General features: G+C 46.4%; 3 protein-coding genes across 3 annotated transcripts; all 3 read right to left on the bottom strand.

Moving 5' to 3' along the window:
• Positions 1–3313: 3313 nt before the first annotated feature.
• Positions 3314–9885, bottom strand: LOC306948429 (solute carrier family 22 member 13-like; the record flags this gene model as incomplete). The annotated part of the gene is made up of 10 exons (XM_079538061.1): positions 3314–3383; positions 3509–3718; positions 3926–4034; positions 5047–5261; positions 5972–6066; positions 6734–6854; positions 6993–7161; positions 7599–7753; positions 8479–8582; positions 9478–9885. 10 exons carry the CDS (start codon positions 9883–9885, stop codon positions 3314–3316), a joined length of 1656 nt encoding a protein of 551 aa, XP_079394187.1.
• A 10791-nt stretch (positions 9886–20676) lies between these two features.
• On the bottom strand, positions 20677–27237 carry LOC306948747 (solute carrier family 22 member 13-like; the record flags this gene model as incomplete). Its single annotated transcript, XM_079538436.1, has 10 exons — positions 20677–20746; positions 20872–21081; positions 21289–21397; positions 22430–22644; positions 23353–23447; positions 24112–24232; positions 24371–24539; positions 24976–25130; positions 25856–25959; positions 26830–27237. 10 exons carry the CDS (start codon positions 27235–27237, stop codon positions 20677–20679), a joined length of 1656 nt encoding a protein of 551 aa, XP_079394562.1.
• A 12086-nt stretch (positions 27238–39323) lies between these two features.
• XIRP1 (xin actin binding repeat containing 1) lies at positions 39324–68321 on the bottom strand (the record flags this gene model as incomplete). The annotated part of the gene is made up of 7 exons (XM_079538256.1): positions 68194–68321; positions 66598–66652; positions 65651–66061; positions 64896–64977; positions 50236–50392; positions 48727–48780; positions 39324–47039 (listed from the first exon to the last, which is right to left on the bottom strand). The coding sequence occupies exon 7, from the start codon at positions 47037–47039 to the stop codon at positions 39324–39326; it is 7716 nt and encodes a 2571-aa protein (XP_079394382.1). The 5' UTR covers positions 48727–48780; positions 50236–50392; positions 64896–64977; positions 65651–66061; positions 66598–66652; positions 68194–68321.
• Positions 68322–121896: the final 53575 nt, after the last annotated feature.

Genomic DNA, 121896 nt, shown 5'->3' with positions numbered 1-121896 from the left:
GCCAATGCCTTGCTCTCCAGCTTTCATCATGGTTTAGCTTCCAACTGGGCAGTGTGGAATTGCAGCCCAGTACTGTGGTTAGGGGAAGGGGTTCCACCACCAGTCATAGCGTGGATGATGTGTGGGAAGACAGGTTGCTGAAGGCTGTGTGCCATTTGCCTAATTGGAGAAGACTGTCATCAAATCACACTGTGCCATGCTGTTAAGTTTTTTCTGTTCCATTAGGTGCATGAAAATGCCAGCAGCAGCCCTGACAAAGGACACGTGAAAGTAAAAGATGCTGGCCAATTCAGCACTCTCCCTTTCCTGTCCCATCTCCAAGAACATGAGACTGTGAAGTGAGACACCTGCCAGAGCACTGAATAGACCAGCAAAGGAATACTGTATTCAGTGAGGGGAAAGGCAGCGCAGATGCAGCTCTGAAAACTATCTCACCTTGCTAGAGGGATTTCTCTGGACTGTCTAGCATGGTTTTCTCACCCTTTTTTAAAAATGCTCCTTTAAGTTTTATCCCTTTTTAAGATTTGAGATAATCAGCTGAGGAAAAAAAGAGGATATGATAGAAGAAACAGCAAGCAGCGAGCAAGGACATCTCCTGTTCCCTTTTCCCCTTTCCCTTCTGCTTCCGCTCCCCCTTCCGCTTCCCCTTCCCCTTCGCTTTTTCCTTTCCCTTCCCCTTTCCCTTCCCGTTCTGCTTCCCCTTCCACTTCCCCTTTTCTCTTGCTATACCCATCTATATTTAAATGATGAAGCCCAGAAAGTTCTACAGTGGTGGTGCAACAGCTTTGACTGCACACTGCTGAAAGGTTTCTTTCTTTCTGGTGATGCTGAGAAATTTTCAGATGAGGCATTATTTCTTCTTCATCGTACCTACATGTTTTCCTTGGAACAAAGTATCCCACAGGTGTGTGGTTTGCTGAAGACAACATTCTAATAAAATCAGTGACATGCAGCAGTGTCCCACCAGGAGAGACTGGCTCTGGTGTTACCTCTCTGCAGCACTGCTGGTCAGGGGATTGGATAAGTTGTGGCTGAGATGCTCTTGTTCAGTGGGTCTGATTGAGAACTCTTTCCTTTGCAGAGGCTGGCGGCTGCCTCTGTCAGGCTGTTATGGAAAATACGGGGATGAAAGTGGAAGTTGAGAGAAGAGCTTGGAATAAAGCGCACAGTTATGGAGTGAATCATGGCATCACCTTCAATGAAGTCTTCTATGAGACAGTCTGTTTCAGTTCACTTCATAACTAAAGCTGTCCAGGCACACTTGATGTACTTCTCTGTCCATCTCCTTTGTCCCTCTCATAAGCTGCAGATCCATTTTGTCTGCTTTTCCCCAGAAAACTGCACCCGGTTGGTGTGAAGACCACTGGATGTGTCATTCTTGGCTGAGGAGCACCTGAGCAGTTTGACTGACGATGTTTTGCACAGCTCATCAGGACTTGGAAACTGTCCAATGGTATTGCTGTGTTTAATGTCGTTGTTAGCTGGTCTACGTGTTGTCCTGCACAGTAACAAATGGGGCTGATAGAGCAAATTCAAGTTGGAATAGCTTCTGTGAATACAGCACACTTTTGCATCCATGTAGTGGAATGTTGTGGCCTCCCATGATAGTGAGGTCATGGGCAAAAGGTAAAAAGTGCCTGAGGTGATCTGAAGGGCTAAGTAAGGGAAACAGGATGACCCCATATCCAAGCGGAGGGAGTGGGAAGGCTCTGGGAGAGGTAGGGACAAAAATCACAGTGGAACAGGTTGCCCAAGCAGGTTGTGGATGCCCCATCCCTGCAGGCATTCAAGGCCAGTCTGGATGTGGCTCTGGGCAGCCTGGTCTGGTGGTTGGTGACCCTGCACACTGCAGGGGGTTGGAATTGGATGAGCATTGTGGTCCTTTTCAACCCAGGCCATTCTGTGATTCCATGATTCTTTGAAATAGGAGCAGCAGATGCAAGGCCTTGGTGGAAGAGTTTATGAAACCATGATGGGAGGGCCAACTGTGGGAAGGTGCTGATGGTAATGATGAACAAATGCCAGGGACCCTGTGAGTGGCTGAAGGGTGTGCTAAGATCAATTAATGTGCAATTTTGGGAGATCTTGTGAGCCTCCAAACATGCTTGGCCTGGGCTTGGAACACCTCATCTCTCAGAAACAAAATGCTAGGATGCATTTTGCTGAGTGGCCAAGAAGATCCTGGGAACAAGGCTAGCGTTGTGCTGGGAGAGACAGCTTAATGGAAAGGCATGAGCTCACAAAATGGCTTGGGTTGGAAGGGACCTTAAAGATCATCTCTGACTGCAACTAGGCAGAGTAAGACTAAAAGCCACCCTCCTCCTTCCTTTGTGGGACATCAGATGCCACTAAAGGTTCTGGTTGACCTGGCAGTAGCCAAATAGGCTACTTCTTCAATAGCAGCTGACCATGACGGGGATAAAGCATCCATCTGTCCACTCAGCTTAACTCACATTCAATCACAGTGTACACGCACAGCTCAGGAAGCTTCCGCAGCTGCTCATCAAGAAAAATATATAAATATAGATTGTTCATCAGAAGGCTCAAAAATAAAAAATGTCCTAATTGAACCCACTCGTTCTGCTTGAACACTCTGTTTCTGCATTGTTGCTGGCTGAGGGAAACCAAACACGTTTCCGTCTGTGTGTTACATTACAGGCTTACAATTGCTGTGTAGAAAACTCTCCAGAGCCAACAGCAGTTACAAAGGCCAACTGTGAAACTGTAGGAAAGAAAAGAAGAAATCAACACCATTTATTCTTCACATATTGCATTACAAGCGCCTCTTATCAAACTCCCAGTATAATTTATGTTATTTCTGTAGAAATTCCAATTCAACACCACATAGAAAGAAGGCCTAAGTACGTGAGACAGGGTTGTGGTGACATCCTGATCAGACACGGAGGCTCGGACCGCCGCCAAGGCTGACGGCCCCAGCGCTCAGTGCAGGAGGGACGCAGCCCGGTGCTCGCTTGCCCAGTAATGCTGCTCTGCTGGCAGTTCTTGATTGCTGTAAGTCACAACAGGGATGGTTCCACGGGTACCAGTTTGCAAGGGACTGGGAAACACGTCAGGGAGGACTCGCACAGCCAGGCACAGCAGACTGGCTCTCAAGAACAGTCCCACGCGCGACTTTTCCAAACGCAGTGACATATATCTCCTCTCCCTCTGATTGTGAGTGGTGAGTTTGTTGATCATCTGCAAGACCAGTTTCCAGACAGCAGTGAATTATTTTTCTTCTTTAAAATCAGATTCAGTTAGAGTAGACCTTTAGTATCTGCTTGTCTGTTCATCCCTTCCTTTCCAAGCATCTTTAGATATCTTTCTCCAAGTTTATTTCTGTCTCTTCACTGTTTGTCTTGGACAGGGTCTGCAATTTGCTTCTGGAGACATGAAGGAGAGAGGAAGAAATCACACCGTAAGCATTCTGGCTAGCTTCCAACTGTTTGTCCTAAGATTTTCACGTTTGGATTTTTTTTGCTTTAAATCTAGAGCTCCAAGCACTCACATCTTTTGTTCCTTATCTGTCTCCGTGTCATCTGGCAGTTCAACCCCGCGGGTCTCAGGCAGCAGGAAGCAGAGCAGCCCCCCCAGCACGGTGGCACTGCCGTAGACAGCCATGGGGATGGAACGGTGGTACTCCTCCAGGATGAGGATCAGCGGGGCGATGATCCCTGCCACGCGTGCCACCATTGAGCACAGTCCCACGCCGCTCTGCCTGTGGGATGAAGGGCAAAGTGAAAGCTGTAGGCTGGTCTCAGGCCTACAGAAGACCAGCACTACACCATTAGGAGGTGCTAGACATCGTGGCGGCTACGTCATGGTGCCTCCTTCCTGCCCCTTCACCACCAGCACCCGGGTTGCAGTGTGCATCCCTGTGTGCTCCCACCGTCATGGGAAACCATAAGGTATGGGGGAATCTCACCTGATGACGGTGGGGAAGAGCTCTGCAGAGTAGATATAGGAGGTGGAGAAGGAGGCACACGCAGCAAGCCTGCCGATGACTGCTAGGACGGTGATTGCCACGGCCTGGTCTGAGGTGAAAGAGAAGAGATGGCTGCTGGGATGCCCACAGAGAAGGTTCTGCAGGACCTTGGGTCTCTGCAGTAGGATTTTTGGAGACAGCCCTCTTTAGCAGGGGCTGTTGTGGTAGGACGTGTAGGAATATTTTCAAACTAAATGAGGGGAGATATAGCTTATACAGACTGGTGATAATGAAGAAGTCTTTTACAATAACGGTTGTGAGGCACTGGCACGGGCTGCTGAAAGAGGCAGTGGATGCCCTGTCCTTGCAGACATTCAAGGTCAGGCTGCATGGGGCTCTGATCAAGCAGTAGATGTCCCTGTTCACTACAGTGGAGTTGGACGAGATGGTTTCTAAAGGTCCCTCCAGCTCAAACAATTCCATGATTGTGTGATTCTGATGGACTTTCCAAGCAGGTCTGCCACCTAAGGTATTGGATACCTCTCCTAGCATATCCTTTTCAGAAAATACCCACTGCACAACTAGCAAAGGAAACCCATATTTCTTCGCAGGCCTTGTTCATTTCCTAACTAAGGCACTGCAAGTCGCTGGGGAATGCTCATTTGAAAATGTCACATATAATAGATATGGTAATTAGCAGTAAGACAAGAGGAAGCGGTCTCAAGTTGCACCAGGGGAGGTTCAGGATGGAAATTCGGTAAAATTTCTTCTTGGAAAGAGTGCTAATGCATTGGAACAGGCTGCCCAGGAGGTATTGAAGAAACATTGAGATGTGGCACTGAGGGACATGGTGTAGAGCAGTCACAGGCATGGGTTGATGGTGGGACCAGATGATCTTAGTGGTCTTTGCAACCTGTATGATTCTATGAATCTATGATTCAATAGCTTGAAAGCATGCCACAAACCCGCCTTACTTGCATCACCCGAATAACAACAGGGGCAGGGGTAAAGGTACACAGTGTGGGGGACCTATAGTTAGGAACAGGTGTGGGGGGGCCAGGTTGTGAAAGAAATTAAAAAGAGTTGGGCCTCTCCCTTGAGTTGGGAAGAGTTTTGTTCACCTTCAGGGATGCCAGCAATGATGAGACACATCAAGCCAGCCAACAGCAGAAGAACAGCTTGGACTTTTTTCCTCCCAAACCACTGTAGCAGGTAAATGCAGCTAATACGACCGGGCAATTCCACTACTCCAAAAGCAAGTTGCGTCAGATAAATGTCGAGGCCAAAGCCTGTCACATTAAGGCTCAGTCCATAGTAGACTAGACTATCCATAAACCTGAAATTCAATGGAACAGAGCAGGTAATCAGCTGAGTTTCCATGGATTTTTTTTCTTTAAAAATGTAGGCTAGTTAGAAGACAAGCAGTTATTTGTTTAAATTTCCAGGAATCTCTATGTTAATTCTGGTCAACAACTGTGACAATTGTGTAGGACACTGTTAAACCAGGTAATGCATTATGGACACCAATATGCTCAGCAATATACAGGCTGTAACCAGAATTTCTGTAGGGACCAGAAACTGCCCTGAAGTCCACAGGTTCCCTCAAAATTGGAATTACCCCAGCTCTTCCCACAACCCCCACAGTATCTAGAATAATCATCTTCTCCCCATGCCCAGAAAACTTTTATCTCGTCCAGCCTGCAGAGAAAGGATAGCAAATACATAGATGTGATGGGGTCCTGGGATATCTCCTCTAGTCCTGAATCTAGCATCTGGAAACCCTGCCTGTGGGAGGGTGGTTAGAACCTGATGATCCTTGAGGCCTCTTCCAAATCAAGCCGCTCTATGATTCTGTAGTTCCATAACGATTCACAGCTGGTCAGAGGCATGGGTTGATGGTTGGACTTGATGACCTTTCCTACCTTACGTATTCTATGATCCCATGTCCCCCAAAATTGTGAAGTGAATTTACATTTATGAAAAACCCTCGGTGCATTCTTCCCTTCACATGGAAGTTAGGAGAGAAAGAACCAGGTGGTGACTTACCAGGCACACGACATGATTAAAGTCACCTTCAGGAGGTGCTTCTTCCGAAGGAGATCCAGAATACTTCCAGGCTTGGTCTGGGTCTCACACTTCAGCTTCAACAATCAGAAAGCCAGAGTCAGAGCAGACAAAGGAAACCCATGGCTAGCTCTTTCTCCAGCAGAAGACAAAGGCCATCCCCAGCAAGACATGGAAGTGACCACAGCTGTATTGGGAAGGATGGCAGCCCAGTGGGGCTGGGCTCTTGTGCCTGGGGACTGGGTGTCCTGAGCTAGAGTTTGGAATCAGAGGGGTTTCTTGGGACGAACATTTTGCCAGTGTACAGTGCGCGGATCGGAAAGGTGGGTAACCCCCTCTTAGGATATTTAGGCATGGAAAACCACAGAGCAAGGATTCATGCTCACCCTCAACACTGGTGAAGTTTTTACTGCAGAAAAGTAAGGGGAGCATTTGGGTTCCTCCTTTCTTCTTCCCACGGTGAACTCTGGCAATGCTGCAGGCTGAGCCTCAGCAGAAGAGGCCCCTCCTCCCTGACCACGTCTCATGTCAATTTAAGCTAGAGTTATGCATCACCCATCATTAAACGGTCCCTCAATGCATGGAAAGCTCTTTGCCCGATGACCCCAAATCTTCTACAGCTCTTTTCTGAACTGGAAACACCAGCATCTTGCCAGGTCTTTATTTACTGGCTTAATCCTGCTGCCCAGGGCTGCAAGCACAGAGGCAGGTCTGTGGGGTGTGCAAGGCATGCCACTGCTGTACCTGGTCCAGCATTTCTGGAGGAATGGTGCGTTTGTTGATGGATGCTGCCTTCTTAAGGTACTTCTTAGCTTCTTCTATTTTGCCTTTTGTCACCAGCCAGCGAGCTGACTCTGGTAGCACCCTGCCAAGGAGGTGAGAGCAGAAAACAGCACTGTGACCTGCTCAGCTTCCTCATAGCCTGTCCCCTTACCACCAGCAGCGGGCATGATGTCAGCACCTGTCATGTTTGCAGGGAACTCACTGCCCACCTGCCACTTACCAGTAGTAGAAGAAAAGGGCAAACACAGGAGCTGACCCTGCTATTTGCAGCAACCTCCAGTTACGAATACCATAACTCAAGCCAGCCAAAAGAATTGATCCAGTGGCTAAAAAGCAGTGACTTATAAGCACTGCTAATGTTCGATAGGAGACACCAACCCATTCTGCAGCTGGAAAGAATAATGAAGATTCAGTGTCATCATTGTGAATGATTTCTCCTCATTCAAGCAGTGTGTCTCTCCCAGGGATGAGCTCTACGGGAGTCTGGAGGCTGGCAGTCAGACCTCCGGGACATTGTCAGTGACATGTTAGAAATGGCCTCACGCAATGAAGACACTGCACGTCCCTGTCAAGGGCTCACAGCATCTTCTGGGCTGTCAGCACAGTCCCTGTAATGAACCCCCCTCACGCCTCTTTCTCTATACTCTGTCCTGGGGATTGGCTCATATAGGTCTTGTTCCTGCCGGAGCAGGACCAGGTCTGTCACAGAGCTTTTGTTTAAGAGGGTTGCCTTTAAAATGTCCAGGACTATCATTTATGTCCCTTTTTGCATTGCGTCTTTGAGGGCCCTCATCAATTTTCCTCACATCCAGGGCAGCCTACTCACCTAAGGGCACGGTAGTAATCAGTATTCCTGACACAGCAGTCGCCATGATACATCTGAAGATAATGTATAGAGTGAAATTGGGCAAAAAGGCAATTGCTACACCGAATAAAGTCTGGCCGAGAAAGCAGATCAGAAGGACTGGACGGCGGCCGATCCTGTGGAAGAAGGAGGAAGGCATAGTTGGCATCTGAAGAGACTCCTTGGGTATGGGGAAGAGCCCAGAGGGATACACACTGATTTGGGATCCATGAGAACAAAGCTCCTCGACCCAGGAAGGGGCAGACAGGAAAAGGAGCCTTGCCACTTCTGACCAGATGTGGTGCCAGCAAAGGTTAAAGTCACTTCCAAAGTACCAAGCCCTTGGAAGGCCTCCACGCCACCTCTGCTGAGTGCAAAGAGGATCAGACTGAAACTGAAACAGGCTGTACTACTGGTTCAACTCTGAATACTCTGTACACATACGGTACCTTTCTCCCTTCCACGATCTCTGTATGGCTCTGGGCTCCCACAGCCTTAGGACTTTGGCCAGGATCACCCTAAGCAGAGCAGAGCCACGAGAAGGAAGCACACATGCTCTGGTTAGCAGCTGCAGGTGCCCAAATGTAGGTCTGTGGAATCCCTGTGTAGCTGAGATGTCAACTGGGACTGGAATTATGATTGCCGATTGACCCCCCCACATCCGTCAGGCTGTATCTTCCATTACCTCTCAGGTATCTATGGACCACTGAGACACACTTACTCAGGCAAGGGACTGAGCTCTGTGGAGGGGGTATTTCTTCATTCATCATTCATCAGTGAGTGCATGGGCATCATGAATTTCAGTGAGGCATGTTTTTGGGTGCCAGGCAATTACTCTAGGTAGGTATTTGTGTCTCCTCACCTGTCACTGAGTGGTCCAACGATGATAGATCCTACGAGAAGCCCCACCATGTAGATAGACTGGGAGATGTCACTCAGGTCCTTCCTGTCACACACAAGGTCAAACTGGAGGAAGGAAAGAGAGGCTTTTGCTTTTGAGCGGTCCAAATTTCTACGGCTGGGCAGTGCTTCTGGTTCCAGGCAGACACGGGAACTGTGCACACACGATCTGGCTGTAGCCCATGGGAGCAGAGATCCCACTCGTAAAGGTATGAATGTCTACGTGAACTGCACAGGTTGAATATGGAGCGATCCATTGGGAACTCAATGATGCCCACAGCTTTGGGACATGCAGGACTCCCTCCAGCATAGACACTCCAAAGGAACCTCCCGGCTGGGATGTTATGCTTGAAGTAGGACCTTGGGACAGGAGTCTCAGCACCTTGCTTCCCTGGCTGCAAGGGCGGGACAGGTTGGGGCAGGAGGAGGGGAGGAAGACAGGAGAGCAGCAGAGAGCTCAGTGGAAGGTACTTGTGAGAAAACGTTGGAGGTGGGAGTGAGGAAGAAGGAAGAGAGAAATGAGGAAGAGTGAACAGAGGTTCAGAGTGGGAGAAGTTGGGGATATCAGTAGGCAGAGCCCATTGTCATCTTCATGGCCCGTAGGACATCTTGCCCAAGCCCTGAAGTCTCTGGAGGCCCCAAAAAACTCAACTACAAGTAAAGCTCTGGGAAGGGAAATATTTTTCACGGGGTTGGGGATGTACGGAGAATCAGGCAGAAGGACAGCAAAAACTGGCAGGGAGATTGAAAAGGTCCCTCCATGCAACATATATGGCAAGATACCAGGGTGCTGAAAAGAAGATGCATGGTGAGCACCGTTGACATTTCCTTGAACCAACCTACACCACAGGATGCTCCCATCCCATCCCATCCCATCCCATCCCATCCCATCCCATCCCATCCCATCCCATCCCATCCCATCCCATCCCACATCCTCAAAGCATCACAAGGACATACAGACCTCGGTGAGCAGGGATGGCTGCTCTGCTGTGGGGTACACCCAGCCATTGCTGCACTTCTCCGTGGCATTCAGGCCGTATGCCACGATGGAGTCGAGGTCCCAGTCCACAGGCGAGTACATGATGCACTGCTCGTAGTCCCCATTCGCATCCCGGGGCAGGGTGAGGTTCAGCTGCTCTTCCTCAGTCAGGTTGGGGCCAACAGCACGGATCCAGTCCGTGTTGCAGTAATGAGGCACGTCCACAACCATGAACACTTGCCCAACCATGTGGAAAGGATTAAGAAGCAGTGGGAGGGAGATCCACAGCACCACCAGTTTCTGATAGAGGCCAAACTCCCCCACAGCTCTTATGAAATCCCCAAACTCGACCATGGTGACTACCTCTGTGGCCAGGCTACTGTGGAGCATGTCACTTAAATAGTGCAATATTAAAGTTTAAACTGTATGAGCACTAAACACCTAATCCGATGTGATAAAACAAGCACTTCAACCAGCATGTTCCCCCACTAAAATGATATACCGGATTCTTCTGGGATGCACTTTGCCACCATTTGCCATTTGGGTTGGGTTCAAGTGTCAAGGTTTTGGTAGCGGGTGGGGCTGCAGGGTGCCCTCTGCAAGCAGAGCCACAGGGGAAAGCGGTTTAAGTTTGCTTTTAACTCACACTGCTCTAGTTACAATAAGCAATAATTCATATTATTCTCCCAGCACAGAGTCTGTTCTGCCCGTGATGGTGACTGGGGAGTGATCTCCCTGTCCCATCTCAAACCTTGTGCCTTTTACCAAATTTGCTGCTCATCTTATGGCTTCAGGGTTAGATAGCCCATGCTGCTGCCAGAAGGAGAAGCAGAAAAGCTTTCTTTGTATTTTCACTTTGGACGATGATATACGGCTGGTCAACATGTTGGCTTGATGTGGACAGCTGTGTCCTAAGCTGTCAGTATTCATTGGTCCCAGGTAGAAACCCTGGTCAGTCGTAACACTGAATCTAAACTACAGCATTTTGGAGACAATCCAAAACCAGATTTGACTGAGGGGGTATCTTTAAGAAAAACTGTGGGTTCATTACACAGTCATTCAGAGCAGACGGAATTTGGGGATAAGGGGTGACAGCAGCCTGGCTGTTACCTGATTTCTGCTGTGTGTCTCAACAATTTCTTGGGCAGTCTCTCTGAGTGATTTATATCTTTATTCCTGGGAACTGGAAACCTGGATTGCCCTCAGAGTGTGTAACGTGGTGTGTAAAGTGGCAAAGTTCTCTTGGCTGCTCCAGAGGTTGTAGCCAAAATCTGTGACTGCTATGCTCTGCGATGACTTGGCCAAAGAGATCTTCCATTGCAGAGGCGTTTCAAACCCATCCTGCATGGGCAGCTGAAATCTCTGAGCTTACCCAGTTGTGCGTGGCTCATGTTGTTCCTTTCCACTCATCCATCAGCATCCCCTGTAGCAAAGAGGTCAGATTTGCAAAGGGATCTAGATAAGCTGGATCGCTGGGCTGAGGTGAATGGGATGAGGTTCAACAAGGCCAACTGTCGGGTTCTGCATTTTGGCCACAATAACCCTATGCAGCATTAAAGGCTTGGGGATGTGTGGCTGGACGAGTGTGAACAGGAACGAGACCTGGGGGTGTTGGTTGATGCTCGGCTGAACATGAGCCGGCAGTGTGCCCAGGTGGCCAAGAGGGCCAATGGCATCCTGGCCTGAATTAGAAATAGTGTGGCCAGCAGAAGCAGGGAGGTGATCATCCCGCTCTACTCAGCGCTGGTGAGGCCGCACCTCGAGTACTGTGTTCAGTTTTGGGCCCTCACAACAAGAAAGACCTTGAGGCCCTAGAACGTGTGCAGAGAAGGGCAACAAAACTGGTGAGGGGTCTGGAGCACAAGTCTTATGAGGAGCAGCTGAGGGAGCTGGGATTGTTCAGTCTGGAGAAGAGGAGGCTCAGGGGGGACCTCATTGCACTGTATACCTTCCTGAACGGAGGCTGTGGTGCAAAAGGGTCTGGCCTCTTCTCCCAGGCAAATAGTAGGACCCGAGGAAACGGCCAGAAGTTATACCAGAGGAGGTTTAGGTTGGACATAAGGAGAAACTTTTTCTCTCAAAGGGTGTTCAGGCACTGGAATGGCCTGCCCAGGGAGGTGGTGGAGTCGCCGTCCCTGGTAGTGTTCAAGAGGCGCCTGGATGAGGAGCTACGAGATATGGTTTAGTAGCTTGTGGTACTGATAGGAATGGGAGGGTGGTTGGACTAGATGATCTTGCAGGTCGTTTCCAACCTTGTGATTCTCTGATTCTGTGATTTTGGCTACAAAATCTCCCTGGGAGTGACTCAGACATGGCTGCTCTCTCATGTGCTAATGCAGACATGACTTCTTGAGGCTGTTTTTCATAATGTCACCAGGCAGGGCTGGCCAATAACCTGGGAAAGCTTCAGTGTCCTCTTGTAAACTCTGTCACCCTCAGGTGACACTTTTCATAGAAAGAGATTGTTCCTTTGACTGTCTTCATCTCACAAGGAGATGTGGGGCTGAATGGGTCATAGAATCATCGCATAGAAAGGCTTGTTTTGGGATGGACCTTAAACACCATCTATTTCCAACCCCCTGCCATGGGCTGGTAACCCTCCACCAGGTCAGGCTGCCCAGGGCCCTGTTTGACCTGGCCTTGAGCACCTCCAGGGATGGGGCACCCACAGCTCTCTTCCCTCTGTTGTTAAAAACCATTTTCCCTTGTCCTATCACTATCAGACCGTGCAAGGAGTCAGCCTCCTCCTCATTATAAGCTCCTTGTAAGTACTGGAAGGTTGCAATGAGGTCTCCTAGATCTCCTCCCAGCTCCCTCAAACTTTGTCCCAAGGCACTTGCCCATCCCAATTTCAGCATCTAATGAATCATGCAGCTCTCAGGGACATCTCCCTTTTCCCTCGATTCATACTCACGTCTCACTGCATAAGCAATGGCATTCATTTTTGCAGCAGATGCAGTCATTAAACAATTTTATTCCATCAATAGATCTGACAGAGCCAGTGTATATTTCATCACTGTCATGGCGGGATATATATATATATATATATTTGTATATACATAAATATATATATATATTTTTAATGGACATGATTAACACATCACATAACATGAAGTGATGCACTACACAGAATCATAGAATCACTCAATCATTAAGGTTGGAAAGAGCACTAAGATCATCTAGTCCAGCCATCAACCCTCTTACCGCAATAGACCACGTACACAAGCTTTTTCACAGTCTGTATGCTCTTACTTTTGCTTTCTAAGGTTTCTGATGAGCTTCTTTATTATTAGTGTAATTGCTAGTTCCTGTAGTATTCATGCTGAGGCAGCAGTGGGCATCTAGGGGGATTGAGATGAAACCACATAGGGATGGCAGAGGTAGCGATGCCACAGTGAATGCCACAAAAGACCTGGATTCCCTCTCCTCCTCTGCCTTCAGACTGAGTGACCTTGGCAAGGTCATTTGCTTATCTTTACCTATCATCATAAAATGAGTATAACAATGGTAACATCTCATGTGGAGTAATTTTGTGGTCTAAAAAAAGGGAACATATCATGAGGGAGTGAGACATTGTCATCAAAGAGTGCATATATGGCATTTATTCGGGTCTAGGTGTCTAAATATAGTTGTGTCAATGTGAAATAGATACCTAGGGTTGCACTGTAATCAGAGGAGATCAATCAATAAACTCGGTGGAGTTCTGAGGGCTGTAAGCTTTTTGAACACAGTTGTTCATTGTGAACAGAATCTTCCTGCAAACCATACTGACAGTACTTACTAACCCTCCTTTAACTCCAGGAGGGCTTAGACATTGGATTTATGTGGAAGCACAACTACTGCAAAGACCTCATTTGGAGCCAAATTTCCCCCTGCCCTCCTTACCTCTGCCTTTGCCCATTGCGTTTTGCTTTTGCACTTGTGGCCAAGGAGTCAGTTCCTTCCTGATAACAGCTTTCTTGTCTTGGGACTTTCAGGATCTCTATGAGCTCATTGCTCCCTGCTGCAGACAGTGGCCATGCAATCATCCTCAGAGGAAGCCTTGCAGTAGATGGAGGTGCTGGTCCCACTGCAGGTATGACTCTCCCCTTGCAGGTTTCTCATAGTCAAGCCAGACTTTGTGATGCTCTTTCTTTTTTTGGGGAACTGAGCACTGATCCGCCACGATCAGGATAGAGATCTTAAATTTAGCTCCTTAAGCTGCTAATAAATCAGCCAATGCACAACTGAATTCACCCAGTGCCAGAGGGGTGGCAGATTTCTAAGCCCTTCTTCTTTTTTTCCCCCCAACTATATGAAGAACTCCTGTTTGAAAAGGCCATCCTTGGACACATTTGGGTCTGCAGAAGAGAGATTTTCCAGAACTTCTTCAGCTTCTGATATTTCTCTGCTCCTTCCTATTTGTGCATGAGCATCCTGGCCAGGTTGGTCTGAAACATCATTTAACGCATCAAAGAGATTCTGATTGTCAGAAGCATGGCTGGTGAACAGGTAGCATGGGGGAATGCTGCCTTCCTGCACAGGGAGGTATTTGTTTGTTGGGCCTTCAGCACTAGTAGGACCCAATCCAAACGCACCCTCAGCATCTCTGGGAGCCTGGGACTGTGCACCAAAGTGCTGCAGTGGTGGACAGCTCTGGCTCCCTCCTGGGTGTCCGGTAACAACCTCATCCTGTCCAGCAAGGGACAGGAGGCTGGAGGTGTCCCATGCTACCAGTGGAGCGTTTGTTTCTGCTAGGATTTCCTGTCCCAGCGTGGAGGGATTTGGATCAAAGCAAGGTGGAGTTTCTGTCTGTGGATTTTGCCAATCTAAATTTGGGATGACTGTTTAGGGGAAAATCTTGTCTTTTGTTTTCTACAGATATGAAAGCATCATTGTTGTCTTGAAAATCCATGTTGCCTAGTTGAATCCCAACTTTCTTGGGTAACTTTCCTAAATTACTTGATGAAGAAGAAATCCCATCCTCTACCATTGTGTTCTGGACATCCAAACTCAGTAAGTTCTGACTTTCACGTGTATGCCCAACATGTGGATTTCCATCCCTAGTGAGATTTTTATGTATATGTAATACAACATATATGTATGTGATACATACATTATGTATATGTATACGTAATACAAATGAGATTTGTAATCAACTGCAGACGTAAGCTCTGGAGGAGGATAAAAAGGGTTTCTTCCACCTCCAAAGCTCTTTGCATCTTCTGTCTGATTTTCCTGTGCTGGCAAGAGAAATGGACAACACCTGTCCTGTGGCTGCTGAACCTGCTTGCCAACAGCTGGTTGGTCACAGACACAGTTCAGTTCTCAGACGTTTGTCATCACCTGAAAAGCTTGTACCAGGAGCCAACAACGGGACATCGGTCTCCTTGCCCTCGGTGGTATCTGAGCAGCTTCCAGCACTCTCCTGCTTTACATCATGTACCAGAATACTGCTATGTGGGTTAGTTACCAGTTGGCCATCTATGGCCTGAGGTTCTGTTTCTTGTAGATGGGGCATACTGTGGTCATCTGTCACCTCTGGCAAACCAAGTGCAGAGATTCTGTTGTTTTCTGGTTTGTTCTCCTGAGCTGTGTGATCAGGACTGGGTTCTTCTGGAAATCCTGATGGATTTACTTCTTTCGTTTTGTTTGTCTTCTCAAGTTCTGCCCCAGTGCTCTCTTCTGCAGCCAAATGACTTACGCTGGATGGCTGCACGTTCTCCTCCTGAGTGACTGTTGTCTGCTTCCTAGGGAGCTCATCAGCTTTTATCTCTGGTGTTTCACTCAGCAGCTCAGCTATGTCAGGTGATGCACTCAGCCCTCCTGGCTCTGGGGAGCTGGGTGCTGCTCTGGGGGTCCCTGGCACATCAGGGATGTGGGAGGCTTGGTGTTTAGCTTTGGGTTCAGGGGGATCAGTGCTCTCATCTCTGTATTTTTGCTTCGTATTCTTTGTGTTGTTTCTCGTTTCAAGACTTTCTGGCACACGTGCAGGCTGTGGGTTGTTCACTCCCTCTCCAAGATGACGCTTGTCTCCTGCAATGGCAGTGGTCCATTCAGGTTTGTCATGTGTCATTGCAGGCCTTGTGTCTCCTTCACTGGTTGTGCTGGCTGAGAAGGACCCACAGAGTTCATTTTCTGTCTCTGGGAGCTCTGCTGTGGGCAGGACACAGCCCCTTTTGTCCCCTAGGAACATCCAGTTGCTGGGTTTAGCGCCCTGAGATGCAGCCTGGTGGGAAGTGAGCAAGCCACGAGGCAGAGGTTTAGCAGGTTCCAGGAGCACAGGGGAGGAGGCTGAGCCTGACCCTCTCTTCAGCTGGAGCTTGCTCTGCTGGAACGCAGCGAGTGGCTGGGACACCTGGCCCCCTCGCTTACCATTGCCTACATCCCCAGCCCGAGGCGCCAGTGCCTTCTTGCCATCTCTCTGCTCTCTGGGCTTAGGCCAGGAGCCCACTTGCTCTCTGGGCTCAGGATAGGTGACACCAGGTAGAAAGCTTCCCTCCTTTGTGGCTGCCTCTGTGTCTTTTTTCTCTCCTGGACCAGGAGCACCATCCTGTCCACCTCGATGCCCGCAGCCTGGTGGCTTTGCCAGCTCAACACAGGCTTTTTCCAGGAACACGTTCCCTTTCTAGCTTTTCCATCTGTTTCTGAAGGTGGCCAGCAGCTTCTGAGCTTGTTCCCTAAGAACACAGGCCTGCTGTTCAGCTCTTGCCTTTGCTCAGCCAGCTGCAACCAGCATGGCACTTTGAAGGATGTGGGTTTCCTTCTTGCTTTGGTCTTATTTTCAGCTCCGCTACAGCAGTCCAGAGGCTGTGCTCCTCTGCCTACCATTGCTGCTTGCTCCATCTGATCATCCCCTGCTTGTTGCTCCAGCCTTTCTCTCTCCCTTCTGCTTTTGGCCATCTGCTTGTATTGGATTTTTCGGTAGAACACCCCATGGAGGGGAGCGTAATTGTGCAAGCCGGAAAACACACATTGGCATAGCTGTTAGAGGTTGTGCAGGAGGGAAGCATGAACAGCAATGATGGATAGGTTCTCAGTAGAGTTGGCTGTCAATGGAAACTGCTGGGGAAAAGGGAGGGTCTGAATAAAGGCACCTTTCAAAAGTACTGTCTGCTGAGGATATGTTTCATTTTTCTTTCAAAATCTAAAACACATGAAAAATTATACATTTCCTTGCAACACTTCAGGGAGCTGTAGGCCAGGTTATATGAGATCCCTTTATGTGTCAGGCTTGAAAACGGGACTTCATCTTTCACTTTGTGTGGACAGCATGGCCCTGAAGTGCCAGAGGCTGAGGGCTGGCTTAGAAAAGCCTTATAACAAGAAGGTTAATGGCAGGGTCTCATTGCTCTGTGTGTTTGTCTTGTGGGAGGTTATAGAGAAGACGGACTTGTATTGTTCTTGGAGGTGTGGAGAACAAGAAGCAATAAGAACAAGCTGTAAACATGGGATATCGTGATTAGATATAGGAAAAGAACATTTTTGCTTCTGATCACATCTTGAAAGAGAGGCCGCGACTGGAAGGCTATGGAATCTCTGACCTTGGAACCATACACACCTCTCCTGGATGAGGTCCTGAGCAGCCCTCATTGCAGGAGTACCAGTTGTGGCAATCTGCCATGGGTAGTGGTGGTGGTGGTGGTGGTGGTGGTGATGGTGGGACAAGAACTCAGTTGGGCCTACAGCTACGGTTGGTCTCTGTGCTGGGGCAAGAAGGGGGTGCCATGGACGTCCCCATATTCTGTACCCTCACTGAGGCATTGCAGACATGGCTGAGGAGGAAAGCACAGGAGTGTTTACAGAGAGAGCCAAGTCCAGCCTGTACCTCTCACCATCCCTCACTCCCACAGGCAGAGCGGCGTGAGTCTGTGCTCAATGGTGGCACGGGTGGCAGGGATCATCGCCCTGCTGATCCTCATCCTGGAGCAGTACCACCAGGTCATCCCCATGGCCATCTACCGCTGAACACTTACTTCTAGCTGGGCCTACAAGCGGCTGTAATTGAAGGCCTCCTGGTGCTCTGACACTGCTGAGGACAGGCAAAGTCTCCATTCATGGGACTTCTCCCACTCAGGCAGTGACTGCCAGTTCTTGTCATTCTTTGTCTTTTTTTGCCTTCCTGCACTTCCCTCTATAGCTTCTCTTTGGGCACGGCATGCTGTTTCACGTTCAACAGTGCTCTCGCTGGAGAAAGTGCTTTTAGTTTAAGGCCAAAAGAAAGAAATCAGAAGCCAGAATAGATGTGATATTTTCCCTCTCCCTTTCCTGTCCTATCTCCAAGAACATGAGACTGTGAAGTGAGACACCTGCCAGAGCACTGAATAGACCAGCAAAGGAATACTGTATTCAGTGAGGGGAAAGGCAGCGCAGATGCAGCACTGAAAACCATCTCACCTTGCTAGAGGGATTTCTCTGGACTGTCTAGCATGGTTTTCTCACCCTTTTTTAAAAATGCTCCTTTAAGTTTTATCCCTTTTTAAGATTTGAGATAATCAGCTGAGGAAAAAAAGAGGATATGATAGAAGAAACAGCAGTGAGCAAGGATGCCTCCTCTTTCTCTTCCTCTTCCCCTTCTTCTTTTCCTTCCCGTTCCCCTTCCCCTTCCCTCTTGCTATACCCATATTTCTTTAAGCCCAGAAAGTTCTACAGTGGTGGTGCAACAGCTTTGACTGCACACTGCTGAAAGGTTTCTTTCTTTCTGGTGATGCTGAGAAATTTTCAGATGAGGCGTTATTTCTTCTTCATCGTACCTACATGTTTTCCTTGGAACAAAGTATCCCACAGGTGTGTGGTTTGCTGAAGACAACATTCTAATAAAATCAGTGACATGCAGCAGTGTCCCACCAGGAGAGACTGGCTCTGGTGTTACCTCTCTGCAGCACTGCTGGTCAGGGGATTGGATAAGTTGTGGCTGAGATGCTCTTGTTCAGTGGGTCTGAAGATGGAGTTGATCCGTCCTTTGATTGAGAACTCTTTCCTTTGCAGAGGCTGCCGGCTGCCTCTGTCAGGCTGTTATGGAAAATACGGGGATGAAAGTGGAAGTTGAGAGAAGAGCTTGGAATAAAGCGCACAGTTATGGAGTGAATCATGGCATCACCTTCAATGAAGTCTTCTATGAGACAGTCTGTTTCAGTTCACTTCATAACTAAAGCTGTCCAGGCACACTTGATGTACTTCTCTGTCCATCTCCTTTGTCCCTCTCATAAGCTGCAGATCCATTTTGTCTGCTTTTCCCCAGAAAACTGCACCCAGTTGGTGTGAAGACCACTGGATGTGTCGTTCTTGGCTGAGGAGCACCTGAGCAGTTTGACTGACGATGTTTTGCACAGCTCATCAGGACTTGGAAACTGTCCAATGGTATTGCTGTGTTTAATGTTGTTGTTAGCTGGTCTACGTGTTGTCCTGCGCAGTAACAAATGGAGCTGATAGAGCAAATTCAAGTTAGAATAGCTTCTGTGAATACAGCACACTTTTGCATCCATGTAGTGGAATGTTGTGGCCTCCCATGATAGTGAGGTCATGGGCAAAAGGTAAAAAGTGCCTGAGGTGATCTGAAGGGCTAAGTAAGGGAAACAGGATGACCCCATATCCAAGCGGAGGGAGTGGGAAGGCTCTGGGAGAGGTAGGGACAAAAATCACAGTGGAACAGGTTGCCCAAGCAGGTTGTGGATGCCCCATCCCTGCAGGCATTCAAGGCCAGTCTGGATGTGGCTCTGGGCAGCCTGGTCTGGTGGTTGGTGACCCTGCACACTGCAGGGGGTTGGTCCCTTTCAACCCAGGCAATTCTGTGATTCCATGATTCTTTGAAATAGGAGCAGCAGATGCAAGGCCTTGGTGGAAGAGTTTATGAAACCATGATGGGAGGGCCAACTGTGGGAAGGTGCTGATGGTAATGATGAACAAATGCCAGGTACCCTGTGAGTGGCTGAAGGGTGTGCTAAGATCAATTAATGTGCAATTTTGGGAGATCTTGTGAGCCTCCAAACATGCTTGGCCTGGGCTTGGAACACCTCATCTCTCAGAAACAAAATGCTAGGATGCATTTTGCTGAGTGGCCAAGAAGATCCTGGGAACAAGGCTAGCGTTGTGCTGGGAGAGACAGCTTAATGAAAAGGCATGAGCTCACAAAATGGCTTGGGTTGGAAGGGACCTTAAAGATCATCTCTGACTGCAACTAGGCAGAGTAAGACTAAAAGCCACCCTCCTCCTTCCTTTGTGGGACATCAGATGCCACTAAAGGTTCTGGTTGACCTGGCAGTAGCCAAATGGGGTCTTCATTAGCAGCTGACCCTGACGGGGGTAAAGCATCCATCTGTCCACTCAGCTTAACTCACATTCAATCACAGTGTACAAGCACAGCTCAGGAAGCTTCCGCAGCTGCTCATCAAGAAAAATATATAAATATAGATTGTTCATCAGAAGGCTCAGAAATAAAAAATGTCCTAATTGAACCCACTCATTCTGCTTGAACACTCTTTCTGCATTGTTGCTGGCTGAAGGAAAACAAACACGTTCCCATCTGTGTGTTACATTACAGGCTTACAGTTGCTGTGTAGAAAACTCTCCAACAGCAGAGCCAACAGCCAGTTACAAAAGCCAACTGTGAAACTGTAGGAAAGAAAAGAAGAAATCAACACCATTTATTCTTCACGTATTGCATTACAAGCGCCTCTTATCAAACTCCCAGTATAATTTATGTTATTCCTGTAGAAACTCCAATTCAACTCCACATAGAAAGAAGACCTAAGTACGTGAGATAGGGTTGTGGTGACATCCTGATCAGACACGGAGGCTCGGACCGCCGCCAAGGCTGATGACCCCAGCGCTCAGTGCAGGAGGGACGCAGCCCAGCGCTCGCTTGCCCAGTAATGCCGCTCTGCTGGCAGTTCTTGATTGCTGTAAGTCACTACAGGGATGGTTCCACGGGTACCAGTTTGCAAGGGACTGGGAAACACGTCAGGGAGGACTCGCACAGCCAGGCACAGCAGACTGGCTCTCAAGAACAGTCCCACGCGCGACTTTTACAAATGCAGTGACACAGATCTCCTCTCCCTCTGACTGTGAGTGGTGAGTTTGTTGATCATCTGCAAGACCAGTTTCCAGACAGCAGTGCCTCATTTTTCTTCTTTAAAATCAGATTCAGTTAGAGTAGACCTTTAGTATCTGCTTGTCTGTTCATCCCTTCCTTTACAAGCATCTTTAGATATCTTTCTCCAAGTTTATTTCTGTCTCTTCACTGTTTGTCTTGGACAGGGTCTGCAATTTGCTTCTGAGACATGAAGGAGAGAGGAAGAAATCACAACGTAAGCATTCTAGCTAGCTTCCAACTGTTTGTCCTAAGATTTTCACGTTTGCATTTTTTTTTGCTTTAAATCTAGAGCTCCAAGCACTCACATCTTTTGTTCCTTATCTGTCTCCGTGTCATCTGGCAGTTCAACCCCACGGGTCTCGGGCAGCAGGAAGCAGAGCAGCCCCCCCAGCACGGTGGCACTGCCGTAGACAGCCATGGGGATGGCACTGTGGTACTGCTCCAGGATGAGGATCAGCGGGGCGATGATCCCTGCCACGCGTGCCACCATTGAGCACAGTCCCACGCCGCTCTGCCTGTGGGATGAAGGGCAAAGTGAAAGCTGTAGGCTGGTCTCAGCCCTACAGAAGACCAGCACTACACCATTAGGAGGTGCTAGACATCGTGGTGGCTATGTTGTGGTGCCTCCTTCCTGCCCCTTCACCACCAGCACCCGGGTTGCAGTGTGCATCCCTGTGTGCTCCCACCATCATGGGAAGCCATAAGGTATGGGGGAATCTCACCTGATGACGGTGGGGAAGAGCTCTGCAGAGTAGATATAGGAGGTGGAGAAGGAGGCACATGCGGCAAACCTGCCGATGACTGCTAGGACGGTGATTGCCACGGCCTGGTCTGAGGTGAAAGAGAAGAGATGGCTGCTGGGATGCCCACAGAGAAGGTTCAAGCAGGACCTTGAGTCTCTGCAGTAGGATTTTTGGAGACAGCCCTCTTTAGCAGGGGCTGTTGTGGTAGGACGTGTAGGAATATTTTCAAACTGAATGAGGGGAGATATAGCTTATACAGACTGGTGATAAGGAAGAAGTCTTTTACAATAACGGTTGTGAGGCACTGGCACGGGCTGCTGAAAGAGGCAGTGGATGCCCTGTCCTTGCAGACATTCAAGGTCAGGCTGCATGGGGCTCTGATCAAGCAGTAGATGTCCCTGTTCACTACAGTGGAGTTGGACGAGATGGTTTCTAAAGGTCCCTCCAGCTCAAACAATTCCATGATTGTGTGATTCTGATGGACTTTCCAAGCAGGTCTGCCACCTAAGGTATTGGATACCTCTCCTAGCATATCCTTTTCAGAAAATACCCACTGCACAACTAGCAAAGGAAACCCATATTTCTTCGCAGGCCTTGTTCATTTCCTAACTAAGGCACTGCAAGTCGCTGGGGAATGCTCATTTGAAAATGTCACATATAATAGATATGGTAATTAGCAGTAAGACAAGAGGAAGCGGTCTCAAGTTGCACCAGGGGAGGTTCAGGATGGAAATTCGGTAAAATTTCTTCTTGGAAAGAGTGCTAATGCATTGGAACAGGCTGCCCAGGAGGTATTGAAGAAACATTGAGATGTGGCACTGAGGGACATGGTGTAGAGCAGTCACAGGCATGGGTTGATGGTGGGACCAGATGATCTTAGTGGTCTTTGCAACCTGTATGATTCTATGAATCTATGATTCAATAGCTTGAAAGCATGCCACAAACCTGCCATACATGCATCACCCGAATAACAACAGGGGCAGGGGCAAAGGTACACAGTGTGGGGAAACTGTAGTTAGAAAAATGTGGGGTATAGTTAGAAACACATGGTGCGGCCAGGTTGTGAAAGAAATTAAAAAGAGTTGGGCCTCTCCCATGAGTTGGGAAGAGTTTTGTTCACCTTCAGGGATGCCAGCAATGATGAGACACATCAAGCCAGCCAACAGCAGAAGAACAGCTTGGACTTTTTTCCTCCCAAACCACTGTAGCAGGTAAATGCAGCTAATACGACCGGGCAATTCCACTACACCACAAGCAAGTTGTGTCAGATAAATGTCGAGGCCAAAGCCTGTCACATTAAGGCTCAGTCCATAGTAGACTAGACTATCCATAAACCTGAAATTCAATGGAACAGAGCAGGTAATCAGCTGAGTTTCCATGGATTTTTTTCTTTAAAAATGTAGGCTAGTCAGAAGACATGCAGTTATTTGTTTAAATTTCCAGGAATCTCTATGTTAATTCTGGTCAACACCTGTGACAGTTCTGTAGGACACTGTTAAACCAGGTAATGCATTATGGACACCAATATGCTCAGCAATATACAGGCTGTAACCAGAATTTCTGTAGGGACCAGAAACTGCCCTGAAGTCCACAGGTTCCCTCAAAATTGGAATTACCCCAGCTCTCCCCAAACCCGCACAGTATCTAGAACAATCATCTTCTCCCCATGCCCAGAAAACGTTTATCTCGTCCAGCCTGCAGAGAAAGGATAGCAAATACATAGATGTGATGGGGCTCTGCGATATCTCCTCTAGTCCTGAATCCAGCATCTGGAAACCCTGCCTGTGGGAGGGTGGTTAGAACCTGATGATCCTTGAGGCCTCTTCCAAATCAAGCCGCTCTATGATTCTGTAGTTCCATAACGATTCACAGCTGGTCAGAGGCATGGGTTGATGGTTGGACTTGATGACCTTTCCTACCTTACGTATTCTATGATCCCATGTCCCCCAAAATTGTGAAGTGAATTTACATTTGTGAAAAACCCTCGGTGCATTCTTCCCTTCACATGGAAGTTAGGAAAGAAAGAACCAGGTGGTGACTTACCAGGCACACGACATGATTAAAGTCACCTTCAGGAGGTGCTTCTTCCGAAGGAGATCCAGAATGCTTCCAGACTTGGTCTGGGTCTCACACTTCAGCTTCAACAATCAGAAAGCCAGAGTCAGAGCAGACAAAGGAAACCCATGGCTAGCTCATTCTCCAGCAGAAGACAAAAGACAACCCCAGCAGGACATGGAGGAGACCACAGTTGTATTGGGAAGGACGGCAGCCCAGTGGGGCTGGGCTCTTGTGCCTGGGGACTGGGTGTCCTGAGCTAGAGTTTGGAATCAGAGGGGTTCCTTGGGACGAACATTTTGCCAGTGTACAGTGCGCGGATCGGAAAGGTGGGTAACCCCCTCTTAGGATATTTAGGCATGGAAAACCACAGAGCAAGGATTCATGCTCACCCTCAACACTGGTGAAGTTTTTACTGCAGAAAAGTAAGGGGAGCATTTGGGTTCCTCCTTTCTTCCCACGGTGAACTCTGGCAACGCTGCAGGCTGAGCCTCAGCAGAAGATGCCCCTCCTCCCTGACCACGTCTCATGTCAATTTAAGCTAGAGTTATGCATCACCCATCATTAAACAGTTTCTCAATGCATGGAAAGCTCTTTGCCCGATGACCACATATCTTCTACAGCTCTTTTCTGAACTGGAAACACCAGCATCTTGCCAGGTCTTTATTTACTGGCTTAATCCTGCTGCCCAGGGCTGCAAGCACAGAGGCAGGTCTGTGGGGTGTGCAAGGCATGCCACTGCTGTACCTGGTCCAGCATTTCTGGAGGAATGGTGCGTTTGTTGATGGATGCTGCCTTCTTAAGGTACTTCTTAGCTTCTTCTATTTTGCCTTTTGTCACCAGCCAGCGAGCTGACTCTGGTAGCACCCTGCAAAGGAGGTGAGAGCAGAAAACAGCACTGTGACCTGCTCAGCTTCCTCATAGCCTGTCCCCTTACCACCAGCAGCGGGCATGATGTCAGCACCTGTCATGTTTGCAGGGAACTCACTGCCCACCTGCCACTTACCAGTAGTAGAAGAAAAGGACAAACACAGGAGCTGACCCTGCTATTTGCAGCAACCTCCAGTTACGAATACCATAACTCAAGCCAGCCAAAAGAATTGATCCAGTGGCTAAAAAGCAGTGACTTATAAGCACTGCTAATGTTCGATAGGAGACACCAACCCATTCTGCAGCTGGAAAGAATAATGAAGATTCAGTGTCATCGTTGTGAATGATTTCTCCTCATTCAAGCAGTGTGTCTCTCCCAGGGATGAGCTCTATGGGAGTCTGGAGGCTGGCAGTCAGACCTCCGGGACATTGTCACTGACATGTTAGAAATGGCCTCACGCAATGAAGACACTGCACGTCCCTGTCAAGGGCTCACAGCATCTTCTGGGCTGTCAGCACAGTCCCTGTAATGAACCCCCCCACGCCTCTTTCTCTATACTCTGTCCTGGGGATTGGCTCATATAGGTCTTGTTCCTGCTGGAGGAGGACCAGGTCTGTCACAGAGCATTTGTTTAAGAGGGTTGCCTTTAAAATGTCCAGGACTATCATTTATGTCCCTTTTTGCATTGCGTCTTTGAGGGCCCTCATCAATTTTCCTCACATCCAGGGCAGCCTACTCACCTAAGGGCACGGTAGTAATCAGAATTCCTGACACAGCAGTCGCCATGATACATCTGAAGATAATGTATAGAGTGAAATTGGGCAAAAAGGCAATTGCTACACCGAATAAAGTCTGGCCGAGAAAGCAGATCAGAAGGACTGGACGGCGGCCGATCCTGTGGAAGAAGGAGGAAGGCATAGTTGGCATCTGAAGAGACTCCTTGGGTATGGGGAAGAGCCCAGAGGGATACACACTGATTTGGGATCCATGTGAACAAAGCTCCTCGACCCAGGAAGGGGCAGACAGGAAAAGGGGCCTTGCCACTTCTGACCAGATGTGGTTCCAGCAAAGGTTAAAGTCACTTCCAAAGTACCAAGCCCTTGGAAGGCCTCCACGCCACCTCTGCTGAGTGCAAAGAGGATCAGACTGAAGCTGAAACAGGTTGTACTACTGGTTCAACTTCGAATACTCTGTACACATACGGTACCTTTCTCCCTTCCACGATCTCTGTATGGCTCTGGGCTCCCACAGCCTTAGGACTTTGGCCAGGGTCACCCTAAGCAGAGCAGAGCCACGAGAAGGAAGCACACATGCTCTGGTTAGCAGCTGCAGGTGCCCAAATGTAGGTCTGTGGAATCCCTGTGTAGCTGAGATGTCAACTGGGACTGGAATCATGATTGCCGATTGACCCTCCCACCTCCGTCAGGCTGTATCTTCCATTACCTCTCAGGTATCTATGGACCACTGAGATGCTCTTGCTCAGGCAAGGGACTGAGCTCTGTGGAGGGGGTATTTCTTCATTCATCATTCATCAATGACTGCATGGGCATCATGAATTTCAGTGAGGCATGTTTTTGGGTGCCAGGCAATAACTCTAGGTAGGTATTTGTGTTTCCTCACCTGTCACTGAGTGGTCCAACGATGATAGATCCTACGAGAAGCCCCACCATGTAGATAGACTGGGAGATGTCACTCAGGTCCTTCCTGTCACACACAAGGTCAAACTGGAGGAAGGAAACAGATGCTTTTGCTTTTGAGCAGTCCAAATTTCTAGGCTGGGCAGTGCTTCTGGTTCCAGGCAGACAGGGGAACTGTGTGCCCAAGCTCTTGCAGTAGCCCATGGGAGCAGAGATCCCACTCGTAAAGGTATGAATGTCTACGTGAACTGCACAGGTTGAATATGGAGCAGATCCATTGGGAACTCAATGATGCCCACAGCTTTGGGACATGCAGGACTCCCTCCAGCATAGACACTCCAAAGGAACCTCCCGGCTGGGATGTTATGCTTGAAGTAGGACCTTGGGACAGGAGTCTCAGCACCTTGTTTCCCTGGCTGCAAGGGCGGGACAGGTTGGGGCAGGAGGAGGGGAGGAAGACAGGAGAGCAGCAGAGAGCTCAGTGGAAGGTACTTGTGAGAAAACGCTGGAGCTGGGAGTGAGGAAGAAGGAAGAGAGAAATGAGGAAGAGTGAACAGAGGTTCAGAGTGGGAGAAGTTGGGGATATCAGTAGGCAGAGCCCATTGTCATCTTCATGGCCCGTAGGACATCTTGCCCAAGCCCTGAAGTCTCTGGAGGCCGCAGAAAACTCAACTATAAGTAAAGCTCTGGGAAGGGAAATATTTTTCATGGGGTTGGGGATGTACGGAGATTCAGGCAGAAGGATAGCAAAAACTGGCAGGGAGATCCCTCCATATAGCATACATTGCAAGTTACCAGGATGCTGAAAAGAAGATGCATGGTGAGCACCGTGACATTTCCTTGAACCAACCTACAGCACAGGATGCTCCCATCCCATCCCATCCCATCCCATCCCATCCCATCCCATCCCATCCCATCCCATCCCACGTCCCCAAAGCATCACAAGGACATACAGACCTCGGTGAGCAGGGATGGCTGCTCTGCTGTGGGGTACACCCAGCCATTGCTGCACTTCTCCGTGGCATTCAGGCCGTATGCCACGATGGAGTTGAGGTCCCAGTCCACAGGCGAGTACATGATGCACTGCTCGTAGTCCCCATTCGCATCCCGGGGCAGGGTGAGGTTCAGCTGCTCTTCCTCAGTCAGGTTGGGGCCAACAGCACGGATCCAGTCCGTGTTGCAGTAATGAGGCACGTCCACAACCATGAACACTTGCCCAACCATGTGGAAAGGATTAAGAAGCAGTGGGAGGGAGATCCACAGCACCACCAGTTTCTGATAGAGGCCAAACTCCCCCACAGCACTTATGAAATCCCCAAACTCGACCATGGTGACTACCTCTGTGGCCAGGCTGCTGTGGAGCATGTCACTTAAATAATGCAATATTAAAGTTTAAACTGTATGAGCACTAAACACCTAATCCGATGTGATAAAACAAGCACTTCAACCAGCATGTTCCCCCACTAAAATGATATACCGGATTCTTCTGGGATGCACTTTGCCACCATTTGCCATTTGGGTTGGGTTCAAGTGTCAAGGTTTTGGTAGCGGGTGGGGCTGCAGGGTGCCCTCTGCAAGCAGAGCCACAGGGGAAAGCGGTTTAAGTTTGCTTTTAACTCACACTGCTCTAGTTACAATAAGCAATAATTCATATTATTCTCCCAGCACAGAGTCTGTTCTGCCCATGATGGTGATTGGGGAGTGATCTCCCTGTCCCATCTCAAACCTTGTGCCTTTTACCAAATTTGCTGCTCATCTTATGGCTTCAGGGTTAGATAGCCCATGCTGCTGCCAGAAGGAGAAGCAGAAAAGCTTTCTTTGTATTTTCACTTTGGACGATGATATACGGCTGGTCAACATGTTGGCTTGATGTGGACAGCTGTGTCCTAAGCTGTCAGTATTCATTGGTCCCAGGTAGAAACCCTGGTCAGTCGTAACACTGAATCTAAACTACAGCATTTTGGAGACAATCCAAAACCAGATTTGACTGAGGGGGTATCTTTAAGAAAAACTGTGGGTTCATTACACAGTCATTCAGAGCAGACGGAATTTGGGGATAAGGGGTGACAGCAGCCTGGCTGTTACCTGATTTCTGCTGTGTGTCTCAACAATTTCTTGGGCAGTCTCTCTGAGTGATTTATATCTTTATTCCTGGGAACTGGAAACCTGGATTGCCCTCAGAGTGTGTAATGTGGTGTGTAAAGTGACAAAGGTCTCTTGGCTGCTCCAGAGGTTCCTTGTAGCCAAAATCTGTGACTGCTATGCTCTGCGATGACTTGGCCAAAGAGATCTTCCATTGCAGAGGCGTTTCAAACCCATCCTGCATGGGCAGCTGAAATCTCTGAGCTTACCCAGCTGTGTGTGGCTCATCTTCTTCCTTTCCACTCATCCATCAGCATCCCCTGTAGCAAAGAGGTCAGATTTCGGCTACAAAATCTCCCTGGGAGTGACTCAGACATGGCTGCTCTCTCATGTGCTAATGCAGACATGACTTCTTGAGGCTGTTTTTCATATTGTCAGCAGACATGGCTGGCCAATAACCTGGGAAAGCTTCAGTGTCCTCTTGTAAACTCTGTCACCCTCAGGTGACACTTTTCATAGAAAGAGATTGTTCCTTTGACTGTCTTCATCTCACAAGGAGATGTGGGGCTGAATGGATCACAGAATCATCACATAGAAAGGCTTGTTTTGGGATGGACCTTAAACACCATCTATTTCCAACCCCCTGCCATGGGCTGGTAACCCTCCACCAGGTCAGGCTGCCCAGGGCCCTGTTTGACCTGGCCTTGAGCACCTCCAGGGATGGGGCACCCACAGCTCTCTTCCCTCTGTTGTTAAAAACCATTTTCCCTTGTCCTATCACTATCAGACCGTGCAAGGAGTCAGCCTCCTCCTCATTATAAGCTCCTTGTAAGTACTGGAAGGTTGCAATGAGGTCTCCTACATCTTCTCCCAGCTCCCTCAAACTTTGTCCCAAGGCACTTGCCCATCCCAATTTCAGCATCTAATGAATCATGCAGCTCTCAGGGACATCTCCCTTTTCCCTCGATTCATACTCACGTCTCACTGCATAAGCAATGGCATTCATTTTTGCAGCAGATGCAGTCATTAAACAATTTTATTCCATCAATAGATCTGACAGAGCCAGTGTATATTTCATCACTGTCATGGCGGGATATATATATATATATATATTTGTATATACATAAATATATATATATATTTTTAATGGACATGATTAACACATCACATAACATGAAGTGATGCACTACACAGAATCATAGAATCACTCAATCATTAAGGTTGGAAAGAGCACTAAGATCATCTAGTCCAGCCATCAACCCTCTTACCGCAATAGACCACGTACACAAACATTTTCACAGTCTGTATGCTCTTACTTTTGCTTTCTAAGGTTTCTGATGAGCTTCTTTATTATTAGTGTAATTGCTAGTTCCTGTAGTATTCATGCTGAGGCAGCAGTGGGCATCTAGGGGGGTTGAGATGAAACCACATAGGGATGGCAGAGGTAGCGATGCCACAGTGAATGCCACAAGAGACCTGGATTCCCTCTCCTCCTCTGCCTTCAGACTGAGTGACCTTGGCAAGGTCATTTGCTTATCTTTACCTATCATCATAAAATGAGTATAACAATGGTAACCTCCCCTGTGGAGTAATTATGCAGTCTAAAAAAACGGAAAATATCATGAGAGAGTGAGACATTGTTATCAAAGAGTGCATATATGGCATTTATTCGGGTCTAGGTGTCTAAATATAGTTGTGTCAATGTGAAATAGATACCTAGGGTTGCACTGTAATCAGAGGAGATCAATCAATAAACTCGGGGGAGTTCTGAGGGCTGTAAGCTTTTTGAACATAGTCGTTCATTGTGAACAGAATCTTCCTGCAAACCATACTGACAGTACTTACTAACCCTCCTTTAACTCCAGGAGGGCTTAGACATTGGATTTATGTGGAAGCACAACTACTGCAAAGACCTCATTTGGAGCCAAATTTCCCCCTGCCCTCCTTACCTCTGCCTTTGCCCATTGCGTTTTGCTTTTGCACTTGTGGCCAAGGAGTCAGTTCCTTCCTGATAACAGCTTTCTTGTCTTGGGACTTTCAGGATCTCTATGAGCTCATTGCTCCCTGCTGCAGACAGTGGCCATGCAATCATCCTCAGAGGAAGCCTTGCAGTAGATGGAGGTGCTGGTCCCACTGCAGGTATGACTCTCCCCTTGCAGGTTTCTCACAGTCAAGCCAGACTTTGTGATGCTCTTTCTTTTTTTGGGGAACTGAGCACTGATCCGCCACGATCAGGATAGAGATCTTAAATTTAGCTCCTTAAGCTGCTAATAAATCAGCCAATGCACAACTGAATTCACCCAGTGCCAGAGGGGTGGCAGATTTCTAAGCCCTTCTTCTTTTTTTCCCCCCAACTATATGAAGAACTCCTGTTTGAAAAGGCCATCCTTGGACACATTTGGGTCTGCAGAGGAGAGATTTTCCAGAACTTCTTCAGCTTCTGATATTTCTCTGCTCCTTCCTATTTGTGCATGAGCATCCTGGCCAGGTTGGTCTGAAACATCATTTAACGCATCAAAGAGATTCTGATTGTCAGAAGCATGGCTGGTGAACAGGTAGCATGGGGGAATGCTGCCTTCCTGCACAGGGAGGTATTTGTTTGTTGGGCCTTCAGCACTAGTAGGACCCAATCCAAACGCACCCTCAGCATCTCTGGGAGCCTGGGACTGTGCACCAAAGTGCTGCAGTGGTGGACAGCTCTGGCTCCCTCCTGGGTGTCCGGTAACAACCTCATCCCGTCCAGCAAGGGACAGGAGGCTGGAGGTGTCCCATGCTACCAGTGGACCGTTTGTTTCTGCTAGGATTTCCTGACCCAGAGCGGAGGGATTTGGATCAAAGCAAGGTGGAGTTTCTGTCTGTGGATTTTGCCAATCTAGATTTGGGATGACTGTTTGGGGAAAATCTTGTCTTTTGTTTTCTACAGATATGAAAGCATCATTGTTGTCTTGAAAATCCATGTTGCCTAGTTGAATCCCAACTTTCTTGGGTAACTTTCCTAAATTACTTGATGAAGAAGAAATCCCATCCTCTACCATTGTGTTCTGGACATCCAAACTCAGTAAGTTCTGACTTTCACGTGTATGCCCAACATGTGGATTTCCATCCCTAGTGAGATTTTTATGTATATGTAATACAACATATATGTATGTGATACATACATTATGTATATGTATACGTAATACAAATGAGATTTGTAATCAACTGCAGACGTAAGCTCTGGAGGAGGATAAAAAGGGTTTCTTCCACCTCCAAAGCTCTTTGCATCTTCTGTCTGATTTTCCTGTGCTGGCAAGAGAAATGGACAGCACCTGTCCTGTGGATGCTGAACCTGCTTGCCAACAGCTGGTTGGTCACAGACACAGTTCAGTTCTCAGACGTTTGTCATCACCTGAAAAGCTTGTACCAGGAGCCAACAACAGGACATCGGTCTCCTTGCCCTCGGTGGTATCTGAGCAGCTTCCAGCACTCTCCTGCTTTACATCATGTACCAGAATACTGCTATGTGGGTTAGTTACCAGTTGGCCATCTATGGCCTGAGGTTCTGTTTCTTGTAGATGGGGCATACTGTGGTCATCTGTCACCTCTGGCAAACCAAGTGCAGAGATTCTGTTGTTTTCTGGTTTGTTCTCCTGAGCTGTGTGATCAGGACTGGGTTCTTCTGGAAATCCTGATGGACTTACTTCTTTCGTTTTGTTTGTCTTCTCAAGTTCTGCCCCAGTGCTCTCTTCTCCAGCCAAATGACTTACGCTGGATGGCTGCACGTTCTCCTCCTGAGTGACTGTTGTCTGCTTCCTAGGGAGCTCATCAGCTTTTATCTCTGGTGTTTCACTCAGCAGCTCAGCTATGTCAGGTGATGCACTCAGCCCTCCTGGCTCTGGGGAGCTGGGTGCTGCTCTGGGGGTCCCTGGCACATCAGGGATGTGGGAGGCTTGGTGTTTAGCTTTGGGTTCAGGGGGATCAGTGCCCTCATCTCTGTATTTTTGCTTCATATTCTTTGTGTTGTTTCTCGTTTCAAGACTTTCTGGCACACGTGCAGGCTGTGGGTTGTTCACTCCCTCTCCAAGATGACGCTTGTCTCCTGCAATGGCAGTGGTCCATTCAGGTTTGTCATGTGTCATTGCAGGCCTTGTGTCTCCTTCACTGGTTGTGCTGGCTGAGAAGGACCCACAGAGTTCATTTTCTGTCTCTGGGAGCTCTGCTGTGGGCAGGACACAGCCCCTTTTGTCCCCTAGGAACATCCAGTTGCTGGGTTTAGCGCCCTGAGATGCAGCCTGGTGGGAAGTGAGCAAGCCACGAGGCAGAGGTTTAGCAGGTTCCAGGAGCACAGGGGAGGAGGCTGAGCCTGACCCTCTCTTCAGCTGGAGCTTGCTCTGCTGGAACGCAGCGAGTGGCTGGGACACCTGGCCCCCTCGCTTACCATTGCCTACATCCCCAGCCCGAGGCGCCAGTGCCTTCTTGCCATCTCTCTGCTCTCTGGGCTTAGGCCAGGAGCCCACTTGCTCTCTGGGCTCAGGATAGGTGACACCAGGTAGAAAGCTTCCCTCCTTTGCGGCTGCCTCTGTGTCTTTTTTCTCTCCTGGACCAGGAGCACCATCCTGTCCACCTCGATGCCCGCAGCCTGGTGGCTTTGCCAGCTCAACACAGGCTTTTTCCAGGAACACGTTCCCTTTCTAGCTTTTCCATCTGTTTCTGAAGGTGGCCAGCAGCTTCTGAGCTTGTTCCCTAAGAACACAGGCCTGCTGTTCAGCTCTTGCCTTTGCTCAGCCAGCTGCAACCAGCATGGCACTTTGAAGGATGTGGGTTTCCTTCTTGCTTTGGTCTTATTTTCAGCTCCGCTACAGCAGTCCAGAGGCTGTGCTCCTCTGCCTACCATTGCTGCTTGCTCCATCTGATCATCCCCTGCTTGTTGCTCCAGCCTTTCTCTCTCCCTTCTGCTTTTGGCCATCTGCTTGTATTGGATTTTTCGGTAGAACACCCCATGGAGGGGAGCGTAATTGTGCAAGCCGGAAAACACACATTGGCATAGCTGTTAGAGGTTGTGCAGGAGGGAAGCATGAATAGCAATGATGGATAGGTTCTCAGTAGAGTTGGCTGTCAATGGAAACTGCTGGGGAAAAGGGAGGGTCTGAATAAAGGCACCTTTCAAAAGTACTGTCTGCTGAGGATATGTTTCATTTTTCTTTCAAAATCTAAAACACATGAAAAATTATACATTTCCTTGCAACACTTCAGGGAGCTGTAGGCCAGGTTATATGAGATCCCTTTATGTGTCAGGCTTGAAAACGGGACTTCATCTTTCACTTTGTGTGGACAGCATGGCCCTGAAGTGCCAGAGGCTGAGGGCTGGCTTAGAAAAGCCTTATAACAAGAAGGTTAATGGCAGGGTCTCATTGCTCTGTGTGTTTGTCTTGTGGGAGGTTATAGAGAAGACGGACTTGTATTGTTCTTGGAGGTGTGGAGAACAAGAAGCAATAAGAACAAGCTGTAAACATGGGATATCGTGATTAGATATAGGAAAAGAACATTTTTGCTTCTGATCACATCTTGAAAGAGAGGCCGCGACTGGAAGGCTATGGAATCTCTGACCTTGGAACCATACACACCTCTCCTGGATGAGGTCCTGAGCAACACTCCTTCTTGGACCTGCAAGGGACTGGGTGGAGGCTTCCAAGTTTCCTTCCAACCTACCCGACTCTATGAACAGGTGAGGCACTCAGACTTACTCTGACAATTAAAATCCATATCAGCATTTCTAAATTTAAATTATTTCATATTTTTCATCTCCCCCTTGTTAACATCATACAGATTCTTCGTCTGCAGGTGTCTACAAGTAGACTCTAGGGATGGAAGATCAAATTGCATTTGGGACAGCCTCTGCTCTTCCCTGTTACCTTGAGCCTATCCTGTTTGAACAACCACTGGGCCATTCTGAGGCAAAGTACTTGGACCTGTCTTAAAAGCAAATGTATCTGGGGTCCTACAACTCACCTCAGTTTCTTCCCACAGATTTTGCAGCAGAAGCATGAGTGGTGTAAACAGACTTTGTCTGGGAAAACACACTCCATAGAGTAGACAGGCTGGTGGCAAAAGGCACACACCTCCTTCGACATGGGCTGAAGAAGGAGAAACTGAAGTTAAATAACTAGAAATGGTGACCACTTGGAAATACGTGTGCAAGCTGATTTGCAGAATCTGCTGCTTGTGTTGGATTTTCTTGATGTTTTTTAGATATTTGTTGGGAGAGTTCAGACTTCTGGCTGACCTAATTCACTAGTAATCTTGGCTAGGTCAGCATTAAAGTTCAGTTGGGACAAAAATACAAGATGTCCTTGGAACACTCATGAGAGAAGTGATTGATTTGATCTGGAGAAAATGGTTCACCAAACTGAGTCATTTAGAAGACTGAGTGAGCTAAGAACTACTGTTGAGAGGCTCTGACTTAAAATTCTGGATGGGCAGCTCCTGAAATCAACTGCTCACATGAACAACATAATCCAAACCCTAAAAAGATCACAGGTCTCAGTGTTAAAGCTCCAGCTGCTCCGTAAGCCATGTGGTTTACTCCAGTATGTTGACTTGTGCACGTATTTTCTGCCATGACCTGATGACTGAAACACCACTTTATGTAAAGAGCCCAAGGAATCTCTCTGGAAAGCATTGACAACATCAGCTATTTTATTAATGGAGGGAGAAAGGGAATTAAGAAGCATGGATATCAGCCTATCTGCAAAAATAGCTCCAGGCTTCCTGCATGGCCAGAGGCTGCTGGCAGCATTGTAATTATCTCTGTGCCTGCATTTTGCTGTGGTGCAAAGCAGAAATGCATCTGATTTTGTTGTAATTCTAATTAGGTCAGTGCTCCACGTACAGATATTACCTCATACAAGGCTCCCTCTGCCTTTTTCTTGGTTCTGTTTTGCCACAGTTTGATTTGATAGGGTTTTACTGGTGTTCTCTTATTCCTCTGACTTTTCATTCAGCATGTGCTCATCCTGAGTTTCTGCATTGTCAGCTCAAAGAATAGACAAGTTTAAGTTTGGCTGTTATGTGGTGCAGGCTGATGGCCAGATTTTAGATTTGAGAAGAGGAAACTTGTTAGATATTTCTGCATCAGAAATATATGGTGTGTCTCAAGATGAGTTGACAAGGGAACTGGAACCTTTAATTTGCAGCAGACACCTGGTGTTTGTGCAAATAATTTAATTACCTTTCTTTTTTTTGGCTGAACATATCAGTAATGTCAAGTCCTATTTGTTTCTCTATGACAACACTTCTGAGAAGAGTTTAATGTTCTTTGGTTTTCTTCCCTGTGTCTAGATGGATGTATCCAAACAAAAGCCCCATCTTCCCTGCAGTCTTCAGTGATCTCAACACAGCTCTGCTTTTCAAAGTCCTCTGCAGAGAGGATAGCATAGTCCTGTAAGTATGTATGCATGTAATGGTTGTCTAAACTCTCAGTATACACAGTGGACGTTCAGGTAAGGGAAAGTAGGTGATATATCTACCCTAAACCAGGTTCATGTAGCTGGACAGGAATAGTCAGTTAGGCAAGATGACTTTTACCAATGTGACTACAGAACTGGGCTGATGCCAATGGGACAGCAGCTCTGGTGAAGCTGAAGCTGAGACACACTCGTGCAAAGATAAGAGCTAGATCCTCCAAGTGGAAAATGGTTGCAGAAACCACGTTATTGTGTTTCTCAAAGAAAAATTGAAGTTCTGCATCTTTGGCATAGATGTTGGCTAACTAGAGGAAATGAGCAGGCTGTTTGACAAAGAATGGTGAAAGGTGATGGGCAGCTGCACGAACACAGCATCATTTGTTATAATGGAGCAAAATGCCACTCCTGGCCATAATAAATCTCTATCACTGGATTGACTTTGTATTCACTTACTTTGATTTATTCTGTGGTATGGATCATGGTATCTCTTGGCACTCTTGCAGGCATTTTCTTTAGCAGTGATGAAGCTCTCAGACAAAACAAAGTTTTTATTTTGACAGAAAATAAACTACTGATGTGATTCTGCTGTATAAGAAAAACACTTTCCTTTAACAGCTGTTTAGCAAACAAACAGTACCTCTCTACACTTTTTTTTTTGGAATGAATGTATGTGCTTCTGGAGTGAGTTCCGAGTTGGGGTAATCTTTTCTAGGGGATGCGGGCTCTATCTTTTATAGGGGTAGCACCAGGGTGTATGTTAAATGCTCACTCTGATGATGCATGACAAATAGATTTAGTCTTTCAGAGGTATTTTTACCATCTCTGGGAATAAGCATTACTAACATTTTGGAAGACACAGAGGTGATTAGCAGCCATCAAATGGCAGTGCGGGCAAGGAAATTATGTTAAGATTTCTTTGAAAACATTTATAGAGTGTTGTTGGAAGGCTCCTTCAGTGCACTGCTGATTACTGCTGTGTTAAAGGTTGCAGCTGGCATATGCCTTATCATCTGCTGTTTGCTTGTTCGCTTTCTAGGTGCATAAAAGTTTTTAAGGTAGGGAAGATTAGCCTGAAAATGCTGTGTCATGCATTGTGTTATCAATGGATGGAGAAGACAGCCATCTCAAAGCTTTCATATCTAAGATTAAGCATCTTAACAGGGACATGTGGCTGAAATAGACTTGGGACAGGTCATACTTGATGGAGGCACTTCAAATGTAGCATGTTTCATGGTTCCTGCTTCAGGAGAACTGGATCTGCAGATGAATTTCTCCTGTGACCACTCAAGGAGTTATAATCAAGGCAAGATCATCTGTCCCCTGTCTTTTGGTACAAGTAGCTTCCCCAGCCAATTTGCTCTTGAAAATATCTCACACAGTGTAGTGTGAGAATGCAGTGATTCACTAGGATAAAGACCGGTGAACAATATCATGTCTTGTATCCAAAGATCCTAGAAAACTATGACAAATCATTTGGGATTCGGAAGTTTGTATGTACTCTTGTATTATTGCAAGGTCTGAAAAATGGAGCTTGCAGCTTCAGCTCGCACTTGAGTTTCAAATCTCTGCATTTGTTTTTTCTCCAACTCTTTCAGGAGTTCAAGAAGCCATGTATGATACTGAAATAATGCAGCATCTGTGTCCTCATGATATCCTGGCTAATGAAAATACCATGAAAGAAATATATCCCAAATGAGCTCAGCCTCTTAAATGGCTCACTGGACATTTAGAAACACTGAAAATCCTGAAGTACAAACAGTAGAATCACTATTTTTAAGCACTGGCAGTGCAGGATATTTGGGTTTATTTGAGTTCCTGTGGAATCACTTTCTTTGCCCAAGGAACCTGTTTGCAACTTAGTAGAAGCGTTGTAAAGAGAGACGAAGCAAACCTGGTACTGGCATCCTGAGACAAGCTAAGGCTAGAAACAAGCAAGTATAAGATGGTTGTGCTGGAAAAAATTCAGGAGAACCTCTGAATTGCTGATTCTGCCATTTCTATTAGTGATCCCACTAAAACAATTGGGAAGCTCTAAGCACTTATTTGGTCTGGTTTCCTGAAACCAGTTACATTCAGTTTATGATGATCTGCTCTTTTACCTCAAACTTTGTTGTATTCTTTGGTGGAACTGAAAACCACGTTCTTAGTTTTCTTTCAGCATATGCTACTTTCCAGCTTTTGGGGTCCTAGAAGCACATCAAAATGCTGTAGGTATATGCCTACATTCTTCGAGGAAAGCAGAAATTCTACAGATCACACCTATTTTTTGTTATTATTCTCAGGAATGTTTCTGTGGGCTAAGAATTTTCTGACAAAACTACCAGGAACATGTTAGGAATATGTCATCAGCCACTTCCATTCAAGGTCTGTTGCTCTCAGATCCAGACTCTATGAGAACGATGACAAATCTTTCTTATTTCCTTCAGTTACCAATGCTAAAGCATCAACAGAGAGGTATTATTTATTCATACAACATTTTCCATGATTTTCAGGGAGGTTGAAGGGGCCCTATATTACTTAGCTTTAATCTACCTACCTGGCCTACCACACCCTGAGCAAGATATGGCATGAGATAATATCTGCTGTTTAAAAACATAGCTATGAGCTGAGTGATATGAAGAGGTACACTCTGAAACTGTTGTCAGTCGTCAGTGTGGGAAAGCACTTATTGGGTTGTACATCGTACCCAATGTCAACTCAACTATGCTCCTGGAAGGGGTGGTGTGTTTTATATTGCCCTCAACTCAGTTTTTAGATGTGAATATAGAAACTGCCTGCCACGGAGCTGATAGTCCGCCCACATTGTAAAGAAGACATAGATTTGTGATTTAGGTTTAGTGATTTGGAATGGCCTTACTGTGTGATTCGACTGGCTCATTTAAGTGGTTAATTTCAGGGGACTTTGAAAGGAATCTAGCACTCAACAAAAGAAAGCCAACCAGACCAAAGTATTTTTAGAGGTAATGTTTACCTTCAGATGAATGCAGCAATAAAAGTTAAAAAAAAAAAAAAAAGCCACAAAAAAATCTAAAATCACGAGTTGTGAATGTACAAAACAAAGTCACAATACAAAGAAAATTGCTTTACAAGGTTGCAAAATGAACTTAAACAGTAAACAGGTATGAAAGCATGGAAAATCTAAAATAAGGTTTTTTTGTGTATATTGAATAATAAATAACAGTTCTGAAAATAAAGGAAAGCAACAATCATTCTTTCTCACCTGGAGCATCTTTCTTTAAATCTTTCTTTGGAGAAACAGCACTGATAATAGCTGTGGGGTTTGATGTAACAATTTTCAATAGCATCAAGTAGTTCTAGGAAACGTACTCTGTTAAATTCCTCCCCCACCAATAACAGTGTCAGCCATTTGAACTTTGTAATTTATTGTCTAAGAAAAAACCCATCTAGCCCACCCATCAAAGTCAGCATGTGTACTTATACATATTTATATGTTTACGATGCCCTTCCTGGCAACTCTGTACTGAAATTAAATACAAAAGATAATACCGAGTGTTTGTTTGCCCATGACCAGATCGATCTCTTCTTGAACTGATTCTATCTATCTTTCCTTGTCAATTAGTTCAGAGAAGCCTAATGTGGCCCTTCCCATGCCCCAAATTATACTGTTGGAGAAGAAACTGCCCAAGATGACCGTGGATGGATGTTTCCCTTCTGGCAGTGCTTCTGGCAGTGCCAGGGCTCTGGGTTGTGGTGCAGCACCAAGTCTGCTGAGTTGTTCAGGTGAGGGCAGTTGTCGGGGCAGACTGCGTTTGTCCTGCCTGTACAAGAACACCAAGACGAAGACCCTGAGAAGTCTTTAGGGTGTAGATGATTCCCTGTGTATAATGTAGATAAACGAGGAGAATTTTTTTATTGTAGACTGTCTTTTTCTTTTTTATATAGTTCTCTCTTGCTCTTCAAGACCTCCTATTTCTTTAGCCTAGAGTTACCAAAGGTGACAAAGACCACTCCTGTCTCCTGGAAAATGCCATTGTGGATGTTTTCACTTGGGCTCTTCAGGTAACTTGGAAACACGGGTGATGCAGATACTTCATACTGGGGATGCGAGGCCACACCACATGTGGAGGATGTTTGTGTCTCAGATTGCTTGGTGACTGTGGTAGATGAAGTGATGATTTTATTTCCAAACTGGTCCATTTCCTCATACTGCTCTGTGACAGTCCGGGTAGCTCCATAGAGCTTGGATCCATCGGGCCCTGTCTTCAGCTCCAAGATGCTTTTCTGCCTCCGTGGGTTCTGTGGGCTGGGGGTGCTTGGGGAGCAATATCCTGGAAAGCCTCCTTTCACCCCACACTGGCAGCTACCTTTGGAGGCATCTGGAGGGCACCTCTCTTTCTCATCAACCTGATTGTTGGTGTTAGCAGGGGTGTGCTGTTTCACTGAGTTCTCCTCAGCATTTGTTTGGGTGGGCTCCAGTCTCTTCTCAAAGGGAGATGTGTCATGCCCAGATGACCCAGCTGATGGATGGTTAATGGAGTTAGAATTCTCCTGAGCAAAAGCATCCTTCTTTCCTGGAGTGTCCGGACGATCTGGGGAAGGGATGTCTCGTGGGGAATGTGCTGTCCTGGGTGACTCTGCTGGTTTCCTGGCAGCAGACTCAATGGTGATGTAGGAAGGTGAAGAGGGAGAACTGACACGAGGATGAACTTGACGGGGGACCTCCAGCTCTGACTTGGTTACCTCAGTCTTTTCTGCCACCTTTGTACCTTCCACTGATGCTGCCTCCCCTGTTTCCACCGTGGTTTCCTCCTGCCTGGCTTTGCTTGACACAATACTGATTTTGCGGATATTGCTGCTGCTTGTAGAGCTCTGGGTGCTCCCCAGAGATTCTTTGAACAGACCAGAGAGCCCAGCGATGTCTGACTCAGACTTGAGACTGGAGACAGAATAAAGAGCTTTCTTGATAGCCTCCTCAATGTCTAAGAGTCGGGCGAGTGTCTGCTCCTTCAGGTGGATAATCTCAGCACTTGCTCTCTCCAGGTCCCCAAAAACCATCTCTACTGAGGAGACACTGTCAGTGTCATCCTTGGCCTGTGCCACAGCCCCATCCTGTTGTTTGGCCTGGAGGGCCTTCTGACGAACCATCCAATCAGGGACCTTCTCAAAAAGGCTCCTCAGCGATTTCACATCCACTTTGCTTGTTTCCTCTTCAAACTCCTTCACCCTAGTCAAGATCTCTTGCAGCTCCTCTTGTCTTCTGAGATTTTCAAAGATCTCCATAGCCTCTTTGACGTTGCCTTTCATTATCTCCTCTTTGTGCACTGACAGCCTCTTCCGACGTTCATCTTCTGTTTCCCTCTTGGATTTTTCTCTCATAATAACTGCTGGCTTCTCCTGAGCAGGTGCCTCTGCCTCCACATCAGGACGTTTTGGTTGCTCACTATTTCCCTGTTGTTCTTCCTTGGAAGCGTTCTTCGGCTGCTGATGGACGGACACTGAATGACTCGTTTGTTTCCTTTCATTCACTTGCTGCATGACTCTCTGACTTTCCCATGATGAATAGGCATTATACACACCTTCCCTTTCCACCTTGGTTGAGACATTTTTTGCAATGTCATCTCCTCTCTTTGGAGGAGTGTCATGGCCCACAGAGGAGGTGCTTGGCTCAGTCTGTCCTGCCATTTTAGGTGTCTGTGCTCTACCAGGAGAGGCTGCATATGACATTGAAGAGAATCTTTCCTCTTGTTGACACATCTCAGAATGCCTCTGAACTACCTCACGGGAGCAGCTTATTGGGGCTGCTGCTTTCCCATTCAACATTCCTTGCTTGGCTTCAAATCCAACCTCTCCATTTTTCACTGGCTTTGAAGGCTTAGCTCTGTCCAGTTCAAACTTGCCTTGTCCTTCTTTGCTTGCCTTGTACCTTTCCTCTGCCAGCTGAAGAGGGGTTTTGATAGGATATTTAGGCAGCTTTCTCTCAGAGCCCTGAATTGTGATAGATTTGTCCTGAACTGTAATAGATTTGTCCACGGATGACTCCAAAGTGCTATATTTTTCTTGACTCTCCCTGTGGTCTGATTGTTCACATACTTCTGTGCAACTTAACTTCAGCTCTGCAGGGGGAGGCTTTGGCTTGCTGATTTCCCTCAAGCCTGGAGTTTTTGCAGGCACGGGTGGAGGGATAGATTTGGTTGATCTGCTTGTGCTCTTATTTGTAGAAGCAGAATATGCCTCATGTAAGAGGTGCTCGGGTTTTGGTGGGGGGACAGGCTTTTTTCTTGGTGGGGCAGTGATTTCTGGTTTTGGAGGAATCTTGGGCTTTTCTGTAGAATTCTGGTCACTGGGTTTGCAGGACAGAGAAGGGAGGGAAGGAAGAGGGGTGTGGAGTGGTGAGAAACATCCTGGAGCTTCATCTTTGCTGGTTAATAATGGAAGGGCACCTTCTCTTGTTGCTTTGGTTGAGGGTGGACAATGTTCTGCTTTCATCACAGCAACTGGGGGAGGAGGAGGAAAGTCATTATCAGCTTGTGACCCTGAAGCCACTACAGCTGTCTGGTTATTATTGACTTGAGTCTCACTTTTCTTTTTACACACAGAATAGGACTGCCCTGCATTTCTGTATATCATAGCAGCTTTAAAATCCCCTTTGGAGACATTAACGTTAGACTTTTCCAGTGACTGAAGTGTGGCTTTTAAATTACCACGGACAACATCCTCCTTTTCTACCAGGCGCTGTTCTGTGGCGGCACTTTGCAGTGCTCTGATAGCTGTCTGTACATCCCCTCTGATAATAACATCTCTTTCTTCTTGCACTGATCGCTCTTTGTAATCAGACTCAACGAAAGGGTTTATATAGGTTTTCACAGGTGTGGCAGTATAAAGGCCATCCTTAATGCTAACATCTCTACTAGGCACAACTTGGTTTTCCTGGCTCAATAGTTGTCCTCCCTGTACTTCCTCTGAAGCACTGACCTTTTTATGTGATGCTATACTCTTCCGAGACACACTTGTGTGGGTCTGGGATGCCTCCTGGACTCTAGTGGTGGTGGTCCTGACAGCTGTGCTGGCATTCTCCCGCATGGTAGATGCAGACTCTTGTTGATGTACAGTTGACTGAAGGGTCTTTGTCTCCTGCTTACTAGCTACCTGCTGTCTGCAGGCCGTGTGGACTTCCTCCCTGTTCCTTTGTAGCTTGCTTTGAACATGATGTTGAATGTTTCTCGCTTCTGCTGTTGCTAGCCTCAGGCTTTGCATTGCAGCCTGAAGATCATTCCCAAGGGCCTTCTCTTCTGACTGCTTCTGGCTGGCTTTCTCAGTCACCAAACTCTGCTGTTCTCCAACCACTTCACTCCTCTCAGCTGTCACTTTGGTCTGGGTAATGCCTTGCATCGTAGCTTTGTGCTGCTTCAGACGTGCAGAGGTGGATTCTTCTTTCTCTGTATTCTTGCTGACATCTGCAACCCTTTGAATTGACTTTGTAGTTACTTTAAGCCCCCCTGACATGATTTCTTCCTTTTCCATCCCTGTGGGCAGGTTCTGAGGCTTCCCAAGGCATTGCACAGTGGTGCCTGTCACACCCACAGCACGCACAACCTCTCTCTCTAATGCACCCTCCTTGCCCGTGCTTTCACATGCAAATACCTTTTTTGCTCCCTCCAGAGCCCCTGGCTTTGCTTCTGCCATTACTTTCTCTATTTGTTCTTTGTTTTCTAAGACATGTGTATTAGTCCCCTGCAAAACCCGCAGGGCACTTTCAGCTATCCCTTGCTCTGCCTGGGCAGAGATGAGGGACTGTATTTCTGACTCCTGCTGAAGGTTCTTCAGGTAGTCCAGATCTCCCTTCTCAATGCAACTCGCAAAAAGCTGGACGTTCCCCTTCTCATTGTCCTCACGCTTAACAGTTACTGTAGCCTTCTGCTCCTGAGAAGAAGCCATCAGGTTCCCTATCGTTGACTTCACATCCCCCTTGACAACTTTTTGCTGGACAGAATGGAACAGGAGGGAGTAGAGGGTCATCTTCACTGATTCTGACTTTGTCTCTTGTATGACCATCCCCTTTTTGATGGAAGCATCTTGACTAAGGAGGCCCTGGAGAGCCTTAGCTACATTTCCACTCAAGTCCTCTTTGCCTTTAATAGCTTCACTCTGGTCCAGAAGCTGCAAAGAGCTTACTTTGATCTTGCCCTCTCTGTCCTCCTCCACCAGCACACTCTGTGGTTCCACATTGGTTCTGTGCAGGAGTTGCAGCATGATCCCTTGTAAATGGCCTCTCACAATCTCTTCTTTCAGGATTTCTGGAGCACCTGGGCTACTGAGCTGGTACTTCACCATCTTCACGCTCTCCATATCATTGGCTTCAATGAGGATCCCATCGTGCTGAATAGCCTGGCAAGTACAGAGTGTCTCTAACGTTTCCCTCATAGTTCTTTCTTTCAGTTCTGCTTCCCTGCTGCATTCAGAAGCACCGAATTTATCCAAAGGCGTACTCTCAAAGAGCCATGTTGTGCTTTTCACATCTGCACGAGGGATTGGTTCTTGTGTCCCAGTGCTGACTGTCACCTCGGGGTCCTTAAGAGTGTCCATGGGCTGGGTTTCAAACAACCAGGTGCAGCGTTTGACATCTCCTTTCTGGCTGTCCTCTCTCTGCACTGTGCTGATAGATGAGCTTCTGTCTGCATCCCCATAAAGGGAGTCCACAGGCTGGTTTTCAAAAAGCCAGGTAGATGTCCTCACATCACCCCGCTGAACATCACTGACACTGACCATCCTTACATATTTCTTCTGGCCCACTTGCTGGGACTCAAAGAGCTGCTTGTTGGACTGAACATCTCCCTTCTGCACATCATCTACTGTTCTGGGCACAGAAATCTTTCCTCCAGGGAAAGAGTCAAGAGGCTCTGTTTCAAACCTCCACCGGGCAGCCTGGACATCTCCTTTCTTGATGTCCTCTTGGGTGACAGCCCTAATCACAAACACTTCTTCATCCTTTTTGATCTGATCCAGGGGCTTAGTTTCAAACAACCACCGTGCACCTTTCACGTCGCCTTTCATGATTTCTTCTTTCTGCACTGAAGTGACCTCATGATATCCCCCCTCTTTGTCCTGGATAGCATATAAGGGTTTGCTTTCAAAGAGCATTGTGCAGGACTTGACGTTTGCTTTGCTCATGGTATCTTTCTGGATCTTATGGAGCTCTGTCTCATCTACTTTCTCATGGATTTGGTCAAGGGAGTAGGTCTCAAATATGAACCTTTTGCCTCCAACATCTCCACCCTTGATATCCTTCTCTGGAGGGATTTCCTGGATACCTTCAGAGCTGTCCTTCAGGGTGTCCATGGGGTAATTCTCAAAGAGCCAAGTGAATTTGTGCACTGATCCAGCTTCGATCGTTCCATCATCCTTGATGACCGCTGTTGGTTTTGTTGTTGTATCTAAAGGCTTAGCCTCGAAAAATTCCTTCACTCTGGACACTTCTCCAGACTGTATCTCCACACGGCTAGAGTACCGCAGGGTTTTCTTTTGGTCAGCTTCACTGACAACACTGCTGCCCAAAGGTTCAGTCTCAAATAGATGACGGACAGTTTTGACATCAACTCCCTGTAATTCATCCTGACTGTATGCTTTACTGACTCTCAAATACTGCTCCTCTTGACCTTTCAGGGAGTCCAGGGGTTGAGTCTCAAACATCCATGTGTATGATTTCACGTCAGCTTGAGGCACACTGACATCCTCTTCTTGCTTCTTTTCAGCCTTCTCATACAGGGTGTGCATGGGCTGGGTCTCAAAAAGCCATCTACAGGTCTTCACATCCCCCCGCTGGGAGATTTCCCTCTTCACTGAGGGGTGTTCCTCACCTTGAGTGGCTTGGTGATGAATGACATCCATAGGTTGAGTTTCAAAGAGCCACTTGGCTGTTCTGACATCACCAGCCACCACCTCCTGTTTTGTGATCCCCCGTATTATATCCACTTTCTTGGTGCTTTCATCAAACTGGTCCAGTGGCCTGGTTTCGAACATCCATTTGTACTTCTTGACGTCACCACTAATGACTTGCTCTCTGCTTACAGATGTGACTTCGTGAAAATTGCCAAAGCTATCCTTGATGGCATAGAGGGGTGTAGTTTCAAATAGGATTTGATTAGCTTTGACATTACCAGGTGGAATCTTCTCCTCTTCCTTGGTGACAGGCTCAGCATCAATGTCCTTGATGCTATCTAGGGGGAGAGTCTCAAATAGAGTCTTGAAAGATTTCACATCCCCTTTAACCACTTCTTCTGTGCTGGCAGCTGAAACTTCTTCCTCAAATGCCTTGGAGATACTGCCAAGGGGACAGGTCTCAAACACATGTTTTCTTTGTTTCACATCTCCTTTCTCCTCTGCTGAAAGCTCTACTTTTTTCAAATGACCCACTTCAAAATTGTCTTTCAGGGTTTCCATTGGTTGAGTTTCGAATAGCCAGAGTGTAGATTTCACATCACCTCCAATGACTTGTTCTTTGGCTGCAACGCTCTCTGAAGCTTCTCCTTTCAAAGAATCAAGGGCCTGGGTCTCAAAGAGTAATCGCTGTTTACTGACATCTGCCCCTGTAACAAAATCTGTTGAAGCTTTGAAATCCTGTTCTTCAACAGTAATTTCTCTGATGGCATCCAGAGGCTGAGTTTCAAATATCCACCTTGCTCCACTGACATCTGGCCTTCCTATTTCTTCCAATGAGATCCCACGGATTATTTGTACTTTAGAAGTGTCCTTGTTGATGGTATCCAGTGGCTGAGTCTCAAACAGCCAGCGAGCTGTTCTGACTGCATTGCTCTGAATTTCTTCTCGGCAAACAGACTTGATTTCATGGATGTTTCCAGTTTTGTCCCTAATTGCACAGAGGGGCTCTGTTTGGAAGAGTCTGATAGTCTTCTTGACATCACCTTTTAGCTCCTGGATTTCTGACTTGAGCTGCAGGATGCTCCTCTCCTCCACGGAGCAGCAGCGTCCTATAGCATCCAAGGACTGGGCTTCGAAGAGTTCTTTGGCACCTTTCACATCACCTCCCTGGACCGGCTCCTTGAGAACTGCCTCTTGCACTTCAGTTTCATCTGAGTACAGTTTGTTTAACGAGTCCAAAGGCTGGGTTTCAAAGAGCCACCGGGCAGTATGCACATCCCCTCTGGCAAGGTCTGTCTCTGCTAACTTTGCTGTTGTTGACAGATAGTCCCCATTGACGGACTGGTTTTCAAACCTCAGAGAAGTACTTTTCACATCCCCACCAGGAATTATCTCATCTTCCATCATCTTCTTTGTGGCTTGATGGTCCCCAATAGAGTCAAGTGCCCAGTTCTCAAAGATCCAGCGCATGGACTGAACCTCACCAGGAAGAACTTTATCCAGGTTCACAGATCCCTGTGCATTGGGATCTTCAGTATTAAGCATTTCTGCCAGGTCCTCAGTCACAGCTTCTTCCAAGTTCTTCCTGAGCTCAGGATGCATGTGTCTGTAGAGCCTCTTTAGCTCATTTACTTGTCGCTGCTGGTAGAACTTGGAGAAAGCTTGCTTAGGAGGAGGCACAGGGAGTGGGTTGGGATCCTGGCTCCCCGGAGCGATGACTTGGACTGAGCCAGGGATGGGAGGGGGAGGTAAGTCGTCTTCAATTTTCTTGACAGCGACTTTAGATGATTTCTGAGGCTCTGCCATCTTTAGGGAAACAGTTTTGAAGGTCAGAATCATCTCTTAACATCCCAGCCCATTGGCTGTTAGTAGTGTGAATGCCAAAAGAAAAGACAGCCCAACAAGGGAACTCCATGCACATACTGAGCTCCATACCTTTAGTTCAGTAGCATATAGCACTCCAAAGCATCATATCACTGCACACACTCCGGACTTGGTGTTAGCTCTGGTTCCACAGCAACATGTTCTAAATCAAGGCCCCTTATCCAGGCATGTGGGATGGTTAGTCTATAGTCTCAGGTGTCAATCCAGCTACAGCATAAGAGAGGCCTGATTTGGACTGTCAGCAAGAGAGACAGACCATGAGAATGACATAAAGAAGGCTTATCATCAAGTAGCAAGATAAGAGTTAATTTCTGCCTCCTAATTCCAAATGTGGGGCAGTGAGGGAACTTGAAAAGAGTCTGCAAACAAAGGTTATACTCCAGGAAAATGCCAATGAAGTATTTATGAGGAGATCTTGAGAGTAAAAACGGTGAGAGAGAACCAAATAAAAGTGTGAAAGTGAGCTGGTGAGGACATCCCAATTTTGGGTAGGCAGCTAGCATGATGGGTTTTCGGTACTGCCATTGGCTGCCCATGGCACAGGACTGGGGACTTTGGAAAGGACATCTGATTCCCCATTGGACTCACACATGTACCCCACACCATCACTTGCATGAGAATAGGTGTACAGTTCCACAGTGAGAGATTTAAATAAAGCTTTTTTTTTAATTTAAGACTTGTACAGGAGTGAGGCTAACTCATGTGCCCTCAAACCCGCTGACATTTAGTCTGTTATGTAAAAATGAGCAATTCACTTGCTACAGAGCCAGAAGCCAGTATATCACTGCCACATCACATCTCAGTGCTATGGCCTATGAACTATTCACATTTAGACTCACTCAAACTGAATTCAACTGGATTTTTCAGCAACATAGGTACAGCAGAAAAGAGAAGGCGCAGTCATGACAGGCTGGACAGTGGTTGTTCTGACTGCCTTTGAACTTTACTTTCAGCATTTTCTCCTTATCTTGGAAATTTTGAGCACAGAACAGCTGAACTGAATACCTGTGGACTGTGCTGGATTGGCTTTTTTCCAAAGGGAAGGTATTTGAAGCCTTTAATCATTATCTAAAAAGAACCATAATCCTGGGGCTTTCCTTTCAGTAAACAGATCTGCTGATCCTTGGCATGCCTTTGGAGTTACGTCTGTAGAGTTATGCCTGGAATATTATTAGTTGTTGCTCAAAGCAATGGCGCGCAATGTTATTTTGCTCTGTTAACACACAGATCGTTCTCGCTAAAAATAAGTGCTGAGCATTAGTAAGAAAAAAAACGAAACAGCAAAAACAAACAAACAAAAAACCCAAACCAAACAGACCTAAACAAACCAGAATACCAAAACCAGCATATTTGGCAGCAAGTGTAAAACGCAAATTATTTGTACAAGCCAACGTACTTCGAATCGTCAAATGCACTTCTAAAAATAAGGTGCTCTTTTTTTTTTTTTTTTTATCTATAAGCTTCTAAACACAGGGAAGGGCTGAGCAGCTGGTAGCTATATTCAGTGTGGAAGCACTCCTCACTGCCTGGTGTGGGTGTGTCAATCACACTCCACAACTATCCGCAAATATTTGGTTAGATAAGGGTGCTTATCTCTAACATTTCTTACCTTGCTTGATTTCTGGCTGTTGAGAGATTGAGTGGAGCTGTCCTTCACAGTTCTCTGGAAAAGATATAGAAGGGAATGACATCAAACTGCATAGGCAGACACATACGACAGCTGTATATATATGTGTGTGTGTGTGTCTACTACAGAGAACTGGAAACCACTGGCGTTTTGTTTCTGTGGATTTTTTTTTTGGTTCACTGACAGCTCTCAGCTGGGAAAAATCAATCTTACCCCAGGTTGAACAGACATTTTTCCAAAAGCCTCAGTCGACAAAAGAAACCCAAACACATTTGTTCAGAGTCAGGGGAAAAAACAAAACAAGCACTAATTTCTCCAAAGCTTGATTTGTCTTATAGTTCTGTTGGCATGCCAGTATTTTTAAGACAAAACAAATTTATATTGCAATGGCATTACGAACCAAAATTCATTGAAAATTTGTTTTGAAATTATTACTGGAAGGTTGGACTAGAAGACCTCTGGAGGTCCCTCCCAACTCCTACAGATTCTCTGGTTGTGTGTGATTCTGTGATTATTTTTCTCAGACTTTTCTTTCTCTTTCCCAACCTGAATGCTTCACAGCAATGCAGATTTCTTAGAAAATTTTAATTAGGACAGATTCTGGTGAAGAAATATTTCTTATCAAGCTGTATGGCCCATCATGTCTTGCTGCTGGACAGGACGCGTGGTTCTTGCGCAAACCTCGTCCATTGTGGGCGCAGGTCATGGAACAGCCTTTAAAGAAGCCTGAACCTGCTTCATTGCAGTTGTAATTCCCCACTGATGGTCTATGCTTAATTATTTTCAGGTGGCAGTGCTTCAGTCTGGGCTCTTCCAGTTCAGAGCCCTTATACTTGTTCAAGAGACTACATTTCCAGTCAAGGACCCTGCAGATGGCTGGGAGTGGAAGGAGCATGAATGAACCTGCAGAAGTCCAGGAGAGAAAATGCATCTCCTATCACCCCTGGATGACAAACAGAGCCAGGCAGGAGAGAAAAATATACCTCATAATACGTACAACAAGAATTATCCTATGACCCACTGATCAGCCAAGTCTGGATGATTAAATCACTGATTAAATCCCCTGGTGATGTTTCCTTTTTCTACTACATGGGATGAATCTGGGACCCACTTATGTATGTTAGAATGAGTATAGCAGAGGGATGTTCATGTTGCTATGTGCTGAATATTTCCTGAATAGATGTAATTGTGCTTATACACGCAGATATTAGATATCTTATTCATGAATACACTATGCAGGAGCTATCGGATATAATGTGTGTGTACATGCAGCATGAATATCACGTGCATATCAGCAATGCAATTAGTATCAGCACGATAATGTGATATTTGTATATGGTACATTAATATGACATTTAGATGGCATATTCTATGTTATGGTCATTCTTGGAAAAGAAATGCTGCGTTCCTCCAGCATCATGAACTCAGGTGTGTTCTCCCTCTGGAGCCTCTGGAAGGGATGGGACACCATTTGGATGCCATGGTTCTTACCGGTGATGTGGTGCTGCCTTGAGAAGCAGCAGCAGCAGCTGCCTGCGAGAGATAACGAGCTGACAGCTCCTTGACAGACAGAGAAGACTCCCTCGTCCTTGTTGAAGTAAGCGCCTTGTGCTGTCTGATATGTCTAAAAATGACCGTGTCCTCTCATCTGAAACAGAGACAGGTAGGCATAGTGAGCTATGTGAAACAGTGGTGATGGCATGGTGTGAGGCAGGACATTTCTAAGTGGGCTCTGCTTTCTGCGCACCCCTTCTTCCAGCAAGGTGGGGACCTCTCTCCCTGATTTTAACGTCATACTTTTAGGTTTAGGGAGAAAATATGGACATCTGCCCTCCTCTGAAATGGATGGCTGAAATGGATGGTGGGACTTGAGAGCAACCCACCAAGCACACACCTGGTGCCATTATCCTACCGTGGAGCTCCCCTGGCACAGATCCTGCACCCATCCCTGCATCCCCAGCCAAGGCCATCACCAAGACAGAAGTGATGTGAAGGATGTGAAAAAACTACAGATGTTAAACTTGAATCAACTTCTACCTTTTTTCTCCTTAACCACTTCACTCTCCCATCAGCATGCCTCGCAGGCAGCTATACCCATTCATCTTCACCCCTTCTCCTTTCGGGAAACCAAGAGATGATGAGACTATAAGATTTGCCCATGGCCACAGCATGGAACGATCTCTTATTTTAGAGTGGTGATGATCTGAGCTAGCTCCCATAGAGCGCCACTAGAGCCCAGCATGACATTCCTGACATATCCAAGATATCTGGCATTCCCCCTACTTTTGTTCAGATGCCTACCATGGAGATGACTCCAGCTGGGGATGTCTCTATCTGGTTCATGGAGGAATTGACTATTTTGGGAAGAGGTGATCTATCAGGCAGACAACCTGAGAGGTATGCAGGGGGACCACTTGCTGCTGTGCTCACACACACTTGGGTGATACTCAGCCCAAGTCCACGCAGTGCACTCCCTCCCATGGCCTTCATCCCCTAAACAGCAGGAGTTTCCCCTCTGTACATATATGCTGCACCTCAGTCCTCTGGGCTAGTAGGGGCTTCATTTCTCTGTTACCACTGCAAAAACACCAGAAGGTTCTCCCTTTATTTGCAGGCTTGCACTGATACATTTGGATTTAGTGTGGTATTTGCAATGCTTTCTGTTTGAACAATGGGCTCTCTCTCCACAAATCCAGCTTTTTCACAGCCACGGAAAGGCTGATGTACTTGTTAATATGTGCACGTTGAAAACACTGCAGCAATTCTGGCATTCTTTGCTCTCAAATCTCAGTCCTCAAATCATGAGATTTTGTAAATAACCGACTTAATGACTCCTTTCTTTGTTTTCCAGATTTTGAGTTCATATTTTCCAGCTTTTCTCTGAAATACTGAAGGACATTTGCTTTGCCTTCATTTTGAGGTGACAACACGTAACATTGTGCACTAACAGGATCCTGGTAGCTGGTGCTTCAAAAGAGACACTAATTCCTATGGGTCAGACATGTCAGTCCTTAGCACTGAACAAACACTGAGATAAGAGCGGAAGGACACCACTGAGATGCTGACACCTGCAGGTGTCTCTTCTGTCCTTGGTTCCAGCTGCTCCTGCAGATGCCAAGGCATTTTGATGCAAAGCTGAAGCTGGATCCATGTGGAAGCAGCTGGAAGCAGTGCAGATGTAGGTGCTCAGTTCTGCCAAAAGGGTACAGTGGCATGAGGAGAGGAAACAGAAGAGATTTCCTTAGCATATTTTTTTTTCTTTCTAACTAAGTCACAGTGTCAATATGGGACTTCTTTCCCTGATTTCTATTGTTGGTGGGTCAGACTCTGAACCAAAATGAATTATTTAGCTATAGCCAGTGGAGACAGTGGCACCGCTGGTCCCAATCTGGTGCATCTTCAGAAAGGCAGTGAGGCTGTAAAATGAATTAGTGTCTGATTATGTCAGTTTTTCTCCACTCTGGTCAAGCATTTAACTGGGTCTGTGACTTTTCAAGATGTTCAGCACTTTGAAAAGGGGAAGGAGAGGGTCAAGGCATTACTGTGACACCCACTTTTAGAGAAGCTGGTGCTGATACCTCTAACACCTGCCCTTCCACCTGCTGTAGAAGACTTCCCCCTTCACTAGGAGATTTGAGGCACACATTTCCCTCTGTGAAGAGCAAAAATGAAGCAATAGCGAGCAAAGGTACCTGGGATTCCATGCTCTTTCCTTGCCATGGCCATGTCCTATGAGAATAGCACTGAAACGTGTGCTGGATTAGAGATTAGAATCATAGAATCATTTGAGTTAGAAGGCACCTTTGAGTTCCAACTCCTTTGCAATTAACAGGGATGCCTACAGCTAGATCAGGGTGCTCAGAGCCCCATCCAATCTGACTTTGAATGTCTCCAGGGATGGGGCGATTAGCTGCCATGAATAGGGTTTTGAAAAATCATGTTGGAGAATCTGTTTTCTCCTACAGTCCTGAATTTCCTACTGAAGGCAAAAAGAATCCACTGGGAAACCAGAAGCTTTCTCCCTTGCAAGGTGATGAGGTTTGGCAAAGCTTCTCAGTAAGAGCAATGGGGAGAGCTGTGAGAGACAGCCTTCCTAGCTTCAAAGCAGAAAGAAAACCAAGCATAGTTTTGCAGCCTTTCCAATTGGGAAAACGAGCATAAGCCCTCAGCAAAGCCGTGGTCACAGTGAAAAAACTCTGAAAGGCTCCCTATAGGAATTGGGAGCTCTTCACAGCAAGGCTGGGACCCTATACTTGACCATTTTAGTGCTGAGAACTTAGCAAAAGCTACTCCATATCCTAGATCTGGGCTGGTAACGTTCTGCAAGGTGGCCTGTGAGGGTTATGGTGACCTGATGTTATTTGTGTTGGCCCCTTTGGGGGAGGGGGGGGTGGAGATGCTGCCCAAAGCACAGCAATGTGCCCTCCAGCCTGCAAGCAGGTGATGGAGCTGGATGCAGCTCTCTGACCACACAGTGGAAAACTGCTTCAGATCTGCTTCTTCCTTCATCCTTTGGCTCAGATGGGTGAAAAGCCACAGGACTTCTGTTTTAATGATGGATATAATTAGCTGCGCTGCTCCAGGAAGCTCTGCCTGATGAAACAGGCTGCTGCCACCCTCCAAAGTGCTAATTATAGATAGCAGAGGAAGAACAACACTTGATCCCACTAACAAGAGAGTCAGACTGTCATCTCAAGAGCTTCCCAGCAAAGGATGCTAAAGGGTGTGGTGAAAACAGGGTAAGGGTGACACTGTCTGAATTGTTGTGTGGGAGACTGAGGGCATGGAGACTCAGTATGAGACCTGTGTTGGGTTCTATGTTTCTGTTCTGTTGGACAAAAGGGCTCTGCTAGCACCTTGAATATTCCCTCTAGTCCATCAGCTGTGCCCAAGGTGAGCAGGGCAGGATGGAGGTGGTTTCTGGGGAGAAAAAGAGCTCCTTGCAGCTAAAGGTGTAGAGGAGGCTCTTGTCTGACCCTCCTGGCAGCAGGCTGGTGTTCAGAGATATTCAGTCCTAAACAGTACGGATCAGAGATATTCAGCCCTGCAATGGGGAAAAACCATTCCTCGTCTCCACTTTTTCTCCCTGACCTTCCTAGACACAAGAGGAAGAAAGGGAAAGGAAAGAGAATGGGGGAAAAGATTCACAAATTAATCTAAATATTCAATCACTTCCTCTTTGGCTATTGCCCATAAGTCACCAACAGCTCTGTCTCCTGAAGAAGATAATATTGCACCTCTCTTTGTTTCAAAACGTCTCTGTTAAATCTGACAGCCAACTCCCAGCAAGTGGAAAACAAACTTTTAACAAAGTGCTTCATCCCTCCTTCCCCTGAGAAAACCCCATTCATCTGTTAACACAGCAGCTCTGCTCACTCTGCTTTGCATTTAAACTGCTTTATCCTATAGAAAAAAGCATGCTACCCACCTGTTTTTGTGTCCGCCACGGCTGGCACTCTCTGTAGCCCGGCTCCCACCTCCAACCCCAGTGAGCTACTGAGTGCCTAAGTCACCTATTAAAAAAGGAAGCTGCAAACTCAGCACTGATCCCCTGGGCTGCCTGGCCAACCACATGTCATCAGCTTTGCTCCCAAAATCAGCCGTCCTGAGCAAACACAGCTGCTAAGCAAAGCCCTTTGTGTAGGCGGGTGCACCCCATGCAGGCCCACTCCTGACATCCCATGGCGTTGTGTAACAGGACCTGAGCTCAGCTCAGCTTGCAGGGAGCTTGCAGGAGCTGGAGGCAGAGGGAAAGGCTGGTGGTATAAGTCGTGATACAGTCCTGGCCCCTTGTTTTCTTGCCCATCCTCATTGCTCTGCCAACTAGCTTTGTGTCAGTTATGCTCTATGGACTTGGCATGCTGTATGCCATGGGACATGGTATGGTCTGCATGCCCCTGCCATGCCTCTACCTGGTCACCATGAGATGCAGTACAGCCCATGGTGCAGGATCCAACTCTTAGAGGTTAGTGGCAGTGAAGGGACCCATGTCCCAGAGCTTCTGAGTGCTGTGAAAGCAGGGCAGGAAAACAATGGTTCCTTACACTGTAGCAGGGACTCCATTTTCCAGGAGAACGGAGGTGAACCAACATGGAAATGCTCTTGGGTTTGTGGCACTCTGAGTAGACTGCAAATTTGGGACTGTTTTAGCTCTTCCTTGTTCCCTGGGGTGGACTGTCTGCTGGTAATGACATTTGCTGCTAAGGACCCCTCAGCAGGATGGTCATTACCAAGAGGTCCTCTGTGTGCTGGATGTACTCACGTTGGTGAGACCTCAGCAGCTCCCTGTCCTCTCCTGGATCTGGAAGCCCATTCCTGCAGGAGAGAACCCCATTCCTAAGCACCTCTATCCCTACATGTGGGAACTGCAGGTGCCAAATCACACCCACCCCACTGTCTTCCTATCTTTGCCTCTCAGAGAATCTACTCTTTAACAAAAGAACCTCTTAAATCCCGGTGAGGTAATTTGCACAGTTGGGTGAGCACCCATAAAAGCTGTCTGAGAAACCAGTGCTGCTGCTTAATCCAGGAGCCCAGCAGCCCATTGGTGGTGCTCAGTCAGCAGAGAGGGGTTTTTATCTCTGCCCCCAGTCTGTGAATTGGTGGCCCTGGTCCTGGGGATGCTGAGCTGGAGGAGATGCACACCGACGGGAACAGAGTGGCCTCCCTGCCCCAACTTGAGGCTGCCAATGGGTGAGTGGCTCCAGGTGCTGTGGGGATGTTGGGAGGCCCAAGGGTTTGGGAAGGGAAGGGCACTTATTGCCATTTCTCATTGGATTTATAACTTGCTATGAGGCTTTAATAGGTGCCAAAATGCCATGCATGTCTTTTTCCGAATGAAAAGTAAAAAATCATGGGACAGAGCTGCAGTGCGCAGCATTAATGGGATTTTAGGCAGCCTCCAGAAAAAACAAGGACTGGTGATGCTCTGAAGCATTATGTTTACCCTCATGGCTGCTCACCGGCTCCCAGATCATGCTTTGCTCTGTTTGCAAACCACAGTGTTTTCTCTCATTTTCAGTTCTACAAAGGACGGTGAGGATTCCAAATTCAAGCCTTTTTGTTTTACTGTGAATTGGCTCATTATGTGAAAGAGCAGTAATTGTGAACATGTTTGTTTGTTTGTTTTTTTGTTACAGTCATCTGATTTTTGGTTGTTTTCATCCAGGTCACCTGTTTATATTATAACTGCATGTGTTCTAGCAATCGACTTTTAGAAGTGAAATTTTTCCCTTGCTCACCAGAGGTAAGAACGTCTCTGATCTTATTTAGATAACTAACAAAAATTGTATGAATTCATAACACTTTTTGTCCTGATTCCAAACTTTCACAAGTTGACTTTTTCCTTTAAAATAGGTGGGTACAGCATATAGTGAAACAGATCCCTGATCTGGAGGTGGGGGACATGTCTGGTGTAGTTAATAAATACAATGAATAATGCACATACATAGAATGGCCTGGGTTGAAAAGGACCACAATGGTCTTCTAGTTCCAATCCCCTGCTGTGTGCAGGGTCACCAACCAGCAGACCAGGCTGCCCAGAGCCACATCCAGCCTGGCCTTGAATGCCTGCAGAGATGGGGCATCCACAGCCTCCTTGGGCAACCTGTTCCAGTGCCTCACCATCCTCGGTGTGAAGAATTTCCTCCTAATATCTAACCTAAACCTCCCCTGTCTCAGTTTAAAACCATTCCCTCTTGTCCTATTGCTATCCACCCTCCTGTTCTCCCTCCTTTTTATACACTCCCTTCAATTATTGGAAGGCCATAATGAGGTCTCCCCAGAGCCTTCTCTTCTCTAAGCTAAACAAGCCCATCAAAAACTATAATGCATTCCTTCTTTTTAACTAGAGCAAATGTAACTACAGAGTAGCTTTGCTGAAGATAAAATAAGATTCAAAAGAGAATTTCTTACTTTAGGAATAATTTACTAAGTTATAACCAAACAATGCACATGGTACACGTGTATAAATCTGTGATTGCAAGTGGGAGGTGGGGGGAAAAAAAACAACTACTGCCCCAAATGTCCCTGATTTTATACATTTCTACAGACGTTTGTGGCTCTTCTGTGTCAGCTGGAATTCCCTTTGCAAGAAGCACTTCACAACCCTCAGGTAATCTAAACAGCTCCCAGGAAAATTTAGCTTCAGGCGGAGCTGAGTGTCTGCCCGAGGCAGCTCGGGGCTATTTCTGGCCCTTGCAAAAAATCCAGGAATGTACAGGTTGCTATTCCTGGCACTGTAAGACTCCAAGAAGCTTCACCCAGAGACAGCTGCGGGTTGTATTGCTGCATGGGGACACGGCCTTGCCCAGTGGGCCAGCTGCTGGGAGCTCATTGTCCCTTGCCTTAAAACTCACCCGGCTCAGCTCCCCCACTCTTTTGGGGTGTTTGATCAGGTATTGGCACGGGCTGCCCAGGAAGGTGGCAGAATCACCATCACTGTAAGTGTTCAAGAAAAGAGCAGGTGTCACACTGAGTGACATGGTCTAGAGTGGTCACAGGCATGGGGTGATGGTCGGATGAGATGATCTTAGTGGTCTTTTCCAGCCTTAATGATTCTACGATTCTATGGGTTGATGGTTGGACTCAACGTTTTTAGCAGTCTTTCCCAATCTTAATGATTCTAAGATGCTATGGGTTGATGGTTGGACAACAATAATCTTAGAGATCTTTTCCAACCTTGATGGTTCTAAGATTCCATGAGATGGTGATAACCGCCACCGCTTGCTATAAAGGAAGAGCTTCTTCTGTTCCCCTCTTAGTGTTCACCCATCCTATCCACACCAGGACTGTTTCCTGCACTAATCCCTCTGCCTCCCTAATGCTTTACATCCCATGAAACAGCATCTCTTCCCCTGCAGACATCCTTGCAGGATGACAATGTGTGACAGTGGCTTCCTCCCCCCAAAACATCCCCTAGGAAAGCAAAGCAGAGCTACCCACCAAAATAACCCATGCCTGGGGAGAGGGCTTCTTGGCATGCCACAAATTCCAGCCCTTTTAAGGGAAGCCCTTTCCAGCCACTACAAAGCGATACCTTGGGAATGTCTGCCATAAGCATCACTGCCCACATGTCCCTTTGGGACTGGGGCTGTGGCATGCATCCATAAGTGTTTTTTTGGCCATGCCATGGAGTTGCTGTGGCGGCATTGCAGGGATGCTGTGCAGCATGAGCCTGCCTCTGCATTCTATTCTTGTCATGGAGTTTCCGAGCTGCTGTCAACTCTTCATCACTGACAGCCAAGAAATCTGAATACAGTTTTGGAAGAAACTGTCATGGCAAAAAAAATAAGAGAAATAATAAAAAAAAATCTCCACCAGTATCCTTTAAAGAGAATATCCTAGCCCGCTTCTTGATATTGAGTTTCCCTAGCATTTCCATTTGTTTCTGAATGAGGCAAGCTGCCAGTGAGAGTAGTGGGAGGAAAGGCTTGGCTTCAAAAGAGTGAAAGATCAGGTTGTACAGTACTGAATACAAGGCTTCCTGCTGCTGTGTTTAGACCCAGACCTGGGCTTTTTGCTGGTGGTAAAGAAGGATTTCCATTCTCCCCACCAGTACAGTTGGGGCATTCTTGCCTGATTTACCCCAGAAAAGAGGCTTGTGTATCCTACAAAATACTGCATCTATTCAAAGACTGAACACAGCCTTCAAGGGAAGTTTCTACAATTTTCCACCCATGCTGGATCCCTTTGTTGCCATGAGTGGGATTACCTAGTTCTTTGCCTGGACAAGAAAACAGGTTCTCATTTTGTCTCTTCCCATCAAGTGATGTCTGTATCCAAGACACAACCCTATCTCTCTTACTCCAACCTTTTTTTTTCTTTCTGGTAAAGTCCTGAAGCTACTTTGAATATTTTCCAGTGAAGATTTGGGTGAAAACTGAGGAGTTGGAAGGAAGTAGAGGAAGCTATGGAATTTCTGTTCTGGCAGCAATCAGCAGAACGTGTACCCCAGAAGGAAATACTAACCATAGCCAAAAGCATGTATAGAACAACACTGCATTTAACTTAGGCTGTGGGGTTCAGGCCCTTCACACAGTGACTGAGCACTGAAACATGGAGGTGGAGTGTTTTCCCTCTGGCTACACAGACATTCAGTAGCTGAATAGCTCTAGCAAATGAATTATTAGGTATGAGACTCAGGGGTACACACAAGTTCTATCTTACCAAGAAGTATAGGAGTCATTTTCCACACCTGAGAGCAAATAAGCATGGTACAGCTGTATTAACGCTCTTAATCCATCAGACCCCCTCCTGAAGCCCTTTGTTTGGGCCAGGGTCGCAAACACATTCCTCAGTGCTCCCTGGAGCTGAGAGCAGAAGAGAGAGGGAGAGAAATTTCCTCCTGAACAAATCCTTCTCTACCACCTATTCCCCAGGGATGTAAGCTTAAGAGAAGCTCACTTTCCTCTGAGGTCCACATTTGCTGCCTACTCTATTGAACCTAGTTATGAACATGATTCTGACCTGGAATATGTTCTAACCAACCCTACAGTGCCTAACAGATTAATCAGAATCCTGTACATATCCTCTCTTGTGCTGACAGAGTCCCAGTCCCTCACAGCATTTTGGGGGCAGGTTGTAGACACTGAGAGTGGAGAGTAGCAAGTAGATGCACGAGTTTAAGCCTCAAAACTAGGAACTTCCATGTTTAGGGAAAAGGGAAAAACACATACAATGCTCTGCTTCCACTTCAAACATGCCCAAGCACCCATGACAGTAATGCAGAACCAAACTGAAGCCACTGCTAGTGGTGCAGATGGTGGGATTTACTGAGCTCTGGGCCAACAAAATCTCATATCTGCTGCCAGCCCTTCCACAGCACAACATCCTGAGCATCATCATTTGCTCAGGATTTTCATTTTCAGCATCAACCCAAGCTTCATATTCACGCAACACCTCACCCTTCTCAAATCTACCCCAAAATTACTTACAGGAAGGTCTCAGTAGTCCCAGTAGCTGTGTCAAGCTGTAGACAGTCCCAGTGGAAAACCTCTGTGAAACTCACCACCAGGCAGTCCTTACAGAATCCCAGAGGAGCCCTGCTCCAGTCCCCACACCTCGGTCCTATTCACTGCCTCCCAGTGGTCTCTGGCAGCTGATTTTATCACTGAGCACTGGGCTATGTTGAGAGGATGAACCACTTGGTCTATTTTTAGGGGAGGTGAAGCTGCTCTTCCACCCGGCTGAGTCAATCATGAGTTGGGGAGGTGGGGAAGTCTGAGGGCCTGGCTTATTTTCAGAACTTGTTCATTCAAAATACCCCTGGTGTAATCCAGTATGGGACAAGGGATGATTCCAAACTGCAGTGCCATGGGGAAGAGGCATTTCCCTGATTCACTGCCATGTCCTCAGGCTGTGATCTGTACTGCCTGACCCCCTTTGCTTTGGACCACCGCCAGAGTTTTAAGAGAAGGCAACAGGTATTACATTTTCTAGTTCCTCATTTCTTCCTTGGCTCAAGTATTCTAGTGTTGAGAAAGAAAAGAAAATATTTTAGGAAAAGGGAAGTGAGAGGAAGCATGTATGCAAAGGAGGATGATACATTCCCTTCTCCCAGATCCATCCTTGGTGGGCAGTGCAGCACTGCTGGGAGCTGCTCTGGGCAGTGTTTGGGGGTCCAAATGAGGGCTATGAAGTTGGCAAAGAGTTGAGAAAGCAAGATGTGTGAGGAGTGCCTGAGGTCCCATGGTTTGTTTGGCCCAGAGGAACAGGCTCCCCAGAGCAGTGGTCCCAGGCCGTGCACATGCCCCACACACCCAATGCCAGACTACACAAGAATGGACTGACTGGGCAGAGAGCTGCAGAGGTGAAACTGTGCTGAGCCAGGCACTGTAGGGGCAAATATCATAAGAGTTTTAACTGCCTGAATCAAAACAGGCTTAGCTTTCCCAAGTTCCGACATGAACAGAAGGTGTGGACACTTCTCTAAGCTCTTTATGCCTCTCTGTAGTGTGCTTGTACTGCATATAGCACAGTGATGCTCCCATCTTTTAGCCACATGAACATCACATGAAGGGTAGATGTTGCACTGAGTGACATGGTTTAACAGTATGGTGGTGATAGGTAGATGACTGGACTAGATGATCTTAGTGATTATTCCAAGCCTAATGATTCTATGATTCTATGATTTCAGCAGTGCTGTGCTGAGTTGGTAGAGCACGACCTTGGTCTCCATGCACTTTGCTCTGGTGTGTCAAGCAGATCTCCAGTAACAATTTTCCAATTTGAGAGTCTCTGTTCTTTTGGTTCCCTCCCTCTCAACAACTTACAGGAGGTTTTACAGGAATGTTAGGAGGGCTCTTGCCCCTTTGCTTCCAGTGTATGTCTACAGGTACATGGGCAGAATGCTATAAGGCAGCCAGGCTGCAGGGAGATAGGGGAAGAGATTTGCCCACCAACATCACATCACATTATATCATACCAGAACACATCATATCCAGCTCCATATGACCAATGGCTTTCACAGAGGCTCCTGCATGGACCCCAGTCCTCCCTGCCATAGCCCAAACCCTAAACTTACAGCAAGGCTGGAAATTACCAGTCCTCTGCTGTTTCTGTTAAGCCTCGTGTCTGTGAAGCCTCGTGTCTGTGAACACCACCCTTCTCTCTAAAATAGCATCCATTTTCTTTGCAGCTTCCTTTAATAAATGAGGATCAGAGAAAAGAACTCAATCGGTATGAAATTTGACTATCTGTGGGGGGGGAGGAGGGGGGGGAGCAAAAAACAACACCACACTTGTTACTGCTGCACTCTGAGTAGGGAACCTCACATAGCAGGTGAGGGAGGCAATGCTGAGCAGTTAAAGTGGTGGAGACCCAAGTGATTGATCCAGAAAACAGGGGACATTATCAGGAAGGTAACAGGTCCTTGATCACCAACTAGGCTGTGAGTCTGGAGACAGCTGGGGCTGCCACGCACAGCCAGTAGCATGAAGCATGTGGCAGAGGTGTCAGCATAAACAGCAGCAGGCAGGGGACAGAGTGCATGGAAGAGCAAGGCTTATTTATTTTGTGGGGGTGGAGGGATGTAAAAGCAGGAGGTGAAGGGCAGAGCAGATCAGTGCAGCCACCACTGTACACACCTGTATGCGTCTCATGCTCACTGTGAACCTGACAGAAGTGCAGAGCATGTACGTACAGCATATATTTGCCTGTCTCTTCACCTAGCTGCCACATACAACGTGTATGTTGATAGACTGTGAACACACAGAGACAGCTGCTCGTGCTTTCAATGTCTGCCTGTCCATCCTGAGGTGGTAGACCCAGTGCTCCCCATTATTGTCTCTGTGGGGTGCACACACATGAGCCAGGGAAGTGCTTTTCTTCTCCTGTTTGGAAAGCAGGAAAAGTCCTGGGAAAAAAAATAAATAAATAAAATCCAAGGGGCACGGGGCCTTTCTGAGAGCGTGGGAACATGCAAGGCTCAGCAGCAGGGAATGTGGGGCTTTGGAGCAGGGGGCAGCCCTCACTCTAACTGGGGCTGACTCTTATGGGAGCTGAGATAAGAGCACAGCAGTAGTGCAGCAGTGAAAAGGCTGAGCAGATTAGATCAGGTAAGAGGTCTCTGTTATGTAAGCACATGGGTTGTGGTTAGCAGAAAAGCCAGTTATAGAGAGTTCTTTTATCTGTTTTGATTGCTGTTGTAGCTGGAGCTGTGCCAGCTGTGAGAGGTGATCGCTCACACTTCAACAGGAGTTTACTTTCTGACTTAGTTGGAAAGTGCTTGAAGCTGGACAGATTGTCAGCTTGCAGGAACACTGACGCTCAGTACCCTCTTGTCCTACTCATGCAAAGCAGCTGGTGAAAGGGGACTGAGCTTTTAGGGATTATTTGGGCTGCAGGAATCTGTATCATGGCAAAGACTAGAGCTGCCTTGAACTCAGAGCCATCCCTAATGCAAACAGAACTTTTTATCTTAAATCAGCATTTCTCCCCCCATACTTTCAGATCCTCCAAGCCCACGCGCTGTCTGGCATCCTTCAGATAGGAGCTGTTGGCTGCAGGACCCCAGTTCGTGGAGGCAAAGATGACAGCCCCCGGAGGACACAGTGTCTGGCAGGCTCTGTGCAAAGTGTCCTTCTAGAGACATTTGGAACCGAAGGGGAACAGTCTTCTTGTCACTAGATGACACCGCACCGCCTTGCAGGAGACTACGTGAGTGCTACGAGGGTCAGGCACACCGCTGTCCCTGCAAACAAGCCTTGCAGCCCAACAAGCTCTGCTGATCATTGCTCAGTTTAATCTCACTACTGCTAACTACAGCCTTTTGGACCCCTTTAACCGGCATCTTGGTGATAGCCTTCGTGGCAGCTTCCTCCAGATCATCTGATAGCATTAGTGTGGCTGGGGAAGAAGCCCAGCTGGCTTAGCTGCTGGGAATGGGTTTTCCTAAGGGATACAGGCAGCTTTGCTCTTTGAACAATGCTCAGGATTCCCATAGTGTCTCAGAGGTGACTAAACTGCATTTGTGAAGAAGTACAGCAACTGTGCTTTGACTTCATGTGTAATTACTCATCTTGGAAGTGTTGCAGGCACATGAGTTTGCTGATAAGCCAAATGCCAGACAGCAGAGCTGTCCTGAACACCACCAAGCTGCTGTTCACCATACCACAATGGCCTAAGCCCCACAAATTTGCACTTTGCTTAACCTTATAAACATTGTGTGACTCCTAGTCATTGGACACTCTGCCTTCCTCATCTCAGGTCATCAGCCAGGTTCCCATTCCTCAGTCCCAAGAAAATGGCTGTGAGGCTGTCCATGGGTGACGATAAGGAAGTTCCTACTGGCACATGTGGAACATTGATCTTTCCCACTGTGGAAGTAGCTAAGTCGTGGACAAGTCATCCCAGGAGAGATATGGGATAGCTGGTTCGTAGCTGGTATGTAGCTAGGTAGCATTACAACTATCTCTGAACCAAAGTTCTGTCTCTGAGCAAATCCAGTGCCTACATCAGAGGTAGTTCTCATATTCCCAGCTCCTTTCCTGGCCGCAAGTGCTCCTCAGAAGGATCCTATGCCAACACTTTCCAAAGAAGCAGTGGCCAAGAGGACATGAAGTCTTTGCTATTGTGGGGCTCTGAGTCAGAGGCTGGAGAGTGGTGTCAGTCTCTAAGATAAACCATGAATCATCGTGCACCAACCAGAACAAGAGATGTTCCTCACGCTGTAAAAGGCACACTGCAGCTAATTCTGTGATTGTATTTATCAGGATAGCGTGGTGACTTCACATGTTTTGATATTAAAAAATTATCCTGGGAACACTGTGGAAAGTTCAGCTCCTTCGTTTGTCTGTGTGCTCATATCAGAGACTTGCTTTCCCATGCAGCTGGGTAATTAAATCTGATATCCAGGCAGTACATGATTTACTTTTCCTCTTCTGTGAAAGAAAAAGTGCAAAGGAAAGAGAATAGACCCTAGGCAGATGGGAGATAGGGTCCCTGGTTTCCTGATCCAGGTCCGAAGCAGTCAGGGTGGTCCCCTCTTCTCCAACCCAACTATTACACACTGCAAGAAAGCACTACAGACAAAACGTGTAGAACCTTCCTGGCAGCTTATTTGGTAAAACTCAACCCTTTTCCTCTCTCTCTTCACTGATACCCCTTGCCTTGAAATATCCCTGACCTGTCATAGACCTGACGATACCACAGAATTAGGGATCACTTATGTAGCCTATCTCTGGCCAAAGATGACACCACTGCTGCCAGGACCTAGGCTCCTTACTTGGGTACAAAGGGACCCCTCTCTTTTCATTTCCTTGAGGCTGAGGTGCAGGCAGGTATTACTCATTCCAAACTAAACACGGATGTAATTCTGCCCCAGTGTTTAATCCCAGCTATTTTAAAATGCTTGGAGTCAGGATGGCTCTGTGGACTCATCGCTGGCACACGTTCCAGCTAGCTGGGATGTGCCAGCTCTGTGCAATAGGACCATTCGGGGCTGGAGGGGGTACAGCTGCACTTGTGGGGCCATCTGCCCTCTGCACCATGCTCCCTGTCCTTGTCTGTACTCCTGCATGCCCAGTTCTGGCAGCGCCTACTGGATCGGGTGGGAAATACAACTCAGCACAAGGACCAAGTTGTTCCCTTCCCAGTTACAGCTGGGAGTAGAGTAGCGATGACGACGGGTAACTGAAATAAATCCAACTCACCACTTCTGCCCGTGGCTGAGTCATTGGCTGTATCTGTCACTGAGGAGATGATCGTCTGTCTGTCATGGGAGATCCTTCCTTCCTGTGTAGGAGCAACAGTGAGTAAAGAGGTAAGTTCCCATCAGCAGAGGAGAGGAACTGCTCAAAGCCACAGTGCACGGGAAGTGAGTGCATCAGAGGCTGTCCAGAGGTAAAAGTGGGCCAGACACTGCATCCATGTGTATGGATGGGGTTTCTTCTTGTAGGCCTTAGCCAGGTTTGTCCTTACTCTGCTGCCTTCAAGCACTGTTCTCCATTCTTCGGACAAAGCCTCCCTCTGCTTCCAGAGCTAAGAATTAGTGTTTTCTCCACCCAACCTCATTTTTGAAGACACTGTTGCTTTCCCTTGGAGGTCAAGTTTATTCACCTGTTTCCTTTACTCATCTCCACAACATGGGGCTCTCAAGCCCAGTAATGATTGGTGTTGCCCTTTGCTATACCCACAGGGAAGAGACCAGTGCCTCTTGTGGAGCAGTAATCCCTGGCGTGATATATTATGGTGGGATGGACCTGATCATTTCAGACAGGTTCTTATACAAAATCAGCATTCCATATTCCTTCTTAAGGAAGATGTGTTTGGGAATCTCTTGCTGGTTCTGCCAGCTGTCAGTGGATGATGCACCACAACCATGAAGCCCAACCACTCACAAGGATGACTCTAGTCACCCAAAGAAAATAAATTTCAGAGGAGCTCTTAAAGAAGAACACCTACAAACCTTTGCTGCAGAATCCCTCCATGTAATGATGGTAGGACTCCATTGTGCTTTCTTCTGTATGCTCTGAAGAGATGAAGAGAAGGAAGGCTCTTTATGGAGTTTGGTGTTCCTGCTGAGGGGTTGGATTGTCGTCATGATCCTGGTGTCAGCCTCTCTATTCCTCAAAATGCTGTGGAGAGATGATGTCTTGAGTGGAGCAAGAGGTGAAGTCTTACTCTGTGCAGTGGCTTTAGGGGTGTCCAAGTTGGTAAGGTGTCCATTGAGATTCCTTGCTGTGGTACTGGTTTTATGGATAGGAAGATCCTCCATGGATTTGCTCCAGACACCATCACTGGAATGGCTTTGAGATAAGGTATGCTTCTTTCCCATTGGATTGACATTACTCTGTGCTGGATATCTTCTCTCCATGACCTAAAACAAACATCAAGGCAGGTTCATAACGTACTTCAATAGTAGATCAACTGAATTTTCAGCTTCCTACTCTTCTACTCCAACCATCACATTTGTTGACCTTTTAATTTTTGAGGTGAAAGTGTTCTGTCACTTTCTGCTCTATGTTCCCTGAAGTACAGGGAAGAAACATAAGCTAAGCATACTCTATTTTTTTCTGAAGCATAGGAATTTCTGTCATGCCTGTTTCCAGAGCATTCTTCTAATGTGCCTGTGGTAATGCAAGAAAGATTTACAGTAGCAAACATATGACCACTGTTTGTCTTTCCTGCCAGATAATTGTCTTATCTCCATCTCCCTTTCTATTAGAAAACTGTCCTGGAAATAAAATTTTTCAGATTCTGCCTTTTTTTTTTTTTTTTTTTTTTTTTTTTTTTTTTTTTTTTTTTAAAATTCCATTTTCTAATGAGATTCAAGCCAGCTTTCTGTGATCCGTGAGAATCAACTTTTCTCAGGACCATGCTCTGTCCTACTTTATCTGAGCCTGTGTCTCTCACCTTGGGATGTTCTTGCTTGGACATGCTGCTTTCATAGTCCAGGATGCTCTGGTACCTGAAGGGCAGAGAAAAGATGATGATGAAGGAGAAACTACTTTCTTTCTTTTCCTCACTGTGGGGAGTACACTTCCAGCTTTCTTCAAAGATTCTGCCAGACAGATCGATCTTCAGGATATTTGGAACTAAACTGTCTCAAGGGAGAGTTCAAGAGATGGTTTTGACAACAGCTCTATCACTTGTATGTTGAGGGATTTGCACTGTGGGTACTGTTGCTAATCTTATTTATCTCATTCTTGGCAGAGCTGTGATCTGATCTCATTCATGGGTTGTAACCAAAAGAAATCAGCTCTGAAAGGGCTTGTGTTGAAATGCGACTCTCCCTGGAGTATTTTGGTTAGAAGCAATTAAGAGGAACCATGAGGGGATGAGAGACCCACACCCCTCTTTTCTCCTCAATGCTCTTCTCTCCATCTCCTGCTGTTTTCCCTTGTGGCACCTCAGAGATTATGCAGATTAAAAGCTTCAGTTATCCACCTGGTAATATTCCCATCGTTGGGGTCAAGGGCAAATTCCTCAATATTGTCGTATTTGGGCAACTTTGTTGAGTGGATCTGCATTTTAAAACAGGACTTGGTTTCCAAGCTAAAATCATGCATCACTGATATATAATAGCTAATAGAATCACAGAATCACAGAGTGGCCAGGGTTGGAAGGGACCTCAAGGATCAGGAATCTCCAACCCCCTGTTGCAGGCAGGCCACCAACCTCCCCATTTAATACCAGACCAGGCTGCCCAGGGCCCCATCCAACCTGGCCTTGAACACCTCCAGGGATGGACGGGGCATCCACAGCCTCTCTGGGCAGCTGTTCCAGCACCTCACCACTCTCTCTGTAAAGAACTTCCCCCTGACAGCCAACCTAAATCTCCCCTCCCTCAACTTAAAACCATTTCCCCTTGTCCTGCTGTTATCTACCCTTTCAAAGAGTTCATTCCCCTCCTGTTTGTAGGCTCCCTTTAGGTACTGAAAGGCTGCCATGAGGTCACCCCGCAGCCTTCTTTTCTCCAGGCTGAACAAGCCCAGTTCCCTCAGCCTGTCCTCATAGGGGAGATGCTCCAGTCCCCTGATCATCTTCGTGGCTCTCCTCTGGACCCTCTCCAACAGCTCCCTGTCTTTCTTGTACTGGGGGCTCCAGACCTGGACTCAGTACTGCAGATGGGGCCTCACAAGAGCAGAGTAGAGGGGGACAATCACCTCCCTGTCCCTGCTGGCCACCCCTCTTTTGATGGAGCCCTGGATACCATTTTCCTTCTGACCTGCAAGGGCACACTGCTGGCTCATGTTAAGTTTTTCATCTATCAAGACCCCCAGGTCCTTCTCCGCAGTGCTGCTCTCAAGGACCGCTCCTTCCAGTCTGTGATAGCTCTTGTGGCAGGAGAGTACTCGGCTTTAGCTTGAGATGTGAGGCTCTGGGATGCTGTACTTGGGAAGGTCCTTATCTGAGTGAGATTTATGTGTTAGGGAGGTGGAGGATGGAGAGCTCACCCTGAAAAGCCACAGGCCTGCAGTCACCTGCAATAGTCGATCAGCCACCCACCTGGCAACCAGTTCAGAGACGGACACAGACTTCCTCAGAGGAATTGCTCTGTGCTCTGAGCTGCTCCTTGGAGAATTACACAGAAAAGGAAAGGACTGAGCTGATCGCAGTTTCTCAGCTTTTTCCATCTTCTCTGTCTGCTGGCAGTGGAACAAGAGTGTAAAGGTTATTGTGCTGGATGTGAAGACCCGTGGTAAACAAGCCAACACTCAGTGCATCCATCTCCACTCAAAGGGTCAGCGCAGCAATAACTGGCCATGAAAAAATTGTCTTCACTGAAACATCTTCAAACCTCATCACATGATAATAAAACAGGGTTAAGGAAGATACATTTAAAGTCAAATCACTTCTAATGCAGAGAATGGGTCTTTTCCACTACTGCCTACCAATTTTCTTATTCTCTTTGATCACCCTGTCCATATCTCTGACAGAGGAGAGGAGGGAATCAGAAAAAGATTTGCTTTAACTTATTTAAAAATAATTTGATGGAAATTATGCATGTGCATCATAAATGCATATAGTTTTTTAAATGTTCCCAGAGTTGCATAGATGTGAACCAGCTCTGAATTCAGGCAGTAACTGGAGAATTAAGAACCTCTTGCCCTCTTCTATCAAAAAAAGTTCTTATCTTCCAGGCTTCAGAAATGCACAGCAGAAATCCCAGGCACTGGATTTGCAATGGCTGATCTGACACTTGGAAGTACACTGGGTCATCTGGGTCTCATTTTCCAAATTTAGACAGAGCCCTAGGGACCAACTAGTTATATGTAATTGCTCTTTAATTACTGACACAGACATCCAAACTATGGGATTATGAGATGCTTGTACTTAGATTTTGAAAGCATTTGCTTTAAAAGCTATGTTGCTTGTATAATGTGTTTCATAAATGATTTCTATTGCACTGGCCTTAAATTCGGTCTGTGCCTCGAGCTTTTGTCCACTCATCCCTGAGTGGCCACAGAATCACAGAATCATAAAATCATTAGGGATGCAACCTAACCCTAACCCTAACTCCTCCAACCTTTAACCCACCCCAACCATCACAAATAAGCCGTGTCCATAAGTCCAGCTCATTTCACATAATATTAGAAAAGAAGTGGTTTTATTAGATCACAGACACCCTTTTCCCACAGTCCGGGAGCCATTCCTGTTCTTGCAGTTGTGGCTAATGTTAAACAATCCCAGTGAAGAGCCCCTGAGAGATTCACATCGTGGTAGAATAAGCCATTAGCAGGAAAGTGCTCCCCATTCTCCCCTTTATAATGCTCTTTTCCTTAATACAGTAGGCACAGTAGATGAAAATACTCTTCTCAGCCCACCCTGAGCAGTTCCCACAATCAGCACAGCATCCCCCAGTCACCAAGGGCTTACAGGATATTTGCTGATATTAATTCATTCCATCTACTCTTATCTGGGAGAGTTTATGTGTAAAATCACTTACATGCTAGAGTGCTTTCCTCCAGCCGAGATCTGCCATTTGATAGTCTCCTTGGGGCTCTTCAGCACCACGCTTCTGACTCCATCCTATCCCCCTCCTTTGCAAGACAGGAGGCAAAGTCCCTTGGCAAAGCTGCAATTAAATATTAAAAGATGATGTGCAATTGGGGCCAGTGTGAATTGGAGAGCTAGCACTTAAGAGTGGAGGAGATGAAGCCTTCTCCCTGCTCCACTTAACATACTGCCAATTATTAAAGTCTCATCCATCCCTATCAAATCACCAAGTAAGTTCAGAGCCCAGCTTGGGCACAAATAACAGTCTATATCCAAAACTAGGTTCTAATCTGGGAGTAAATCTGCTGGAATCCTTGTCCAAGGTCAAGCAGAAATGAACTTGGGGATTTCTAAATGGATGATTCTGGCAGAGGCCATACATTCATCCTCCAAACCAATGTGGTTTCTCTTGTGGTCCCCGGTGCTTGTGACTTTGCTGGGAAGGTTCTGTCTGAGCCAAAAAGAGGGCAATTCTCCATGTTGTTAAAAGCTCTTGGGTGTGCATTGCTCCTCCTCCTGGCAAAAACAAGGTGGCCAGTCCTTCAGAGAGGATGGGCTTGGATGAAACTAATTGAAATACTTCACTATCAGGGCAAGAAACTGAGATTGTTTGAGGGGATCCAAGCAGGGTAACATACAAGTCTAATTGAAGTCAGTATTTTGCAAATTTAACCTGTCTCAAAAAGCACCATGACCACAGACAGAACTGCTTTGGCACCTCACAGTGGAGGGCTTTTTATATGGAGTTGGAGTTATATGGGGATTTGTTCTGTGCATGCTGGCAGGTTGACCAAGTAACAAAGCCAGTGCATGAATAAGAACAGATGATAGTGTGTGGGTTTATAATGAACAAGAAGGGCTGCATTTGCCATCAAAACTGGAAAATGATTTACCCAGAAGTGTCTGAGCTGAGCAAGAAACCTTTGATACTAGGAGTGAGTTAGGGCAACACAGAGCTCTGGATATATGCACTGATCACCTGTTGTTACTTTATGAAGTAATAGCTTGCAATTCACCATGAGTTCCAATTCAAATCTAACCAGTACAACTTGAAAGCTCTCTACTGAGCTTTTATTCCAGCACTTAAAAAAAAAACACCTGAGGAACATGAATGATTTTCGTCTTCTCTCCTGTGGGTACAGTGAGTCTGGTTCCTTATGCTCTCAGGTATGTTCACTGCACTAGTGCCTAAGCACCAGCCTAGAGCATGGCCCTGGCTCTATACATGCTCAGATGCATACAAGGCTTGAACAATTCACTCTTCTGTGCCTGAGCAGTGTGGCCAGAAGACATGGTGAGGTGGGTTGGGGTTGGACTATGTGATCTTAGAGGTCTTTTCCATCCTTAATGATGCTGTAATTGTATGATTCTTTGATGGGAAAACGTCAGTGACTTTAGTAGCTGCTGGTCTACCATGAGACAGATCTGGTGGAAGAGGGAAGGGTTTTCGCTGAATGGGCAAAGCAATGCTCTGAATCTGTGAAACTTCCTTTTTAGTGCTTTAATTCAGAGTAGAAGAATTGGGCTGACAGCATGAAACAGTGAACATTGCTGTCCATCCAATAGTGAGTAATAGAAGCTGTTAAAAGATGCGTGAGTTATTTCAGAGACTACTCAGTTCCTCTCTCCATAAAAAGGCTGCATGAAGCAATTCTCTGCGTAGCTCCCAGGCACACTCACTAGATAAAGTGTATTTTGAAATTGTTTTTGCCACGATCACAGTGCCGAAGGCTCGTTCTTCTGCTACTGTCTCTGCTGAAGGCCTTGCTCTGCTCACAGTGATTTTAGTCTTCAGCATTAGCTGTGCACTGGGTTTGCTCTGCTGGCAAGCATCTGTGGGAAGGCACATTTAATTGTTTGTGCTGGGGAGCTTTTGTGAGCTGGTACAAGGTGGGTCCCATAGCTTCTGAAAACAGGACAGCTGTCGTTGAAGGAAAAAAATGGCCAATTTCTTTCTCCCTTATAGACTCACAGTAGCTGGAGGTGAAAGCAGAAAGAATCACCACATATCCTGAGTTGGAAGGAACTCATAAGGATCATCAAGTCCAGCTCCTGGAAACATCACCCTTTCTCTTTTGATTGTTATAGAGAGCCAAATCACACACTCTACCCACAAATAATGAAAATCTACCTCCAGAAAATGAAAAGGGAGCTAGAAAGTCCTTCAAATGCTTCCATGAGTTTGAGCAACTCTGCAAGGTGGCAACTCTACTTCTTAGAATCATAGAATCGCAGAATCATCAAGGTTGGAACAGATCACCAAGATCACCAAGTCCAACTCCAAGTCATCCCCAACATGATCTCTAACCTATGTCCCTCAGTGTCACATCTCCATGGTTCTGGAACCCTGCCAGGGACAGTAACCCTGCCACCTCCCTGGCAGCCTGTGTCAATGTATTACCACTGTTTCTGAGAAGAAATTTTCCCTAATATCCAACCTCAACCTCCCCTGACATAACTTGAGACCACCATCTCTCATTCTGTCTCTGTTACCTGGGAGAAGAGACCAACCTCCACCTCACTGCAACCTCCTTTCAGAGACTTCCAAAGAGCACTAAAAATCTTCCCATAGACACTGACCCCTTGTTGTCCTGTAGTTTTACTCTGAGCACTATGAGGCTCTATCAGGTTCCCAGAAAGTTATTTCCTGGCCACCACACTAAAAAAAAACAAACAACAAAATCAATGCAAAACATACAAGGTTTTCTTTTGGATTTTATTTGCTATTTGGCTGGATGGGGCTGAGCAGGGCATGTAGACTGAAAGTGTGGACTGGTGCCACTGAGCTCTATATTGTGGGCATGGGCACGGCATGGGCATGGGCAGGTAGCAGACAGAGCCATGGGAAGCAAGCAGAGGGGGCATGGACAGGTGATGGAGGCAGGTAACAGGGAACTTTGAACGGGGACCTATTAATGGTTAACGCAGACAATTATTTTTAGCTGTGTCAAGTGAATTGACCTAAGCCCACACAGGATTTGTGCTGACCAGACAAGGCCTGTGTTTTATCTAACTACCTCTATTTATTTTTTCTCCTTTTCCTTTTGCAGTTGTATAATGCTGTTGTGATAGCTGTGTTCCCACTATAAACGTGTGTGCTCTCTTTTCTCTGCCTCCATGTGCCCAGCCATTTTCAGCTGAGCTCTGTGGCTTTGCTGCATGCACATTTGTGCCCTGTTTGTCACATGCCTGGTTGTGGGGATGGTACGGGGTGTGAGTTAGCATAAGAAGGAATAAATCAGTGTGGGTTATGAATAACAATCTGCTATTAGTTATAAACAGATTGGTGCATAAAAAGTTTCTTGCAGAATACTGGTTGCAGTGTGTCTTCTCTGGACTTGATCCCCTGTCAGAGAATTCTTAACTGGCTATAAGCAGTGGAGGAAAGAGGCAAATTTTGTGTTCTTCCCATTTTTGGAAGGCACAGAGAACTGTTTGCAGCAGGGTTGTAAGTGTGGCTGCACAGCAAGTGTTTAATCCCATTTCTCAAGGCACCGTGCAGGGAGATGGTGCTGGCAGAGCTGATTCCTTCCCTTTGGTCTGCTGGGCAGAGCTGTGCACTAGCAGTTTACTGAGGATGGGTGCACTGGAGGAGGGAAAAAGCCCTTGCAAAGTCTCTCACATCGCTTTCTCTCCATTCTCCATCTGTTTCTTATGGAGAGTATCTGGATCCTTGCAGTCATTTCCATAATTATCGGTTTCATGTTAAGTAACAAAAAAAATTATCTATCAAATGCACATGTGGAACTAATGGGGCTTATTTGAAAAGACCTGTCTTTGCATTTACAGCTGGCACATCACTTGGTCCATTTTAATGATCTTCCATGGCACTGACACGTGTTGGGGTGGGAGCTCTCATGTGTGCTCGCCCCAGGCTCCTCCCATGTCCCAGATGGAAATGAATGCCTGAGTGGCTTGGTGAGGCTCAGTGCTGCATGCTCCCTTTGAATGCCCCTACCTAAATACAATCAGATTGCTTTTCCCATTTATTCAGTGTAGGAATCAGGCTGGAAAGCCTGAGAAATTACTCAGTGAATGGCTAGATTTTGTGGGGGTTGGAAATATCATGGAAGAAAACTTAGTAATTTCCACTTCAAAACATAGGATGTCCTCTGGACTCCTTATGGAAAGAAAAAAATCCCTAAGTTGAAGTTTTTCACATTCCAAGGTCTCAGGCTTAACTGGAGGTTGGGTTGCAAGGAAGTAAAATGGAAAAAGCTGTAGGGTTCAGGGTGTGGGAACATCTGAGGGTAAATTCACCTCTTCCCTGGCCTCAAACCTTGCTACGAATGCATTGAGTCATCAGTGTCTTGGATTTTAGTGAAGATGTGGTCCTCTATGACATCACTGTCACTGTAGGTAAGCTCATCCACCTCTGCATGGTGTGTGAAGTACCCCCTGAGCTGTTAGAAAATGAAACACTGGGACCAGCATACACAGAAGAGAGAAGATCTCCAATGGCCTTAATTTTAAGATTTTGGGGTTTGATTTTGAGAGTAGCACCAGCATATCCTGTAGGCCTGATGAGATTTATGGGTGGAAAACATCCTGAACTTCCATTGACAAGTTTATAGAGATGATCAACATAATGTAGATATCAGACAGAGGAATGAGGACTCAGGTCCCACGGTATTTTGAAGATGCCTCATCTCTGGAGATGTTTAAGGTGCCCTGGGCAGCCTGATCTGGTTGGTGGTAACCAGCCCATGGCAGGGGGGCTGGAACTGGCCGATCTTTGAGGTCCTTTCTAACCCAAGCCATTCTTGTGATACACAGCAGAGAAAGTCGCAGCAGGTCTGTGCTTCCTGTGTTGGCATTGCACTCAGCTACTGCCTGTCTCCCCAAGGAGCAGAGCAGACTTCAGACAATGGTCTGGTGATGGCTTCCCCTGGTCACTGCAGTTTCCCCTGCAAGTAATGTCCTGCCATTACCCCCATCATGGCCAAAGGTTGGATATTAGGAAAAAATTACTCTCAGAAAGAGTGGTGATGCATTGGCACAGGCTGCTCAGGGAGGTGGTAGTCACCATTCCTGGAGGTGTTCCAGAACCATGGAGATGTAGCACTGAGAGATATGGTGGGGTGGGTTTGATGGTTGAACTAAATGATCTGTGAGGTGTTTTCCAACCTTAATGATTCTGTGATTCAAAGCCCGCACCTCTGTGGTCTCATTGCAATGCCCACAGTGTTTTGTGGTCTGTCTCAAAGCACTGGGTGTGTGCACTCCCTGCTTTAGGATGTGACTCATTCCCCAAAATGGTGCTTTGTTCCATCTCCCAGATGGACTCGGTGCCCACACTGAATCTGCCTCTCCTGACACCAGAGATGTGTCTGTCCATGCTGTGTAGACCCCATGCCCAATCTGGGGATGAGGATATAGGCTCATCCTGTGCATTGCTTTTTCTTTTTCCATCCTTTGTCTTTTCAATATTTTGTGTACAAACCATTTTATCATCACCATATGGAACTGCAGAATCCCTTTGGGCTGGCCATGTGGTTCATTCATGGGCTCTTCCCTACAAAAGAGAATGATTACCTGAGACTGTTTCACAGAAGTCTTTGGACGTGGATGTTTTTCCACCCTCCCCAACATAACGAGACCACAGATTGCTCAGCCTTTAGTTTCTCATTGAAAACTATCTTTTCTTTTCCCCTCTGGGAAGCTCTGAAAATTAAAACCAGCAAAAGTACATTTCTTGTGAGGAGGAAATATTTCTTGGCTGCCTCTAAGTTGCCATGGGGCTCTGTGAGTGTGTGTGACTGCAAACTGCAGTCAGCAGAGCCTGTGCTGTTGTGCTCTGTGGGCATACATCAGAGCTGGGTGCAGCCATCAGATGGGACAAATGCTTCTGCTTTCCACTTTTTCTTTTGTGAATGGAGAATATGCACTGCTCTAATGTATGCTGAAAGAAGGGGAAAGGCAACAGCAGTCTATTAGCATCTCTGCCTCTGCTCCCTGACAAATGCACCCTTGCATACATTCTATAGCTTGTTTGAGAGATCCCATGCTGAGTTCCTTCCTGGAACACAGACAGGGATCGTGCAGAGTTTTGGGATGGAGAACTGGGAGTGCGTCAGAATTGCATCAGAATTGAACTGGTCTTGCTTACATTGAGATCCACTCTCTATCCCCAAATTCACATTTTACCAAGCTTGGTTTGACTTTCAAGGACAGACACGGGAATGAGCTGTAGGCTAGAAGGTGCAGATATTTGCCATTTTGCAGTGGACTGCAATGGTTTATTGGCTGTAGGTGGATTGGCTGGAGATCCATTTTATTACACATCAGTGCCCACAAGTCCTCACTGAGGACATGTATTCCTCAGCCCCATGGTATTTATTTTGAAAATCTTTGCATTGCCAGCTTGCAAATAAACAGATCTGACTTCATATCTGCATGATCCTCAGTAAAGATGCAAATAAGGAAGAAACATTTGCATAACGATGTGAGGATCTGAGTGAGATTTATTCAGGGTTATTATTGTTGTTATTACTAACCAGAGATTTCTACAGCGAGGCTTTGAAAGGGAGGAGAGACAGTGTCTGGAAAAATACGAGATCTCTTCCATCAGAGTCTATTTGTTCACCTCATCACACCAATAGCTGGAGAGCTTTTACACATTTCATAGGAAGATCTCCTCCTGGCAGAGCTTGTTTCGGCTGAAAGAGGACTTGGTACAAAACAGGCTGGTCAGGGAGGTGGTAGAGTCCCTGGAGGTGCTCAAGAACCAACCGTGGAGATGTGGCACTGAGGGACATGGTTGGTGGGCATGGTGGGAGTCGGTTGATGGCTGGACTTGATGATATCAGAGGTCTTTTCCAACTTTGGTGATTCTATGATTCTAAATGAAGAGAAGACCCTTCTGTTTCCATGAGTAAAGCAGTTTGAAAGGCATGTTCTTGCACCAATGCATTTTACCCCCCTGCAAATAACAGGCAGAGCTCTTTCAATACCATAAAAATCCAATGAGTGTGATGTTCCTTGGCCCATTAGCCTATTCTCCTAAGCATATCCAAGTAGAGGAAAAATAACCTTTTTCTCCTGTAAAGAGAATCATAGAACCCTGGAGTGGCTGAGGCTGGCAAAACCACTGGGTCCATCTGTCTGACCCAGCAAGCCAACCAGAGCAGGGTCCCACATCCAGGTGTCTTTTGGAGATGCCCGAGGAGGATACTCTACAGCCTCTCTGGGTTGCTCAAAATGCACAAGCAGACTTCCATCCACGACAAACAGCATATTAAAGGATTCAGACTCATCCTGCAGCATCCCACAGCACCGCGTTGCTGCGGATCCCGCTGCATTCCCTGGCAGCTGTCGAACGCGCGGAGCCCCGGGGACATCTCTGGGGACATCCCTGCTGTCTGTCTACAGCAGCGTGGGGATGTCTGGAAGTGTGTCGGCAGGCGGGATGCATTCTGTGCCCTCAGGAGCTTCACGTGCATCTGACAAGGCAATTCGCATTGGGAACTGCAAGCACGAGCTGATAATGGAGAGCAGGCAGCGAGCACAGCTCACATGTGATGCTTTTGGGGTTCAGTGCTGCTCTCTGCTCAGTTTCCTTCACTCGGGATTGGTGTGAGAATAAACCCTCAGCTCCAGGGGCACAGAGCCCTGCTGTGTTTCCCCATCTCTTTGTTTGTGACCTCTTTTGTGCTTCTGAGCTTAGTTTCTTTGTTTACAGCCCCGATCTCTGTCTTGTCTTCATGCCTATATTTGTCAAGCTGTTTGCATGCAATTTCCGTAGTCCATGTGGTTCCCCTCTCTGTGTTGTTGTAGCCCCTCTATCCTGAGGGATGGAGCACTCACTGCTCCCGTGACTTCACTCTGCTGTGAAATGGCCACAGACACCTCCTGACACTACATAACTTTGTCTGTACATCTCAGGGCCAACAAAAGCTAAAAAACTTGAATGGGTTTGTTCAGCCTGGAGAAAAGAAGGCTGCAGGGTGACCTCATGGCAGCCTTTCAGTACCTAAAGGGAGCTTACAAACAGGAGGGGAATCAATTCTTTGAAAGGGCAGATAACAGCAGGACAAGGGGAAATGGTATTAAGTTGAAGAAGGGGAAATTTATGTTGGATGTCAGGGGAAAGTTCTTTACAGAGAGAGTGGTGAGGTGCTGGAACAGCTGCCCAGAGAGGCTGTGGATGCCCCATCCCTGGAGGTGTTCAAGGCCAGGTTGGATGGGGCCCTGGGCAGCCTGGTCTGGTATTAAATGGGGAGGTTGGTGGCCTGCCTGCAACAGGGGGTTGGAGATTCCTGATCCTTGAGGTCCCTTCCAACCCTGGCCATTCTGTGACTCTGTGTGATTCTGTGAAAAAAAAATAGAACCTTAGACTTCTACAGAAGCTCAAGGTTTCTGCTTGCACAAGGTCTGTCCTGGAGCAGGGCAGCTCGGTCAGAGCCCTCTTCCACACATGGATGCTGTACTTTTCCTGCTGGCCTTGTTCAGGTGGCAAAAGCCCTTCTGGAAGATGCTCTAAACCAGTTCTTCATCTGCGTCCCATTGTGGAAAGGATATGGCATGCAAAAATAAGCTTGCCACACTCATCTCCCACTGCATTTACACTGAATATGGGACATTTCCCATCTCCCACCCTTTGATAGAACCATCAAATCGACTTTGAGTAGGAAGGGACTCTTAAAGGCTACCTAGTCCAACTCCCCTGCATTGAAACGGGGCAAGTGTCATTCCGGTAGTGATGGTGTTAACGATCTGTAGGAAAAGGTCGGAAGAAAAGCATGCACCGCTGATTTCCAGCGAACAAAGACACCTGGTCTCCTGCAAGGACACTAGAGGGCGCGTCCACCTTATTTTTGGCAGCGCTCCTCTGCAGGCGTTTCTCGCCTTTTCCCCCAGCAGCTGGAGAAGGTTGGGTGGAGGTCGATAGAAAAGGGAACTTGTCTCCAGTTACTGAAACCAGGAGAAGTACTTTTAAAAGCGGGAGATGGGGGCCTGAAAATGGAGGTGGACAGGTTTGGTACTCCCTGATCCATTGGGCAGCATGCAGGAGCCTCAATATCCCCTCCCTGTACTGGCTCAATCTTAAGATCTTGGTTTACTCTTTTCTTCCTGCCTCCTGTGATATTGTTTCCAGACAGGCTGTCCCCAGAGGAGCAGAGTTAAGGGACACCTGTACAACATAATTGTCTCTTATTGTAGCTATGAGAGCTAGTACTGCAGCAACACCTAATTAGTTGTTCATTAATAGAGCTCATTTAGCCACTGCCCAGCCTTCCTTATGCATCCTGCTCCCATCACTTGTATTTCAACGTGAGGGAGGCTTGTGTGTTTGGAGGCCAGGGATGCTGTTGCTACAGAACTTGCAAAAAGGAGCAAAACATTAATTGAAAGAGCAGGATTGACCCGAAGAAGAGCACAGAACACGCTGCCAGCAACATCTCTTTGTGCAGCCTTCAGGAGAAAGTCATAGAATCATTAAGGTTGGAAAAGACCTCTAAGATAATCTAGTCCAACTGTAATCAGGACACTGGGCACTGTCACGACAGTGGGGCTTTGGGTTTTCCTAGGGCTGCACAGTCTGTAGGATGCATCGAGTCCTTGGTTGTTGGTTTTGTTTGTTTGTTTGTTTGTTTGTTTTTGTGAGTGCTGGATGACATTTGATGCATTACTGCCTCTTATTAAGTATTGAAAGAAACTCTTGAGCTGAGCTGCTCTAAGATATCTATCCTGGAGAAACTGCTATATGGGGGAAAAGGTTTTGCCTGAAAATCAGATTGTTTTCTCATGTGCAAAGCTGTGCTCTGGAACAGGATGCTCCCCAAACACTAGTAACAAGTTAGAGCATTTCTTAAAGCACTACAGTTTAAGGGGGTGACCAAATCCATTGCAGGAAGCAGGCAAGAACTCTCTGTGCAGCTTTCATATGGGGCACCCGTGAGGTGGCACAGGTGTTGGAGTTTAAAGCTCCAAAATGGCATTTAGTTCTCTATGAACAGAGAAATGTGGCAACATCCACTTCTTCATAGATGCAGAATACTTTGCCCTCATGTTCTCTATTGGAAGGATCATTCCAGTGCTTTCATCCTCTTTTCCCCAAAGAACTTGTCTGAAGTCATCTTCTTTCTCATAAACCTCTACCATTTACAACCTTGACTCCAATAACAAGCAGCAAGGTGCCAGAGAATTTCACAGTGGAACCTACACCCAATTACCTTAGTGAGCAGGATCTTTCAGGTCCTTTTGGTGCTTTTTGGGATCCTTTGGGGGCCTACATGCCCCATTTCAGATACTTCTCCAGGTCTTGGCCTTGCAAATTTTTCCTGCTGTTGTTTTCACATATTCAAGTTGCCATTTCCCACTGTGCTCCAAGCTTGCACAGGAAAACATCCCGAATCAGATCCCATAAACCCATGAGTAGCATTGCTTAATGCAATCCATTTTGCAATGTTTCCACCCATATCTGTTTATCCCCCTTGCCTGCCTTTCACAGCAGGGTGGAGGCATTTACTCCACAGCTCTTGGCAGTTACAAGCTCTGCATTCACAGGGACATGCTGGCCAGGCTCAGCCGAGCACGGATGTGAGAATGTATTGCAGATACTCTCCACTTTTTCTTGACCATATAAGGGAACATTGCCCTTCCTAATGCTGTGGAATGGGGGTAGAATGAATAACTTGAAGGATTAAGAATGAAATCTAGAGCCTTTTCCCTCCCTGCTTGCAGGCTCATGGGCTGGAATGGATTGTTACCATCTGAAGGCTGGTAAAATGTATTGGCTTTTGGCGGCTCAGTTCCCCAAGTTGATTCTGGCAGTTTGTTGGCAAGTCTGAATGGGTCTGGGGATCCAGCCTTGAAGGAGTCTTCCAAAGCAGGGCTGGAGAACAGTGAGACAACACACATGCAAACGCTGCTGTCTCTTGCTGCATCCCTGCTTCCTGGCTAAATAGGGCACTTGAGTCTTCAGGGCTGAAGTCCATCTGGCTCTTCACAGTCACTTAAGCAGTGTTTTCAAACAGCAGCTGCCAGGGCACCCTCGTCTGCTGCCTTTGTGTGCCAAGATAGAGAAGACCATCCCGTGTCTGCAAGGGATGTTAGTTCAAACTCTATTAGCTGTTCCCAGATGCTGCTTTCAGCCAGGAAAGCCTCATGCAAGTAAGTAAAATGTGGGTAAGGTGGTCCTGCAGTCCCTGGGAATTTGTGCAATAAGGAGAAGTCATCTGTTCAATGGGGAGAAGATGGGAGATGATTTTAACAGCATCTTGGTAGTGCGTAAGCTGCAGATAAGTCCTATTCTTGCCATTGCATTGATGCAGAAGCAAGCACAATATTGGGTTGACTCTTTGAAATGGCCTCCAGTGTTCCCCAGGGGAAATGGAGCTTGCAGGCACTGTGTTGGGATGACCCTTTGTCTAAAAAAGTCTTGCAGATAGTCCATGGCTAGCAAGAAGCTGAGCTATTTGTGCCTCTGGTTCAAGGTTAAGGCGCAGCCCAAGGCACCCAAGCACTTAGATTTGCCTTCAGGTCTGGCCACATGGCTGCCATGTCCATGCTGGCTGGTACTGGCAATCTTGCAGTGTTTTGGTTGAAGCTGGGCCACCCTCCTCTGGTTGTATTTACTCCCCAGCCCTCTCTCCTTTGTCCTGTCAGCTCTCCCCTCCTGGGAGTTGAACCTCTTTCCAGATGGCTGGCTGCTCTCCCAGAAGCAGCACAGCACCATTGTAGTATGTAATTAGGCTGGAATTCTCCTCCAGCCCCCTTCGTTATTTCAATTACACATATTGTTGAATATGCAAGAGGTTATAAGCCCGAGCAGAACAGGGCCCTCACGCTTTGCCCCTTCTTTCCCCAAGATGCAGTCTTTTAATGCTTCACCCAGCAACACAGGAAAAATATCAACAATAATAAAGCCTAGCACTGAATGAGGACATATCTTGGAAAGATGGAGTCGTGTAATCTTTCTAATGAATGAGATGGGGCAGAAGATGAATTGTGTTTTTACCAAGGCTACCTGACACAGTAACAGTAAAGAGACCTAAAAAGGATTTTCAGGAACAGTTCTAATCCTTCCCTCACTGAGCAGCTCCTAATGAATGTAGTGTATGATCTGGGCCATATTTTTCATAGAGAACAATTAAAAACATAGCCAGATGTCTAAGTAGCAGAAAGTGCAGTTTAGTAGTGCAGGCCTTGGTTTTCAATTTAGTGGCTAAAATCCAAGGAAAGCAGGGAAGCATTTTGAAAGCCCAGCTTGGACAAGTTCTGCTGAATGGATGCTGTGGAGGTGACCATCTCTGAGTCTTCAAGACTGGTTACTGCAGTCAGTACAGAGGGCAGCAACTGCTCAGCTTCATAAGAGGGTTTGACTTGGTCTAATGTAGGTCCCACCAAAGAGACTGGGACACTTCAAGGGAAGACCATCTTTCCTCTTTGCTATTCACTGTATTTTAATTTTTACCCAACACAAGAATTCCAGTTGCCAGTGTGATCATGGTGGAGGCAAAAAAAGCCATTTGTAAGGGTCTGAAGGGTAATAGGTCTTTTCAAGAACTTTCCATTTTGACTGCAAACTGTAAATGCATAGAAACACATAAATAAAAAGATAATACAGTAAAGATGCTTGGGAATGGCCAGACCTCCCTTATTCCCAGTTGCTTGGGTTTGCCCTGTCTCCTGCACCAGAACAAAAACCAAATCCCCAGAACATCAGACTGGGTTGTTTCAACATTATCAGATCAGCTCACTGTCTGCCTGACTCTGTTATACTCCATCATGTGCCGCTTTGTCAGTGTTGATCTAATCTGTACCAGAAGGAAGATACATAATTGTGAAGATAAAGCTAAAGTGCTGAAGGGTAATCCCCACACTACTTTTTTCCCCATGTAGCTTTCTGCAGCAATGACAGCTTTTGGATTACAGATCCAACTCTACGTGTATCAAGAGGATGTCATTCATAGAATCATAGATCATCATAAAATCATAGGACTGTTTGAGTTGGAAGAGGACAACTCTCTGTAGTGAACGAGGACGCCTATAGCTCGATCAGGTTGCTCAGAGCTCCATCCAGCCCGACCTCCAATGTCTCCAAGAAATTCTTTAGTATCTCCCTCTGCAAAGTACATCTGAAATCCTCCTGAACACTTGAGCTCCCTCTCCTTATGTTCAACCAGGACTATTTGAGGAGACAAGGTGCTGGAACCCCTGCATGGTGCTTGCTAACAGCTCCATCTGTCTGTCCCCTCTGTCAAGGGTGTGAATCTGTCATGTTCTTGGTGAGACAACTCTTACTTGGCTGCAACAGGGAATATTTTCAGCTCTGCTGGATGTTATCATGGCTGCTTGGTAACTTACTGCTGCATTCTGAGGCTTATAGGTACTGCTCATTAGCTCATGGCACTCAAATTGTCGCTTCAGTGCTCTTTAAAATGTCCTCACCTGGTTGTTTCTCTGACAATGAAATCCTCAGCATGAGCAACTGAGACTTCAACACATCCCCACTTGGATGGCTATGCATTCAGGACATGTGCCATGTCAAGGCATGCATCCACATACAGGTGACTCTAAATGCTGCCTGGAGCTCCTGCTAAAACCTAAAATATAACCAGATCCAAATGTTGTCTTAGTTTGGATATTTCTTCCCTTATTTCTGGGTTTATTTCGCTTTGCATGAGAAGAGTCTCACTGAAATGGATGAGCTTGCCTTGCAGTAGTGTTCATTATAGCCTTCTGCTATGTGTAGGCTACTGCTGCAGCATTAAGCTCTGAGTGCGTAAGCTCTAAGTGGTGTGTGGCTGTATTGCATATCACAGCACTCTTCTGTTCTGTAGCTGGGCCCTGCAGAAAGCGAGATATGGGTGGAAAGCCCTGAATAGTAATGCACATTTATTTTCCATTGGTACAGAACAGATTGGTTTTCTAGCATCAGTTATACATCATCCAAAGCCCAACACAAAACGACACCTCACTTTTTTTCCAAGAAGAAATGAGGTTAGAGAATTTTTTTAAATGCTTTTTTTTTTTTCCTTTTTTTTTTCTGTCTCATACAGTAAGAGTTAACATGGGCAGCTTTGTGACATGATTATGTCAGGGTCATTGTATTGAACATCAGTGGAGAACAGGCTGCTAGTGGGACCTTTCTGTTCAGGCAGTGCCAGGTCCCACTGACCCCTAGATGGAGAATTAGGGATCAGGACATTGGGTTGTGTGTGGCAGAAGAGGAAGCAATGGAGATGGAGGCTGGAAAGGAAAAAATGGACCATAGCTGTAAGCATGTTTCAAGACTCACTAAGTCTCACTGTTGGTGCATGCTGACAATGGCTGGAGCTGTGGCAGTTTTTGAAGGGTTGCTTTTTGCTCTTTCTCACCCTCTGTGGGCTGAGATAGCCAAGCAGACTATGTCTTGAGCAATGATCCCTGTGATGTATTGTTTCCTTCTGCCAGAAAGAACCATCAGTGGGAACCACCAGCAAATCCTACTCAGTACAGAACTAGCAGAATCTCAAAAGCAAGAATCTTTGCCAAAATCCCAACCATTCCCTTTGAGTAAAACTGCAGTTTATATTTTATTTGAAAATTTTCAAGGCAGGGAACAAAAAATAAAAATAAAATCAGCCGTGCATCTGTTCCAGTTTGGTGTATTTATGCATGTACATTTTACTTTTGAGATACTATAAGCGGTTTAGGACACGAGGTACAATTTTTCAGTTCTGGGAAAGTGCCCATGAGAATCTCAGTTCTTATGGCCTTAATAATTCTTAGGACTGATATGTGGAGTACCAGAATCTGCTTGAGATGTACCTAATATCTCAACGAAATTCCTGGTACCTCTAGGAAAAGAAAGAGATTCAGGAAGCCGTGCCCTGAATATTTTTTCCCAAGCCATATCTGGTACTATTTTCTCTGTTACAGCTCCTGCTGCAACATTTATGAACATCTCATAAATGGGGATGAATATTTATCAAAGGGTGATTGTACATCTTGATTTGGCTGGGGATTTTCCCATGAGGTTGATGACATTCCCACCATCCTGAAAATAACCTATGGAGTATTTGGTTTTAATTGGGACATGGGTTTTCTACTGCATCTGTTGAGCTTACCCCTGGGAACTAGCCTGTCGTGAGGGATGGGGAAGTGACACAGTGTTGGTGTTGGCTCCTGTTCTAGGGTGTGTAATCTGATGAGGTGAGTGTCCCGTGTCATGGCATCTGGTACAGATGCATAGTCCCTGTATAACCACTTTTTAATATTTCTTGTAATTTGCTATATACCAATCCACAGAGATTAAACTGCTTTGAGGCCTCTTTTCAGTCGACACCGACTGTGGGATTTTGCTATGGAAAAATCAACCCAGGTAGATGAGGGAAATGACTTAGCTCTTTCTACCTATGTGGGCTGGGAGCTGATGAAGACCAAAGTGTCTGAAGTTGATGCCTCTGTGCTTGGTGGCTTAATTACAGAATAATGGAATCATAGAATGGTTTGGGTGAAACAGACAACAAAGCCCACCCAGTTCCAATCCCAATCCCAGAGCCTTCTCTTCTCCCAGCTCCCTCAGCCTTTCTTCATAGGAAAAGTGCTTCAGCCCTCTGAGCATCCTTGTGGGCCTCCTTTAAATCTGCTTCACAGATTCTCTGTCCCTCCTGTACTGGGGGCCCTGACTAAGTCTGCTTTCCTTAGCTGAAGGCAGCTGGAAAAGAAAGCAAACTGAGCTGCTCCTGAGGAGTTGTGTAGGGTTTGGGCTGGGTACATCTTCTCAAGTACCTGATGAAGAAGCAGAGGTCCTAAAGCCATAACAATCACCACAGAGTTCAGCCTGCTCACAGCTACAGAGAAACCATTGACTTACAACAGGGATGCTGCTGCCATCCATCAAGTGGTATCTCAGCTGTGACTACCTGTCAGAGAAATTTTACTGCGGATGCTTTATTCCCTTATGACTTGCAGTGGACACCTTGATTTATGGCTTCTAGGTCTCAGCCCAGATGGAGCAGTGTTGCAGTGGTATTGGTTGACACAGGCTGCACAACCTGGGGAACTGCTGCTGTGTCACCCAGTAATGGGAAGGCAACAAGAACCATCTGCTCTCCTTTTCCCCTGTGACCACGGTGACACAGAAGTGCTAATCTGAAACAACAGGAAAGAGAACCGGTCCTGTGGACCAACTCTGCCTGTGCATCACTCGGTGTGCAACCATAGCCCACTGATGCCTTATGCATGGGTGTCTGTAGCAAACTACCCTCATGGACTACAGAAAGATGCTCTGCAAAAATACACTGGCTCTTTTTACCACAATCCCTGTTTCACCCACTGCATGGGCTGGAGCAGGTTACACAAATGTGGATGTTCAGGGCAGGGGATGAGGACAAAAGCACCCAAATTCACAGCCTTGTGGGGCAGGTGAGAAGCTGATGGTTGGTGTGAGGGTGGTAAGGTTTACCTTCTCTGCCTGCAGGAGCTCTGGGCAGCTGTGTTCATCTCACAGTGTAGGACAGGGGCTAAATCAGAGAGCAGCTCTGGAGGAACTAACATGAAATATCAGATTGCATTGGTAATCAGTAAACACTACATCAGATAGTCAGGGTATGGAGAGCAGAAGCTCAATTGCCATTAAAAATCCCCATCTCTTTATTTTCTTACCCGAGATAGCGCTGACACATCCTGGTGCAGGGCATGAGGAGGATTTTATTGGCATGTGCTTGGGAAATCTCATTATTCATGAATGACAGAGCGAGGCAAAGGGAGTGAGTTATGCTGGCCTTTGCAGAGAAGTGGCAATAAAATAAGTTTATGGTACCGCCTCCTGCACCATCACATATTTATGTCGCATATTTATCTTGCTTTGTTAGCCATTTGTGCTCACTTGTCTTGCAAGGCCATCCTGCATCCTTCCCCCTGGAGTGGGAAGGGATAGATTCTTTTATCACAGCTGGGCAGCAGTGACCTCATTCCATCTCCATGGAGACTTCTAGAAGAAAGTCCTTTTTGGCATCACTGAGGGCCAAACTATCTGTCCATTGGCTTCCTCTATGTTCAGGCCAATTGGAGGCTCTTGGTGGGGTTAAGACCTACCTCTCTCAGCGTTTTGGGCCACTCCTGATCAAAGAACAGAGTACAAAGATCTTGATGCCATGACTGGAGCAGTGCTGGAGGAACTTTGTACGCAGGGAGTAACTCTTCAAGTAGAGTGGCTGTGCAAGCCTGCCCTAATGCCACTGTCTGCTCAGTCAACTTGAACATGGGACTACACGGGACTACTTCTGGCTTCAGTGAAAAAACTCTCCCTTGGGAATAATTGCATGCACCAGTACAGGTTGGGGGATGAGCTGCTGGAGAGGAGCTCTGTGGAGAGGGACCTGGGTGTCCTGGTGGGTGACAGGTTGGCCATGAGCCAGCAGTGTGCCCTTGTGGCCAAGAGGGCCAATGGCATCCTGGGGTGCATTAAAAAGAGCGTGGCCAGCAGGTCGAGGGAGGTGATCCTTCTCCTCTACTCTGCCCTGGTGAGGCCTCATCTGGAGTACTGCGTCCAGTTCTGGGCTCCCCAGTACAAAAAAGACAGGGATCTCTTGGAAAGAGTCCAGCGGAGGGCCACGAAGATGGTGAAGGGCCTGGAGCATCTCCCATATGAGGAAAGGCTGAGTGAACTGGGTCTGTTCAGCCTTGAGAAAAGAAGACTGAGAGGGGACCTGATCCAAGTCTGTAAGTATCTAAGGTGTGGGGTCAGAGTTAGTGAGGCCAGACTGTTTTCAGCAGTGTGTGGAGACAGGACAAGGGGGAACGGCCAGAAACTGAAGGATAGGAAGTTCCGCACAAATGTGCGCAAGAACTTCTTTACGGTGAGGTGACGGAGCACTGGAACAGGCTGCCCAGGGAGGTTGTGGAGTCTCCTTCTCTGGAGATGTTCAAGACCTGCCTGGATGCCTACCTGTGTGACCTGGTGTAGGGAACCTGCTTTTGCAGGGGTTGGACTTGATGATCTCTGGAGGTCCCTTCCAACCTCTACGATTCTGTGATTCTGTGATTCTGTGATACATATGACAAGAAGGTAAAAATGGACCCCTGGTTTTCTTGTGGATTAATATCTCATGATTTCTTTTTTAATTTTATAGTTTGTGTTTATATTTGCCTATGTTAAGAGCTTCCACTTGCCCTGACCGTACTTTCTCTATACCATGCCTCTTCTCATATTCTCTGGCTTGCCACTGACGATATTCGATTGTATGAAGCAACTCCTTTGGGTTCCAAAATTATTATGGACAAATGGATTCCAAGAAATTAATTTCTCCTTTGTTTTTGTTCACTTAAAATAACTGTCTATGAAATATCTTCTCCTGTGCCTGGCTAACAGGTTCAAGAGTTACTCTCTACAAGAACATATGCAGATACAATTGCATGTATGCTCATCACTTGCTAGGATTAGAACAGAACGATATTTTGCTTTTTAGGGTAAAAAGGTACTTCCCCTTCTTAGAATCATAGAATCATAGAATAATTAATGCTGGAAAGACCACTAAGATCATCTAGTCCAGCCATCAACCCATGCCTATGCCTGCTCTAGAACATGTCCTCCAGTGGAACATCCACCCTTTCCTTGAACACCTTGAGGGACAGTGACGCCACCACCTCACCAGGCAGTGTGTTCCAATGCATTATCACTCTTTCAGAGAAGAAATTTTTCGTACTATTCAACCTGAACCTCCTGTGGTACAATTTAAGGCCATTAAATACATATTTGTAGATCCTTGTAATCGCTGCTGACTTTTTGGAAAAAAAAAAACCTATATTCCTGTAAAGCCAATTATGTTGCAACCTGTATCATCACATGTCCTTGGCCAAAGACAGCTTTGTTCCTTGGTATCTGACAACAGCGGGGTTTTATCCTCTCATGTAATGTCTGCTTTTTGGCCCATGATATGCAGAAACAATACAAAGACAGGCGAGTGCAGCCCTTTGTGATATCTGACAGCAACATGCAGCCCCTGGTCTATCCCAGCAGTCCTCTGCAGCCCTGTCTGAAGGAATTTGCACATTCTGCACATGAATTACTTGCAGAAGGATGGATGTTTGCAAGATGCGAAGTAGGGGGCACTAAATTGTGATAAGCAGAGCATTCTATTTCACTTCATGATGGTGCAGTGATAACTCCTCTGCACGTCATCTTTGCTTCCCTTTCCTGAGTTATTCGCACATATTTCCCTTTCCTACCAGCTTCAATGGCTGCTGCTAACTCAGCCAGATCCCATCTTTCAGCCCTGAATAATCAAGTGAGTGGGACAGCTAGCAGAAGGACAATCTCTCTTGAGGACATGATGGCCCTGACATACAAACACATCCAAATACAGACAATGAGGCTGAATGGAGCAGACCAGGTGGGCAAAATGTCCATGCTGGTGCACTGTGATTTTACAAACAAGATAATAAAAGTTAACAACATCTCTACCGCAGTGTTAATCCTGTGAGACTGCCTGCCTCAGCCTTGTGTGCTCAGTCTCACTCTATTCAGCCTGTTGGCTTCCCTTCCCAAGCCTTCTATCCCACTAGCTGAGAGTGGGAGAGGATGCTAGAGAGCCAAATTTTGCCTTTTTTTTTATCCTAAATACCAGTGCTAAGGCAGTACGCTGAAGAAAGCAGAGGATTCCCAGTCTCTCATTTTCTTATTAAAAGGCAAATCCATCAGCAAGACCAAGCTCTTAGCCTGGTTTTAGTGGTGTTTGAGGTAACCCAAACCCTATTTCCCTCCTACCCAACAACCCAATACAAGACTCAGGTCCTACTAAAGTCTACTCAAAGGTTGAACAATATCCTGACATTCAGAAATACCACAGTATTTCCTTGGTGTAAGAGTAGTGGAAGATCCAAACGGCATCAGTAGGTTCTTTGATACAATTTTGATCCTTGTTTGATGTCATCTCTGACGTGTTGCACACATGTTTGATGGCTTCAGCAAATTCTCCACTGAAACACGTCACGGATGTGCTCAGAAGGACTTAACCTACACACAGCAATTGTTTATGAGCTTGCAGGTTCCAAGTTCATACCTTTCTTAACGAGTGCTTTGAGTCCAAAACACACTGCTGACATCTCAGCAGTCTACCTGGCTCTCTGGAAATTCTTAGTGTAAGAACGAAGCATGCTGACTTGGGGATGGAGAAAGAAACACAAAAGGTCTTAAGATTTCACTGATTTCTCCTGAGACCCTTTTCTGTACACAAAGTGTTTCCTGCTCTGTTCTTGGAAGCATTACCCTTGGCTGGGTCTGGCCTTTAAAACATTACCAGCTGTATGCAAAATAGAGTGCAAAGTGCCAAAAAGCCCTGCGGGCTATTTACATTTGGCTGGAGCTTGCTGTGTTGGCCAAGCTACAGAGATACTTTGTTCATCAGCCTTGCAAGGAAAGCAGCTACTTCAAGCTGTTTGGTGCTGTTTATACAAGGAGTTACCATGGAAGTCTCTGTACCTTGCAGCTTTACACACTCACTTGTCTGGGAAATATTTTTCTGGAACCTGGTTTGCCTCCCTTCTCCCCTCCCTTTTGGCTGGGAATTGGTAGGAGATTCCGGGATAAGGTGCTTGGGTAGATGTTGAGTGCAGACTGATTTTTTGTCTTAAATGAAAGGCGATTTGAAGTTACATGGATCTTTTCTTGATGCACGCACAAGCAGGTGGAGTAATGAGGTATCTGCTGGCTTGACAACAATGTTTTTCCCAAACTAAATTTGGGGAAAGTAGTATGAAGCAAATGGAAAGTGCTTCAATGATAGGAAAAATCTTTTGAGTCCTTGGGTTATTAGCTCCACTAAGCAAGCATATTTCTTGCCATTTCCTTCTTCTTTTGTTTGCTTACCTGTTGCATTCAGAAGACTTCTCAAAGATGAAGACTTCTCACTAATCACCTCTTGCAACTGTGCCCCATTGGTAGGCTGATTGATGGGCATGGCATGGCTGGCTGCAAAGGTAAGGCTGGAGAGCCTCTCCATCTGGCTTTAGGTTTCCATTTTAGGGTGTGCACATTTCTATCCTGGGAACCTGTGCTGGGCCAGGCTAACAAATTTTTTTCTTGGCCTTGTACCAAGTCCCATGGTCATCTCAGATGCTTGATGGAATGGTTTGACCACGGCTCTCTGCTGCAAGAAATCATTATGATGTGTTAGGAGAGGAGACATGCAAAATTCACCAGCTGATCACAGAATCATAGAATCAATAAGGTTGGAAAAGTCCAGAAAGATCAAGTCCAACAATCAACCAACACATCACCACCATGCCCACTAAACCATGTCACTGAGTGCCACAGCTACCCTTAATGGTGAAGCACAGCTTGCTGTGCCCATCTCCAAGCCTGACTGAGATCAGGAGGACTTTTGCCATTAATTTTAGCAAAGCAAAGATTTGTCACTGAGAAATTCTGCTGTTTTGAGCAGGTGGAGAGGGCACAAAGTTAAGCCCAGCAGGTGATCAGAGGTCTCAGAGCACAGTTGGCTTGGCTGGAGCTTGGAAAGTGCAGCTACACTTGTGAACTAAAGGCCCTCCTGCTGCTTTGGCTATCGGACATCCTTACTCACAAAAGTAGAAATGGTTAGGAAGCAAAACAGCAGTGTATCTTCTGTCAGTATGCACTTGCTCTCCACTGAAGAGAGTCAGCAAAACCTGGAGTTCATTCTCTCTTGGCCAGTAGTTAATAATAACCCTGAAACAGTTTATTTCTTTGCAAATTAAGAGTGGATGAAAATGGCCTGGATAAAATTAAAAATGTCTTCCTGAAAGGCTGGGCTGAACCCTTTAAAGTTTACAAAGTCGTTGCTCCAGGGACCTTCAGTTGCAACTGGGAAGTTCTTGCCACTGTCAGAAGACTGAATAGATAGAAAAAGCATGTGCATGTTGCGTGCTGGGGATTGGGGGATCAGCTTGACAAAACTCACCTTTATTTCTGTATTTTTTGTGTACAGAGAAGATAAAGGCACATCTGGAAATAACAGATGTGCTGTAATGAACTACATGTCCCCTTACAATCATAGAATCATATAATCACTAAGGTTGGAGAAGATGCCCAATATCACACAGTCCAATCCCAAGCCACCCCCATCATGCCCACTAATGATGCCTTTCAGTGCCACATCTCAGTGGTTCTTGTATGCCTCCAAGGATGGTGGCTCCACCACCTCCCATTACTATGTGCTTCTGCGCTGTCCCACAAGTGAGTTTGAATGAAAAGCTCAAACCAGAAAGAGCTGAAGTGGATGGCTGTCAGCAGTGGCAGCTGAAAGTATGGCCACTCAAATGTCTTTGTGTCCCCACAGACTCAGTTAATGTGGACTGAGCCATTGACTACTCCAGTTTTGCTGACATTTAAAATAATCCACTGAGGTTAGTAGAGATGATGTAGACCAACTCAGTATTAGATCCTGATAGTACTAACATTTATATCCCCTCTAGAAAGGTTGAGGGAAGCACAGGTTGCCTTCTTAATGAGGTATTAAAAAAAATCTCCAAACAAAACAATATGTGTTTGATAGCCTGGGAGATCTGACTGTTGGTTTTAAAAGTCATTCTGGGCCCTTATATAACAGCATAATTAGTTGATACTATAAACTTATTATGTACCTGATGGAACACAACAGTTCCTTTGAAGCAATTCTGATCTATTGTGTAATTATATAATTAGGCCACATGCCATACTTCAGAGATTGTGCAAAGGGGGAAAGCTTTCCCTTTCAGAGTAACCAAGAGCCTTGGTGGCTATAGGCATTTCTTTTCCCTGCTGCCTTGCAATTTAGAAAATGCAGAACTCTTAAATACATCACTTCTCTTTGTCTGAGTTAAGTGCCCCAGGAGGCTCCGAGGGGGTCTGCAATTTATTGGCTATAGAGAGATTTCCTTGGACAGTGCAGACCTGCTCTGCATGCCATCAAACGTGATGGGATCCGGGACCTCTGGCCACGATGGAAAGGAAGCAGAAGTCAAATAACTTGCTAAGAGTTTTTAAAATAATCTGGTTGCATCAGGTTCAGGCTTTTTAGCAGACAATTCTGATTTATAACAGCTGGCTTTCCACTTCACTCTTACAAAAGCTTTTACATATTTTCCTCTTTGGGTAGATGAGACAGCTCTGTGTATGACAAATGACAAGAGCATCTGAGGATTTAGAATCTGGAGTGTCTAGCAGCAGCTCAGTGCTGTTTTTCAGCCAGATGCTGACTGGCACTGTGCTGACAAATAAGGACTGATGGGATGAAATCAAGCTTGGTGGGCCCTGTCTATGGTGACACACAAGAAGAACCAACTAATTTGTTGGGTTTGATGCTCCAAAATAGGTCTCCAAAGTAGGACGAGCACCTCCAGATCTCTGAGATCCTCCAGACCCTGATCTTGCAGTACTTTGGCATGGGGTGGGATAGAATCACAGAATCACAGAACAGAGTGATAGAATGGAACATCACGGGATGTCCAGATGCAGTCATCTCTACAGTTGCTGGAGTTTGAGAAGCATCTGGACAATGCTCTCACACATATGGTCTGATTTTTTTTGGGTGGTCCTGTGTGGAGCCAGGAGTTGGACTTGATTATCCTTATGGGTCCCTTCCAACTTGGAATATTCTGATTCTGTGATGAGGCAAGTAGAAATTTTGGGAAGGATGTCCTGACCACAGCACCCACCTTCAAGAAGAGGATTGGTTCAGGTGGAAAGGAATGTTATTCATGATTCCCAGGCTGTAAAAGTGATGATGTTGGAGTTTTGGGATTTCTGACTGACTGGAACATACTTGTTCCTGGAGCAGTAAAAAGAGTCCCAAAGGAGTTAATCCAAGATGTGACTTTGTGGAAGGACTTTGAAAAGGCATTGTGACAGAGCTTAGGACTCTCTGGAAACCAAGCACTTGCACTGCATGCCTGTGTTTGAGAGCTGGTCCGAACTCTTTAAAAGGGATTGCCTCCCTTGATATCAGTGCTGTGATGGGATAAATCCTCAGTCTTGATAAGAGCTGTCAGCTCAATCACCATTCATCATGTGGCACAGAAATGTCATATTCAATGATCGGGCTTCCCTTTGGAGGCTGTGCTGGAGTGACTCCTTGACTTAATGTCTCTGAAAATGTGCTCCAAGGGGGTCTTCTGGTAGCAAAGTCCTCATTTCTTCATTACTTGGACACTAAGGGAAGAAGGTCATGTTCCACACTCTATTTTTAAGAATGTATTTGCATACAGCTGCAATGGGCTGGATTCTGATACCTGGTATAGATCCTGAACAATTTAATTAAAGACAGTGCATTAAACCATGCTATTTGTGAAGCCTACCCCTTCTGAGCACAAAGTACAAAAGGACCATTGCTGGGCTCTTGCAAAACAACAAATAAATGCAAAATTCATCTGGGAGCACTAAGGAATTTTTCAGCTAAGTCTCTAGATCCAGGATTATTTTTTCCTCATGAAAAGCTACCATTTTTCCCTCGTACTGTAGAATAATATTTTCTGTTATCAAGAGCCATGCAAATTAATCATGTGAAGAAATCAGACCTACCCAACAGACTGGAATGCATTGTGAGATATATATACACATACACACCTGTAGATGTACATGTAGAAACTACACAGAAAAAGATGTTAGTCAGAAGATATAGCATCTAAAACTCTACTTTTCCTCAAGTATTTTCCACATTATCTCCTGCTGAGCTGTTATGGCTGGAGGACCGTGTAGACAAAATCAAGCATAAGGTTTAATTACACCATTTTGGCAGCCCCATGGGGACCTTTTTAGAGTCTTTTTTTGAAGTTGTTTGCAGGTTTTCTTCTACCTCAACAAGGAGAGTCCTGAATGGAGTGTGTTTATGTGGGGTAGGCAGATTGATTCACTTGGCTGGAATGCTCTGTGCAGCCGTGCTCACCCCCTGATGGGACAGCTGCCAGCTCAATGGGGTTGGCTTGGACTCTGCTGGAGGATCAGAAAGTTGCTGCGGGCTCTCTCGGGACTGGCTGTGCCACCATGCCAAGCAAATCTCATCTCAGTAGAGAGTCTGGCCTGCAACATGGGCTGCACGGTGCTCCTGCCAGCTGAAATGCTGCCATGAGGTTGCTTGCTCCTTGTTTGCCCAACAGCCTCTGCAAAGCTTAGAAAAGCTGAAAAAATGCAGTGCTTCATCCTCTACTTGTTTCTGCTGTCAGCCTCTAACTTAAGGCTTTAACATTCAAGGACAGATACAAATGCTTGGTTTTTATGTGGCCAGGCAGCAGACACAAGCTCCTTTGTGCTTACACTGAGTGGAGATCACGGGATGAAGATTTCAGCTCTGGATGCTAAGGACTGTTGATCCTGTCAGTGGTGACTCCACAGGGCAATGGAGTGATGGGATGTGGGATATGGATAATACAGTGCTGCTCCTGGCCCTTAGCAGAGCCCCAGTCTCAAGCCCCAAGCACCATGCTTGGGTGTGGCTGCAATAAAAAAATTATTAGTAGCGTTATTATTGAATTAGAATCATACAATCACTGAGGTTGGAAAGACCACTGAGATCATCTAGTCCAATCCCAACCCACCCCCATCATGATCACTGCCCACATCCCTCAGTGCCACATCTCCACTATTCTTTAACACCTTCAGGGACAGTGACTGCACCACCTCCCTGGGCAGCCTGTGCCACTGCATCACCACTCTTTCAAAGGAGAATTTTTTCACACTATCTAACCTGAATTATGAACATAATGTTCTTACTTTAATTCTTATTCTTTTTATCGCTACTGTTAGTATTCCTATTGCCATTGCTATTGCTGCTGTTGGAATGGAGAGACAGCCTCTAATTCCACTGCCTGTTCAGAATGAAGACAGTTCTTCCGCAGTAAATAATTGCATTCTACTCAGATTTAGAGCCAAAAGGTGGAAAATGCAGGGTTATGGTAGCTGTCGAGATAGATACGGGAGAGGCTCCCATCCAGAGACAGGAAGATCTTTGTCATCTATGGTCTAAAGCCCTCAGAGGGACTTTCTCTGTAGGGCTGAGTTTTCAATTTGTGTTGTGACATCACATTAGTGCACCTCTTCCATATTTTTCCAAAATCCTGTCAGGCGCTAGGACTGGTTTCCTGCAGTAACATTTCTTTGCAGAAATGTCCTTTACTACTCCGATGTTCTCTTAGGGGACAGTGATGTTTCACAAGGACCACAGAATCACAGAATCACAGAATTGTAGGGGTTGGAAGGGATCGAGTCCAACCCCACTGCCAAAGCAGGTTCCCTACACCAGGTTGCACAGGTAGGCATCCAGGATGGTCTCAGCAATCCCTATGCTGTTTCTCTCCCTATGCTGTGGTCTCTCCCTCTGTTAAAATCTGTTCTCTCTTGGTGAGAGATTAGTTTTCCTTGCCTTAAAAGGAGGAAACTTTCACCACTGATATATCTGCTTTCCTTTGCCCCTTGCTGCAGTTTTCATCAACTGATGGTACATCTGTATTCCTGGGAAACTAAGCTGTCCTCCACACCTAATTTCTCTCTGTCTCCCACTCTGCAGGCAGTGATGTATCTTTGCCAATTTATTGAAGAATTAGCTAGGGATAAGAATCTGTGTACACTTTATATTTTACTTCCCAACACCAACCATTAATAATGAGCATGTCCTTTATGACCTAACTCTTGTTTTAAGTGAATGCAAAGTACTGTCTCTTTTCTTGATGATCCACAACCCTCACAGCCCCACATTGTTACCTGGAGTGTTTCCAAGTGTTTTGAAGCAACGCACCAGAATACATCACAAATGAACCAGTTTTGCTTGTCTAAGTTTTGTCTCTGGGGATTTGGGAGGAATGGCAGGGGAGGAGAGGGATGAATATTTATTAGCTTTTAATCAAAGAAAGTGCTCTCTGTAACCAGACAGGCTACTGTCTGCATCTGATCGAAGAGACACATCAAGGTCCCTGATTCTTTGCTGCACTGTAGCTCGTGTCATTGCTAGCTATGCAAATGGGTTGCAAAACACAGCAGGTCTGTGTTTGGATTTCCTTCATCTGGATATTCCTGGAATCATCTGCCCAGGGTTTGCCTGGCCCTCCTGAATTCCTGGAGAAAAAAGCTGGAAATCAACAGCAAAATGCACGTGCTGTGACCATGAAAAGTCCTGGTGACAAGGTGGGACTCTAATGTTTCATTCTGGCTCTGCTTTGCCCGCCTCGAGACCTCTTCATAAATGAGAGGATAGCCATCAACAGGGAGCCCAGAATTGCCAAGGCTGCATTAATAATACTACTGTAACCCAGGCACCAGCTCTGCACCCATTCACAATGGTCCATACAGTTCAGTTGTCATCACGCTCCTTGGCACAGCTTTATCCTCTCCCAGATAGTGCCTGGGGGCTCTTCAAGGGCTGTGTGGGGCAGGGACCAGTCCCAGCAATCAGCATAACTAAGGCCACCAGGGCTTGGAGAGGAGAGAGAGCTTTGTTTGTAGGCCTGCATTGCAGAAACATAGGATAGAATATCCTGATTGGAAAGGGGACCCACAGGGGTCATTGGGTCCCACCCTTGGCTCCACACAGGACCATCCCAAACCTTGTGGTAGGAGCCCTGCTCTTGGGAGAGGCCAGTCAGAAGATACAAGGAAACTATGCTGTCAGTTTCAAAAAATGGCAAGGCTAGATTATCTCTGAACTGATGTCCTGCAGAAACAGAGGATGTGAAAAGAGAATCATTGTGGACCTGAGAGTGGCAGAATCGTATTTCTGAGAAGTGACCATAAGCAGCAAAAAAGCAATCAGTGCTTTACATAGGAGCACATGGCAGAACTGCAACCTTCTCTGTGATGGTGCAGGGAGAAATGCTCCTTGACATTAAGAGGGAGGGGAAATTCAAAGCGAGTTCATAATTCATGCTGCAAACCAAATTCATGCGCAAACCAAAGTGAACCTTTCTGCATCCTTGTCTTGCAGGGGTGTAGCACGGCAGTGCTGGTGTCTGGGGTAAAGGTCAAGCAGAGGCAAGGTGGTGGAGTCATGCTGGGAAATGCTGCGTTAGGAGCATGGGTTAGTATTAGGGTTAGAGTTGGGGTTAGGCTTCTCTTCAGGCTGGTGAGCAGCCCAAATGCTTGACTTGGACTGCAGTCATGGCCCATCCACACCTCACAGGAGATGAAAACAAGCTCCTAAGGCAATAAAGGCAAGTCCTGTGCCACTAACAGCCCTTCTCTGTCAGCCCAGCCTAAAGGCACTGCAGAGCTCTGCTGTCTCCTTTGCATGCATAGATATGCTGGACAATCCATTACTCACATCCTGGTGCTCACAAGCATTTTAATCCAACCTCAGCTTTCTGCTGCCTTTTCCCATGCTGCTGCTGTTGACATCATGCTGCCTCCAAGTGCCTTCTGCAGAGCCACACCACAGCTCATCCATCTCCTGCCAGCACTGCTGTCTGACAGCATTCACTAAACAGCAGCTTCCAGCCTCCAAACAAGGTCGTAAGGAAAAAGAGAGTTTTGTGGATCATGGAAAAATATCAGACCCTCCTGTCCTACTTCTCTCCTTTTCGCTGCTCCACTCTCTCCCCTTCTGCTTTTCTGGGGTATTCAGGGGCTCTTGCCTGTACTGTCAAGACCACTGCAGCAGAGAAATGGGAAAAATCTGGGTTTTCACATGAACCGATGCCACATTTTGAAGTTTCACAAACAAAATGGGACCCAAAGATTCCCATGAAAGAATTTCAACCTTTTATGTTTTGGTACTGCTCTCTGTTGGGAAGCTGCAAAGCCAATGGCATCAGCAGGGGTTATCTGCCCTTGCATCCAGCTCCAACAGGCACCTTCAGACAGATGTTGCACAGATGTTGCACCTTCCCCCTACATGTATGGGATTTTGCTAAAACTAGGGGATTCCTGCTGTTATGTTAGGATTTCTGGAGCCTGGGGATAGATAGAGATGAAGCCATGAGAGAATCATTGTGGGGACTGTGTACTCCACCTCATGTACCCATACTGGCATGGAGGAGCTTGCTGAGCCTGTACTGAGGCTATCAAGAACTGAATGTTCAGATTGGAGATGAGGAAAAATTTCTTCTTTGAAAGAGTGCTGAAGTACTGGCACAGGCTGCCCAGGGATGTGGTGGAGTCACCATGCCTGGAGATGTTCATGAACCATGGAGATGTGGCAGTGAGGGGTGACTTGGAGTTGAAATTGTTGATCTTGGAGATCTTTCAGGACCTTAATGATTCTGTGGTCTGGTGTAAGCTCCAGACTCAGCCCTTCGATATCTACTTGAGATAAACAGTCCTTTAGGAGGCATGTTCCTCCCATTAACTGGAGGGCTGGCGATCAGGTATTGGATGTCACAGAGGGTTGCTAAGTAATTTAAGTAAGTATTGTAAAACAGGTTGCTTTGGGGTTATGCAGTCTCTGATGTGATGGTGGGGCTCAGGAGTTGGGTCTCATTTGCTAAATACTCAACTATCTTCCCCGGGTTTTCTTGATAGGATTATTTTGACTAACAAATGTTTCAGTCAAAAACTTCTCTTGCATAAATTCAAGCTTTCCTTGGCAGTCCTTTTAGGAAAATGTCTATTTTGATACAACATTTTGACATAATGGGTTTTCTAAGGAGATAATTTGGACTGGGATGAAATGATGATGCAAATGCTGCAAAACACCAAGTGACCCATGGACAGTAGTGTATACTCCATGGACGGTAGAAAGGCATCACAAATACAAGGCATGTCTGTCTTAGTCTTGCACAAGGGATTTGCAAACCCATCCCTGTGGTGTGAGAGGCTGTTTTCCATCCATCAGTCACAACACCTACTGCAGCCCTTGAGAAATTTCCTTGGAGCCAAGGAAAGTAAGGTTTTATCTTTTGTCAGGCTGCTCCTGTTGGGAAGGGAAGATGGCCACTGGAGGAATGATGTAATTTGGGAGGATTGGGTAAAAAGATGTTGAAGGCTGCACATCCATCAGGGCTGGAGGTGATATACAGCTATAATTTCCTGCTGCTCTGGGGCAGTCATATCCCTGCACGAAGAAACGGGGACACAGAACAGTGCTGTTCAGCCCCAAACCACCATTATGGTGGTAATGGGTTGATGGTTGGACTAGGTGATCTTAGCGGTCTTTCCAACCTTAATAATTCTGTGATTCAAACATAGTTTTACATGGCCTGGCCACAGACTTTCCATCACTTGTCATCCAACTCTAGTGCTCACATTGCATCACTGGCACAACAGCCGCAGTGGTAGCCACGGCAGGGAATGTTAATGAAAATAATCCATCATCAGCAGGGCAGGACTTGAGGCAGATGGATGAGGCCACTGCAAGTGAGATTGTGCTCTAAGTGTGGGAGCTGCTGGGTTTTTTTGCTGCATTTGCAAGCAGCCTTGTTTTCTCTGTAAAGTACTTTTCTTTATAGTCCGCTTTTGAATGGAGGCAATGAAGCTTCCCAGCAGAAGGGTTTGGTGGTGATGGGGGTTAGGCAGAGGCATGTTGTCTGTGTCTCAGCTGAAGCTGTGGGGGAAGACTTTGTCCTCTCCTGCAAGAGCATGGCTCATGCATAAAAGATTTAGCCTCTAGATCTCTACATTCTTCATTGCAATGTTGATTTGGTGGAAAAGTAAATGTAGCCCAGCAATGTGCTGAGATCACCTACATGAAAGATGATACCAATGAGAAGCCTTGGTCTTCAGCTGGAAAGAGAAGGGTGGAGACCTCCAGGAAAGTCCTAAGTGCTGCAACTCATGGCTTTCTTTGGGCAGTGTGTGTAGTGGGATGGCTGCATCCATGGGCAGTGAACAGACCTGAATCCAAGGGGTCCAACCTCCTTTGTGATATTGAACCTGCTGTGAGGGCGTATCAAGACCTCATTGCTACTCAGATCTGCAATGGCTGATTCTGGATGGATCTGTGGTCTGGATGGTTCTGTGACCTCCCAGACTGATGTGCAAGGGGCCAAGAGGACTCTGGACTTATCCAGATTCCCCGATACTTTATCCAGCACCATTCTTGTAGCTGAAACTATAAACACTGAACCTTTCCAGCCCTTTTCTTTTTGTTCTGACAAGCAGTTGTACTTTTCTGAACTTAAAGGGACTTTACACTCAAAGGGACTTTTACAGGTGAAATGAGAATTTCCTTAGAAAATATCAGCTTGGGTAGAAATGTTTCATGGCTTTTGAAAACCATCTTAAAAACATAGGGTTTTTCCCTTCCTCTTCTTCCTTGCTTTCTTCCAAAAGCAGGTGGGCAGGAGGAGGGGAAGATGGAACATTTTTGTTCTCAGTTTGTCAAAAACACACACACACACACAAAAAAAACCCAACAAAATCACATTGCCAAGAAAAAAAGCTTTATTTATTTTAATCAGATTTTTTTTTTTTTTCCATGGAAAAAGATCATCTTTTATAAACCAGCTTCAGTTGCTGGTATTCTATAATTATACCCCAAAGTCTGGGAACTAGGGCAGGGGAGGCAGCGGACAGAGAGAGCACTACAATGCAAACTATGCATGTAGTGAATGCTTTGTGGGGTTTTATGACTGTTCTGTCCCATCAGTGTGGTACGTAGAGCTTATTGCATGGCACCTTTGGTCCTTCTCTTTATGCATTCATCAGGTTTTGTGCTATTTTGCTGAAAGATACGAAGAAGAGGAAAAAAAAATCGTGCAGCTGCCATTAGGATGAACTATCTAATTAGACTGTGCAAAAATGCTTGCCCCCCGAAGGGAGAATGAATTAAATGACCTGCGGCAGAGGGTGATTCATTTATTCTCTGCTCTTGTGTTTCCCCTCTCATGACATGAATCATTTGGCCACCAGCACGTGCGAAGCAGCGTGCGGGGAGGAGGGCAGATCCTGTGGGACCAGTTTGCAGGGCTCAAACCCAAAGTGCTGCAAGCAGCAAGCCAAATGCACCATCCCTGAGCAAGCAAATAAGGATCACTTGTCTCAGTTCCAGCTGAAACTTCTCCAGAGCATTTGCATCTCTAACCTGGGAGGGTTCTCTGAAGGCCAGTGAGCAGGCAAAGAAATGGAGCTTTGTCCCTCTCCTTGTCCATCGATGTCCACAATTTAATATAGAATTGTAAAATCATTAAGGCTGGAAAAGACCACAAAGATCACCAAGTCCAACCTCAAACCATTCCCACCATGCCCACTGACCAGGTCCCTCAGTGCCACATCTCCATGGTTCTTGAACACCTCCAGGGATGGTGAACCCACCACATCCCTTGGCAGCCTGTGCCAGTGCCCAACCAATCTTTTGAAGCCAAAATATTCCCTAATATCCAACCTGAACCTCCCCTGGTGCAACTTGAGGCCATCACCACTCATCCTATATTACTGCTACCTGAAAGAAGAGGCTGACCCCCATCTCACAACCTCCTCTCATGGAGTTGGAGAGAGAGATGAGGTCTTCCCTGAGCTTCCTCTTCTCCACACTGAACAGCCCCAGCTCCCTCAGCCACTTGTTTCAGCTTTTGATGAGACATCTTTTCTGTTTGCAAATGTTGTTGCATCTGAGAAGAGCCCCTGTTGCTGCTGTGCAGCATCTGGAGCTTAGGCTTTCCCATTAAAACTGAGCCGGTTTTAAACCCCCTCCTCACAGCCTTGACCAGCTGCTTTTACATCACAAGAAAAAACCACAACTCTTAGAAGGGATAAGAGGATGCAATTGCAAGCAGAAACACACTGTGGCAGGAGAGAAATTTAAAATATGTCCCTGGCAGAGCTGGAGTGAAAATACTGTTTTGTACTTTGTTGACTTTCTTTTCTTGTTTTTGACAAATATCTGTGGTAGACATGAAAATGACAAATTCCATAGCTATTCAGTTCGCTGTTTCTACAGTTCTCTCATCAAACATCTAAATGGATTTACTTTCCATGCACTTTAGGAGCAAAGGCCAACTCCATTCTTGTTTAAGGGATTTTGTCCTCTACTCTCTCATCTCCAGGGAAAGCTGCCTGACTCCTGGAAAAAGCAGGGTTGTGTCTCCACTTTCTCATTGATGCTGCTCCATTTTGCATAAGAGATTGAAATATCTGACATGGCCGCTCCCACAGAGGTGCACAGCCTCTAAGCTGGGAGGTGTTCCTCAGTTTCCCTGGTCAGAAGCACATTTTGGAGCTGTATAAGGGCAAGTGAATCTCTCACGATGACAACGAGCCTGGATGAAAGAATGGTGAATGGAGCATTTCTCACATTTATCTTCTGAAATAGTTTTATTATTTAAGTGCCTCCATGACTAAATGCCAGCATTTCCATTTCATGCTGTGGAAGTGAGCGTGAGTTCAGTCTCAGGGCTGAGTGCAGATTTCAGGCTTTGCCCTGTTGCTGATGGCTCAGCACCAGGTAAGAGATGGGGATGGTGACTTGGGTGTTCGGTGTGACACCAACCCCAATAGACATCCACCTCCCACCTGAAGGCTCCCACCAGACATCAGTTAAGTGCTCCAGATGGGGCCTTGATAGCATAACAGGCTTAGCCTGGCTGACTTCAGCCTGCCCCTTTCTTCTAACTCAACCGACCTTACCAAACAGCCATCACTTCCTTTGAACATCAAAGGTCTTCATTAAAACCTGTCAACCGCGGGGCTGTGCTTCCCAGCCGGACATCAGTGCACAACAACGAACGCCAGGATGTGCTCAGCCTGCGGTGGGAGGCCAGTCTGGTTTCAGGGGGAACTATTCATGTTGTGCCGCTTTCAATTTAGGGCATGCTCTTGGATTCAGTGAGGTGGAAGGGGAGCTTGTACCAAACCCATGAGTTGGTTGCTGCAGCTGTGGGACCCCCGTGCTGGCACAAGGAAGCTGCTGGATGAGATGGCCCCAGTGTGTGCAAAGGCAGCCTTTCCCCCCTCTCGCCTGGTGGCATGTCCCCAGATGGAGAAGTGGTCTCCAGCTTTTGTCAGCTCTGTTTAGATCAGTCATGTCTCGTTAGGTCTTCTGAAAGATGGAAACAGGCATGACCCATCGCAACAGCTCCCCGTCAGCCTGGGGGTACTTCTGCAGAGAAGTATTTCTCTGCAGAGAAATTTCAGGTCATGAGCTGAATGATCTCATGCACTTGGGAGGTTTGTCTTCCTCTCAGGGAGGCTCCCCAGATAGTACAGGACTGCATCTCCCAGGTAAGTGACTGCTTCAGCAGTCAGAATCGGAATATCCTGAGTTGGAAAGGACCCCTAAGGAACATCAAGTCCAACACCCGGCTCCAAACAGGACCACCCAAAATCCAACTCCTTTATCTGAGAGTGGTGCTCCGGCACTCAGGGATGTGCCTGCTGACCTGGGCAGTCCATTCCATGCCCACCACTCTCTGGAGCTCAGCCATTCCCTCGCCCCTGGCTGCCCCTCCCCTGACAGCTCTGTGCCGTTCCCTCTGGTTTCCCTGCTTGTATATTTAACCAAGAACGATGCACTCTTCACGTAATGTGTTCCCCCTGTGCAAACACACTCCTTTCAACAGGTCTGTGGTGCCAGATGCTGATTTAGAGATGAACAGGAGAATCCTGACCTTAATGCTGTTCTCTTCTTTCTGCCTTGCTGGGGGAAATACTTTCAACTGCGAGGCAAGTAATGTACCATGTTACAGCCACAATAATGTTTAATGGTTGTGTCCTGTGGCTGAGGTTAATGACTAGTTAGGGAAGCTTTCAAACAAAAGAATATAAAATATAAAATAAAGCTCACAAGGAGGAAGAAAGAGGGTAATGACAATTGCTGGCAGTTGTGGACCCTGATCCCTGAGGTGGATGCTTTAACAGCCAGCCCAGCAGGCTCTTCTCAGGGCAGTGACTTTGCTAAGTCTCTGGGAGGGTGAAGAAGATCTTGCAGCCACGTCATCTCTGTCTGTGATCGCTGGTGCTGGTACAAGTGGAACATCCTTGCTCAGAGCTGGCCCCACACCAGGCCATTTTTATAATGCCTCACCCTATCTGCAGTGCCCTTTCACAGCTATGCTGTCAGTGCTTTGTAACCAGTTTTCACTGATCATTGCATGCCTTCTTCTCTGCTCTCCCCGCTTTCATTTTTTAGTCACAGATGTTACTAAAGCACTTTCCCAACGCCGCTTTCTTTTTAATGATTTGCTGCATTAAATAAGTCCCTCCGTGCCTGTACAAGTAATAAATCAGAGCCAAGGGAGAAGCCAGGCTCTACTCCCTGAAGCCAGGCCTCTGCTTTCCCAATCTTGGAGCTGTGCTCCGTGTGCCAGTTGTGTGTCATTGCTCTCAGCTGCTGCTAGATGTGCCAGTCCCCTCATCCCTGCCTGCACAGGCACAGGGCTGGTCTCCAGAGCTGGGAAAGAGGCAGACATCTCTGCATGTAGCGGACCCCAGACCAGAGGTAGGTCCAAGCCATGCTGGACAGTTCTGGCCAGTCTGGGTACAATGGTGTGGCATCAAGGTGCTGGGTGTGGAGCTACTCCAGGTCTTGCAAGACATGACTGCTATGCTTGGGAGAACTTTCAGGACCCACAGCAGTCCCTTTAGCTTTAGTTTATAGGAGATATCAAGCCATCTGCCCTATAACTGTTACTGTGGGTGAAAGCAGCTTGCTTTGCAATGGGAGTTGATGTTCCCCTCTGGACCTGAATCCTCAGAATTGTGTTTCTCTGTAGAGAGGCATTGGAACAGGCCACCCAGGGAGGTGGTGGAGTCACTGACCCTGGAAAAAGGGTAGATATTGCACTTTGTGGTACTATTTGGTGGTATGACGGTGGTGGTTGATGATCTTAGTGGCCTTTCCAACCTTAGTGATTCTATGTTTCTATGCTCCATGTCTCCTCTCAGGTCTGCTGGGACCTCCATCTCACATAATCACCACCAGTGACTGGATTCTCAGGACAGGAAAATAAACCATTACTGGTGTCGTTTCTTCCCCCTCAGTTGTGTTGAAAGGCCTAGACAACAAGTTGTTCAGCTCTGATGAGCAGGACAGAGCTCTTTGACACTGAGATGGATGCAATAACTTTTTAAAATCACTGTTTTCTGACTCATTACCTAGGCCTGAATTCAGCTTGAAGACACCCAAACATAAATGTCTACAAAGGGGTGTACTAGCTGTCCGAGGACTCAGCCCCAGCAAGGACTTCCCTCATGCAGACCCCCTGAGCATTTGTGGTATCCCAGACAGACCATACCTGCAAGCAGATCCGAACCTGCCCACAGAAGTGAGGAGAGGCCAGGTGGGATATGCTGGTCATCCCTATGGTAGCAGACACTGAAGGTGAGAAGATCTGACTGAACTCCTGGGGATCAGATGTGCAAGCCTGCTTGCTTGTGCTTGTCCCCAGACCCTGCAGCAAGGCCCAGGAATGGAGTGGAGGCTTGAAGTTCCATAGTCTGGGAGGTGAAAGCCTGATCTGATAACCTGATGTAAAAAAGCAGCAAGGTTGGAAACCACAGTAGCTCTACCCTGGTCTTATCTACAGGATAGGGCTGGGGTGATAGGGGAGATAAGCTGGTATCCAGAGAAGACTGCCTTGCTGCCTGGCCTCTTGCTGCAAATCAATGTGGGATGGTATGGGGTAAGGCAGCAGAGTTGGCTGGGACAAACCGCCCAGGGCACTGTCTTGCCCAACCCACTTGCAGTGCTCCACTAAGCCCTGCTGAAAGCCAGTGTTAAAACTAATCCTGGTATGACCCTGACTTCTTGCAAGTACTGATAAGGGGGAGGAGAGGCGCTTGGATTCTAAAAAGGGCAGGCTGCAGAGGAAGGCAATTGGTGCTCTGCAGCCTCTCACAGAGGGTCTGTGTCCATCCCTGCAACAGATGACCATGTCCCATGATGCAGGCACCCCCAGGGTTAGCAGAAGACACAATATCCAGCCTACACATGTGCTAGAAGCATCACTCTCTGCTTCAGCCTCAGAGTTTCAGCTGAAAGTCACTTGAAAGTTAAAGCCCTTTGCTTCATGCCTTGTATCTCATCCATGTGTGGCAGCACTGGGCAGAGCTGAATGCATTCAGTCTGTGTTCAAGATGCCTTGATATTTCTAGTGCACTACTTAATTTAAGCTAAAATACAAAACCTAAGGGGGGGGGGGGGAGGAGGGGGAAGGTTATGTGCAAAGCACAACATACAAGTTCATCTGCTTTCTATATGTCTTTTGTGTGATGAGCCTCAAAGGGAGGAATTAGGGACTAGATAAGGCTGCTTTGATAGCATTCAGAGAGCAGAGTGGTTTCATTACTGCTCGCTGTGGCTTTTGACCCTCTTTGGGATATATTTATTCCTGCTGGTTGTAACTTGGACATGCATTGTGTAGTCTGCAGGATAAAAATAGCTGCAGTGCCTATTTCTGTTGGATTGTCTTTGGTTTAAATATAGCAAGAGGCTGAGCACTCGAAAGCAGAGGGAAACTGCATGACGTTCAATCCACCCTGCTAATTTTAGATCTCTCTGTGCAGGGTGCTGCCAACGAGGGGGTGGCTTTAGATATGAAGGTCCACAAAATTGTCAGTTTGGAGGAAAAAGGGACTGATCCAAAGGGACAAAGCTGTCCTGAAGGTGGCATTTGGTTTTAGGGAGAGCATTCAAGCCCAGCATCACACCCATCCCCTAGATGGGGTGGTAGGAGAGGGAGCTGCATGGCATAGGGTCTTTTTTTTTGTCAGATGGGGTGGTGTGGTCTGATCTGTCAAGCACTGGTGAAGGGGCAGCATTTTTCTTTCTCTGTTATCCCCATCTCACGGAGTCTTGAAGTTTTGGAGGATTATCAACTTACTTGCTTTGTGCAATGTATATTTAAAGAAAATTCATTGCCTTGCTCTCTGTGGGAAAAGCTTGGAAACATGACTCTGAAGGTTCAGAAATCAGATGCAGATGGAGGAATTGAATACGGATCTCAGTGTTTTTTAACCAACGTTCCCATGAAATGGAAGCCTGTGTGATTCTTCAAGGTCCAGCTCTCAGCAGGGACAGCAGTGCCCAGCAGTGGCTGACAACTGCTGGGACTTCAAAAAAATAAACAGTTTCTGGTGGGTGAACCTGCTGTGTGGTGTGGTTAAGTGATGGGATGCCATCCAGAGGGATGAGACAGGCTGAGCAGTGAACCCAGGTGAGCCTCATGAGGTTCAACAAAGCCAAGTGCAAGGTTTTGCATCTGGGCCACCTGCAACCCTCACTATCAGCACAAGGCAGTGGATGTAAGGATGGAGCACAGATTTGCAGAAAAGGACCTGGGGATACTGGTGGATGGCAGCTGGACATGAGCTAGCAGTGTGCCACTGTAATACAGAAAGCCAACCGTATCCTGGGCTGCATCAAAAGAAATATGGCCAGTGGGGAGAGGGAGGGGATCTTGCCCCTCTGCTGCTGCTCAGATGTAGAAAACATCTTAGCACTGAAATTAAAGCCAGGTGCTCAGCACAGCACTGCAGAGGGGAGAGGCTCATTCACACCACTGGAGTTGTGTTTCCTGCACAGATTTCTATTTTAAGGGGGCTTTGATGCACTGGCTGGTATATATTTATTTATTCCCAGCATGACCATATTTACTTGAGCCCAGGGTAATCTCACATCCGAAATAACTCCATGTATTCTCAGAGTTGTTTCAGGGAAACAAAGGCGTTTCAATGGATCTTTTCAACTTGATGTGATGTTGGCATCACGTTCAGTTCCTGCACAAAACTCTTTGAGCTTCCAAAATCCCCATTTAGACCACACATCCCAGGCTGCTGCTCAGCCACACTATGACAGTCCTGGGTGAGACCAAGTGAGCCTTTAAGCCTTTAACACAGGTTTAATTTTCTGTTTACCCTTTCATCTGCCCACAACAGGGGGTGGGATCTCCATGTTCTTTAAGATCCCTTCCAACACAAATCATCCTATGATTATATGATTCTATAATATTCCAGTTTGTGTGGTTTTGGTTGGTTTTGTGTGTGTGTGTGCGTGGGTGGTATTTTTCTCTGCCCAGCCAGCTAAAGCAAAGCAGAGATGCTTGAAACTGCAGTATCATCTTGGTATAAATCTCTTTATTTTCCCAGATAGGCGATATTTATATAAAGCATTTCAGCATCAGCAGTGTGAGTACCTGCTCCCTGTACCTTCCTCCACACCACACACAGCACCTTCTGCTTCATGCTTTGCTGCCCATCCTCACCCCGCATTGATGCATCCTGAGCAACTTCATCTCAGCAAGCAAACAGAAATCCCTCACATTTGCAAACCTGGCAGGACAGAGGAAAAGCCTGCCCAGTTTTTGGCTAAACACGGCTTTCGCTGAGCGGTTTGGCCATGATTCATCCCTGAGTGCTATCCATCACCTCGTCTGGCTGTTATTAATGAGGATGTGTGTGTGCAGCAGCAGCGTGGGCACGCTGGAAGAAACTCCTGCTCCCTGCGCTGGGCTGCAGCGATGCCGTCTGTCTTGCAGCTGCCACCCTCCTGGTGCCTCCCCTCTGTCCCCCTCCTGCTTCCCGCAGCACATCTGCTCTGCTGCCTGTGCCCACAGCTCCTGACATCTTCCCATGGAGGATTTTAAAGAGAGTTTGTGCTTTGAATTGCTTGTTAAAGGAGCTGGAGTTTTTTTGAGGGATGGAGAGTTAAGGTTAGACTTATTTTAAGGGTTAAAGTGCATTAGGATTGTGGTTATGGTTATGATTATTGTTATGGTTATGGTTATGGCTAGGGTGGGTTGGATGGGGTATGGGCAGCGATTCATGCAATAAAGATACATAGAAAATAGACATGTTGAACTCTGGACAGGTTGGAGGCATCCTGCTTGGTGATGCTAAAGGATTTTGAGAATATACATGGAGCAGAATAAATCCAGCAGCCTGTGTCATTACACTCACTCTTGCAAACCGCTGAACACAAGGAAAGCCAATGGGAATGTTTCCTCAAGGGCAAATCTCTACCCCACAGTGCAGTGTGTTCCTGGAAAGCTGTGTCTCCTCTGGTCTTGCTATGACAGCAGAGTGAGTTTGTTTGTGGATGGCACCTGCAAGATGCCCAATCCAATACTTTTAGCATTTCTGGGTTTGTGAGGCAAGGCTTTCTTTACCTTTTGAGTGTGTAGATGGGAAAATGTTTCCTTTCTTCTTTAGTTCCAAGAGCAAGTACCCAAAGGGCACTTTGAGGGGGCTTATGGTGTTCTGGGGAAGGTCTCACCTGCATTGCTGCCATGCTGTGATGATGTGCTCAAAGAGCAACGTTAAGCACCAGGATGGGTGAGAAGTGATGCAACTGCCCGTGCTGCATCAGCTGAGATCATCCCCCAAGTAAAGCCAGTTGGTGAGACCACTGAGGAGAAGGACAGGGATGAGGAGGATCTTTAGCAGGAATTAAGCCCAGAGACAGGGCAGAGTGAGGGACAACAGAAGCTTTCCTCTCCTGTGTTGGGTTGGTGGTTGGACTAGATCATCTTTAGTAGTCTTTTCCAATGTTAATAACTCTACAATTCTAAATTTGTCGTAGTAAAAATAAAAATGAAAGAGAAATACTGCAGGCAGAATGCAAAATAGATGGCTTTAGGGTCTAATGAGCCTGGCAGTCTCTTCCTATTTCCTTCAGTGAGATAAGAGGATTTTAGCTTATGATGCACCAAAGGTCAGCTCAGGAGTTAATGAAGATTTTGAAACAGAAGACAGCAACCCTGCAAATTCAAATCCACCCCCAGTATTCCTGCTTTGTGGTAGGACAATTTACTTATGGCCCCATCTTTAGTGAAGCCTATCTGCCAATGAAACTGCCTGGTTCTTGGATGAAAGCATCAATGAAAAAGGGGAAATGAAAAGCCTTTATATACATTCTTTAATCGATTCAAACCTTTTCCATTCAATGCCTGTATGGAAACCAGTGGTAACTAAAGTGGTGTGCTGGAGTGTCCACCCATGTCCCTTCCAGTCCTATCTGTGGTCATTCTGAAACATGCACTGAGCAAAAGCTCTCCACAGAATCAGAGAATCATTTGAGTTAAAAGGAAACTTTAAAGGTCATCTAGTCCAGCTCCCCTGTAGTGATGAGGGACATCTACAGCTAGAATTAGGGATGTCTACAGTTAGCTCTTGTGGAACACATGGTTCCATTTTCCTCATCCCCTGCCTCTTCCCCACCAGTGTCTCGGTGCTGTGAGATGCATGGCCTATCCATGTGTCCACATGTGCCTAGAGTGGTGACAAGCTCTGGAGAGATATCCTAAGGGTTCTGTGGTGCTCGTGAGGCATGTTGGGCTGCAGAAAGGTGGCATTTATCCTGTCTAGTTGGAGCTGCCCAACACACTGGTGCCTTTCTCATTCACAAGTTGAAATATATGTGTGCTATAAGGTCTTTCTCCTTTGCAAACACAGCCATGTACCTTCAGGCAGCTGTGGCCTTCCTGAGATTTTCCCAGCTATTGTCTCGAGTAGTGCCATGAAATTAAAGAATCTTTAATGAAGAAAGACCTTTCTTCTTCTTTTTTTTAAACATTAAAATGTTAGAGTTTCTGCCAGATAACCCTATGACATACGAACTCAGAGACAATTAGATTTGCAAAGCTGCTATCAGCAAGATACAGCTGTGAGCAATGCACAGATCTAGCAAGTATCTGGCCATTGCAGCCCAGGTAAAGGCAAGCCAGAGGGGAAAGATGGTTGCAATCTGTAGGAGCTATTGAACTGAATTTGGGGAGCTAATGGACGAGTGCCAATTTCCATTCTCAGAAAATAATAGAAGATAAATCTGAACTAGTGAGCACGCTCTTTCTTTGGCAGAACAACTATATCTGGAAATGCCCAGCATCTGTAAATCTACTGCTTTTGATGTCAAAGGGTTTTCATGTGTTTTGCAAAGTAAAACATTGACTAAATTATGACCTATTGGAACCTTCTCTGATGACTGCTGGAGCGTTGGCAGACGATAAAAAGGGTTGCTGAGCTTTTTTTTCTCAAGTTGGATTCCAGCAGATATAAAAGAAGTGATTGAATTAATTGGCTATAGAAGGAGGTTCAGAGGTTGTTTAGAATGAGTCTTGAGATGAGTTGCTGTGCTAGGGATTTTCTTATGCAGCCAGTACAGATCAACATGCAACTTTCCACAAGTGTTTGTTTCCCTCACTGCGTTGACTGTACACTTTGTGGGGGTTTTGGTCTTTAACCTAACACATGTGAGCCAAGGGTTTCATACAGCTTCACTAGTTTAGCCAGCACTTTTTGGTTTTCCAGCTCTGTCCATATTCAGTGTCCCATCTGAAAGACTCTTTGAAGAGGCCTTCCCTAACCTGAATAAATGCAGCTTCTTCTGGTGTAAGACACAAGAGGGAGAAAACACTCCACAACACATTGACTTGTGCCTGCTGCAAAGTATGAGTGGATGGGTGTTTCCAGTCCAACTGGCAGAATCTTATTACTAGTTCTTCAGCATCTTCATCAACAACATAGGCAGTGGGATTGAGTGCACCATCAGCAAGTTTGCTGATGACACCAAGCCGAGAGGTGTGATTGACACAACAGATGGAAGGAATGCCGTCAAGAGGGACCTGGACAGGCTTGAAAAGTGGGCTCATGTGAACATAAAGAAGTCCAGCAAAGCCAAGTGCAAATTGTTGCACTTGGGCCAGGGCGATCCCAGATGTATGTACAGACTGGGAGAAGAACTGGTCGAGAGCAGCCCTGCGGACAAGGACTTGGGGGTCCAGCAATCTTTGGGAGCAGGGTAGGATTTACAGCAGATGAAATCTTGTCATCTCTTTCCTTTACTGGGATTCAATAAATGGATCAGTGCTGGAAGCAGCCTCCTCACCACCTATAGGTGCCAGGGTCAAACATCTCTGTCTTCTTAGAGCAGTGACTTTGCCATCAGCCTTCACTTACCACAGGAGAGTTTCCTCAGCACTGCCTGAAACCATATGGATGATTCTGGATTTTGCAACAAAAGGGTTCCTTCTGGATTTCTTCAAATACTGAAAATGGGAAAACCTTTCACATGTCTAAACCTTTCTCAGAAAAGAAAAAAATTCTTCTCAAACATCTGGGGCAGGATCTTTATATTATTAATTCAGACCAAAATAATATATGGCATCACATTTAATGGTTATTGACCAGAGAACTAAATCAGTTGCTAAGAGTATAATGTGAAAAAATCCTAACAATGCATGAGAAATCCTGTAATAACAGACCTACTAGAGAATTTGAGTGGCATGAAATGTGAAGTGTACTGTTACTTTAATTGTATTTTTATGCAGACGTACTCAATTCTTATTAGTGGCAGAGTTGTGTTTGCATTTGCCCAGAGGCAAAGAATTACTAGTGGACAGTTTAATCAGGATGAAAGAAGGAAAATAAAATTAATGTAGCATGCACTAGGCTCAGACATTCGTGTTGGAAGAATTTTCACATCTTTATTGTGTGAAGCTCCGTCCTGTTTATTTTTAAAAACTGAAAATGGGGGTTGAATGATTTCAGGCTGAAGTTACAGTTGTCAGTCACTTGGTTCAAGGGTTGGGGTTCCTAAATTAATAATTCTAGCTTGCCTAAAAGTCTTTGTTGGTAGCCCATGGTTAAAAAACATGAGCTGAAGATGTTGCTTCTGTGTACTCCTGTGTAAATCCACCCATCCGTTGTTTATATAATTATTGCTTTGAAGCTGAATGCAGATGGGGATCCTGCTGGGCTGGATAGCCCATGAATACCTTTAGGTATTTAGTTAATGCCCTGAAACATGTCATACTTGCACAGGGCAGAAGAGAGTGGAAGCAGTTAGATTCTGTCCTGACAGAGGATGGACAGTGCCCAAAATGGGATTATCTGGTCCAGATGTTTCATAGAATCACAGAATATCCCGAGTTGGAAGGGACCCATAAGGATCATTGTGTTCAACTCCTGGCTCCACTCAGGACCGCCTGAAAATCAGACCATGTTTGTTTGCAGCTGGGTGGCTGCAGCTGGGGTGCCTGAGGTGAGCCCTCCTGTCCCCTGGCAAGCAGCTGGGATGGTTGTGGCACATGAGTTGTGCTGTAGTGCTGTTTATTTCTCTGCAAAGCAAGACTAGGAAGAGAGTGAAGGGAGATGGGCATGAAGGCTGAAATCTACTTCTGGATATTTGAAGCTGGTAGAGCATCCCACTGTGTCTCCTGATGCCCTGGGCAATGGTTGCTATATTAGACCAACCTTTTCTGTACTACTGAGCCGCCCAGACCTCCAACTGTAACATCTGTAGTGACACTGGCAGTGCTGTCAGTACAGTACTTTCTGCAAACACTTAATTGACTGAAATAAAAGGAAAACTGAAGAAACTTATTCTGGCAAAAAGTAAAATTTGCGTTTATGTTTCTATCAGATCTGGCTTCTGCACAAGAATCCTTCCCTGACGTGATCAATCTGACAAGAGGAATTTTTTCTGCTTCACCTCCATTTATTTTACCATTTAATGCTGAGTCTGTTTAGTCAGGAAGGACTTGCTTCCAGACTTTGCAGTCAATGAACGATTCATCTTGTCCAAGAGCAAATTAAGCAGAGTGAATAATTAAATGGAAGCACTTGCCCAATATTTCTCAGAGCTCTCTTAAACAATTCTCTGCAGTCTCCCGCGCTCTTCCCTATCCTCACCTCCAGATGGCTTCAGCCCATCTATTCAGTAATGCAGCGTTCGGTCTCAAGCCAATGCTAGCCAAAGGTTGTTGCCATCTGGGTGGTCAGTGTGAAAGAGTTGGTGGTCTAGGCCCAGTTCCTATGGGAAAATCTTCAGACCACAAACTTCCCACTTTATGCAGCCAGTACTAATAAGGCTGGGAATGGGATCAAGATTGATTGAACAAAGTGAATAAGCTATACACTTGCCAGCAGAGATAGTCCTTCTGGGAGAGGGATGAGCACACAGATGGTGGTAGGTGCTATTCACTTAGAAGACTCTGAGCGCTAATGAAAATCTGAGTGACCTGTTAAAATTACTATATTGACTTCAGGGGTTGAATGAACAGCAGATGTTTCTGCTGTTCTCTCCCACCTCCCTCCTAGCAATTCCTTTGAACCACTGGCTTTGGCAGTGCAGAGAACTGAGATGGCAGACCAATGGGTGTTAATTAAAAAGTCCTCACTGAAGTCCCAGTTATCCCAAAGCAATGACCAGAGAACCTGCTGGGATCAGAGATGTGAAGTGCTGAGATCACCTTAGGTCACCTGTGACCACCAGCATGGAGGCCCAGGGAAGAACATAGTGAGCAGAGTGAGGAGAGGCCTTAAAGGTGTCTTGAGTGGTGAAGGGGACCATGATAGTGGTTGCTATGGGGTTGATTTATTTAAAAGATCATTTCGGAAAATGATGACAGCAGGTAAAAGATCACGGGATCACACAATCATTAAGATTGCAAAAGACCACTAAGATCAACAAGTCCAACCCCAACCCACCCCACCATGCCCACTGACCACATCCCCCAAAGCCACATCTCCATGATTTTTGAACACCTGCAGGGATGGTGAACCCACCACATCCCTTGGCAGCCTGTGCCACTGCATCACCACCTTTTTGGGGAATAAACTTTTCCTATTATCCAAACTGAACCTCTGGGGGACATTTTCACTTAATAATCTGTACATGCAGCCCTTCTGCACTGAATTGTTAGTATTGGGATTTTTTCAGATGTGTTTTCAGCAGAAAGTGCTGATATGCAAAAACCCCTGCCAAACTACTTCATTGGACTGACCAGTCTTGAAAATTATTTTAGGGAAAAGCAGAAGGATCCTCAGGCCCACACGCTCTTGGTTAGGTTATAGCTCCCAAAAGGTTAGTGTTTGGTACCTACAGTTGTGGAAAAGCCAGGACAAAGTCACTGTTTGAAATGCACATTTGAATACAAAGTGAGACAACTCTGGTTGAGAATTTAAGAGGCAGAAGCACAATGGGACAGCCAAAACCACCTGGTCCATCCACCATTTGGCCTGGAGACACCAGTGACAGAGATGTGAGCCCTCATCCTATGGAACACAACCATAGTGCTGCTGCATGGCCAAGGTGATCACCTCTCTTCCATCTTACACACACACACAAAAATCTTCATATACTCTGGGCTTTATCTCACTGAGGAATGGGGAACTGATAGAAATCATAAAAAGTTTTAACGGGACTCAGAAGCCTTTTCCCGCCTAGCTCTAATTTTCAGCACTTTACAATAAGCTCATGTGACTGGAGAAGGAGGGGAAAATTGAAAATCCTGATTTTCCCATAACACTGTGGCTGTCAGGCAATTTTTCACCACCGTATATGCCACTATGACACGATTCCTAAGCTGAAAGGGGCCCAACAGAGTGAACAATATCCCAGTTGGGAAGATAAAGAACTGCAGAATATAACCCAGAGAGATATAAATTGTAGTAATCTGTTTGTTCTCTTGCCCAAGGGGTCCTTGTAGTAAACAGGGAGTGCTGGGAAGCGGGTAAATTCTGACACATCATTCCTCATTGCTCCCAAGGGATGGTGAGCAATCCAAGTGCTGGCAAGTCAGACAGGCAGTAAATGTTTCCTAGAATACAAACAGTGGGAGCCAGTACATAAAGGCTGCAAAATCGCTGTCAAAATGTAGTCAGCTGAAAAAAAGCAAGAGCAACAACCAAGTCGTGGCCTTGCAGTTATGAATGTAACACCCTGAAGAAGGATGAGGGAGGAATATAATGAGGACCAGTGGGAAAGCAAAAATTGCCCCTTCAAGGATGTGAGAAACTTCTGTAACAGAAGCATATGATGCGACATGCAGGGACAGACAGGAGAGCATTCTAGAGGTCTGCTATTGAGCTCTGTGTCTGATATAAATCAGAGCTGACTAAGCTTATATCCTGATGAGGCTCTGGGACGTCTTTGTGCCCAGATCTCCTCCTTGCTGGTGAGGATTAATCTTCCTGAATTACAATTAGGATGTGGGGAAGTAAGACCTGGAATGGAACCATATTCCAGCCTCAACATCCACCCCATTACAACCACCCAAGCTGGTGGACTTGCACAGTTAGAAGTGCTGAAAGCTTTTTGGGAAAAGGGTAAGCTGGCAGACCTGGAGCTGGCCCTGGGACTCCAGGAGCAAGGCACACTGTGGTTCCAGGCCTGAGATAACTTCAGATGTTCAGGCATCACACCTCAGTATCAAACAGCATCCCAAACCAGCTTTCTAATGAATGTGGAGAGCTCTGAGACACCCAGGCAGCACACTGAGTCAAGTGCAAACAAAGGGCTTAAATTGAGATGGCTTAATTACCTTCAGATTTTTCTCTGCATGAAGTAGTCATTGGCCTTGGATGACTTGTGGAGACAGTAGGATGCTGTTGAGATCACTGGCAGCCCTGGACAGCATCTTTTAAATGTGCTAAAAAGCCAGTAGAATCCTATTAACTGGATGGAGATCAACCAGACTATGTGGTTGAAGGAGACGAATCCATATAGAATAAGAAGAGATGAACATTAGAAGAAAGAGGCCAACTGGAGATGTGAGTTTATGCCCACCTGGCCCAGGCCCATGCTGCTCACCTGCTTTGCTGCCCTACTTATAGAATCATAGAATTATTAAGGTTGGAAAAGACCACTAAGATCATCAAGCCCAACTGTCTACCTGCCACCAATATTGTACACTACAACATGTCCCTCTACCGTATCTCCATGTTGCTTGACCACCTCCAGGGACGGTGACCCCACCACTTTCCTGGGAAGGCCTGTTCCAGTGCTCAACCACTCTTTCTAAGAACTTTTTCCTAATGTCCAACCTGTATCTCCCCAGCTTTCCCTTTTCCTGTCCTTTACTCCATCATTCTGCTTCACTCTCTGAAGCATAGCTCTGGAAGGGCATCTGCCAAGAGCAGCTTCCATCTTGCTTGACTTTTTACTGAGATTGAGAAGGGGGAACTTTCTCTCCAGCCCTCTGCTTGACTTTCTGCTTCCCTGTGGCACTCAGTGGCATCATGATGTTCTGTGACCTTCTGAGGGATGAGCAAAGAAATATCTTCCTGGCTAAATAACGAATCTAAAAATCAATTTGTGGAGAGAGTGGAAAGCAACGAGCATACAAATTAACTAGTGGATGAGTAATGCATTTACATCTCGTGGATCCAGTTAGCTTCAGAGCAGGAAAAATTTATGACCTACTGAATTTCAAGTATGAGGCTTAAAGAAATTACTGGGAGGAGAATTATTGGGTTGGATACTAGACATCATTCCAGCCTTCACTAATGTTCTCGTGTGCTCTTAAAGTTTCTCCTTAGCAGCACCCAACACCACAGTGATCAATTGAAAAACACTTTGTCTCCTCCCTCTCGTTTTCTCAAATTGCATTTTTATTTTGTGGGAAAATCCTGATGGTCAGGCAACTTACCTTAATAATGAAGTTGTGTTAATAGGAATCGTGTAGTAAGACAAAAGCTGATTATATGCAGATATAAGATTAAGGGAAGGATTCTTTTGCGAGTGTGTGTGCATACATTTGGGAAGGCGATTCCACATTTTGGGTGCATTTATGACAATTTACAACACTTTCTGTATAGCTGTGCAGATACTTACCCAGGCTGACATCTAGATTGGTCCTCGCTGGTTATTGTGATCATGCTAGTGATTCTGTAAATGGTGGAAAATTGTATGAAGCCATGAGGAGATTTCACAGGCAGCTGACAAAGCCCTAAGACTCATTTTTAACAACGCGAGAAGAGATACTTGTGGACACCAGCTCCACGGATCACTCTGTTTTCTTAACCTCAACACTACAGGGAAATGGCCGAGCCCAACCAAGGGTTGAACACTCTGACACTCCACCTGCCTTTTCTCCCAGGATTGGTCTCTTCCAGACCTTGCTTTCCTTTTCAGTTGTGGTGTCCCCAGAGCACAGTAAGGGCAGCTGTAGACCACTGTTGTCTAGACTAGAGGACATACTGCAGCTTCCTGTCTCATTCCACCACAGGACCAGGTGCGAACAAGGTGTACAGCTGGAGTAATGTCTTGGGAGCAGTCGAGCTCTGCAGTATTGCTTCTGATTGCTCTTCATTTGTCTGCAACAGCAGGCATGAAAGGGAGAATAAGAAGTGTTTGAAAAACAAAGCCAAATAAAAATAGTCCCAAGTTGCAAAAATTGTATCTGAACTTCCTGAAAGCTTTGAGGCTTTGGGTAGGGTATTGTTAAGCAGCTCCAGTGAAAATGCCATATGTAAATCTCCTACATGAAAGATCATGTCCCCTTGAGATCCTAACAGGGACATGTTACTGGTGATGATCCAAGCAGCTGCACTAGGGTATGCTTATTAAAGAGGGGATTGCGGGATATGCACATCCATGCCTGACTGGTAGCTTCAGCTCTCTTCGGTGAAGAGATATTGTTGTGGGAGAATGCGGATTTGGAAGAAACACAAGAAAAAGAACCACCAGCTCCAATACAGACGAAAAAGAGGTACTCTGCAAAGGCACTGGCAACATGTAATACCACATGAGAATGAGCACTTCTTTGGAAATCTCATTTCCATCAAGTCTGAAAGAAGCTGAAAGCCAGATGGTGAAAATCCAAGTGCTTTTTTCCTTCTACAGAAGCTGGCAGCGCTCAGATCTTACAGCAAAGGCTGTAGGTCTCTGGTGGTCCCAGACACTAGAAATTTGGGTTTGGGTGCACATTGGTGTTGGGACACCTGGGGAAGATTCCTGTGCCTGCCTAGGGAAAATGAAGATTGCTTCTCACTAGGCCAGGATTTTCACAGAAGCATAGAATCACTGAGTCTGGAAAAGACCACGAAGATTATCTAATCCAACTGTCATTTTGCATAGTCCTCTATTGCCCTCTGCTAGCTCAACACCCTTGTAGGATTGGGATGCTCATTGAGCAAGTATATAGTTCATATGGGAACTATGAGTTGAGCAACGCTCTTCTGCAAGAAACAATAATCTCCCACCTTGGAAGAGCCCATGGAAACATGGCAGAGGTCCTCAGGAATGAGCTGCAGTGTCCTCCCACTAACACGTTTCAGCCATAACATCTCTCCTCACCTTGCTGACAGGGAGAGTTGGTGGGAACCCATCTGTGCTCAGGTGCAGCCTGTGCTGGGGCAGCAGGCACAGATTTCCCTGCAAGGAAACCACCTGATCTCTGTTTCTGGTGTGTTGTAAAGAAGAGGATGCAACATCCATCATGTTCATAAGCAAGACTGCTGCATGGGGTGCATTTGTGTGGCCAGATCCTATACACAGGGTTACAGCTCAGGCAAGGAATTTCTTCCCTGCTGTGTCTCTGGGCATTTACACTGGGAGGTCGTCGCAGAAAAAAATGATCTTCCCATTTGTTTTCCATCCCTGCTGTGCCTAACACAGTGGCATCAGGGCTGTAGGCAACAGCTCCACATGGTTCCTGTTGCAGATTTCCAGCCTTGCTGTGAACAGCCAGAAAAGTTACTGCAGCTGCTGCCTGGCTTCCCAAAAGCAGCCCAGCCTGCTTGGGCAAGGTTACACTGTTAGCTCCATTACAGTGCTTTGTATTATAATATCTACTTTTTAAAAAATGTCTCTGAATAAGGTAATTTTTTTTCTGTTCTTCCATTTTTCACCTCCTGCATTTAGCCTTTGCAGCAATCTCCTATCAGCAAGCAGCAATGTTACACAACACAGGAGGGACTCTCAAGGGCACATTGAGCTCTTGATTTCAGTCAATAAATCCAGAACTGCACGAGCTAGTGACAGGTGCCCAGTAAGGGACTGGGGACAGCTGTCTTCTTCTAAATTGTGTTACACCATGTGAAAGATGTCACTGCTCTTTGTGTTTGTTCATCCATCCCAGTTTCAGCAGGCACCCATTCTGGGCAGTCATAAGCACCTTTGCCTGTGGTGCCAACCTTGAAGAGGATCAGAAGATGCTCAGTTCCCTCATGCTGGTTGAGCAGTGAAGAAGAGGGACCCAAGTCCAAGCTAAAATCCTAAAGCTAGAGCAAAGCTCAGAGCCTGCAACAACCACATTTGTGATGCTCCCACTAGAGGAAAGCAACCCCCTGCCTGCAGCATGGCTGCATGTATCATGGGCTAGTCTAGATGCCAGGCTGTGGGTGGCTCAACCCTGCTCAGCCTACTGCAGCTATTCGTGGCATCACTCCTCACCTTGGCAAATGGTAGCACTTGTCTGAGCCTGAGCTTTAACAAGGGCTGCTGAGCACTTGCTCCTCTCCAGTTGAGCTCCTGGGGATTTGAAGGTTTGCAGCATCCTTAGGGATTGTGAAGTATCATCTCTCAGTGGTTTTAGCTCTCAGAATATGACACGAGGATAAAGATAAGGGAAGCTCAGCGCTCTGCTCCTAATAAAGTACACAAGGCTGAGAGACAGAAGTGGTATATTTATTTTTCTCTCACCATCTGATACAGTTGGGAGAAACAAGCAGATCTGCGGGTCTTTTGGTGATGTCTCCTACCAAACAACAGAATAAGATAACAGAACCCACTCATAATTCTTGTTTTGCTTACAGCTCTGGTGAATAATGCATGTAAGGGATATCTTCTTCCCACAAGGATTTCTTACTCAGAGATTTTGGGAGCACTTGAGATCTATTAATTTTATGAGCTTGCTCTTGAGGAGGTCGAACAGATCCCCAGAAGATAAGGGCAGAGGAAAAGATTCGTCTACAGCTACATTTTTGACTCCCAACTGGAGCCAGTCATGGAGAAGCTTGCAAAAAACTTTAAAACCTCTTTGTGCTCTACTGTAAACCCAATAACAAGGCAGTAGCTTGGAAAGAATTGCAGAATTCTTCTTGCAGAAAGAGCATGTGAATCCTCTAGCAGTGAATTCTCCTGGCTGCAATACGTAAGATGGGTGCAAAGTAGGAAAATAGGCAGGACAAGCAGGGAGCTGGAATCTTGGGCTTAGTGTGGAAACTGGTGGCTAATTACTAAGAGCTAATTAGTGAGAACTGTGGAAGTTGTCAGGGTTAAGTGACAACTTGTTAGGTATTGCTAGGAAGTGTGAAGAAGGTGCTGTGGGATTTGCTGCTGTCATCCAGACAGGGAGAGGTACCTGATATCCCATGCTGTGAGCAGGGAGGAGGGAACAGACAATGCTGGAGCTGCAGTGTTTCATTGGCAGACCTCATCAGTGCAGTAAGAACTGTAGCACAAAACAGAAGTGCTCTCTCATTCCCAACAGTTTGCCTCTGTGCTGGTTCTTCAAGAAAGGTGGAGATGTTGCACTTGAGCATGTGACTCTGTAGGCATGGAGGGGACGGGTTGGGGCTGGACTTGGTGATCATAGGGGTCTTTTCCAACCTTAATGATTCTGTGATTCTGCTACATCCTTCACTTTGGCTGCTCATGCTGCTTTCCAGGACAGTATGCTGGGCTTGCTGGAGAGCAGGCTCATCAGCAGAGGGTCCAGCAGTGCATGCCAAGGGCTTTGGCAACT

Source organism: Tetrao urogallus (genome assembly GCF_951394365.1).
Source record: "Tetrao urogallus genome assembly, chromosome: 7".
NCBI classification, from domain to species: Eukaryota; Metazoa; Chordata; class Aves; order Galliformes; family Phasianidae; genus Tetrao; species Tetrao urogallus.
Note: the sequence above shows the minus strand (reverse complement) of the source record. Positions and strands in the feature narration are given on the sequence as shown.